Below are 144,179 nucleotides of genomic sequence, written 5' to 3' on the forward strand. Positions count from 1 at the left end.
GCCCCAGACATGCCAAGAGACATCTAATAGCAGAACCCGTCCATTGTCCAGGGGCCCAAGTGAGGGTTTTGGAAAGACTACTGGACAAAACTCTGCCAATCCCATCATTAAATGTTTCCGATCCAAGGGAGGACATTCTGTTCCAGCCCCACCTAAGCAATTTCAGGCAAAGCTGCTAACCCACTTCCTTCATGGGACTCTGCTTGCCCCCCCTCCCCAGCTTCATGTTTCACCTCTCTGGAAAGGGAACAATCCAAGCAGCTCTCAAAATGCCATGCTGTGTCTCAGATGCACAACCAGGACTGTGGACAGGCATGAACAAAGTTGAGAAGAGCATCTCTGGCTTCTATAAACCTTTGGATAAATTTCAAGGCTTAGCACCAGTAATTCTTTAGGACAATTTTCAGCTTTATTTGTCTGATTATCAAATGTATTTGCTGCCTATCGCGCAGCTCAGGTGATTCAATCCACTTGGGTCAAGGCTGTTGAATCTAATCTTTCAAATTTGGGTTCCTCTCCCTCCACAGTTGCAAAAAGGGAATATGATCAGGCAAAATTTTGGAAAAAGCGCAAAGAAGAATCACTAAGACAATTAAAGGCCTGGAAACTAAAATATATGAAGAAAGGTTGCAGGATTTGGGAATGGCCAGTCTTGAGAGAAGAAGGACTGGGGGGGGGGGGGAACAGAATAGCAGTATTCCAGTATTTGAAGGGCTGCTACAAAAAGGAGGGGATCAACTTATTTTCCAAAGCACCTGACGGCAGGACAAGGAACAATGGATGGAAACTAATCAAGGAGAGAAGCAACCTGGAATTAAGAAGAAACTTCCTAACAGTGAGAACAATCAACCGGTGGAAAAACTTGCCTTCAGAAGTTGTAGGGGCTTCATTACTGGAGGTTTTTAAGAAGAGACTGGACAGCCACTTGTCTGAAATGGTATAGAGCAGAGGTGTCAAACTGCTGGCCCACAGGCCGGACACGTCACAACGAAACCATGCCCACCCCATTGCCGACAATGGGGAAAAGGTACTTTGCACAATATCACGTGACCTCATAAGTTTGAAATGTCTGGTATAGAGTCTCCTGCTTGAGCAGGGTGCTGGACTAGAAGACCTCCAAGGTCCCTCCCAGCTCTATTGTGATTGATTGAAAACAAACCTGAAGCAAAAGATAAGGGATATAGAGAGGCAAGCAGATCTAGGAAAAGGCCCCAGCCTTCCTGTCCCCAGGACATAACCAATATGTTGGTTATTGCTGCCAGCTACTTTACTGAGCCGAGGTGGCGCAGCAGTTAGAGTGCAGTACTGCAGGCCACTTTAGCTGACTGTGTTCAGCAGGTCAGTGGTTCAAATCTCACCGGCTCAAGGTTGACTCAGCCTTCCATCCTTCCGGAGTAGGTAAAATGAGGACCCAGATTGTTGGGGGCAATGTAAATATATATGTACACCGCTTAGAGAGTGCTTGCACTTAAAGCGGTATATAAGTCTCATAAATAAATAAATAAATAAATAAATAAATAAATAAATAAATACTTACACAGCACAGCACTGGCAAGTAGCCCCAAGCACAGTGAGCACTGAAACAGCAGGTCAATTTTGATGGTGGTCAGAAAGCACCTTTTGACACACACACACAGTCCTGCATGTCTTCTTTAGTCATCAGAGTTCTGCTCAGAGTTGCAAGAGGAGGCTTGAAAGTCTGGAAGAAAAACCATCCACCAAATGGATCTCTGGCATTGCAGGCTTATGATTCAACATGTGTTGATGTCGGATTTATTGGCTAAGAATAGGGCAGAGCTGAAATCTTCAAAATGTGGGATTTGGCAATCACTGCTGCACGCCGTGCCAAAGTTTGCTTTAATTAGGTGCTGAAAGTAGGCTGAGTAATTGCCATTTTTATGATATTTACTTGCCTCGGATTTAATATTTGTTTGAATAGCTTCACAAAACTAGGTGTTTTTTTTTAATTGAAACAGCCCCTTCTCAGCTACGTGTGTTTGGACGAATGACTTGACTTTTGGCATTTGGAGCATAACAGCCTCAATTCTCTATTGAACCCTAGAAATTAGGAAAGAAAAAAGAGTAAAAACAGGTGGAAAAGAGGAAGCTCAAGACGTATTTTAATGCCTATGGACCTCGGTCCAGCAGAGGAAGGGTTTGTGTCAAGTCAGCAGCAAACTGGGGTAAAAGATTTTTAAACATGCAGTGTTGAACATTCCTTGGAAATGCCAATCATGAGCAGCTTGGTTTGTATGGCTTTGTTTGCATGGCTCTATACATCTCTACAGGCAGTCCTTGACTTATAGCAGTTGGTTTGGTGACCATTCAAAGTTACAACGGCACTGGAAGAAGTGCCTTATGACCATTTTTCACATGATTTACACTGAATTTTACCCAGAAAAAAACAAAACAAAACTGGGAGCCAGTGCTAGTTGTCCAACAGCAGTGCAACATGGGTAAATTAAGAGGTGCCTGGAACCACATGTGTGGCTGCATACATGGCATCCTTCCCAAACTCACCCTGTGTTTACTGAAATCAGCTCTTTTAAAATCTAAGACACTAGTCTGATTATGTTCTATTGTTTGTGTCTGCATTATATTGAATTCCAATATGACATGGTCATTCTCCCCCAACTTAAACACCCTTTAGTGTATACACATTTGAGTCCTTTACGGCTGAGCTGGGCATGCTTCCTGCATCTCTTTATACAGGTACTCCTTGACTTACACCAGTTCATTTATTGACTGTTCAAGTTTACAACAGCACTGAAAAAAGTGGCTTATGACCATTTTTCACATTTATTATCAAAATTTGGAGGCTTGGCAATTGGTTCATACTTATGACCATTGCAGTGTCCCAGGGTCACGTGATCCCCTTTTATGATCTTCTGACAAGCAAAGTCAGATTCACTGAACAACTGTCGCAAGAAAATTCGTAAAATGGGGCAAAGTTCACTTAACAAATGTTTCGCTTAGCAACATAAATTTGGGGCTCAATTGTCTAATTTGGAGGACTATGTGTATCAGGTGAAAGGGAAGTGCTCAGAACACGGTCAGCCAGGGGGCAAAACAGTCACCTGGATGGCAAGTGCTCGCCGCTTCCTCTGCGCATGCCCAGGCAGGCAGGTTTGGCTTCTCGCCAGCTTCGCCTTGCCTGGCCCAGCCTCTCTGCGCAGTGAGTAGAGCAGTGGTTCTCAACCTTTTTAATGCCGTGACCCCCAACCGGTCGTAAGTCGAGGACTAAACTGGTTGTAAGTCGAGGGCTAAACCGGTCGTAAGTCAAGGACTACCCAACCGGTCATAAGTCGAGGACTTTCCCTGCCTGGGAGCACCGCGCATGCGTGGTGCCGCCCCCTGCGCCGGCCGAGGCATAGCTGGCAAGCGGCAGAGATGGAGCAGGCCGACCACCGGCTGGCCCAGCCCAAGGGAGGTAAGGCACCCGCCGGAAAAGGGGAAAAAAATGGCGGACAACCCCCGTGAAATGGTCGATCGACCCCAAATGGGGTCGCGAACCATAGGTTGAGAACCGCTGGAGTAGAGCATGCCAAGTAACATGGACTCATTCCGCTTGCGGCGTCCCCTCCCCCGGAGCCCACAGAGCTGGGTGTGTGAAGTGGACAAGGGGCATTTGCTGGTCTCCTTCAGGGGATGGTGCCTTTCTTCATTCCTCATGGAGGGGGACCCCCTCCCCCACAGCATTTCTTGCCTGTTTTTCTCCCTCTCTCATCGTAAATATCTTCCCGCCACTCTGCTCTTAAGGCTGTGCGGCTCTTGTCCAGGAATTCACAGTGGCCTTTCAAGCCATGGCTACCGACAGCACAGCCACCAGCCGCGCTCTGGCCGCCTCTCCCCCTCCCCTTGTCCCTTCCTGGGCACGGAGGGAGGAGGAAGGATATGGGAATGAGAAAGGGAGGCAGGGAAGGAAGGAAGGAAGAATGAGAGGGAGGGAGGGAGGGAGGGAGGGAAGGAAGGAAGGAAGGAAGGAAGGAAGGAAGGAAGGAAGGAAGGAAGGAAGGAAGGAAGGAAGGGAGGGAGATCAGAATGAGAAGCAGGGAGGCAGGGAAAGAGGGAGGGTAGGGATGGAGGGAGCAAGGAAGGAAGGAGGGAGATTGGTCTGAGAGGGAGGGAGGGTCTGAGGGAAGTCCTGCCTTAGCACTTGGCCACCAGCAGCCCTGCTGCCCTTTTGCTATCCTCTTGCCCCCTCCTCCTGGCCTATCCTGAGGGTCTCCCATCCTATCACTAAGGTTGCTTTGGTTACAAAGCTGGGTCTCCTCACATGGAGAGGGAGTGGGCCTCCCTCTGACCCACTCACTTTGCCCTCCTGCACCCACCATAAGCAACCTGGCCAAGGAGAATGGGCACATCATCAGCAGCAGCCTTGATAAGGAGATAAGCACAGCCAGGCACCCCCTCAAGAAAGTGGGGCTGGACTGGGTTGGGCTGCAGAGTCCTGGTGCCCTGGGAGCTTGCGGACTGGGCTGGGTGTTTGTCCTCTGCTGTTCAGGATTCCAGGCAGCCCATGCCAAAAGGGATGGCGAGGGTCCTCTGATGGACCATGCCCTGGTGCCTACCCCAGTCCCACTCCCCTCCACCAGAGACCCCTGGATCCCCCCACAGTACCACCAGCACCTCCCACAGGCGCCCCCCAACCTGAGCGATGTTGAGCTGGCCATACCCCCCCCCCAGCCATTGACTTTGCTTGTCAAAAAGTTGCAAAAGGTGATCACATGACCCTGGGACACTATGATTGTCATAAGTATGAATCAGTTGCCAAACATCCAAATGTAAATCACATGACCCTGGGGATGTCAGAGCATGCACAGTGTTATTGCTCTAAGGTAGCCCAGGAGTAAATACAGTAAACAGTGGTTTGTATTAAATGGTGGTTTATATTACACTATTTACAATCATACACTAGAAACAAAATGCATACACATGGTAATACAGCAAACTCCAACATACAGCACTTACAGCAGGAAATAGATGAGAGAGAGACGCCAGCAAAGCCTTCCCTTTCATACTCAGACTCTTAAAGGGATACACACACCTGCTGAGTCATTCCTATCATTGCATCATCCACCTTACATTTTATTACATCATTACATAAGCTCTTTAGCCTTTAAATCATTATCCCAACACTCTTCACATTTAAAGCTAAACAGCTGTTAAACCAAATGCTTTTACATTGATGCCTGCTTACATTTAAACACTTAGTCAACATATAAGCTTGAATAATTGAACAATTGAACATTTTTTTCTCTATATATTCCTGCCTTATACTGCTGTTCATTACTGTGTCCTTCCATTTACCCTTTTCTACTTGAGGTAATGATAACATCTTGATAATTACGGGGTTCATACCTTACACTATATGCTCTAACCCCACTTGCTGTGAATCAATCAGGAGGTACACCTTTATTACTATGTTCAGACCTCCTCGGGATCACCTGTTCCTGAGTTTTTGTTACTTCTCTTTATCTCAGGTCTATCCTCATCTATCCTTATTATGTCTGCCCTGCTATCCTGTTTTTCCTTCGTTGGACTTTCTGTAGCCTCTCCTTCCTGAGAACGCTACTTGTTGGCATGAACACCTCAGTATTAGCATGCACCCTGTCCCAATTATTTTGTTCTGTAAAACTGGCAGACCTTAAGATCACAATCTTCTTTGTTCTATCTGAAAATCTATATCCCTTGGAACCTGGCTCATATCCTACAAATCTAAGTTTCCTGGTCTTTTTCTGTCCTTTCCTTCTGGTGCTTTTGGGAATATGCACCCAGGCATAACTGCCAAATGTCCCTAGGTGAGCCAATGTGTTCCGTACAACATGTAATATAGAGTTTCATTGATAGCAACACTCCATACCCTGTTCACTAAATGGTTGGCTGTTTTTATGGCTTCTACCCAGTACGTGTTACTCATTCCTGCATCTGCCAGCAATGAGTCCTTCATTGTCTGCAATATACCATTTCTCCATTCAGCCACCCCATTTTCTGCTGGTGTTATGGACTTGTGCATCTATGCTTTATGCCTAAATTTCTCAGCCACCTTTGGAAATGGTCAGACATGAACTCTGTCCCCCTGTCTGTTTGCAGCTGGCATACTTTCTGGCCATATCTTTTCTCTACAAAGTTCACCCACTGCTTAAACTGTTGTAGAACTTCAGCTTTGTTCTTTATTAAATAGCAGAACCCATACCTAGTGTAGTTATCTACTAAGACTAGTACATACCTAGCTCCTCCAAGAAAGGGCACCATAGGACCAATTAAATCAGCATGCACTACTTGCAAAACTCTGTTTACCTTGTGCTTTTCTTACTTACAGGATACATGCTAAACTTTGACTACTTGCAAATAGCATCATCTAAATATGTGTTGCATTTTTTAATTTTAAGACCCTCAGCTAGATCTGGCATCCTCTGCAGCACTTTAAAACTTGCATTGTCCTAACCTTCGGTGTAATAAACGTACAGTTATTGGGAGTGTTTGTGAGTGTTTGTGCACAACCTTCCTACTGCTTCTTTAGTACATACAAATTATCCTGTTTAAAACTTTGTGCACAAATCCTCCCACCTTTTCTAATAGTGTATTGACCCTTTGCAAACAATCATTCATACCCCAGTTTATCCAAGCTTGAAATACTCAGTAAATTATGGTCTAACTCTGGCACATATAATACATTATCCATTTCTCCTATACCAGGTACAAAATTTTTTACAGCAGATTATTGTCCATTAGCCAAGCCAACAACTGCTTGCTTAGCTGGTCTCAGGTTGGAAAATTGTGGGTCATTTGCAATATGCTGACTAGCCCCACTGTCCAACAATCAAGTATTTTTTTTTCATTAATGTCGCTGCCAGGGAAAATATCGGTTGTCTTTCTCAGCTACTCTGCCGGCACTCTGCGATATAGCAGTTCTAGACTTGGGCTGTGCGTTGTTGTCACCCCCTCTGCTGCTTTTCCAGATGTTTCTGTTCCTCCTCCAGCAACTGGCCAGTCAAATAACTCATGGTTAAGTCCTTCTCCTACATGAACTCTAAACTGGTCACTAGGATGTCCCATGAATTATCCAAAGAACTGAGCACCACATACACCTTATGTGACTCAGTAAAAGTCATCCCTCTTTCCTCTAACTCTAGAAATGTCCTCCTCTTGGACTGCAAATATGTAGACATGGTCTCTCCCAGCTTCAGCTGTGCCTTATCTAGCTTTCTTGTCAGCATAACTTTGTGCTCGCAGTCTTTCTCACGTACACACTGTGCAAAGCTTCCCAGCACTATTTAGCAGATTGGAGACCCCTCGTGTATCAGCTGGCTATCCTCTAAACTCAGAATTATGCTGGCCAATGCTTTCTCATTCTTTCTCTGGTCTCTGTCATCTAGAACTGCAGGTGGATCAACAACTATCATCCACAACTCCTCCCTTCTCAGGTATATCTCCATTTTCAGACTCCAGGAGAGGTAGTTTGTCTCATTCAGCCAAGATACTACAAAACCTCCTCCCATTACGCTGATGGAATCCATGTTGCCTGCTTCTTTAAACCACCACAAACCACCACAAACCACAAGCCTCAACTCCTCTGGCTCTGGTTCAAACTCTTACTGGGTTTCTCCTCACTCTAGGCCCATAATCTGTCAAAGCATGCATAGTCCTATTGTGCTGAGGTAACCTAGGAGTAAATACAGTAAACAGTGGTTTGTATTAAATGGTGGTTTATATTATATTATCTACAATCATACACTAGAAACAAAATATATACATGTGATAATACAGCAAACTCCAACACACAGGAATAACAGCAAGAAACGGATGAGAGAGAGGCTCCAGCAAAGCCTTCCCTTTCATACTCAGACTCTTAAAGGGATACACATACATGCTGAGTCATTTCTATCATTGCATCATCCACCTTACATTTTATTACATCATTACATAAGCTGTTTAGCCTTTAAATCAATATTCTGACATGCTACAACAGTCATAAGTGTGTCTGCCTGTTTTCTTCCAGGGGAAGGATATGAAACTGATTGCTCAGCTCCAGTGGGGCAGCACTGGAGTGGGCAGCACTAGATAGCATGGAACACTGCTCCTTCCACAAGACTCCGACTTTACAATGGCCAGTCCAAGCACTGAATGAAGGATCTTAAAACTCATGCCCAAAGGCCTTTGAAGTCCCCCCCCACAATGGTCATATTTGAGCTCTTGGAACTTATGAGGGACTGCAGGGGTGCTGCGACTCCCCCCCCCACTATCTCCTCCTCTTCCTTCTCTGCGCAGTACAAAGGGGCTCTTCGCTGCATCAGGTCCAGGGGCTTCTTGCACAGGGCTGCTTTGGCACACACAAAGCCTGGGCAGGCCAGGGCTCAGGGGCTGTTTCCGGCTTTATTTTTACAGCTGAAGCCTGGCCCGGCCTGGCGGCAGCCAGACTAGGCTTGTTTCATCAGCAGTGGGAGCCCCAAAACTGCAAAGATCGGCTGGGGTGGCTGTCGTTGTTTTCGTCTATGACAGTGGCTCTCAACCTGTGGGTCGGGACCCCATTTGGGGTCGAATGACCATTTCACGGGGGTCGCCAAACCATGCTGTCCGCCATTTTTTTCCCTTTTCCCTAGCTGTCCTACTCCCTCTTATTGGTGGCCACACCCACTTGGGGGTCACCACAACATGGGGAACTGTATTATGGGGTCACGGCATTAGAAAGGTTGAGAATCACTGGTCTATGAGGGACACATGTTGCCATCGGTCCGTCTCTAAAGGTTTACGTACAGGTTCTTCTGGTTGTTGTTTGTTCCTTATTGTGTTTTGCTTAGATACAATCTTCATCCTTTGATTGGAGTTTCTCCTTTTGTAGGTTGAGTCTCAGGGTATGTGGAGTTGCCTCCAGACCCTTTTCTTTTTCTTCAAGTAATTCATTTAGTTTACAGTTGGTACATGTGCAATTTGGGTCTTCTGTGGGCAGGAGCACATCCATGGAACACACTTTGCAAACCACAACAGCGTCAGTCTCTTTTTCCATGGCTATGTTACTTCTCACTAATTCGTTTAAAAATTAAAAATTTCAAATGTTTTCAAAATGTTCAAAAATGTAGATTTCTTTTCCAAAAATGTAAAACATTCTAAATCAAAACTTTAAAAAATCATTTAAAATTTTAAGCATCTTCAATTTTTTGAAAATGTATTTAAAAATTTAAAAGATTTTTTTCAAAAGTTTTAAAAATTCTAGAAGTTCATCTAAAAATTAAAACTTTCATGTATTTTCGAAGTTCCCAAAACTTTAGAAGATTATTTTTTTAAAGAAATTAAGCTAAAAATTTCTATTCTTAAATGTTAAAGTCTTTTGGTCTCTCCTGTGGCTAACGTTGAAGTAGAACTTAAATGCAAGTGAGGTTGCTCTCTAGATAGAGTTTGCAATCCACAGATGTATTAAAAATGACAGATGAATAAAAGATGAATACAAAAATAAAATCTCAGCTGAAAGTAAAAAAAATGAAATATCAGTTTGTAGTCAGTATAAAAGATTATAAAAAACAGTGGCTTGCAATAATGCTGCAGAGGTTAGGGTTAGAGATTATTTCTGGCTGTCGGTGAGGAGAGAGGTTGTTACTCCTCTGCTCCGCATGATTGCAGGGGCTGAACTGAGTAATATCACATCAAACCGACTTTGTATTAACATGCTTGTGTCAAAGATGCTGGGAAACGGCTGGGGCATGTGGCTGGATCTTGGCACACCACCTGAAGCAAAAACAGGAAAAGAAAAAAAGGAAAAGAATGGTTACAGCCATCGAAAAAAAAGCTATCTAGTCCTGAAGATAAACTTATTTTCTTTTTAAAAGAGTCTGCTTCCTAATGCCACATTTATTGTCACTTAAAATATCTTTAACATCTTGGCATACAAATTACAGGTCGTCCTCATTTACGACTACAATTGAGCCCAAAACTTACGTTGCTAAGTGAGACATTTGTTAAGTGAGTTTTGCCCATTCTTGCCACAATTATTAAGTTGCAGTCATTGCAGTCATTAAGTAACACGGTTGTTAAGTGAATCTGGCTTCCCCATTGACTTTGCTTGACAGAAAGTTGCAAAAGGGGATCACTTGACTCCGGGACACTGTGACCCATCATACATATGAGCCAGTTGTGCCAGCATCTGAATTTTGATCACATGCTGCAAAGGTCATAACTGTGAAAAACATTCATGAATCACAACAAACTGTTGTAAGTCAAGGACTTATCTGTATGAAAAATATATGCCATGTTCAAGAAATGGTGCCTTTTCTGTAAATTATTCTGTAGACTATTTAGAGATTGATTCCTTTATTGCATTTGTAAAACTATGATTTCATTTTGCTTTAAAAATAAGTTAAAAATAGGGGATGGTCAGAAAACAAAACAAAAAAAATATTTCAGCCTTCAGAAGGCCGCCAAAGGTGATCATGTGACCCCAGGATACGGCAAAGTGTCATAAATATGAACCAGTTACCAAGCATCTTAATTTTGATCACGTGACCCTGGGGATGCTGCAATGGTCGTAAGTGTGAAAAACGGTCATAGGTCACTTTTTCCAGTGCCACAGTAACTTTGAATGGTCACTAAATGAACGGTTGTAAACTGAGAACTACCTGTACAAATTCTGAGACAGCAGCTGAGGAAGGGGAGGGGGGCTGATGACCACAAGAGACCCTCCCGGCCGGGAGCAATTCTCCCCAGCAGATCTCAGCCACCCACCAGGGGCAACTCTGATCCCCGGGCTGAGCATTTTCAGCAAGGAGGCCCAGAAGGCAGAGGGTTCCGGGCTGCCATTGCAGTGGAAGACCCATCCTAGTTAGGATCCAGGCCTCTGACATGGGGAAGAGGCCCCAGACGTAAAGGGAAGCAGCCAATGTTGCTCTCAGGTATTTGGGTTCAGGAGCAACTGGGCTTCCCTGCCTCCTGCAAACACAGAGGCCCTTTCCAGTTGCAATCCAGGGGCAGGCCCCCCATAAGCAGTCCCGACAATGCAAGATTGTTATATGGATGGAAGTGGCTAGTTTTGCAGTTTGGTGTTTTGAGCCAAACCCCCTAAGGGATTTGGAGGATTAACTCTAAACGCCTTGATTTCCTCCCTTGACATCGAATGGGGGATTTCTGCCGGCAGAGCACAAGGCAGCAGAAATTCAGAAGCTCTAATTCAGGGGTCTTCAAACCTGGCCCTTTTATGACTTGCTGGCTGAGGAATTCTGGGAGTTGAAGTCCACAAGTCAATAAAAGGGCCAGGTTTGAAGACCCCTGGCCTAATTTGCGTCCCTCTCCTTCTGCCTGATTTTTTTCAGGGGCATCTTTAAGTCTGGGCTGAAAACTAAAACTGAAATAAGCACCTCAATTTTGACCACGTGATCCTGGCGAATGCCACAACGGTCGTTAAGTGTGAAAAACGGTCACAAGTCCCTTTTTTCAGTGCCGAGGTAACTTTGAGCCGTCACTAAACAAACTGTTGTAAGTCGAGGACTGCCTGCACCTTCCACGGACGCACAGGTGGTGTGAAACCCTCCGGGTCGAAGCCGCGGGAAATGGGGCGCCCCTCAGCTCCCTCCAGCCGGGCAGGAGGGGCGAGGGGAGGCGGGCAGGCGCGCGCACCCAAGCGCCCCCCCCCCCGTCCCCGCAGAGGCGGTCTCCCGCCGGCCCCGCCTCCGGGCCTCCCTGCCCGCCTCCGGGCGGGGAAACTTCCAGCGGCTGCAGCAGCTGGAAGAGGCGGCTGGCTGGCGGGCGGGCGGGCAGCGCGGAGTCGGCGCGGCGCGATGGGGCGGCCGCAGTAGGGCCGGGCCGGCGCGATGGGTTCGGAGCGCGGGGCGCCGCTGCCGCTTCCCCAGGAAGGGCGGCCGCTGGAGGCGGACCGGGGCGGCGGGAGCGGCTGCGCTTGCGGCCGGCGGGGCTCGGGCGCGTGGCGGGCGGTGGCCGGCTTCTTCGCGCTCTCGCTGGCGCTGCACCTCGTCACGTTGGGCTGCTACCTGGAGCTGCGCTCGGAACTGCGCCGCGAGCGGACGGCGCCCGAGGCCGGCTGGCAGCCGCGGGGCACGGCCCGAGCCCAGGCGGCCCCCGCGCCCCCCCGTCCCGCCCGGGCTCTCGCGCCCGGCTGGCGGTGGCAGCAGCAGGAGCGCGTCCCCGGCGAGCCCGGTAGCGGCGGCCCGCGGCAGGTGAGTGCGCGGCGGACGAGGGCTGGGCGCGCGTGGCGGTCGGCGGGAGTCCTCCGGGGCCGGCGGCTGCCGGGAGCCCGCCCGTGGCGCGTCCCTTCCCCCGGGGCTGCCTCGGCGCTCGGGGGCTCGTCTCCACGGGGCCTCGAGCGGGCCGCTTCTTGCGCCTCCTCGCCGCGGACTCGGCGGTGTCGGGAAGCGTCTCCGCCCGGCCCGGCCCGGCCCGCTCCTCCCGGGAGGATGCTCGGGCTGGACGGCCGGGGAAAGCCGCCGCTCTCCGAGGACGCGAAGGACGAGCCGCTCCGGCGGAAGGCTGGCGGGCGGGCAGGCGGGAGCGGCAGCCCCTAAGCGGGCCGGCCCCGGCGACATCCCTCTCCCAGCCCGCCTCTCCCTCGGCGGCAGGTCCGGTCCAGCCGAGTCGTGCGCGGGGAGGGCTGGGCCGCGGGAGGCCGGAATCGGAGGCAGGCGGCCGGCCGGGGGAGCGTTGCCGGCCCTGGAGCCTGGGCGAGATGCCCGGTTTTCTGTAACTGGTTGTGAATGGACGAATGAGCGTGGCTTCTGCGCTACTTTTCAAACTCCGAAACATATGTAAATTATATACGTATCCGGTTATTGAATTAGTTGGTGCCTTTGAATTGCAAAGTAGCCAAAGTAGCCAGATGGGCAGTCATGCCAGCACCAACCAAGTTTAGCATGTTGTGCAAAGTCTCTGTATTGGAAGGGTTATTTTGGGGTATGTATTGCTTCATAATGCCTGCTTTAAAGAGTTTGAAATAAATAAATAAATAAATGATGCAATCATGCATCATTGTGGACATCTGGATGGAGCCATCATGTCTGGCAACAGACACGGTTTAAGCAAAACAAAGGTCCAGAGTCCTTGTGGAACCCAGAGACTACAGATCCCACTCTTCTGGTCTGGGCAGGGACCATGGAGAAAGGCTCCTTCAGCACCAGGCAGGGATGCCACGGAGCCCCACAGAGCTGGGCAAAGGGGTTGCAAGCTTTCCATTTAACTATGGTGCTCTGTGATAAATATCCTGGTGCAAGTTGTTTGAAGAGTATTTAATGATCCGTGCACAGGCAGAGCAGGTCCCTCCTGCAGGAATAGCATACTAGATGCAAGTTCCACAAAGTTCTGCTTTTCCTGAGAGGCTCCACCTAGCGCATATTAGCGATAGCAAAAGCACTTAGACTTCTATACCGCTCCATAGTGCTTTATAGCACTCTCCAAGTGGTTTACAAATGTCAGTATATTGCCCCCAATAATCTGGGCCCTCGTACCAACCTCAGAAGGATGGAAGGTTGAGTCAACCTTGAACCTGTCAGGATCGAACTCTTGGCCTGCAATACTGCATTCTAACCACTGCACCACCAGGGCTCATGCTGTTGGCAAGCTTTCCATTTAACCATAGTCCTCTGGGTCCAATATTGCTCTAATGCAGTGGTTCTCAACCTGTGGGTCGGGACCCCATTTGGGGTCGAATGACCATTTCATGGGGGTCGCCAAACAACGCAGTCCGCCATTTTCTTTTCCCCTTTTCCTTAGCTGTGCTACTCCCTTTTATTCTATTGGCTTTTGAAAGCCAATAGAATAGACTCTCTTGAATAGAGTCTAATTCTATTGGCTTTCAAAAGCCAATAGGAATTGTCCAGGCTGTCTCTGCCCTCCTGAGCCCGCCAAAAATCCCATTCTGCAAATGGTGCTGCACCAGTTGAGTAGTCCTTGACTTACAACCGGTTGAGTAGTCCTCGACTTACGACCGGTTGGGGGTCGCGGCATTAAAAAGGTTGAGAACCACTGCTCTAATGGCTAAGCCCCCAGCACTTCTGGCTAACATGGCCAACGGTGACGCCGGGAGTTGTAATTCAGCATTATTTTTTATTGCGTCCACTGCGGCTGTATAGGGATGCCTCTCTGATTTGTTTGTGCATCCGATGATCGTGCCACTCCTTAGGTGGCTGTTAGGTGGTCTGCACGGGATATTAGGGTTTGACACGTACGGTACCTGCTCTGTGGTTCACCTTTCAGTGTCCCCCTTAGAGAGTTCTGTGTCCAGCAGGCTCTTCCCCTTCCCCAGTTTTTTTTAAACTTGGAACAGGTGCCGGCTCTTCCAGCAACAGACCGGTTTGGTTCACAGACCCCTTGTTGGCAGAAACACAATCTCGGTTTTCCCAGTGGGTGGCTTTATCCTGGTGCATCATTGACTGATTTCACTCTTCCTTATGGTACACCCATTTCTTGCAAGTTTCCTATATATAGTAAGGTCATGCAGTGCTTTAGATTTGATTCCAAAATGTGTTTTGGAGCATGCAGGAAAGTAAAAGCAACAGCTGTCTGCAATTCTTTTCTTAAGATCAGGTGGCACACCCTTAAGAGGTGACTTTCTCCCCTTGGAATCCTCAATTGCATCCCATGTCACCTGTGGGCACGATTCTTGCCAATGGGATCCTTCCCCAAAAATGAGACAAACTCTCTTAGGGCAGGAGAAAAACAATACAGATAGTCCTCTGTGCTATGGGAGACATTTGTTAAGTGAGTTTTGCCCCATTATACGAACTTTTTTTTGCCACAGTTGTTAAGTGAATTAAGTGAATCACTGCACTTATTAGGTTAATAACATGGTTGTTAAACAGATCTGGCCTCCCCATTGACTTTGCTTATCAGAAGGTTGCAAAGGGTCATCACACGATTCTGGGACCCTGCAGCCGTCATAAATATGAGTTAGTAGCCAAGCACCTGAATTTTGATCACGTGTCCATGGGGATGCTGTAACGGTTGTAAGTGTGGAAAAATAGTCATGCCACTTTTTTTCAGAGCTGTTGTATCTTTGAATGGCCACTAAATGAACTGTTGGGAGTCCAGGAAATGAATCCTGCACCTGCATTAAGCCCAACCTTGTGCAGGTTTTAATAGAAAAGAGTCCATCAAATGCAGATGGACTCTGCAGATAAAAGCAGACTGGTTTAGAGGGGAGAGAAAAACTGGGACTGCATGTCATAAAGTACAAATTAATTCAATCTGGGTGAGCAGTGACCTTTCCAGTCTTGTTTATGCACTGATATCTCTTGTCACTATATTTTAAAGGTAGCATAAGCTAGCTTAGTACCTGGCATTACATATAATCTGGTCTTGAGACAAAGAATCAGAGCTAGAAAGGCAGTTTATGGTGTAGAATTCGACTTTCCTAAACACCAACCTATAGCCATTTCTGGGTAGTTGTTTCTCTGTCAGATTGTCTTGTTTTAATGGAGTGTTTTTCTAACCTTCAGTTGGAAAATCTGCAGTTCTATTGTTGTTGTTAGTTGCGAAGTCGTGTCCGACCCATCGTGACCCCATGGACAATGTTCCTCCAGGCCTTCCTGTCCTCTACCATCTTCTGGAGTCCATTTAAGCTCACACCTACTGCTTCAGTGACTCCATCCAGCCATCTCATTCTCTGTCGTCCCATTCTTCTCTTGCCCTCCATCTTTCCCAGCATTAGGCTCTTCTCCGGTGAGTCTTTCCTTCTCATTAGGTGGCCAAAGTATTTGAGTTTCAACTTCAGGATCTGGTCTTCTAAAGAGCAGTCGGGGTTGATCTCTTCTAAGACTGACCGGTTTGAACGTCTACATCTGTGCTCTCTGGTGGACAATTAAATCAGCAGGTACTTCCAGCTCTGGTGCTATTAAGTGTTAGGGTTGTGTAGAGCCTTCAAAATTGTGTTTTGGTTTGGCAAAGTCACCATCTCTCTTTTCAGTCTGTCCTGGATGTTTCAGAAGCCGCTTTTGGGTATGTGAATGCCCAGATGCTTCCCTTCAGCAGAGAATTTGATAGTGGATGTTAGCAAAGAGCTTCATTAGGAGGGTGCCTGGAGTGGATGATGGTTCCTCACCTTCGTAGCACATGCTGGAGTGAGTATCCTCATGGGATTTTCTGCACTGCATAGGTCAGGCCGACCTTAGGCAATCCTCTGTTGCAGATACAGATGGTCCTTGACTTACAACAGTTCATTCAGTGACTGAAGTTACAACAGCACTGAAAAAATTGACCTACCACCATTTTTCACACATGACCCTTGCAGCATCCCCATGATCATGTGATTTACATTTGGATGTTTGACAACTGGTTCATATTTACGATGGGTCGCAGTGTCCCGGAGTCAAGTGATCCCCTTTTGCAACCTTCTGACAAGCAAAGTCAATGGAGAAGCCAGATTCACTTAGCAGCCATGTCACTAACTTAACAACTGCTGCGATTCACTCAACAAAGGTGGCAAGAAAAGTCATAAAAGGGGGCAAAATTTGCTTAACAAATGTCTCACTTAACAACAGAAATTTGGGTATGAGTTGTGGCCATCACAAGCTGTACTTTAGTTTGGAGTCTAGAGTACGTAGGCCCATCCTGTACTATAAAGCAAGGGGAGGCCCTCCTCCCCTAAATAACGCTCTCTTGATGGAGGAGTGGTCTTGATAAGATGCTGTAAAAAACAAGGAAGGAGGGCCCACTGCAGATGGGCAAGCAGGAGTCGTCCCTGGCTACGGAATGGATGGTCCCTGGGATGCTCAGCAGGTTTTTCCTCCTTCCCTCTCTTTGTTCTTGCCCGGTCCAGCAGCCCCTCCTCTGCCCCCTCCCCCTCTTTCTTCTGCCTCCATTTCCCCTTTCATCTTTTCTGTGGAAAGGGGGGGAAGCGGGTTGGAGATTTTGTTTTGTTTTGGGGTCTTGGATGTAGATGAGTGCTCAGTTAAAGTTTTACAAATGAGGAACTTTACTAGCAGTGAATTCCACTCAGTGATTCATCTTCTGAGTATGAGTGCCCTGGCCTTGTCCATTTTTTGAAATTTAGTTTACGTAGATGTTCATCAAAGATGGCACAAAATGACATTTGCTGCTTTCATGAGTGACTTTTCAGGGACAGAACTTTCTTTATCTTGTTGGCTTTGACACGGTTGATGCCTAGGTAGGTATCAACTGGTATCTGCCTCCAGGAATGGAAGGGGTGTATGTGTGTGTGTGTGTGTGTGTGTGATGCTGCTTCCCAGCAGCTTTTCCTCTTGTCTGGAGTCACGTGTGTTGGGGGGGGGGAAGTGCCCTTCCTCAATGCTTTCCCCACTTCTCCTTAATGCCTAGGCCAGGGGTAGGTAACCTTGTCTCTTTTATGACTCGTGGACTGCAACTCCCAGAATTCCTGAGCCAGCTTGGCTCAGCTTGGAAACCTCTCCCTTTCCCCTCAGCATGGCTGGCTCAGGAATTCTGGGAGTGGAAGTCCACGAGTCATAAAAGAGCCAAGGTTGCCTACCCCTGGCCTAGGAGGACATCTGCTGGCACAGGGCCAGTTTGCAATCTCGATTGAACAAGACAGCATTATGGCTCTGCCTCCTGCCCAGAGACTGATTCCTAAGAACACAGATGGCTTCTGATTCTGATTCTGAATACCAGTGGTATTCATAGGATAAATTGTCATCTATAAAGTCTACGTATCTTAGGAATATTTTTCTCTGTTGTTTCTGCCTGTCCCATCTGCAAAGCAGTGTCAAGTGTGGGGGGTGGGGGAGTCTCCTCTGGAAGAGTCCTCCCCTTTTCAGTCTGCCCCTGATCCTGTAGTGCTTTCGTAAAGCCTTAGAAATTTGCCTGTTGCAGCTGGCCTGACAGCTCCTGTCCTGAAAAGTGTTTGTGGGTTTTGCAATAGAATCTATAGTTTTCCTGATTTGTTTTTCCCCAGTGTGAACTGTTTTATTGTTCCTGGTTTTTTCTTTTCCTTTTCCTTTTAATTGAATAAGCAGCAAAGCCCCATAGAGGTACAAATTGCAGTTGAGGTGACCTGAAATACATACATTTGTCATGTTAAGTGAGGAGGTATTTTTGTACCTTTGTTACTGGGATAGTCACACAACAAAAGAGAAGACTCTTTTTGCATTATAGGTATCCATTTTAGACCAAGCTGAAGGGTGTCCCTTATATGCTTTGATGGATAGCTTGGTTGAATAGATGCATCTCAGTTGCTGGGACACATTTATGCCTGTCCAGTTGGCCCACGAGGGAATCTCCCTCACATTTTGCAAACTGCTGGTCTCCTCTGCTACCAAAAGCTTAGAAAGAAATATTCTTTGATGCAAGGCCAACATTTTATTTTGTGGATTTATGGTCTCTGTGGTTTTCTAGTAAGAGAAGAAAATCTTGATGCTTTTAGTCATAGCACCTTAAAGGTCTAGTTAATTTCTATGAATAAAGGTTGCTTATTTTCCTGGCTATTCTAGTAGTAGTATTCCATTACTACTGGAATTACTTACCTGAGCAAGAGGGTGAAGGGTTTCCCCCCCCCCTTCCATTTTGTTTTATTTTTCATGCATGGAAGAATTGTTCATAGGTTTCCTGTCACATTTAACAAAGATGTCACGGATATTCTTGCTTTGACACCAGATTGGTTCTATATTCTCCCTTAATTTAACCTATATGCTGAATACATATTAAGTAAAGTTGGATGGACAATAGGCTGAATGCAGTTTTGACACTGGAGGAAAAACATTAATAGCCTGCACTGTGTTGATGACACTATCCTGAGATATCTAAAACTGCAAAGAATCTGTGAGGTCTAATAATAAAAGTCAAGCTGCTCAGTGATAAAATGGGGCTAAAATTAAATACAAAGAAAACCAAAGTAATGAACAGCCTGAGAATTGATAATGAAAATATCAAAGTGGAGAGTAACTTCTGCCTTTTAGGATCAGTCATCAACAGTCAAGGAACAAGCAGTCAAGAAATATGCTATAGACCAGCACATAATAAGAATAGCCGTGAAACAGGCTAACAGATGACTGAGCTGAAAAGGACCTTGGAGGTCACCTAGTCCAACTCCTTGCTCAGGCAGGAGACCCTATAGTATTCCAGACAAAGGGCTGTCTAGTCTCTTCTTAAAAGCCTCCAGTGATGAAGCACCCACAACCTCTGAAGGCAAAGCTGTTCCACTGGTTAATTGTTCTCATTGTTAGGAAATTTCTCCTTAGTTCTAGATGGCTTCTCTCTTGATTACTTTCCATCCATTGGTTCTTGTCTTGCTTTCTTGAAACCTTGGAAAAGATATCCAAATGCCTTGATGTGTCTGTACCCGGAAAGATCAGAATTGTACAAGCCATGATATTCCTGGTAACATTCTACGGAAAATGAACATTCTGTTTCTAAGAAGCAGATAGGAAGAGTATTGAGGCCTTTGATCATTGGTGTTGGAGAAGAGTCTTGAGAATACAATGGACGGCCAAGGAAGCAAACTGATGGGTCATCAGAAAATAATCAACCCAGAGTTCTCCCTTGAGGCACAAATGGCGAGGCTCAAATTATTCTACTTCAGGCACATGATGTGAAGACCCGCTCTCTGGGAAAAGGCTCTAATGCTGGGAAAGGTGGAAAGAAGCAGAAGAAATTGGAACAAGGTGGATGGACTCAATTAGTGTTGTGGTGGGGACATGTTGGAAGATCTGAAAGGAATAGATTGGCATGGAGAAAACTAAGAGTTGACAATGACTTGATGGCAGATACATTACTAAGCTTATGGATATTGTTTAGGGATTTGGCAATAATCCCTAAATTGTTGAAAGCAAGGAGCAGAAAATGCCAAGATAAGATGTACACAAATTTTAATAAGAAGTTAAATAACTTTTCTCTTTATGCTTCTATAACTTAGGAACATTGTATCCTTGTATCACAATCCACAAAGTGTTTAGGTGTATTGTGAGTGAACTTTGGCTTGGATAAAGTTTTCATGAATTTATTAACAGCTGGAATTGACTTCTTCAGCTTCGTTTATGGAATAGTGGGTGATCTGTTTTTTCCTTCATTTTGCTTTCAATATATATAGAAGAATACTTTTTGAATCTCTCAACAAGCTCTGCTTAACTGTAGCTTTTCTGACACTATTTCTAGTTGGTGCTTACCTTTAACTAATTGTGTGTCTAATTAACCAATTTATATCACATGTAACAACCCTTACAGATATTTAATTATTGCATTGCTTTCTTTTCTCTTTTTTTGTAATCACTTTTTTTTACTCTTCTGTTTTACCAAAGAGATTGAGTAGCCCTTTGTCTGGAATAGTATAGGATAGGACCTCCTGCTTGAGCAGGGGGTTGCACTGGAAGACCTCCAAGATCCCTCCGACTCTGGCTATTGTGTCTTCTTTATTCCGTAAATATCTGTTTCCATCTCTTGGTGGAATCCTCGGTTTGCTTTTGAACCTTTGCTAGATGATAATAACAACAACAACAACAACAACAACAACAATAATAATAGTAAAGTTGGAAGGGACCTTGGAGGTCATCTAGTCCAACCCCCTGCTCAGGCAGGAAACCCTACACCATTTCAGACAAATGGCTGTCCAGTCTCTTCTTAAAAACTTCCAGTGTTGGAACATTTACTGCTTCTGGAGGCAGGTTGTTCCACTGAATAATTGTCCTTCTTGTCAGGAAATTTCTCCTTCGTTCCAACCTGGAACTAATCTTAGTTCCAGGTTAGATGTTCCTCTGATGAGCTTCCACCATTGCTTCTTGTCCTGCTCTATGGTGCTTTGGAGTATAGGTTGCCCCCCACTTCTCTGTGGTAGCCTTTCAAGTATTGCAAGATGCCTCTGGGTGTCCCCTAATCCTTCTCTTCATTAGGCTAAATATAGCTAATTCCCTTAGCTGTTCATCATATGTCTCTGCACTCTTTCTAGTATCCCAGCATCTTTTTTTTTTATCATGGTGACCGGAACTGGATGTAGTTTTCCAAGTCTGGCCTTACTGGTGCTGTATAGCAGAGGTCTCCAACCTTTCTTTTGTGGACCGGAGAGAAAGAGAGGGGGAAGCATTTTAGGCGTGTGTCCACACACAAACAGGTCCACAAGCACGCGTGACACAAACGGGAGTGCTAGCACCCGCATGACACTCGCAAGTACTGCCCCATTTTCGCTGTGCAGTGCCCCGTTTGCATACTGGCGCCAGCGCTAGCGCAAGTGGGGATGAGTGCACGAACACATATGTGCGCACTGGCCACCCAGTAGTAAGCCATGGCCTATAGGTTGGGAACCCCTGCTGTACAGGGTGATACTAACACTTCTCATGATCTTAATGCTATCCCTCTGTTGATGCAATCTAAGAGTGGGTTGGCTTTTTTAGCAGCTGCAGTGGACTGCTAGCTCACATTTAAGCAGTGGTCCATCAGGACTAGTCTCCATCCTTGCAGATTTGGGCTATTTGCTAGTATTCCATTCTAGTTATGTGTTCCTCTTTTGTTCTTTTTAACACCGTTTTCTAAGTTTGCCTGTTCCTCTGTGATCTATCATTGCTTCAGTTTTACTAATAGAATTAATTCAGCAAATGTAAGACTCTTTATCTAAAAGGGGTTGTTGGTCATGCCAGTTCCGAGCACGATCACTTGATGCTAAGATGTGCAGAGGCTTCCCCTGCTCAGTCTAGGAGGTCTTCTTGGGCAGGAGATGGTGGGGAAGGTGGAAGTGATGGTCAAGCAGATGGAGGGGAAGAGATGGGCATTTGGGGGAGGATTCGAATTAAACGGTAGGGCTACAAAGGCAAAGTGCATTAGAGGAAATGGATTATCAGGATATTTTCCATTTGGGTTCAGACCTAGGTGTGGGACCAAAAACATAGTGAACTGGATAGAGAATATATTCTGGTCCTGTTGGATCTCTCAATATTCATTTGATGCTAGTGATCACGATATCTTTCTGGGTTGGGAGTTGGAGGTGTTGTGTTGTGGTGGTTCCACTTCTTGGTGATGGCAAAGGAGGAGGGAGTTGTTGGCCCAGGGGCTGAGCCATTGTGAAGAGCTGCAGGCGTCTTTTTGAATTTGCATGAAGCTGCTTGGCGAATTCTTCTATTCAGGTGAAGCACCATCAACTCACTGAGGATACTCAGGTAACAATGGTTACATACTCAAGCCATTGAAGTCTTGCACTGGGGTCTGGTAGTTGTAGGGATTTGAATAGCAAGAAATAAATTGAAATTCAATCCCTTCAAAATTACATTGCTGGTTGTCCAAAAACATCTGTCTCTGACTAGTCTAGCAGGTGGTTGTCTTCAGAGTAGCACTTCCTCTGATAGAGCAAGCCCATGACTTTGTGAGTATAACAGTTGGAAGGGACTTTGGAGGTCTTCTAGTCTAACCCCCTGCTCTAGCAACAGACCCTATACCAGTGGTTCTCAACCTGTGGGTCGGGACCCCATTTGGGGTCGAATGACCATTTCACGGGGGTCACCAAACAACGCAGCCCGCCATTTTTTTCCCCTTTTCCTTAGCTGTGCTACTCCCTTTTATTCTATTGGCTTTTGAAAGCCAATAGAATAGACTCTTGAATAGAGTCTAATTCTATTGGCTTTCAAAAGCCAATAGGAATTGTCCAGGCTGTCTCTGCCCTGCTGAGCCCGCCAAAAGTCCCATTCTGCAAACGGTGCTGCACCAGTTGAGTAGTCCTCGACTTAAGACCGGTTGAGTAGTCCTTGACTTACAACCGGTTGGGGGTCACGGCATTAAAAAGGTTGAGAACCACTGCCCTATACCATTTCAGACAGGTGGCTGTCCAATCTCTTCTTGAAAACCTCCAGTGATGGAGCACCCACAACTTCTGGAGGCAAGCTTGATTGATTGTTCTAACTGTTTAACTAACTCTCTTGATTGATTGTTCTAACTATCAGGAAATTTCTCCTTAGTTCTAGTTCTCTCCTTGATTAGTTTCCATCTACTGCTTCTGGTCCTGCCTTCTGGTGCTTTGGAAGCAGGTTGACCCCTTGTTCTTTGTGGAGCCCCTCAAATATTGGAACGCTGCTATTCTATCACCCCTAGACCTTCTTTTCATTAAACTGGATACACCCAATTTCAGCAACCATTCTTTATATGTTTTAGCCTCTAGTCCCCTAATCAATTGTTTTGGCATTGTAATTCTGGTTGTTTTCAGTCCTTTTAAAATTAAAACTTCTTGGTAAACACTTTCAGGATTTTTAATACTAAAAAGTAGCATAAAAATAATTTAATAAAATTATTGAGCTGATGATATGGTTTTGTCATTATAGTTTCTGATGACAGAAAAAGTGGAAGACGAAATGGTCAGAGGGTGTTTGATCAGCCTTGACAGCGTCTCTCATCCATCAGAGGACAGGATGCTCACCTCCCCTTCTGCCCATGCATTTGGGATACATCTCATTAGCTATAGTGGGACCCAGGATGGTGATTCTGTTCTTATGCTTTTAATTTCTTCATCTCACTTTTCCCCATTTTTTTTGGCTTCTGGAGTATATTAACAATAAAATTTTAACCACATTGTAAGTATGATCTTAATTTTGATGTGAAGTGTAATGCTGTTCTTTCAACGGAGCGCTCTAGGGGTGGAATGTAGTAATACTAAATATACAAAAGTTCACCTGGTTCTTGGCACTCCTTTTCTGCCTTTGGGCTGTGTGGAAGTAGTCCAAGAAATTTTGGAATCCACACACTCTTAAACACTACAAGTTCTACTGAAATTTGGCAGCCATCACAACTGCTAAAGAGTCTAATCTATTTTTTACAGTCTTCTATTTGAACCTTCTAAGACACGCGACATGACTGTGTTTTTCTTAAGTGACTCAAGTTTATTTCTCCTTCTTAAAAATCTGTTGGAATACTTTCTTGTTGTGACTCTGATTTGCTCAAAACTGCTGTTCTGCTCGTGGACTAAAGAACTAGAAAGCCTCATTATTGAGAATACACAGAATTCTCATTCCCATCGAACCACAGGGTTTGAAGGGACCTTAAAGGTCTTCCAGTCCAATCACCTGCCCAAGGCAGGAGTCCTCAGACCATCTCAGGCAAATGCTTGTCCTATCTTTTCTTGAAAACCTCCATGTTTTAGTTCCTTGGGATAAGCAGTTTCATGGATTAGTTCCAAGTTTGTGGAAAACGTGGCTTATCTGGATTAAATTCAGTCTTATTGTTGGCCAGGTTATAAGATGGAGATAACCTTAGTTATTCCAGCATACAGTATACTGCAGGATTTCAGGGCGTCATTGTGGTATTGAACAAGAGACCCCAGGTTCTCTTTAGTCGCTTTGTCAAAGAAGGCAATATGGTTTGTCTGTCACATCTATGGTGACTTCTAGTAATTTTCTCAATCTATGATGTTCATTGATAAACTTTGTACTATTAGCAGGCTTGTTAAAATATGGGTAGAATGACGCCAGAACTAAGAGGATACAGATGATTAAAAATGGTAATCAAAGAATGTTCATGACATTTAAAGGGAGTATCAAGTGGAGCTCCATAAACATCACTACTGGATCTTTTGAGTCTTCAATTTTTTTTGTTAATGACTGAAGGTAGAGAGAATTCCTATTAAATTTTCATGGGCTGAAAATAACCAAATTTTATTTAATAGAGGAATACAAAATTCTTCACTGAGGAATAAAAAATCAAACCCACAGGTATAGGATGGGGGACATACAGCTTATTAACAAAATGTGTGAAAGATATATTGGAGTCTTTGATGCTCTCTGAACTTGACTGTTTCGTCACTTTCTCTAAGAATGCTATAAGCTTTGTTTTTGTGACTTTTAATGATGGCTTTCAGTAAATCACCTTGTTCATTTGTAGGTGCTCACAAGTCTGCTGCTTAATTATCTTTTCTAGGATTTTCCCAGGTATTGATGTCAAGCTGGTTGGCCTGTAATTTCCTGGATCTGCTTTTCCCCCCTTTTTGAAGATGAGTCATATCAGCTCTTTTCCAGTCCTCTGGTGGTTCTCCCTTGCTCCAGAATCTCTGAAAGATTTCATCCAGTGGTTCTGAGATCATGTCTGCCAGCTCCTTCAGTACTCTGGGATGGATCTGGTCCTAGAGATCTGAACTCATTGAAAGCAAATACATGTTCTCCAGCAGGATGCCTGTAGAATCCACTGGATGGGTTATTACAGTCTTCCTGCTCAGCAGACTAGGTCAGAACTTTGGCCACGCCCCTCCTTTGGGAGTGACTCCAGTTTTAACTTAGTCTTGAGTTCGGCAGCACACGTTTATTTTTGCTCTGGATAAAATTAGGTTTCTTTAACAGTGATTTCATTGGTTCAGTTTCAATTAATTAGTCTAAATTTGTTCTTAATTGGCATCGTTCAAATTGAATAATCAAATTGATAGATTTAAATTCTTGGAGGCTGTAGGCAGCCAGCTGGCTGCGTGCCCGGTTTTCTGGCTGATCAGTCGGCTTGCTTTTGGAGCGTTGGATCGGCTCCGTTTAAAGGCGCAGAGCTCCAATCAGTCGGTTTACCTTTGGAGCATTGGATCGGCTCCGTTACAGGCTCAGAGCTTCGGCTCTTCACCTGCTTTCTTCAGAGCGTCCGATTCAGATCGTTCTCGCTCGTTTTCGTACCAGCAACTAGAACGGCCGGTGGACCGCACTATTAGGGCGTGGAAAGCCCTGGGGCAGCTGAGATTCATTGAGGAGCCGCACAGACTCTCTTTCCAGATCTAAGACGACCAGGAAACGCAAGTTGTTTAGGGCTCTCCCTGTTTACTAGGAATATTTCCTTTTCTTTAGTGCTCTTGTCTTCGTTTCCTTTAGCTTGGTTTTCTCATTATTGATCCAACGTTGTTTACTAACAGAGAGGGCGGCTGCCATCTTGGCCGCGTGTTTCCACTGGCAGTGGCCATTTTGAGGGCGTGTTTTACCTCCTTCGGGACGCCATCTTGAGTGTGTCCTTAAGCCTTCGCCATATTTGGTGTACACTTTGCATGGAGATTCTTTCCTGGTAATTGTTAAAGGTTGATTAGCCCTCAGAGGGGGCTTATACTTTATTTCGGGAGTCTGATTTCAGCCCCATATTGTGTGTGTGTGTGTGGGGGGGAAACAAGACAATCTCAGCTCCTAGAGGAGAAGTTCTCCACTGGGGGAAAAAAATACTATTGAACTGATATATATTATTGTCAATATCTGAGTACTGATACTCAGTCAACTGATACCTGGTGAAGGAGCGAGAAGAGAAAACTTTATTCCAACTGTTCTGTTAGTGTGGCATTGTCACAGGCTTATCAAGGGGTTTTAGCAAATCACTTGACTGTCCAGCCATTGCAGTTGTACAGAGCGAGGATTGATTTCTTTCCATCTCTGTCAATTGATCTGCGTACTTGGGTTCCCCCCCTCCTACAGGTATTTCCTACTTGGTATATCTGTGCGCAATGGCAGACAGTGCCTCGCCTTCAGCTTCGCAGGGCTCCTCTATGCCCCTCCCACAACAACAAAATCGCAGATCCACTGAATCAGAGTCGGGGGGGGGGGAAGAAAAAGGCCAAAACAAAACATTTAACACAGAAGGAGCCCTCAAAAACGGCTGAGTGAGAGGCCTTGAGGAGACATTTGGCATTAGAAAAACAATTTTCCAGAGCACAAAGGCTTAGGGCCAATGAGGCTGACACGGTTTCCCCCGCCCCATTGGAGTTACCCAGACCCGAGTCTGCATTTGTTCGTCATCAGGAAGTTCTCAGGACCTGGTCTCCTCGGGGGGAAACTGAGCAGATTGGTTCTCCTCGCTCCTCATCATCTGCATCATCAGAGCATGGTCCAGTCACAGAGGGCCATACTACCAGGTCTCAGGAAGATATTTGGTCTGCTCAGTTTCAGGCCTTTATGCAGAATGCATTCAACCAGTTTATGTCTTCCACGGGTCAACTGTCCTTTCAATCTTTCTCCCATAAAGGGAGGGCTACGGTTTCCGCCACAGAGGTTTCAGAAACCTCCTCTCAGTTAGGTGAGGCTGAGTCGGTTGACCTTGACGTAGCTGATATTCCCTTGTCGGATGATGAGGAGACTGTTCCTGAGCAGACCCAGACTGCAGGGCTCTTTGACCCCTCTCTTCTTAAATCTCTATTAATCAAGGCAATTTCCACCGTTAATCTCACTTCTGTACAGGAGGAGAGACCTTCTATGAGTCAGGAGTCCAACCCCCTGTTCGCAAAGAAGGTAACAGAGGACAAATATATTCCTTGCCCAGAGGTCTTCCGTACCTCTGTGGAGGAACAATGGTTCTCTTTGGCTGCTCCACCTGCGCCTAACAGCATAGAAAAGAAACTGTTTAATGTCTCTCCATCATTTTCCTCTCTGTTAGAGGTCCCTACTGTGGATAGTCCTCTGATTTCACTATTCTCTACATCCGCCATCCCATGGCAGAGGCTCTGAAGGCCGAGGATAAGAAATTTGAGCACTCTCTCCGTCAGGCTCACCAGGCTTCGGCATGGGCGGCCAAGGCGGCAACCTCTTCCTCCTTCTTCGCCAGGGCCTGTATCATGTGGCTACGCGAATTGCAGACCAGCGTCCCACCAGATCAGGTTAGAATTCATCAAACTTTGGCTAAGATTTTGGCTGCTTCACAATACGTAGCAGACGCCACATTGCACTCCACTGCCTCTTGTAGGCTCCTATGGCTGAAGCATTGGAGGACAGACCTGAAAGCCAAGTGGCGTCTGTCCTTGTCTAAATACACCGGGACACATTTGTTTGGCTCCATTCTGGATCCACATGTTAGTGAGGGCAAGGACAAGCACAAGGTCCCAGTACATCCCTCCAAGAAACTAGACAGGAGGACATCTCAGAACTTCCGTAAACAAGCCTTTCGTCCCAGCAGTTCCTGGGAGTGGAGGCAGCCCTTTAGATCAGGGCAATCCTGGGACTGGTCGAGAGGCTCGCGATCCTTCTATCCCAGACAGGATCGTTTCCAGGATCGCCAAAACACTGGAGCCAGAGGCCAGTTTCAGGCTAAGCGCCCATTCAGGGGAGCAGGAGGCCGCGCTTACAGGCAGTCTTAAGTGACGCCAGAGAGGGCTCTCCCATTGGGGGCAGACTACAAAGGTTCAGCGACGTCTGGGAAAGTACCACCTCAGACGCTTGGGTAGTAGAGACTATCAAGTACGGTCTCACCTTAGAATTTTACTCTCCCCCACCAAACCGCTTCATAAGATGCCCTCTCTCCCGAAATAGGGTCAAGACAGACCTGATGACTTCGGCCATATCTCATCTGGTCGAAATTCAGGCTATAGAACCAGTACCAAAGGAGCAGGAGGGAATGGGGTTTTACTCCATTCTGTTTCTGGTCCCCAAATCCTCAGGGGGATGGAGGGCAATACTGGATTTAAAGCGATTAAATTATTTTGTGACCTACAGAAGGTTCAAGATGCAGTCCCTAAAATCCATATTGGCCAGCATCAGGAAGGGAGATTTTCTCTCTTCGATAGACCTCACAGAGGCGTATCTGCATATTCCCATCCACCCTCAGTATTGCAAGTTCCTCAGGTTTTGCTACGCGCACCGGCATTACCAATACAGGGCCCTACCATTCGGCCTGTCCTCAGCCCCAAGAGTCTTCACGAAGGTTTTAGCAGTCATAGCGGCTCACCTCAGGCTGAGGCCGGTGCGCGTGCAATATTACCTGGACGATATCCTAGTCCAGTCCAGCTCCTTTCAGGCAGCAAAACGGGATGTTCAGACTACGATACTGATCCTGCAGAATCACGGGTTCTCCGTGAACTTCAAGAAGAGCCACATCACTCCAACAAGGAGACTACAACACCTGGGAGCAATAATAGACTCGTCCCATTGCAGGGTATATCTTTTTCAGGAGCACTGGACCAGCATCAGGAAACTGGTTCATCTGGTTCGCAAGGACAAGAGAGTGCCTCTGGCACAGTTGTCAAAGCTCCTCGGAAAGATGATCTCTTGCATGGGCATTGTTCCGTGGGCCAGGCTCCACTCCAGGCTCTTACAGTGGTTTCTTCTTCCTTACCAAAAGCGAAATCTCAGTGCTTCCAACAGGAAGGTCACAGTTCCACACCACACATTGCGGTCCCTTCTTTGGTGGACAACATCTGCAATGACCAAGGGAGCCATATTCAGGGAACCGAACCGGGTCATCCTTACAATAGACGCGAGTCTGTTCGGTTGGGGAGCTCACCTGGGCACCCACCTGACCCAGGGACAGTGGTCTCACTTGGATCTCGCCCAAAACATCAACTGGCTCGAACTTCGGTCCATTCACCTGGCGCTCCTTCAATTCTCTCCCCTAGTCAGGGGGAAGCATGTCCTCGTCAGGACAGACAACGTGGCGGCCAAGACACACGTCAACAAAGAAGGAGGGACCAGGTCCTGGGACCTGATGCGAGAGGCATCGGCCTTGGGTGTCTGGGCGGAGTCAAACCTGGCTTCCATAAGGGCAGAACACATATCGGGGGAGGCAAACCACCAGGCAGACTCCCTGAGCAGAGTCAAGTTAGACCATGCAAAGTGGCAACTGGATCCAGCTCTGTTCCAGTAGATCATGTTGAGGTTCGGTCGACCCCACCTGGACCTGTTTGCCACCCTGACAAATACTCAGATTCCCAGGTTCTTCTCCAGATTTCAGACACAGGGAGCGGAGGGCACGGATGCCCTTCGATGTCGATGGCTGGCGCAGCTATTGTATGCCTTCCCGCCTCTTCCTCTTGATTCCGGCGACCATGTGCAAGTTGATCCTGGAAGGAGCAGAGGTAATCTTGATTGCTCCACATTGGCCACGGCGTCCGTGGTTGATACAGGCTTCTAGATGCCCTTCAACAAACAGGATCTATGACGCCACATGGAAGGGCTTCTGCAAGTGGTGTCTTGTGCATACATTAGACCCACTCTCGGTCACTATCCCAAACATCCTAGATTACCTATTGGAAGGTTTGGTCTATCGCCCAGTACCATCCGCAGGCAACTAGCGGCTCTTTCCTCTATCCTTTCCTGCGACAATTCCAGTACTTTGTCGCAACATCCGGCAGTCAGCACCTTCTTAAAGGGGGTGGTCAATACCAGACCTCCCGTTGTACATCGCTATCCTTCTTGGGACTTAGCCAAGGTGTTGAAGGCCCTGATTTCAGCTCCACTTGAACCTCTCAGTTCGTGTTCTTTACATTTTTTGTCCTTGAAGGTAGCTTTTCTGGTGGCTATTACCTCAGCCAGAAGAATATCAGAATTAGCGGCTCTTTCAGTGAGAGAGGAGTTATGCACCTTCTTCAATGACAGAGTGGTCCTCAGGCTGGATCCCACTTTCATTCCAAAGGTAAACACTATTTTTCACAGATCTCAGGAACTAATTCTTCCCAATTTCTGTCCTAATCCCAGGCACAGGTTGGAACGTGAGTGGCATAAGCTAGACGTACACAGGGCTCTGCATTACTACGTGAAGCGTACTTCTTTCTTTCGTAAGTCGGAGGCTCTATTTGTATCTTTTCAACCTTCAGCAATGGGGAAGAAAGTTTCTTCTTCTACCATAGGTAGGTGGATTAGGGCCTGTATAACTCAGGCCTATTCTTCATTGTCTCTTCCTGTTCCTTCACATGTCATGGCTCACTCGACACGTAGTGCCGCTGCGTCGGCTGCATGGTCCACGCTAGCTTCAGTCGAGGAGATTTGCAGAGCCGCAACTTGGTCTTCTCCTTCGGCATTTGTCAGACATTACCGTGTGGATGGCTTTGCGGCGGCTGACGCCGCGTTTGGCAGGCGTGTACTTCAACAGGTTGTTTCTTCTCATGATTCTAGGGCCTAGACTTTTCCCTCCTGAGGGGACATGAGGGCTTTGGTATGTCCCATCCGGTGGATTCTACAGCCATCCTGCTGGAGAAGGGGCGTTGTCTTACCTGAATGCCTTTTCTCAGCAGGATGATGTAGAATCCACACCCTCCCACATAAATAGTCTAGGCAGGTGTATCACAATTGGAGCTATTAAGTTGACATTCGTCAGAGCTGCTTCGCCTCATCAAAACTGGAGTCACTCCCAAAAGAGGGGCATGGCCAAAGTTCTGACCTAGTCTGCTGAGCAGGAAGGCTGTAATAACCCATCCGTGGATTCTACATCATCCTGCTGAGAAAAGGCGTTCAGGTAAGACAACACCCCTTCTCTTGACCTGCATTCCTGTTCTGTCCCCCATAGTGTTGCTTTTGACAGGTTGGACTTTTTTTTGCTTTTGTGAAGACAGATGTAAAGAAGGAATTGAGCAGTTCTGCTTTCTCCCTGCTGCCTGTCACCTTCTTCTCATATTCTACCATTAGTTATATGCCCTCCTTTCACTTTTTTATATTTGTCCTCTTTGCCCCTCAGTTTGTCAGAGAGCTCTTTGTGCAAGTGTGCTGGTCTTGTGTGGTATCTTTTGTTTTTGTTTATCTGTAGTATTGTTTTTGCTTTGGCCTTTATTAACTCATTTTTCAGAGATTCCCAAGTATCCTCACCTGTTTTTCCTTCTAGAATTTCTATCCTTGAACTCCTTCTTCATATCTTTCTTAGTTTGAAGTCAGCTTTCTTAAAGTCTAAAAGAGTAGTCTCTCTTTATTCAGTTACTTGTGGCTGCATTATGGCAAATTCTAGTATGGCATGGCTGCTCACTCTCCCCCAAAGTTCTGACAACTTTCACTCCCTCAGCCATTTCACGCCTGCTAGTACCAATGAAGTCCAGCATAGCTGTCCTTCTAGTTCCCCCCCTTCCTCTGTTTGGATAATGAAGTTGCCAGCTAGGCATGTCAGGAACCTGTTTGACCTCCCATTCCTTGCAGGATTTGTCTCCCAGTTGATGTCATTACTATAGTTGTGTGTTTTCTGCAGACTTCAGCTAGCTGATTAGCAAAAAAATCCCTCTATTTCCTCTGCTTGGTTGGGTACACACCTATAGCAATGTCATTTCTTTTTCCTCAAATATTCACCTAATACTTTCAAGATGGCTTTCATCCTTGGTGGTGCCTCTGAGTGCTACCTCTGGCACGCAAAAACTGGGGGCACAAAAATGGGCCACCGTGCTGCAAGGCACAAAAATGGCTGCCGCCGCACCGCGAGGTGCGGATACAAGGTGCTGCACTACGTAAGAACGGGGCAGGGCTAATGAGTATCACGCAGGAACTAGCCCCGCCCCATTTGCAGCACATGCATGCTCGCAGTCCCGTGCATGCATGCACGCATGTAAAATGCTTTCCCCTCCCTTTTCTTCCAGTCCACCAATTGACAATGGTTGGTGACCTCTGCTTTACCACCTCTACTCGAGCTTGCTAGTTGGCTGCTTCGCCTCCTTGTGCTGGGCGGGGCTCCTGTTCCGGGCGGCGGTGGTGGCCTGATGGACCTGCTGCTGGCGGTGGTGGCGTGTGTGCCAACAGAGAGGGCTCTGAGTGCCGCCTCTGGCATGCGTGCCATAGGTTCGCCACCACTGACCTAGCTGGAAGAAGGAGGGAGCTGCATATCAACCTGTGCTTGAACCCACCATTATTAGGACAACATCTTGCCTGAACCTGATTGGTTACGCTGGGGGGGGGGAGCAATGAGAGAGAGTTAAGGGAGGGAAGAGTAGAATGTAATGATTTTGGCATGCGATTTTCAATTCTGGCTTTGCACTATTACAATACACTTGCTCTCTAATAAACTATACCTTTCTCAAGAAATGACGCCAAGGCGCGTTTCTATTTAGATGTTTAAGTTGTGGCAGGTTTGCAATTAGGCCTCTGAGTCCTTTATGGCTGACCCTGCATTTGCTTGTTGCATCTCCTGTTACATGCCTGGGTGCCCCTTCTCACCCCTTACATCCTTGTTGTCTGATTTGTTGTCTAAGAATTATCTTAAAAATTGGATTTTCCCATTTGCTTTGTTTATTTCGGGTCTCTGTTCAAATCTGTCTAGATCTTTTTGGACCTTTTCTTTTGTTTCAGAAGTATGAAGCTGTTCTCCTAATTTTGTATCCTTTCCAGATTGGATAATTATCCCGCTCAGCACCATTATTTAGATCAGTGATAATACTATTGAATAGCCCAGAACCTTGAGTGGAGCTCTGTGGCACTTCACTCAGTACGATTTGCCAAACTGACATTCATTATTCATTACAATCTCTATTCAGCTACTTATGAATCCATCTACCTTATAGTTTACCTTTTTTAAAATCAATAATGGTATCGTGAGAATTTTGGTGAGATGTTTTCCTGAAGTCAAGGTGCTACTTTGTCCATGGCATTCTTCCAATCTGTTAAGCTAGTAAGTCTATCAAAAAGGAGGAGTTAGTTTGCAAAGATTTAGGTGCCATACGTCTGTGCTGTCTCCTATTAATTGTAGCATGGCTATCCAAGTGCTCAAAAACTGCTTGGTCATCTGTTTGAAGACCTTGCCCAATATAGACACCAAGATGAAAGGTCTGTCATTTCTTCTTTTCCCCTCTTGTGAAGATAGGGACTTCAACAACAATGGCAACAGCAATAGCTCTTAGACTTATTTACCAATTCATAATGCTTTACAGCCCTCTCTAAGCGGTTTACAGAGTCAGCCTGTTGCCCCCAACAATCTGGCTCTCATTTTATTGACCTGGGAAGGATGGAAGGCTGAGTCAACCTTGAGCCGGTCAGGATCGAACTGCTGAGTTGGCATAGTTAGCCTGCAATACTGCATTCGGTCCACTCCTCCACCACCTTTCTTTCTTTCTTTCTCTCTCTCTCTCTCTCTCTCTCTCTCTCTCTCTCTCTCTCTCTCTCTCTCTCTCTCTCTCTCTTTCTTTCTTTCTTTCTTTCGTCTTCTGGGACCTTGGCAGGTCTCTGACAATTCTTTGATATTACAGGCCATAGTTCTGCTTTTGTTTCTCTTTGCTACCATTAATTCCTAGACTCTTCCAATTCTTCTGGCTCTCAGACTTAAATTAATTGGAAATAAATGGTTTTTTTTTTTTTTTTTTTACCATCTCCTGAGCTGGAGCTCCTTTCTTCCGCAAGTGGCCGAATAATGGTCAGCTAGGGACAGGCACAAAATACAGTAAGGATTAAGACTGCTTTCTTGCTGTTTCCTGTTGCCAATTCATACTTTTCTCCTAGCAACAGACCTACACTCTCTTTGTCTTTGTTTCCAATGTACCTGAAAATCTGTTTTTTTGTACTGCTTTGTTTTAGACATTTCCACAAGTCTCAACTCGTTCTGAACTTCAGCCTTTCTGACATAACTGTAGTTTCTGCTGACTATTCTGTCTCTTTCTTTGATATGCTACCCCTTCCATTTTTATATATGTCCCTTTATCCTTCCAGAATTTAAAAAAGCTTATCCACATAGATTTCATATACGCCATTTGATGTCTAATGGGCATTGTTTGCAACCATAGCTTCAGTATCTAAAATTGCAGGGTTCTCCATTTTTTCTGGATATTTTTTTCTTCAGGGTTTCACGCCATTCAATCTGTTTTACCTTTCCGAAATCTACTGTCTATATTCTTCTGCCCCGGTATCATGAATAATGTGATCACTACCTCCCAAATTAAATGCACTTTTTCAGTCCATTCTTCCCTCTTGGAAAGGCTAGACTCAGGAAGCAGATCCCCTTGTTTCTTTGTCCACTTTTTGACAAATGAGGTCATCAAAAATGATGATGATGATATCAAAACAATATTTCAGAAATGTGATGCGACACCCAGAAAAATACTCTATTTAATCCTCCAGGGAAAGATTGAGGGCAAACGAGGTCCAGGCAGAAGAAGAACATCGTGGCTTCAAAATCTAAGGGACTGGTTTGGACAAAACTCAGCAGCACTTTTTCGTGCGGCTGCTGATAAAAACAGGATTGCCAGCATGATAGCCAACGTCCGATAACAGATATGGAAGGAGGAGGAGGAGGAGGAGGAGGAGGAGGAGGAGGAGGAGGAAGAAGAAGAGGAGGAGGAGGAGGAAGAGGAGGAGGAGGAGAAGAAGAAGAGGAGGAGGAGGAGGAAGAAGAAGAAGAAGAAGAAGAAGAAGAAGAAGAAGAAGAAGAAGAAGAAGAAGAAGAAGAAGAAGAAGAAGAAGAAGAAGAAGAATGAAGAACAGAAGGAGGAGAAGGAAGAAGAAAGAAGAAGAAGAAAATAATAAGAATAGGAAGAATGAAAGAAGAAAAGAAGAAGAAGAAGAAGAGAAGAAGAAGGAAAGAAGAAGAAGAAGAAGAAGAAGAAGAAGAAGAAGAAGAAGAAGAAGCAAGAAGAAGAAGAAGAAGAAGAAGAAGAAGAAGAAGAAGAAGAAGAAGAAGAAGAAGAAGAAGAAGAAGAAGAAGAAGAAGAAGAAGAAGAAGAAGAAGAAGAAGAAGAAGAAGAAGAAGAAGAAGAAAGAAGAAAGAAGAAGAGAAGAATAGAAGAGAAGAATTGAAGAAGAAGAAAGAAGAAGAAGAAGACAGAAGAAGAGAAGAAGAGGAAGAAGAAGAAGAAGAAGAAGAAGAGAAGAAGAAGGAAGAAGAAAGAAGAAGAAGAAGAAGAAGAAGAAGAAGAAGAAGACGAAGAGAGAAAGAGATGAGAAGAAGGAGAAGAAGAACAAGAAGAAAGAAGAGAAAGAAAGGAAGAGAAGAAGAAGAAGAAAAGAAGAAAGAAGAAAGAAGAAGAAGCAGAAGTAAGAAGAAGAAGAAGAAGAAGAAGAAGAAAGAAGACAGAAGAAGAAAGAAGGAAAGAAGAAGAAGAAGAAGAAAGAAGAAGAAGAAGAAGAAAGAAGAAGACGAGAAGAAGAAGAAGAAGAAGAAGAGAAGAAGAAGAAGAAGAAGAAGAAGAAGAAGAAGAAGAAGAAAGAAGAAGAAGAAGAAAGAAGAATAAGAAGAAGAAGAAGAAGAAGAATAAGAAGAAGAAGAAGAAGAAGAAGAAGAAGAAGAAGAAGAAGAAGAAGAAGAAGAAGAAGAAGAAGAAGAAGAAGAAGAAGAAGGAAGAAGAAGAAGAAAGAAGAAGAAGAAGAAGAAGAAGAAGAAGAAGAAGAAGAAGAAGAAGAAGAAGAAGAAGAAGAAGAATGGATTCTCTGTCTTTTGGGTTTCCAGTAATTAGTTTCAAGGTTGTTGAAATTTCCCATTATCATCTCTCTATGCCTTTTTGACAGTTTGTTTTTAACATACTGTAGAACAACCTCATGTATATCTTTTGCTTGTCTAAAACAAATTTTCCTGATCTATCCCTTTGGATTCCTTCTCCTTTTGTGGAAATACTCAACAGCATTTCCGTGGTCTGTCTCGCCAATTTCCATGCAGGCGTAGGCTTTCCTTATGTTTGGTAGGGTGTTGGTGATCCAAAAATTCACAGTGGCTTGTAGGCCAATCCCATGAACACGCATTGCAGGAGATTCAGCTTGAGAATTCCCATGTGCCAGAGGCAGCCACAGTGGTACCTGAACCAGTCTCTTAATCTACTGATAAGGGTGGACTTAGGACCAAAAGCTGGACCTGTTCTTTCTGAGAGGAAGGCAACCTTGCTGATAATATGCTGGATTCCCCAACGGTTTATGGTGGCTTCCTTTATCATCGTTCCTTTGTCTTGTTGGAATTCAGCATCCGCTTATTTCAGGTAGTCCACGACTTAATGACCACAGTTGAGCCCAATATTTATGTTGCTAAGCGAGACATTTGTTAAGTGGTTTTCGCCCCATTTTACGACCTTTCTTGCCACAGTTGTTAAGCGAATCACTGCAGTTGATAAGTTTAGTAACCTGGTTGTAAAGTCAATCCGGCTTCCGCCATTAACTTTGTGTCACAGGTTCCGACTAATGAAGCACTTCAAAGAACTTTCAGGCATGTTTCCTAAAGTCTTTATTACAGAGCTACAATTTTGCTGGTCACCATCATGGACGTATTGATGCCAGAATCTGACTTCCTCTCGCTGGCATCAATCTTTTCTTGCTAAACCCCTCCCTTGTCTTGCAGTCACAAGTCACATTATCCAATTAGTGTGAAGGTCAAAAGTTTACTTCCTCTTTCTTTCCCGGGCTTTTTTCCCCCCCTCCCCCACTCTAAGCTATGTATTAACCCAGTAATTACCAGACAGTTTTGCATATTGTCAAAGCAAGAATATACAGTATTTGCAGCATTGACACTTTGCCTGTCAGAAGGTCACAAAAGGGGACACTGCAACCATCATAAATATGAGTCAGTTGCCAAGTGCCTGAATTTTGATCACGTGACCCTGGGGATGCTGCAACGGTCGTAAGCATGAAAAATGGTCATAAGTCACTTTTTTCAGTGCTGTGGTAATGTTGAATGGTCACTAAATGAACTGTTGTAAGTTGAGAGTGATCTCTAGCCATTCTTCACGCAGCTCTTAGACCCTGGGCTGGTTTAGAGCAGGGCTTTTCAACCTTTTCATCCACTGTACCACTTTTAGGATACAGCAACATCCAAGGACCACCAGTCACCTAGCAAGGTGTCAAAAATTTGATGACCCCCCCCCAAAAAAAAGGAAAAAGTGATAAAGTACAAGTAGTCCTCAACTTACAACAGTTCGCTTAGTGACTGTTCAAAGTGACAGTGGCACTGAAAAAAGTGCCCCCAAGCCACAGCCGAGCAAGACACCTGCCTGCCCACCTGGCAGCATTCTTCCTCCTGTCCGAGGTTTTCATTGTTGTGAGCATTTCTGTTGAGGATTGGCAGCGGGGGTGGGATGGGGGGTGTTTGGTTTTTGGGTGGTTGCAGCAGGTTTTGGTAACTTCACATGACCCTGGGACACTGTGACCGTCATAAATAGGAATCGGTTGCCAAGCATCTGAATGTAAATCACAAGACCCTGGAGATGCTGCAACATTCCAGCTGATCGGCACTTCTTCTGGGCTCAGCAGAAGCACCAGGATCAGCACTGAGCTCCAGCTGGAGCCTGGCCCTGATCTTGGCGCTTCCACTTAGCCCTGACAGCCCTGCAGCTCCAGCCGTCTCTCGCTCAGGCTTGTGCGGTGCTGCCACCAGTTCAGCTCATTCCCCTCCCCCGCTACCACTTTTCTAGGATGGTCATGTACCACCTGCCAGGGGCCAATGTACCACAAGTGGTACCCGTACCACTGGTTGAAAAGCCCTGGCCCCCTTGATTCAGAAGATGCTTTCCCCAGATTTCTATCTCCTCTGACCCCAAAATCATAACTTAAATCCTTGCCGTTGTTGAAGGGGCTCCCCGGTAGAATATTTCTGGATCAGATAGTGATAGTTAGAGCAGACTTCCATTCTGCTTAGATTTATTATTATTTTTTTGCTGCTGCTGATATATTTTCCCTATTGCTTGCTTATAATCACAAAAAAATATTGGCTTCATCTTGTGCACACCTGTGAATTTGCATCCTCTGCCAACAATTTGTTCAATCCAAGTGTTGCCTTTTGAAAATGTAGACTGTTTGTGCCATAGGCATTAATGTCTTGAGTAAGGAGTTTCTCTCAGTGTTTGCATCTCTCTTTGGTGTAATGGAAATGGGGCTTTGTTTTATCCTGCCAGGTGAACTGTTCCACTCTCAAGGGTTTACATCAACAGCCAAATATACTTGCTTAAGTCAACTTATTGGACGGGGTTCTTCACCCCAGGGTGAATTTTTGTCCAAACTGGTCATAATAAAAAATGGTGATGTTAAGAACTGGTGCCTCTGCTTCCTTTTTTAAAATTATTTTTCTAAGAGTATAAACGTTAGTATACGTAGTTCTTGACTTATGACCATAATGGAGCCGAAAATTTATGTTGCTAAGTGAGACATTTGTTAAGTGAGTTTTGCCCCATTTTACGACTTTTGTTGCCACAATTGTTAAGTGAATCATTGCGATTGTTAAGTTAAAAACCCAATTGTTCATTGAATCTGGATCCCCAATTGGCTTTGCTTCTCAGAAGGTCGCAAAGGGAGATAACATGACAACAGGATATTACAACCGTCATAAGTATGAACCAGTTGCCAAGCGTCTGAATTTTGGTCACTTGACAATGGGGATGATGCTATGGTCGTAAGCGTGAAAAACGGTCATAAGTCACTTTTTTCAGTGAAGTTATAACTTTGAACGGTCACTAAATGAACTATTGTAAGTCAAGGACTATCTGTATGCAAATCACTGGATTAAACTAATATTGGCTGAGTTTATACAACACCTTAAGCTATACATCAACTTTTTTAAAAAAAACATACTGTTGGAATTTTTCAAGGCTGAACCAAAATAAAACAATCATATTATATTTCAGCATAAAAATGTCCAACACAATGTACAAGCAATATTATCAATATGCTATTAGGTAATAAGCAAAGCTCTAGGAAGTGGGGCAGGTCCAATTAAACTGTGCTGCCCCTAGGAGGGTGAGGTCTTATCTTGCCCTCTCCTTCACTCTCCACAAGATAGTGGGTGAAAATGACCGAATAGGGAAGAAAAAGAGATTATTCCTTCGTGCAGATTCTAAATTCAGTCATTATTTGCTCTTGGTACCGTACCGCCTGCACAAACTGTGGCCCATCATTGCTATCACCCTTGCTTTTTCCCACCCTGAAAAAACTTAATAAAATATTAAAAAAAAAACATTTTCTAAGCCAGCTTTGCCACATACAGTCTGAAGAAACGGGGTAACTTGTAAGGACCCACCCCACTTTGCATCTTAAGAAGACAGAACTCTTGGAATAATTCTTCCAACAGGAATCCTTTATTAAGAGAAAATGGTTGCAGGCATGCTAGACAGGACTTGGGGTCCAAGCTCTCCCATTCAAGGTTTTAAGGGGTTCCCCAGTAGTCCCACCCAATCAACCCCCCTTCCAGTGATAGTTTCAAGTATCACAATTCCACTCCCTTTCTTCTTTCTTCCGTCTGGATGGAGACTTCAGATAACTACATGAAAGGCAATTACTCTCCTTTGGTATGCTAACACTTCGAGGTTACAATAAACACACATTCAGCATTCAGCTCTTTGAAGTGTAAAGAAGGAAGTGAGGGCCATAAAGCCCCTTTGTTCTCCCCTTCTCTCCCTCTTATGGCAGAATCCAGAGAAGGCAGAATTGGGAGTTTCTATATTTGATAATTTAAAGATGAAATATAATTGGATTCTGACATCCGGCCCCTCTTAAAAATAAGAGAGATCCACCTGAAAGAAAACAAAACAAGTATAAAATTTAGTCAGGCTTGTTAGGATACTCTGTGTGAAACTTCTTCAATAGCTTCGGGGCTCTGACATGACGTTTATGGACCCACTCATTTTGTGAGGGAGGGAGGTGTTTCCAGGCAACTAGGTACTGAGTTGCTCCATGATATCTCCTAGAGTCAAGGACTTCCTTTATTTCGAAGTGTTGTTCACCCTCCACCATGATTGGAGGTGGTGGGGGGGGATTTTTGGCCGTAGAGGTGACTGATGCTCTCTTTTCAGCAAGCTGCAATGAAAAATTGGGTGTATTTGCCTGAGATTTTTGGGTAATTCTAATTCTACTGTTACTGGATTTATGATTCTTTTAATTGGAAAAGGTCCTATGTATTTTGGTCCAAGTTTTTTACAGGGCTGTAGGGACTTTAGGTATTTTGTAGATAAGTACACCATCTCTCCTATAATGAATGGTGTAGGCTCAACCCTTTTTTTATCAGCTTGTGTTTTGTAAGCCTGCCTAGCTTCATCTAGTGCTTTTCTGACTATTGGCCAGGTGTTTTGTAATTTTTCCATCCATTCTTTCAGCGAGGGGATTGTTGGTTCGTTTGGGGTTAATTCTGGCATGGGGTTGAAGCTTTGACCGGTGGCTATTTGAAAAGGAGTGTAACCTGTGCTGGAGTGGACTGCATTATTGTAGGCAACTTCTGCAAAGGGGAGTAAGTCCGCCCACTCGGTCTGCTGGAAACTAAGAAAACATCTTAAATATTGCTTAAGTACTGAGTTCATTTTTTCAGCCCCCCCATTTCCTTGAGGGTGGTGGCTAGATGTCAGTCCCTGAGTGGTTCCTAAGAGGGATAAAAATTCCTTCCAAAATGCAGACGTAAATTGCACCCCCCTGTCAGAGATGATGCGTTGGGGTGCCCCATGCAATCTGTAAATGTGTTGGATGAAAAGTTTTGCTAAGGCTTTTGCAGTGGGAATCTTTTGGCAAGGGATAAAGTGCACCTGTTTGGAAAACAAGTCCGTGACCGTCCAGACCACAGTATTCCCATTGCTTTCTGGCAATTCCACTATAAAATCCATGGCTATTTCTCTCCAGGGGGCTGAGGGACTTGCCACTGTTTGCAATAGTCCTGGCACTTTCCCTTGCAACCTCTTTGCCGTGGCACATTTTGGACAACTGGCTATATAACTTTCAATGTCCTTTTTCATGGATGGCCACCAAAATTGCCGTTTAATTAAATGTAAAGTTTTTACAAATCCAAAATGCCCTGCTGATTTTGTGTCATGGCAAAGGTGCATGAAAGTTACTCTTTGAGTTGTTGGTATATATAACTTTTCCCCTATCCAAGGCAACCCGTCTTTCATTGTGCACACATTTTTGTTTTTCTGGAACCAATCATCTGTTTCCAAACTTTTTCTGAATTCAATTCCAGTTTGGCTGTCCAGTTGTGGTTTTAATTTGGCTTGGGTTCTTGTGGTTACTGGTGCTGCCAGTTGTGACTCTGCCATTATTGGTCTAGAGTCTGTGGTTCGTGTGCTGTTATATTGGGGCATGCGAGATAGTGCATCTGCCAGGAAGTTCTTTCTTCCTGGTAAATGTTTGAGCTTAAATTGGAATTGGTGAAAATGCTGGGACCAGCGGGCTTGTTTGGGATTGAGTTTCCTGGAAGTTTTCAGGGCTTCCAAATTTTTGTGATCAGTCCACACCTGGAAGGGGATTTTGTTGCCTTCCAGGAACTGTCGCCATGTGAGTAATGCCCAACGTATCCCATAAGCCTCCTTCTCCCATACGGGCCAGCGCTGTTCTGTTTCCGTGAGTTTCTTGGATGTATATGCACAGGGTTGCAATACTGCATCATCATTTTCTTGTAATAGCACAGCCCCCACTGCCACATCACTTGCATCTGCCTGTATTATGAAGGGGTTTGTCCATGTCTGGGTGCCTTAGGACTGGTTCGGCAGAAAAAAGTCTCTTTAGTCTCTCAAACGCTGCTTGGCACTCCATTGTCCATGTTAGTGGCTGGCTAGGTTTTACTGAGGATGTTCCCTTCGTTTTTAGTAAGTTAGTGAGGGGCAAGGCTATCTGTGCAAATGAGGGGATGAATTGGCGGTAAAAATTTGCAAAGCCCAGGAAACTTTGTAGTTGCTTTCTTGTGCGGGGTGGTGCCCATTCTAATACTGCTCTGACCTTCTCTGGGTCCATTTCAATGCCCTGTGGGGATATGCGATAGCCTAGGTAGTCTATCCTTTCCTGGTGGAATTCGCATTTTGAGAGTTTGGCATATAGGTGAGCGGCTCGCAGCTTCTTTAAAACCGCTCTGACAAGTTTGACGTGTTCTTCTTTTGTTTCGGTAAAGATAAGAATGTCGTCCAAGTAAACAAGGACCCCCTTAAACAGGTGCTCCCTTAGAACGTCATTGATTAGTTGCATAAAGACTGCAGGGCCCCCTTTTAATCCAAATGGCAAGACTTTGAATTGATAGCACCCCATGGGGCAGTTAAATGCAGTCTTCCATTCGTCCCCTTCCTTGATTCTCACGCGATAGTAAGCTTCCCTTAAGTCTAGTTTAGAAAAAATTTTCCCTTTCGATAGGTGTGACAGCATGTCTTTCATGAGGGGCAGCGGGTATAGGTTGCTTTCACTGATTGTGTTCAGGGCCCTATAATCCACGCATAAACGTAAAGAGCCATCCTTCTTCTCTCTAAAAAGGACCGGGGCAGCCACTTTAGGCTTAGCTGGTTCAATGAAACCTCTCTCCAGGTTTTTTTTTATAAATCTTTCCATTTCCTCCTTCTCCTTTGGGCTCATGGAGTATAATCTGGGTTTCGGGAGTTTTGCCCCAGGCTTGAATTCAATGGTACAGTCTGTGGGTCGGTGGGGGGGAAGCTCATTCGCCCTCTCCTCACTGAAGACTTCAGCAAGGTCCCTATATTCCTCTGGTATTTCTGTTAATCTTTTTTCCTCTCCTATGGATGCTTTTTCTATTCTTGATTCTGGTAGCCTCCCTTGGGGTTTTAAGTCCATAGGGTCCCCCTTCGGGAATTTGATTTCTGTCGTCCTCCAATTTACCCAGGGGTTCCATTTTTTCAACCATTCCATCCCTAGAATCATTGGGCATTCCATACCTGGGGTCACCACAAACGTTAAGTCCTCTTCATGGTTGCCCAGGGAGAGGTGTATTGGCAGAGTGGCTAGGGTAGCTGGCACCCCCCCTGCTATGGATCCATCTAGCTGGCCAAATGAGATTGGTTGTTCCAGTCTCCTGGATGGGAATGCCCAGATTCCCCACTAGTGTTGGGCTAATGAGGCAGCGGGTGCAGCCAGAGTCTATTAAGGCTTTCACCTTCACAGCTTCGGGCATGGGGGGGATTAATATAGTCACTGTTTTGAAGATGGGTGTGATGCGTCCACTTACCAGGGGTTCGCCCTCCGAGCTGTCATCTGAGGCATCCACCGGCCCTGTGGTGTAGGCTGGAGTTCTTTCCCCTTGGTGAGCAGAGGTGGGGGTTTCTGCAATTTCCATCATTCTCATGGCTGTTTCTTTTGGCTTAGCTGAATACTTCTGGGTTTGTTGATTGGGGATCTGTCTGGGTTGTGCTGGGGGGCCTTTGAGCGGCATTCTACAGCTCGATGCCCTTCTCTTCCGCACTTGAAACACCCCATTTGCTTCTTGGCTGTATCCGATGATTTCACCGGTTGGTGTGTCAGCTCAGGCGGGGGGCGGCTCCATTGTTTTCCTCGGCGGTGCCTCTTCAATATGTCGATCTCTGCTTCCTCTGCCAAGACGTACCATTCCTCAAGTCGATGTGGGTCCCCTCGGGGCAGGCAAGCATCATATAGATCATAGTTTAGTCCGTCTTTGAAACGGCCAAGGAGGATGTCTTCTGGCCAATTCAGTTTGCTGGCAATGGCCCGGAATTCTTGTGTATACTCAGCCACTGGGCGTTTGCCCTGCCTCATCGTTGTTATTCTTTCACGGGCTTTGCGATCAGCCAGGGGGTCTTCAAATCGTCTTCTCAAAGAGGACATGAAACGGTTGAAGTTACTGAGTTCTGGGGCATTGGAGTCATGCAAGTTCACTACCCAATCCGCAGCTGGTCCATCCAGGGCAGATTGCACGATCCGGATGCGGGCTTTGTCGCTGGGAATATCCTGCCCATATTCCTCCATGTAGCTGAGGACTTGGGTTAGGAAAAACCCCAAGCGTGTTGGCTCCCCCTTGAATTTCACTTCCAACGGTGGACGTCTTGGAATGGATCGGTGCCTCTGTTGTGGGTGGTAGTGTCTTCCGTCCAGATTGCCATCTGTGGTCCGGTAGAGGGTGGGGGCTCCTGGATCAGTAGATGTCCCTGGGGTTGCAGGTTCCATGTCCCCCTCGGTGTCTCTCCCTTTGCGGCTCCAGGAACTGGGGCGGCCGTAGGGCTCAGTATTCTCCTCTCCTAGGAAGCTGAGAGTTCTCTTCATCAGGTCAATAGCTTTCTCTAGGATCCAGTCTGAGTACGGTGCCCAGCTTCCTCCCTCTTCACTTGCGTGCAGGGATTTCTCCATCTCCTGCTTCCATTCTGGTTGCTTGGTCCCCCGTCTCAGGGTCACCTTTCTTGATTCCTTTCCCCACTCACTTTTCTTTCCAACGCCCATCGACCAGCGAGGCTTGTGGTCCTGTGTCTCCACCACTTCTTCTCCTGAGGAAACTGGCCTCTCGGATCCCAACATATGGCAAGGTTCCAGCTGGGTCAGCGGCTCTCTTTCCAGGGAGTTTTCCCCCTCTCTTGCTCCATTGTCTGACATGGTAAATTTTTGCAAAATCCCCCGGCAAGGGTCTCCCTTCCAGGTGGATTAATTTTGCAAGTCCTGTCTAATGTAAGGACCCACCCCACTTTGCATCTTAAGAAGACAGAACTCTTGGAATAATTCTTCCAACAGGAATCCTTTATTAAGAGAAAATGGTTGCAGGCATGCTAGACAGGACTTGGGGTCCAAGCTCTCCCATTCAAGGTTTTAAGGGGTTCCCCAGTAGTCCCACCCAATCAACCCCCCTTCCAGTGGTAGTTTCAAGTATCACAATTCCACTCCCTTTCTTCTTTCTTCCGTCTGGATGGAGACTTCAGATAACTACATGAAAGGCAATTACTCTCCTTTGGTATGCTAACACTTCGAGGTTACAATAAACACACATTCAGCATTTAGCTCTTTGAAGTGTAAAGAAGGAAGTGAGGGCCATAAAGCCCCTTTGTTCTCCCCCTTCTCTCCCTCTTATGGCAGAATCCAGAGAAGGCAGAATTGGGAGTTTCTATATTTGATAATTTAAAGATGAAATATAATTGGATTCTGACATAACTTCTTGCTCAACCATGATAAACTTGTGTGTGCGTCATCTTGAAACAGAACGTTGTTGTAATTCGATGCCCCATTCCTTGGCACTCCTTATGAATGGCAGGAATGATGTAAAGTTTGTTTTTAGTGCTTTTTGAGGTTTGGTTGAAAAATCTCACTGAAACCACAAGAAAGCTACCAGGAGCATAACTGAACATCTGGAACAAATTTGTTAAATCTATTATTAGGAAAACAGCTTTTAAGAAATAAATTGCTCGTCCTTCATTATTCTTCAGTCCCCCCTGGACTATGAGGGGGTCTAAAATTATCAGCAATTGCAAATAAACTTCTGAATTTGCATGATTACATTACCAGTGGCTAAGATACTAAGCAGTTTGAGCTATTAAACTGCAATGCCTATGTATTTATAACAGCCAAAGCACATAGAATACCAGGGCTGGAAGGAACATAGAACATAATAGAGTTGGAAGGGACCTTGGAGGTCTTCTAGTCCAACCCCCTGCTCAAACAGGAGCGCCCACAACTTCCAAAGGCAAGATATTCCATTGGTTGATTGCTCTAACTGTTAGAAATTTTCTCCTTAATTCTAGGGACCTTGGACGTCTTGTTGTGAACCCCCTGCCTGAGGCAGGAGTCCTTTTACCATTCCTGACAAACGGTTATCTAAAGTATCCTTGGAACCCTCCAGTGATGGAGCACCCACAACTCCAGGAAGCAAGCTATTCTCTTGACTAGTCGTTCTCACTGCCAGGAAATTCCTCCTCATTTCGATGTGTGGTCATTTACTTTGGGACAGATGTATTTCACAGCTCCTAATTTAAATACAGTGTTCATTTGGCTTAAAACAAAAAAATATTAAATTGCTATGATTGGCTCAAATACTTGATTTATCCCAAAAGGTTAAAATAAGTGTGCGTGAAAATGCTTGATGGACAATAAAAAAGCAAGCAATGAGCAAGCAAAGCACATATTGGGGAGATGAATTAAGTAAAGCAAATGAAAAAGCAACAGAAAACAGACAATAAAAAACCCTTGTTAAAACACATAGGAGTGATAATCATGATAATATTATATACTATTTTTTTTATTGAAAATTTTTAAAATTTTACAAAATAAGAAAAAACAACCCTCCCCAACCCACCCCAACCCTCCCACTCCCTCCCTCAACTTTCCCAGAGCTGAATATAGGCTTAATTAAATTTTTTTGAATTCTTAAAAAAAATATAAACCATAGATAAGTCTAAATACGTTACTTAAACTACTAATAGAATAATTAACAATAATATATATATATAAGACATAAATATTAAAGAAAAAAAAGAAAATACTTAAAAAAAGAATAAAGAGAAAGAAAGAAGAAAAGAAATATAAGAAAGTAAAATAATAATAAAACATATAAAAAGAAAAAGAAATAATACAATCTATAAATATTGAAATTTGTATATAAATTATTGATAAACTATGCGTCCCCCCACGCATGAAGGCTTTACCTGCATCCCATACCATTGACATTGATGTTCTCCAGTACAGGAGATGGATAATCCACGGATGGGTTTTCTCTGTCTGCCTGCTCTTGAGACCAAGTAGCCAAAGCTTGACACGCCCCCACTTCCTGTGGAGTCCATTCTTAACTTGGTCTCTGCTCGAGAAGACTCGTTTTGGCGTGGCTCTCAGCTTATCAGGTTAGACAAGAAATCCATTGATTGATTATCCCTTGATAATTGGCTTCCCCTTCCAAAAAAATTTAACCACAAAATTTTCTGGGGATCAGTCCTGATCTCAAACCTAAAATTAAAAAGGGGATTGGTGGGGAGGGAAACTTCCCCACAGATATCAGCCAGCCCCAGGGCTCTGGGGGGTGGAAAGGGGGGGAAGAAGGCATCAGCAGAGACTACTTGCTGAACCTTTCCCCCAACCACTAAGTTTTCCTTGGGATCATCCTGATCCTATATTAAAATTGAAAAAGGGGGTGTGGGGGGGGAAACTCCCCACGGATCCCAGCCAGCCCCAGGGCTCTGGAGGTGGAAAAGGGGGGGGGAAAGGCATCAGCAGAGACCACTTGCTGAGCTTTTCTCCCCAACCTTCCAAGGGATTTTTTCCTCAAATTGGGGGAAAAAATAACAATCTCCAGGTCCGGATTCAAACTTGAATTCGGATCATCGGAGATTCCCTAGCAGCCCAGGGCAACCGCGGGCGCCATTTTAGTTGCCGTTTTCAGGCAACAAAGGCAATCCCTGACTGGGGTTCCCTTAAAACGTCACCAGCGCGCCAAATTTAAATCCCCGGGCACAAGCAGCTTCTGGGAGGCTGCGGAGCTTATTTTCAGAGGGAAACGAGCCGCGGCCACCCTCCTTTTTAAAAAGCCGAAGCACAGGAAGGGAGTAAGCCCCAACCAAGAAACGGAGGCTAGAGAACCCTCCTGGGATCCGCAAAGCCCGTTTTCAGGGAGAAACGAGCTGCGGCTGCCATCTCTTGCCAGAGAAAGGCAAACCGAGCTTAAGGAAGCTCCACATCATATCTGGAATCACTGATAGAGGCGGAATAGGAGCGCACAGCCAGCGCTCCACCCCCGATACACACATATAATAATAGGACAAAATATAATAATAATAAAAATAAATACATAAATTTTAAAAATAATAATAATTAAAAAAAAATTTTTTTTAAAGCTAAAAATTAAGCGACTGCAGGGCCAACAGACCTAAAGGCAGAACACACAATATTATCATCATCACCATTATTGTTGTTGTTGTTATTATTATTATTATTTTATTATTGTTGTTGTTCCTATTATTAGTATAATAGTAATAGTACTAATAAGAATAAATTCCGCTTTAGGTGACCGCCATTTGATACCTGTTGTGTATTAAGTCAGGCCTACAGACCCTTTTGAGGTCGCCACTGATATTTTTTGCCTCCCTTTTCCTTTTTCTACTGGTGCACGTTGCCTGGTCACCTAAGGCCTCCGGGCGGAACCCAAAGAGTGGTTCCAAACATGCCTTCGGTACCTACCTCAGCTACCGTGACCTTAGCCCAGAGAGAATATTTTTGTTGTGGTCGGGTGATCAGGGGAACAGTCCTGGTACTTGTTCCAATTTCGCTCCCGCCAATACTTGCCTGCCTGAGCGTCTTCTCAGTTTTTCTGGGACTGCTCAAGCGGAATGGAGGGACCCTCGTTGCCTCAATCCATGAGCACGACCCCTCCACCTCCCAATTACGGCTGCAACACACCTTCTGACCAGAAGGCGGCAGGCAAGTGCAAAGCGAAGACAAAACACTCGCTCAAGAGGCCCTCCAAGTTGGCGGAAAAGCAAGCCAGCCGTAGGCACCAGGCCCTGGAGAAGGAGTTCTCCAGAGCGCAGAGGCAGGCCCAATTGGAATTGGTTCAAATAGCGGCCACCGAGATGGAATTACCATTGGGTCCATCCACATCAACCCAGAGCGCGTGGTCCATTCCAGGAACACCGCAACCACTGGATCCGCCATCTACATCAGCCCAACAAACAACCACGGCGGCAGGCACAACCACTGAGTCCAACTCTCCACCTGCGGTCACCACACCCAAAGGTAATGACATAGGGGACATCTGGGCAGATGGACGACTAGAGGCCCTATTAACCAAAGTGGTGGACCGAGCCCTAGCACAGCGCTCCGCCCACCACGACCAGGGGCCCTCCATCTCAGCCATGCCACACTCGGAACTCCCCTCAGAGTCCTCAGGCATTCAGGAACCCGTCTCCCCGGCCCAGTCCTCCATGAGTGGTTATTCTTCACCACAAGAGGAGGATCAACCTGGGATCTCTATGTCAGAGGATGAGGAACTTCCCCCTGAGCCCCCCTCAGGGGGATTATTTAATCCCAACTGCTTCCTCACGATACTACGCAAGGCCACAGCCATTGCGGACATGGGGACGGATCAGTTTTCTCAGCCGCAAGCGACACCGGCCACCACATCCAGACCCGTATTCGTAGAAAAGGTGACAACGCAACACCATATACCTTGCCCCGCCATTTTCCTGAAAGGGATCAAGAAGCCATGGGACTCTCCCGCTTCCTTCCCATCAGTGAGTGGTACGGACAAAAAATTATACAGCACTGCCACAGACCTCAATGAGGCCTTAGAAATTCCTAAAGTAGATGAAGTCTGGACCCCGTTGGTCTCCCAGACAGCCATGGCTGGGGACCTAGTGGAGGCCCTTAAGGCAGATGACAAAAAGTGGGAACAAGCCTTTCGCAAAACCCACCAGACAGCGGCATGGGCCATCAAAGCAGCCACCTCGGCCTCCTTTTTTGTCCGGGCCACCCTCATCTGGTTGCAACAACTACAAACCATAGTTCCTATGGAGGACATACGAACACACCAGGACCTGGCTAAGATGGTAGCAGCCACGGAATACGCTGCAGACGCAACGTTCCAATCGGCCATTTTTTCATCCAGATCCATAGCATCCAACATAATTGCCAGGAGAATGCTATGGCTAAAACACTGGCAAGCTGACACCAAGGCTAAGTGGCAGCTAGCGACTGCCCCTTACTCAAGCAATGGGCTGTTTGGGGAGGCCTTGGACCCCTATCTTGTAGAGAACAAAGACAAGCGGAAGGTCATGGCACACTTGAACAAAAGGTCAGACAAACGTACCACACCTTACTTTCGTAGGCAGTCCTTTCGCCAACCGACAACCACGCCTATCAGTCAGGCACCCAAGCCATTCACTCCCAGGCAGAACAAACCGTACGGCCGCCCCTACGACAGACCGGGGTTCCAGCCCAGACAACAAAACCAGTCGAGACGACCCTTTCGTGGAACGGGTCGTCCGTACCGGAAGACAAAATGACTCCTACATAGACCTACCCATTGGAGGAAGACTAGCTCACTTCTTCCACCAGTGGGAGCAGACCTCCACGGACAACTGGGTACTACAAACCATCCAGTCCGGGCTGTCCCTGGAGTTCCTGGTCACACCCCCAGACCGACTCATCAACTGCTCGGTCTCCAGGAACCCCACCAAACGCAAACTCATGCAGGAGGCCATCCAACACCTGTTGGACATTCAAGCAATAGAACCGGTCCCAGCGGAATACAGAGGCAGAGGATTTTACTCCATCCTCTTCGTGGTTCCAAAGACTTCAGGAGGATGGAGGGCAATCCTGGACCTAAAAAACCTCAACCGCTACATCACATACAAAAAATTCAAGATGCAATCCCTTCAGTCCATCCTGGGAAGCATCAGAGAAGGAGACTTCCTGGCATCGATAGACCTCACGGAAGCCTACCTTCACATCCCCATCCACCCAAACCACCGCCGGTTCCTACGTTTCTGTTACGGGGGAAAACACTTCCAATACAGAGCTCTCCCCTTCGGTCTATCTTCGGCACCCAGGGTATTTACCAAGATACTAGCAGCGGTAGCCGCCAAACTGAGAAAAATCCCAATACGCGTCCAATGTTACCTAGACGACATACTAATCCAAGCAACATCCCTACAGACAGCTCAGGCGGACGTAAGGACCGTCATTCGCGTCCTCCAATTACACGGATTCTCAGTAAACTTTCAGAAGAGCCAGACAGTTCCCTCGTCCAGGCTGCTGCATCTGGGGGCCATGATAGACACAACCAACTGTATGGTCTATCTCTCCCAAGACCGGGTGGTCGGCATCAGGGAACTGGCTCGCTGGGTTCACAGGCAACGTTCAGTTCCGATACTAACACTTTCCCAATTATTGGGCAAGATGGTATCGGCCATAGCCATTGTACCCTGGGCCAGGCTCCACCTACGGGAACTACAGTGGTTTCTGCTCCCTTACCAACGGCAGAACACCAGCACATCCAACCACCTAGTCAGGGTCACAGCACAAATCCGCAGGGCGCTACGCTGGTGGTGCTCTCGGGCCTTCAAGGAACCAGTCAGAGTTACCATCACTACAGACGCCAGTCTGTATGGTTGGGGAGCCCATCTGGACTCCCAGTTTGTACAGGGACGTTGGTCCGCCACGGATCTGAGAAACAACATCAACTGGCTAGAACTCAGGGCTATCCACCTAGCCTTGCAACAATTCAAAGACAGAATCAGAGGCCACCACGTTCTAGTCCTAACAGACAACGTAGCAGCCAAGGCACACATCAATCGGCAGGGGGGGACCAGATCAAAAACCCTGATGACAGAGTCACGACTCCTATTCAGCTGGGTAGAGCCCAATCTGAAGTCACTAAAAGCGGAACACATATCGGGGGTCAACAACCAGCAAGCGGACTTCCTAAGCCGCACCACAGTGGACCCTTCGGAGTGGGGGCTACACCCGAACTTGTTCCTAGACATCTCCCGCAAGTTCGGGTACCCGATCCTCGATCTGTTCGCATCATCAGACAATGCCCAGCTCCCCAGATTTTACTCTCGTTACTTCAACCCGCGAGCAGAGGGGACGGACGCTCTGAGAACTCAGTGGCCTCAGGGTCTGCTTTATGCCTTTCCCCCACTACCACTCATACCGGCGGTCATCCGAAAGCTGATTCAGGAGCGGGCAGAAGTGATCCTAGTAGCACCATATTGGCCACAGAGACCGTGGTTCGCCGACCTGATGAACCTGTCTCAGTCGCCCCCATGGAACCTTCCCCCTCATCAAGTGTCCCTACACCAGGGAACCATCAGTCACCCGGAACCCCAATGGTTACAACTGACCGCCTGGCACTTGAGCGCCAGATAATGGCATAGGAACTATTCTCTCCCGGGGCCATTACCATAATTCAAGCTTCACGCCGTCCGGCAACAAACCGCATTTATGACTCCATTTGGAAAAATTTTTGCCTTTGGTGCAGGGAACGGCAGTTTGACTTACACAAACTCTACATCCCTCAGATAGTAGATTACCTCTTGGAGGGACTAGACAGAGGCCTCGCCCCCGCGACCATCCTCAGGCAAGTGGCGGCCTTGTCCACCCTCCTCACCTGCACGGATTCGGTTCCCTTAGCTCACCACCCCAGGATCCGCACCTTTATCAAGGGCGCCTATAACACCAGACCTCCAGTAATTCACAGGTACCCGTCCTGGGAACTACCGCGAGTCCTTCACGCACTCACTCAGTCACCATTTGAACCATTGGCGACTGTTTCCTTGCGACACCTGTTGCTAAAGGTGGCGTTCCTGATTGCCATCACATCGGCCAGACGAATTTCGGAACTGGCCGCACTGTCAGTCAGAAACGACCTATGCATTTTCCACAAGGACAGGGTGGTCCTTAGGTTAGATCCTGCCTTCATACCGAAGGTGAATTCACTCTTTCACAGGACACAGGAAGTAATTCTCCCAAACTTCTGTCCAAATCCAACACATGACCGGGAGCGGCAGTGGCATACATTGGACGTCCGCAGAGCCTTGCGGCGTTATATAAAGCGTACAGAACCCTTCCGCAAATCGGAGGCCCTATTTGTGTCCTTCCAAGTGGGCACCTTGGGGCGGAAAGTTTCCGCGGGCACCATTGGAAGGTGGATCCGAAGCTGTATCGCAGAAGCTTACAATGTATCATCCCTGCCGCCCCCAAGTCATCTCACAGCCCATTCCACCCGAAGCGCTGCAACTTCGGCGGCATGGGCTACCCAGGCGTCAATCGAGGAAGTTTGCAGGGCCGCGACATGGTCCTCGCCTTCCCCGTTTATACGACACTACAAGATAGACCGCTTTGCATCGGCGGATGCCTCCTTTGGTAGGAGGGTCCTCCAGCAAGTTGTCTCAGAGATCAATCTACCGGCCTTATCTGTTTCCCACCCCTTGGGACAGTGAGGCTTTGGTACGTCCCATCCGTGGATTATCCATCTCCTGTACTGGAGAAGGGGCGTTGGTCTTACCTGAACGCCTTTTCTCAGTACGGAGATGGATAATCCACACCGACCCCAAGGCCAGCAGGCCGCTAGTAGGGAGCTGAGAGCCAATACCTCGTCAATCATCAGCCAATTCGCCCTCGTTAAGAATGGACTCCACAGGAAGTGGGGGCGTGTCAAGCTTTGGCTACTTGGTCTCAAGAGCAGGCAGACAGAGAAAACCCATCCGTGGATTATCCATCTCCGTACTGAGAAAAGGCGTTCAGGTAAGACCAACGCCCCTTCCCTTATGCATATTTAAAACAAAATAATCCTTTAAATGCTCCTTTAATTTTTGAACATTCTTTTCTTGTCTAAATAAGTTCTCATTAATCCTCCACGATCTCCTCTCCTCTTTTTCATCCGCCAACTCCATCCAAACTGGACTGTGGTCCGTCAAAGTCCTAGGAAAAATCTTAACATTCTTTACCCTAAAATATAAATCAGTTGTAATCAAGAAAAAATCAATTCTTGAAAAGGATTGGTGTCTGTCTGAAAAGAAAGTCTCTCTCCTCCTGATTGCGTTCCCGCCAGTAGTCTCTCAGCTCCCAGTCCTCTTTCAAATCAAAAAAGGCTTTAGGTAGTTTAGCCTGTTTAAAAAAAGTAGAAGATCCTTTTTTGTCTCTTGATATATCTAACACACCATTCCAATCACCCATTAATATCACAGATCTATAATCCAACAAAGTTAATGTCTGATGTAACAATCTGTAAAATTGTTCCTGTTGTTGGTTTGGTGCATACAACCCCACTATAAGTATTTTCTTCCCATATAAACCAACCTCAATCATAACATATCTCCCTTGAAGATCAGATTCTACCAAACAGGCTGATAAATTTTGCTTAACATAAATGACTACTCCCCCTTTTTTCCCAGGAGCAGAAGATACAAAATGAGATCCCAAACGAGCATTGGCTAAATGTTTTTGGTCTTTAGATAAAATATGTGTTTCCTGCAAACAAATAATATCATTATTATGTTGCTTTAAGTAATGAAAGATTTTCTTTCTCTTTTGGGGGGAATTAAGGCCATTAGCATTCCAGGTCAGGAGCTTTACCATCTCCCTTAACCAAGAGCCTGGAAAAGACTGCTTGAAGATCTGCCATAGAAGAATGTGCTGCAGAACTCTTGGGTCTTGCTCCTCCCACCGGCAACGAAGCAATTTCTTGAAGAGATTCTTTAACTTCTTTCTTCTGTTGTTCCTTTTCCTTGCGTCTATGTGCTGCACGGGTCATTCTTTGCTCTTTGATCTCTGTTTGTCGCGACCACTCCACCTGTGGCTTTCCAGCAACCATCACACCTTGTCCTTCAGACTGTTGTTCCACCTCTTTACCATCCAAAGCTTTCTGCATCATAAATGATGGTGAGCCTGCTCCCAGGACCGAACTGTAAAACTCCTTTGCTTTAGTAACTGTATTGAGTCTGTAACGCGTCCCCGCATGGCTCACAACAATACCCGTCGGAATCTCCCATCTGAATGGCATCATTCTTGTTTTAAGTTCATTAGCTAGAAAAGCAAAATCTTTTCTCTTTCTTAAAATTTTAGATGGGATCTCCTTTAAGATGACATCTTGAGCAGCAATCTGAAACCGCTTATTATAGAAAGCTTGTATAATTTCATTACGCAGAGATCTCTTTGCAAAATAAATCACCACATCTCTTGGTAAATTCTTCTGTTTTGCGACCCAGGAATTGACTCTGTAAACTTTTTCCACTTCTCTAAGTATTCCATCTTTCTCCCTATTCAGAATAACAGCAAAGTCATTTACCACAATTTCTGCCAGATCTTGTTGCATATCCTCTTTCAGACCCCTGATTCTTAAAGCGTATTCCATTTCCCTATACTGAGACATAACAATATCATCTTGTGAAATTTCCATCTTTTTTTCCATGCCTTCAAATTTATCTTCCAGGGTATCAACCTTTTCTGCAACCTCTTCAACCCTTGAATCAAGCTTCTCAACCACAGAAGCCAGTCCTGATAGAGCCATAACTATATCTTGCCTCAAAATAGTGTTATTCTGCTCTAACAGGTTCTTCATTTCTCCTCTGATTTGAGTTTTATTCTGATCTAAAAGCTCCTTCATTTCCCCTCTAATTTCAGTTTTGTTCTGATCTAAAAGGTCCTTCTTTTCCTCTCTGATTTGAGATACAGCATTTCCCATTATATCTTTCATGTCTTGTACAGATAATACTGGCAGAGGAGGAGAAGATGATGGTGTAACTTTAGGTTGTTGTACCGGTGTAGCTTTAGGTTGTTGTACCGGTAAGATCGCAGGGGAAGAAGCCACCTTAGGAACTGTAGAAGCTGCTTGCCTCTTTGAAGCCATTTTTAAAAAAAGGAAAAATCTTATTTCCTCTTCTTCCTTCTTAAAAAAAATACAATAAAAAATCCTCTAGAAAATAAAAAGCAAAGGAGAGTTTAAAAGCTATTTCAAAAACACAAAACCACCTTCTAAAAAAAAGGTTTAAAAAGTTTAAATGGAAAAAATTAAATAGTCCATAACATTCCGTTTGACTCGCTTTCTTCCGAGAAAAAAAAAAAATCACTTTCAAATCGCCATTTTACTTTCACTCTCCACACAAGCAAAAAACAAAGAAAAAGAAAAGAAAATCATCCTAAACTAAAAAGTAAATAAAAAATCAATAAGTCCAATCCTTTATCCAGCTCTGTCCGCTTTTAAAAATCACTCACCCGGTCCTTTTAAACATGCGGAGATGGTAGCGGCGTTTCGCTTTGTTCCCGAAGGAACAGAGACAGCTGGGAGGCGGAGGCAGCCCGAACTCCGAGGGAGCTCTCTTTCTACCCCCCAGAAGAAAAATCCTGGGGGGTTTAAGAGGCTCTACCTCTATTTGGGTGATTCTCTACCCCCTCCCTTCACCCGGGAAGGGGATTTCGAGCCGCGGGACAGCTGATCTCTGCTGTGCTCCGCGGTTCTCACGCCGTCCCAGGAGAACAGCTACAATGTAGCCGCCATCATCGACGCTATCCACCGGAAGTTTCAATATTATATACTATTGAGGGTACTATTCCTACCTGTTCAGTTTCTTTGTAATGCCAACATCAAGATTCATCCAGAAGCTATTTACTGTGTTTTTGTTTTATTTCTCAAACTTAGGGAGTCCCCATCTCACTAAGTGACTCTTCAACAGGGCTCTTCTTTTATGACTTGTGGACTTCAGCTCCCAGAATTCCTCAGCCAGCATGCTTGGCTGAAGAATTCTGGGAGTTGAAGTCCACAAGTCATAAAAGGGCCAAGTTTGAAGAGCCCTGCTCTATAGTTTTACTGTTCTATAGTTTTACTGTTCTACAGTTTTAAGTAGATTTAAGGGGCTGTATTCCTTCTTTCGTATCTGGCTTTATTTGTTTCCTGGACTCCTTTATTTGGGAAAATGGTTCACAAGATGTAGCAGTCCCAAAATGGCTGCCTGCTTCTGGTATTGGGACACCCCACTGCTTCAGCAGAGGCGAGCTCTCCTATCCAGTAGTAGAACTCATCCTCCTCCTCTTCAATCATTTGCTCCATCAATGAGTTGCACTTAATGTTAGGATTTTTTTCTTACATATACAAGAAGTCCTCCACTTACAACAATTCATTTAAGAACCGTTCAAAGTTACAACGGCACTGGAAAAAGTGACTTATGTTCATTTTTCACAGTTACGGTCCCCAGGGTCACGTGATCAAAATTTGGAGACTTTGCAATTGGTTCATATTTATGACGGCCGCAGTGTTCCCTGGGGGGTCACGTGATCCTCTTTTGCAACAAGCAAAATCAAGGGGGAAGCCAGATTCATTTAATAACTCTGTTGCTCACTTAGTAACTGCAGCGATTCACTTAACAAATGTGGCAAGGAAGGTCGTAAAATGAGGCAAAAGTCACTTAACCAATGTCTCACTTAACAACAGAGATGTTGGGCTCAATTGTGGTTGTAAGTCAAGGACTACCTGTGGTTGTAACCTGCCTTTCTGAAACTTGAATCTACTTTTTTGTATGCATCATTATGGAATAAGAGAAGCAGGCAAGGCCAGGAGGCAGAGGTTGCGAAGAGACTTGGGACTTGGGATGTACTGTAACCTAGTTAGGGTGCTGTAATGAAATCCTGAAAGCCTGTCAACGCCTTCTCCATGACCCAATCAAGGTGGAATTTTTCTGAGTGTCCCTTGAGGAAGTCTGTGTCTTCCTGCTTGCCATCTGGCCAAGCAAGTGGAGAAGCTGATGACAAGGCGGCTGAGGGCGATGGGATTTCGGATGCAACCGCCAGACCATTTGTGGTGGGCGAACGTCCTCTCCTGCTTCCCAGCCTTGCTTTGCATCAGGGCTACTCTTCCAGTGAATCAAACATTCAAGACTCACCCTCCTGCGGAATGCAAAATATCCTCCCCGCTTAGGCTCCTCTCCCTCACCTATGAGACCGATAGGGAGGGGAAGTTGCTGAGCACAGGGACAGAGAGGTCCCCTCTGCAGAAGGGAGGACAGGTAAATTCCAGAGGTTCTTTCATTGAGAAAGGCAGCTGGAGATGGAAGGCCGTGGCTTAATCGGAGGGCAGAGGCAAGACCCTTTGAGTCTGATATTTTGGATGGCTGGGAGGAAGGGAAACAGGTTTTGGGAAGCCACATCAAGCCCCCTGTGGCAGTCGTGGCAATTTCTTGCCTGCGCATGCATGCCGGATCTTTGTGCACAGGCCTCACCAAATCACTTGCTCTAGAGGAGCTTTAGAGGGCAGATTAGTGGGAATTAGAGCCACAAACTGCTTGAAATGGAGGCTCTTAATACACAAGTTTTGCAATTCAGAATGATCATGGCCGCTTGTCCTGTTGACAGGGATCCAGCAGTGCAGAAATTGCTCCGGTTTAGCAGTTCGTCTTCTCTATCTGTCCATTTGATTGTAGCCAGGGGGATGGTGGCAAATGGGTACAGATATATGCAGTCCTCGACTTAGCAGCAGTTCATTTAGTGAGTGTTCAAAGTTATAAGGGCATTGAAAAAGGGATTTATGACTGTTTTTCACACTTACGACTTCCTGACTTTGCTTCTCAGAAGGTTCGCAAAAGGGGATCACGTGACCCCAGGGACGCTGCGACCATCATAAATATGAACCAGTAGCCAAAATCTGAATTTTTATCACATGACCACGAGGATGCTGCAACGGTCGTATGTGTGAAAAATATTCGTAAGTCACTTTATTTGGTGCCGTTCTAACTTTGGTCACTAAATGAAATGTTGTAAGTTGAGGACTACCTGTGCGCATATCTATTGTAATGGTCTAGTGTATATTGTAGGCTAACTTAATATTTGAACAAAAGGATTTACTTTCTACTGTGTTGCTTATAATACAAAATGCTTAGCTGAGAGTTTCCTCCCCTCTCTGCCTTCTGCACAGTCCCCTCACCTTACAATTCTCTTGCTCATTAGCCAGCACCTGAGCTTGGGGGGGGGGTTTCTCACCTCTCTTCTTTCTGCTGTTTTTCTTTGGTTTAAGCCTCTTCTTGGCTGGGGCCTCCTCTGCTCTGCCCACCCAGCTGCCCTGTTGCCTCTCCCTTCAGCAGGCAATTGTGCCCCCCCCAGGCCTTTTGTCCACCTGCTCCAGCTCCCTTTGTGTTTTCTTCTTTTGAAACTTGTAGGTGCTTCTGGGGAGCCCCTCCCCTCCATTTGCCAAAGCCGTCCCCCCCAAAGCAGCACAGCTGGCAAGGAAATAAACTGGGGAGCTTGATAGCTGTTTGTTTCCAGTGAGCTGCTTGTTCTATATGGAGCATCTCAACTTTCCTATTAGAGATGATTAAACCTTGATCTGGTTTACTTAACAGCTCTGCATTTTCTTATCTACCTACTATCAGCTTTCAATCTCTGTTGAGTGGGAAGGTATATTGATTATTCTTTTGTTTTGAAAATATTCCGGACGTGCCATTTTGTTACTTATAGCATGCCTTACTAACGTTTGCTTTCTTGACAATGTTCAATTCCAGCTACCTCTCTCATCACATTGTGTTTCTGCTTTTTGATTTTCAGATCTTTGCCAAGTTTTTGGTATAGACCAGGGGTAGGCAACCTTAGCTCCTTTATGACTCGTGGACTTGCTGGCTCAGGAATTCTGGGAGTTGAAGTCCACGAGATAAAAGAGCCAAGGTTGCCTACCCTTGGTATAGAATTAGTGGTTTATTCTGCTGTCTTTTCATTTTTGTTTTCTCCTTGGAATTGTTTGCAGTTGAACTTTTAGTATTTCCTTTTAGTATTTTAGGAAATCCCACCAACCTCCCTTCTCTACTGTCTTCTCCCACTATGGAATCTGGCGTCTGCTGCTTTTCTGAAATCCACCATAAACTCGGCTTTGGTTCCCATAAAATAGAGAATTCCAGCATTCCATGGTCACCATCCTACCCATGAACCTGCCACCTCGACTCCCTGATAGGTCTTCTCTGATGAGTCGTAACAAATCAAAACAGGTATTCCTCGACTTACAATAGTTCATTTAGTGACCGAAGTTACAACAGCACTGAAAAAAGTGACTTATGATCATTTTTCACACTTATGACCGTTGCAGCTTTCCCATGATCTCACGATCAAACTTCAGATAATTGGCTACTGACTCATATTTATGACGGTCGCAGTGCCCCAGGATCATGTGATACCTTTTCTGACCTTCTGACAAGCAAAATCAATGGGGAAGCCAGATTCGTTTATCAACCATGCTAGTAAATTAACAACTGTAGTGATTCAGTTAACAGCTGTGGCAAGAAAGACAATAAAATGGGGCAAAATTCACTTAACAACAGAACTTTGGGGCTCTGTTGTCATAAGTCGAGGACTACCTGTAATAGCTGGTGCTTTCCTCCATCCTCTGGATAGCATAGCACAGAGGTAGGCAACCCAAAACACTCAAAGAGCCACTTGAACCCGTTTCCCACCAAAAACAAAACACTGGGAGCCGCAAAACCTTTTTGATATCTAAAATGAAGATAACACTGCATATATCCTTTTTTATCTTTATTATAGGTGTGTGTGTGTGTGTGTGTGTGTGTGTGTGTGTGAGAGAGAGAGAGAGAGAGAGAGAGAGTGTTTTTGTGTGTGTGTGTGTGTGTGTGTATACACACACACACACACACACACATTAAAAATAAAAGTAAAAATATAACTCTTGGGAATATCCATACTATTAAAACAATGATCACCAAAAGAATGTTTTAAGAGAATAAAATTACATACACACACAGGTAAAAAAAGGATATATGCAGTGTTATCTTCATTTTAGATGTCAAAAGGGTCTCTCTCTCTCTCTGTCTCTCTCCCTCCCTCCCTCCCTCTCTGCCCTTGGTCTGCCACTCCTCTTCCCCCACTCTCTTTCTTTCTCCCTCTTTCCTCTCTCTCTCCCCCTCCCTCTCTCTCTCTCTTTCTCTCTCTCTCTTTCTCCCCCCCCCTCCTATCTGCTGCTCACCTGGCAAGCTTCAAGCTGTTGTCCAACAATCTCAGGGGTAAGCAACCTTGTCTCTTTTATGACTCATGGACTTCAACTCCCAGAATTCCTGAGTCAGCCTAGCTGGGCTAGCTAGCTCTCTCCTGCCCTTCCTGCTTCCTGCAGAGACGCAGCAAAGGGAGGAGCTCTGCCCAGTAAGCTTTTCAGCTCCTCAGAGAACACTGTGAGTGCACTCTCTTTTACACACACACACACACACACACACAGAGAGAGAGAGAGAGAGAGAGAGAGAGAGAGAGAAAGAGAGAGAGAAAGAGAGAGAGAGAGAAGCAGGGAAGCGCAATTGCCTCTCTCTGTCTCTGTCTCTCTCTGCAAAGGCAGAGGAGGCTGGGAGTCACAGGGGAAGGCTCAGAGAGCCGCATGCGGCTCCGGAGCCGCAGGTTGCCGACCTGTGGCATAGCAGAACAAGCGAGGCATTTCCCGGATGAGCCACGCTTGGCAGAAATGGTCTCCCAGCAAATGCTGGGATAATTGGTCTTCCATTACCTCTACCAGGTGTTCCTTCCATGGATCAGCAATCAGTCATAAACACCAAGCATAATTGTTCTTTCTCTGAGCACCTGTCTTGCTTGGCTGCCTGTCTGCTGGTTTGCATCACGCTTGCCTAGTTCACGTGACAAAGCCATCTGTATCTGATGCAAAAAAGGTTTGTTCTCCAGCTGGCTTGATTCAGCCTGAGGCTTTGTGGGGCTGAGAGAGTGGCAAGTTCAAGTTCAGATACTTTGGCTTCCATGTCTAAGAGGGAACGAACCCGGCTCTCCTCTCTGCACTGGTTAATCTCAAGATGGCTTGATCTAGTTCCCAAAGCTCCATAATTTCAGACTCCTGAGAAGGAAACATTTTGGATAATGGAACCATTATCCAGGAGCCTGAAATTATGGAGCTTTGGGGGGCCCTGGTAGACACAGAGGGCTTTTAAAACTAGAGCCCCTAGGTTCCTTTGCATCTTCCTTGCTCCAGCCATTTGACTGTCTGGGAGAAATTCCTTCCTATGACTAGGGCACTTCTGGGTAAGCCTCAGCTAAATAGTTCATTCCTTACTTTTGTATTGTATCTCCAGGTCTAAATTCTGAAGTGCTTATGTTCTCTGGGCTTTGGTGTGGAGCATTAGTTGCTTAGAATACTGAACATAGAATAATAGAGTTGGAAGGGACTTTGGAGATCTTCTAGTCCAGTGTTTCCCAAACTTGAGAATTTTAAGGCATGAGGACTTCAACTCCCAGAATTCCACAGCCAGAAACGCTGGCTGTAGAATTCTGGGAGTTGAAGTCCTCATGCCTTAAAATTGTCAAGTTTGGGAAACACTGTTCTAGTCCAACCCCCTGCTTTAGCAGGAGACCTGCCTAGACCATTCCAGACAAGTGGCGGACCAGTCTCTTCTTAAAAACCTCCAGTGATGGACCACCCACAACTTCTGAAGCCAAGCTGTTCCATTGGTTGATTGCTCCCACCATTAGGGAATTTCTCCTTAGTTTTAGGTTGCTTCTCTCCTTGGTTAGTTTCTAGCCATTGTTTCTTGTGCTGCCTTTTGGTGCTTTGGAAAATAGTTTGACCCCTTCCTCTTTGTAGGAGCCTCTCAAATATTGGAACAGTGCTATCATGTCAGCTCTAGTCCTTCTTTTCATTAGACTAGACCAGGGGTAGGCAACCTTGGCTCTTTTATAACTCGTGGACTTCAACAGAATTCCTGAATCAGCATAGTTGACTCAGGAATTCTGGGAGTTGAAGTCCACGAGTCATAAAAGAGCCAAGGTTGCCTACCCCTGGACTAGATAAACCCAATTCCTGTAATTGTTTTTTCTACGTTTTAGCCTCCAGCTCCCTAATCATTTTTGTTGCTCTTCTCTGTAGTTTTTTCAGAGTCTCCACATCTTTTTTATATTGTGATGACCAGAACTAGATGCAGTATTCCAAGTGTGGCCAAGCGGTACTCGAACTTCACATGATCTTGATTCTATCCCTCTGTTAATGCAGCCTAGGACTGCATTGGCTTTTTTGTTCCTTACTTGTGTATTGTATCTCTTTGTTCCTTAGTTGCTTACTTTTGCATTGTATCTCCTGGTCTAAATTCTGAAATGCTTATGCTCTCTGTGCTTTGGTGGGTATTAGCTGCTGCTTCTGAGTGAAATGAGCGATCCTCTGTCTCTCTGCAAACCAAACCTGAGATTGAACCGCTAAGGTCCTGAATTTGAATTCTGCTTTAGCACATGTAGATGCAGCTACAGGTCTGGTTATTCAAGCATACATACCTCCAGGCAAGGACTCTTATCCTGGGGAGAAGGTCAACAAAATAAACCCTTATGGGAAAAATGTCTCTCCGTTTTTCAAACCTTTTTAGGTGGATTATAATATCTCCAGGTAGTAGCTTTCTGAACATGAAGATATTTTGTAATTTTAGCAATTGGTGGAGAACCGCAGACAAGCAGCTCTCATTGCACAGACACGATGCCTGACAGCATGTCACAACAACTGTCTCATCAGTCTCATTTTACTGTTTCACCTACACAACTTAAGTGACTTGTTTTTTAAGCACCTGAGTGTTGGTTGACACATTCCAATCTGCTTTACTCATATTAAGCAGTAAATACAACACCACTTTCAAATGTTTTTTGAAGAATTGCTTTATACACATTTGGTAATTATAGGCCAATAGATTAAAATATCTTTGCGTACTAAAGTTAACTACAGTTTGATGACTCTTTAATGGGTCTCCAAAGAATCATCATTAGCTGTTTAACACAGGTTTAGTGGTACATAGACAAGAATATATGTAGCTCAGGATTGATGAGGTTATCTAGTCAGGTAATGAAATGTTCTACAAGCCAACAACCAAACTCAAGACCAATGACTCCACAAAGAATATATAACATGAAATAGTTTGTTGATAGGCTAATTATTGCTTCATCGTTTGTCATAGAATTCTAGGGCAGTTATTACTCTGGAATTATAGTATCTCTTCTAGCATCCACTGATTCTGGATACAAGAACAGAATTCTGCAGTAGATCCAAGAATGCCTGTTCACTTTGGTTATCCAAGTACTATTCTTAAAAAAATGTTTAGGCCTATTCAATTGATGCTTTATACTGGCATTGTGGTTATGTAGTTATTTTAAAGTATTTGTAGGAAGTGTGTGTGTGTGTGTGTGTGTGTGTGTAATAAACAATATAGCAAAAATATTAGTTGATATTATATACAGGAGCTCTATAAAAGACTGAGGAAAAAGAAACACTGTAATGCATGCTGGATAATTGACTTCTTGGGTATTTTCTGAGTTTCTCAGTATGGACTTTATTGATTACATGAAGATCTAAACCTTCACTTGTGTCTATGTCAAGGTGTGGAATGTGCTGAGGAGTTCATTTATTAAAGCTAAATGTCTATGGAGATTTTCAGTCATCTAGGTCATGGTTGTCCCAGAGATGCTTTTGCAAAAAGCAACTGGACCTTTTTTGTTTTTCTCTGAAGACTTTTCGTTTCTCATCCAAGTAGCTTCTTCAGTTCTGACTGGATGGTGGAGAATGGAAGGATTCAGTCAGAACTGAAGAAGCTTCTTGAGTGAGAAGTGAAATGTCTTCAAGGAGACAAAATGTTCAGTGGCCTTTTGAAAAAGCACCTTTGAGAGTTCACGTATGACTTGACTACTGGAGGGAATATACTACTGGTGTTCTCCTTATTGGAGCTTCTTAGTAGACACAGCTGTTGCAAAGTGTATTAGAACTATACCAGAAACTCATGAGCTATTGAGTTTTACGCAGTATTGTGCCTAGCTTTACAGCTTTGTCAAGATTAGCAGGAAGGGGCTCTTGAGAGGAGCACTATCTATCTATCTATCTATCTATCTATCTATCTATCTATCTATCTATCTATCTATCTATCTAGTACAGGGGTAGGCAACCTTGGCTCTTTTATGACTTGTGAACTTCAGCTCTGGCTCAGGAATTCTGGGAGTTGAAGTCCCCAAGTCATAAAAGAGCCAAGGTTTCCTACCCCTGATCTAGTATATCCATCCCTCATACTCAAAGTTTGTAACTCCATCACTCAGATAGAGGACTGTTTCAGTATTTATGTCTTTGGTTTTACATATTACTTGACCACCAAGAGGATTAAAAAGGGAAGTTTGGCGAGTTTTCCCTCAATTCACAAGGATCCATTTTGGCTAGGGGGAGGCTGGGCACATGCAGGTTTAATCTGTTCTTTGCCTTTTGGGGCTAACGCTGCTTAACCATAGAAAAACTTCCAACATAAAATAATTGTGAGTGGAATTCCACTGGAACAAGCTTAGGGTCACCCAAAGGAATGTGTTGTGGAAAAGACCAATCCACAGGGGCTGTGAATGCTTGTCCTCTGCCCCCGAGGAAAACACAAACACAGAGAAACACAGTAAGCAGGAGGCCGGTCCTTGGGGTGCAGACGTTGCTGGTATTCAGAGGGGTTCAGCAGCTTTTTTTTTCTGCAGTTAACCAAGTTATCAGAAGCTTTTGTGCCTTAGAATGCCTGTTTCCAATTCCACCTGCCAGGAACAGGTGGGACTGTAATTCCAATAATTGCTATATCTCTGGTGTAAACTCTACTTAGAGTAAAGTGGGGATGTCAGAATCCAATCATATTTCATCTTTAATTATCAAATATAGAAACTCCCAATTCTGCCTTCTTTGGATTCTGCCATAAGAGGGAGAGAAGGGGGAGAACAAAGGGGCTTTATGGCCCTCACTTCATTCAGTACACTTCAAAGAGCTGAATGCTGAATGTGTGTTTATTGTAACATCAAAGCGTTAGCACTAGAGGACCTTATCATAACAAAGCAGGGTACTTGCCTTTCATGTAGTTACCTGAAGTCTCCATTCAGACGGAAGAAAGAAGAAAGGGGGTGGAATTGTGATACTTGAAACTATCACTGGAAGGGGGGTTGATTGGGTGGGACTACTGGGGAACCCCTTAAAACCTTGAATGGGAGAGCTTGAACCCCAAGTCCTGTCTAGCATGCCTGCAACCATTTTCTCTTAATAAAGGATTCCTGTTGGAAGAATTATTCCAAGAGTTCTGTCTTCTTAAGATGCAAAGTGGGGTGGGTCCTTACATTAGACAGGACTTGCAAAATTAATCCACCTGGAAGGGAGACCCTTGCCGGGGGATTTTGCAAAAATTTACCATGTCAGACAATGGAGCAAGAGAGGGGGAAAACTCCCTGGAAAGAGAGCCGCTGACCCAGTTGGAACCTTGCCAGATGTTGGGATCCGAGAGGCCAGATTCCTCAGGAGAAGAAGTGGTGGAGACACAGGACCACAAGCCTCGCTGGTCAATGGGCGTTGGAAAGAAAAGTGAGTGGGGAAAGGAATCAAGAAAGGTGACCCTGAGACGGGGGACCAAGCAACCAGAATGGAAGCAGGAGATGGAGAAATCCCTGCACGCAAGTGAAGAGGGAGGAAGCTGGGCACCGTACTCAGACTGGATCCTAGAGAAAGCTATTGACCTGATGAAGAGAACTCTCAGCTCCCTAGGAGAGGAGAATACTGAACCCTACGGCCGCCCCAGTTCCTGGAGCCGCAAAGGGAGAGACACCGAGGGGGACATGGAACCTGCAACCCCAGGGACATCTACTGATCCAGGAGCCCCACCCCCTACCGGACCACAGATGGCAATCTGGACGGAAGGCACTACCACCCACAACAGAGGCACCGATCCATTCCAAGACGTCCACCGTTGGAAGTGAAATTCAAAGGGGAGCCAACACGCTTGGGGTTTTTCCTAACCCAAGTCCTCAGCTACATGGAGGAATATGGGCAGGATATTCCCAGCGACAAAGCCCGCATCCGGATCGTGCAATCTGCCCTGGATGGACCAGCTGCGGATTGGGTAGTGAACTTGCATGACTCCAATGCCCCAGAACTCAGTAACTTCAACCGTTTCATGTCCTCTTTGAGAAGACGATTTGAAGACCCCCTGGCTGATCGCAAAGCCCGTGAAAGAATAACAACGATGAGGCAGGGCAAATGCCCAGTGGCTGAGTATACACAAGAATTCCGGGCCATTGCCAGCAAACTGAATTGGCCAGAAGACATCCTCCTTGGCCGTTTCAAAGACGGACTAAACTATGATCTATATGATGCTTGCCTGCCCCGAGGAGACCCACATCGACTTGAGGAATGGTACGTCTTGGCAGAGGAAGCAGAGATCGACATATTGAAGAGGCACCGCCGAGGAAAACAATGGAGCCGCCCCCCGCCTGAGCTGACACACCAACCGGTGAAATCATCGGATACAGCCAAGAAGCAAATGGGATGTTTCAAGTGCGGAAGAGAAGGGCATCGAGCTGTAGAATGCCGCTCAAAGGCCCCCCAGCACAACCCAGACAGATCCCCAATCAACAAACCCGGAAAGTATTCAGCTAAGCCAAAAGAAACAGCCATGAGAATGATGGAAATTGCAGAAACCCCCACCTCTGCTCACCAAGGGGAAAGAACTCCAGCCTACACCACAGGGCGGTGGATGCCTCAGATGACAGCTCGGAGGGCGAACCCCTGGTAAGTGGATGCATCACACCCATCTTCAAAACAGTGACTATATTAATCCCCCCCATGCCCGAAGCTGTGAAGGTGAAAGCCTTAATAGACTCTGGCTGCACCCGCTGCCTCATTAGCCCAACACTAGTGGGGAATCTGGGCATCCCATCCAGGAGACTGGAACAACCAATCTCATTGGCCAGCTAGATGGATCCATAGCAGGGGGGGTGCCAGCTACCCTAGCCACTTTGCCAATACACTCTCCCTGGGCAACCATGAAGAGGACTTAACGTTTGTGGTGACCCCAGGTATGGAATGCCCAATGATTCTAGGGATGGAATGGTTGAAAAAATGGAACCCCTGGGTAAATTGGAGGACGACAGAAATCAAATTCCCGAAGGGGGACCCTATGGACTTAAAACCCCAAGGGAGGCTACCAGAATCAAGAATAGAAAAAGCATCCATAGGAGAGGAAAAAAGATTAACAGAAATACCAGAGGAATATAGGGACCTTGCTGAAGTCTTCAGTGAGGAGAGGGCGAATGAGCTTCCCCCCCACCGACCCACAGACTGTACCATTGAATTCAAGCCTGGGGCAAAACTCCCGAAGCCCAGATTATACTCCATGAGCCCAAAGGAGAAGGAGGAAATGGAAAGATTTATAAAAAAAAACCTGGAGAGAGGTTTCATTGAGCCAGCCAAGCCTAAAGTGGCTGCCCCGGTCCTTTTTAGAGAGAAGAAGGATGGCTCTTTACGTTTATGCATGGATTATAGGGCCTTGAATACAATCAGTGAAAGCAACCTATACCCGCTGCCCCTCATGAAAGACATGCTGTCACACCTATCGAAAGGGAAATTTTTTTTCTAAACTAGACCTAAGGGAAGCTTACTATCGCGTGAGAATCAAGGAAGGGGACGAATGGAAGACTGCATTTAACTGCCCCATGGGGTGCTATCAATTCAAAGTCTTGCCATTTGGATTACAAGGGGGCCCTGCAGTCTTTATGCAATTAATCAATGACGTTCTAAGGGAGCACCTGTTTAAGGGGGTCCTTGTTTACTTGGACGACATTCTTATCTTTACTGAAACAAAAGAAGAACACGTCAAACTTGTCAGAGCGGTTTTAAAGAAGCTGCGAGCCGCTCACCTATATGCCAAACTCTCAAAATGCGAATTCCACCAGGAAAGGATAGACTACCTAGGCTATCGCATATCCCCACAGGGCATTTTGGATTTGTAAAAACTTTACATTAATTAAACGGCAATTTTGGTGGCCATCCATGAAAAAGGACATTGAAAGTTATATAGCCAGTTGTCCAAAATGTGCCACGGCAAAGAGGTTGCAAGGGAAAGTGCCAGGACTATTGCAAACAGTGGCAAGTCCCTCAGCCCCCTGGAGAGAAATAGCCATGGATTTTATAGTGGAATTGCCAGAAAGCAATGGGAATACTGTGGTCTGGACGGTCACGGACTTGTTTTCCAAACAGGTGCACTTTATCCCTTGCCAAAAGATTCCCACTGCAAAAGCCTTAGCAAAACTTTTCATCCAACACATTTACAGATTGCATGAGGCACCCCAACGCATCATCTCTGACAGGGGGGTGCAATTTACGTCTGCATTTTGGAAGGAATTTTTATCTCTCTTAGGAACCACTCAGGGACTGACATCTAGCCACCACCCTCAAGGAAATGGGGGGGGGGCTGAAAAAATGAACTCCGTACTTAAGCAATATTTAAGATGTTTTCTTAGTTTCCAGCAGACCGAGTGGGCGGACTTACTCCCTTTTGCAGAAGTTGCCTACAATAATGCAGTCCACTCCAGCACAGGTTACACTCCTTTTCAAATAGCCACCGGTCAAAGTTTCAACCCCATGCCAGAATTAACCCCAAACGAACCAACGATCCCTTCGCTGAAAGAATGGATGGAGAAATTACAAAACACCTGGCCAATAGTCAGAAAAGCACTAGATGAAGCTAGGCAGGCATATAAAACACAAGCCGATAAAAAAAGGGTTGAGCCTACACCATTCATTATAGGAGAAATGGTGTACTTATCTACAAAATACCTAAGTCCCTACAGCCCTGTAAAAAACTTGGACCAAAATATATAGGACCTTTTCCAATTAAAAGAATCATAAATCCAGTAACAGTAGAATTAGAATTACCCAAAAACCTCAGGCAAATACACCCAATTTTTCATTGCAGCTTGCTGAAAAGAGAGATCAGTCACCTCTACGGCCAAAAATCCCCCCCCCCACCACCTCCAATCATGGTGGAGGGTGAACAACACTTCGAAATAAAGGAAGTCCTTGACTCTAGTAGATATCATGGAGCAACTCAGTACCTAGTTGCCTGGAAACACCTCCCTCCCTCACAAAATGAGTGGGTCCATAAACGTCATGTCAGAGCCCCGAAGCTATTGAAGAAGTTTCACACAGAGTATCCTAACAAGCCTAACTAAATTTTATACTTGTGTTTTCTTTCAGGTGGATCTCTCTTATTTTTAATAGGGGCCGGATGTCAGAATCCAATCATATTTCATCTTTAATTATCAAATATAGAAACTCCCAATTCTGCCTTCTTTGGATTCTGCCATAAGAGGGAGAGAAGGGGGAGAACAAAGGGGCTTTATGGCCCTCACTTCCTTCAGTACACTTCAAAGAGCTGAATGCTGAATGTGTGTTTATTGTAACATCAAAGCGTTAGCATTAGAGGACCTTATCATAACAAAGCAGGGTACTTGCCTTTCATGTAGTTACCTGAAGTCTCCATTCAGACGGAAGAAAGAAGAAAGGGGGTGGAATTGTGATACTTGAAACTATCACTGGAAGGGGGGTTGATTGGGTGGGACTACTGGGGAACCCCTTAAAACCTTGAATGGGAGAGCTTGAACCCCAAGTCCTCTCTAGCATGCCTGCAACCATTTTCTCTTAATAAAGGATTCCTGTTGGAAGAATTATTCCAAGAGTTCTGTCTTCTTAAGATGCAAAGTGGGGTGGGTCCTTACAGGGAGTTTACATTCTGGCACTTTTTTCTCCCACCCTTGTAATGTAATGGGCTGGAATTTGGGGTGGGTGGGTGTAAGGAATGGTTACTTGCTCTGGCAATGGTCTAAATCAGGGGTCCCCAACCCCCGATCCATGGACCGGTACCGGGCCGCAGCATGCCAGCAACCAGTCCGCACAAACAAGGAAAGCCCCATCCGTGGGATGCAGGCAGCACACAAAACCACGTACCCTCCGGTCCACGGGAAAACCTCTCCACGTAACTGGTCCCTGGTGCCCAAAAGGTTGGGACCTCTGGTCTAAACGGGTTTTAGATTATGTTCCTCTGACCTTATGAGAGCAAGTCTATTGAAAGCATTGTGTATTTATTTCAGTTGTATAGTTTGCATTTTGATGAACTAATAAAATCTAGAGGAATGTCTTAACATTCACCGACCATATGTAATTTGTGAAGGAAAATTACCAGTGATTGCTTTGGGAAAAAGGGGGTGGAGAATTGCTGAAATAATCCCAGCTTCCCAAGAGAATTTGATGGGGAGAGAGGGCAATAAGAGGACAGTACTTGCAAAAAGAGGGCAGTTTCTCTTCAGTGATTTATTTGCAGAATTGCTTTTTAGTAGAGACAGCAACTGGGAAGCATCTGAATAAAAGAGTAAAAACATCTGGTTCCTTTAAGGTATTCAGCACTAAAATAGCAAACTACTCAAGACAGATTATTGTCCAACACCAAGCTTCCTTGCTTAACACATGGAAAATAAAGTTCTTTGATTTCTGCCAATTGTTCTCTATAGCCCTGGTGTGATTTTTCAGGCTTCTGAAGTTTAAAAGGGAAGTCCTCCTTGGATTCAGACTACATGGATTTTAACTCCAGTGGATGCTGTCCTAGTTGACTTCCTTTGGTTTAGGGCAGGGGTAGGCAACCTTGGCTCTTTTATGACTCGTGGACTTCAACTCCCAGAATTCCTGAGCCAGCACAGGAGTTGAAGTCCACGAGTCATAAAAGAGCCAAGGTTGCCTACCCCTGGTTTAGGGTTTGCTGCCATAATGTGAAGATCTTCTGCAATCTGAAACATTAATACTAATTCCTAAGGCCAGTTTCCTCTCCTCCTCTGGTGCAATAGAATCTCCTTTCTGAAGATCTGTTTTAAAAAATAAGTTGAAGTTCTGAGGCCTACCTGCTTAACTGAATAGATTAAAGCAGATCCAGCCACAATTCCCAAAGGAGAAATGGCTCTCCCCCTCCCCTGTAATCCCCCTTGTGGGGAGAGAGATCCACCCTTTTGTTGTTTCTCAGAAATTCAACAGAACATGGAGGGGGGTCAACCCATATGTGGCCCCCAGCTGCAGTTGTGTAGGCTCCAGGCTTCTCTATATCGTATTGCCAAAAGCTGAGGATTTTCTGCCAACTTTTATCTTGAAAATGCAATAAACAGGCTGAATCTCTGACAGACTTAGCAGGAATCTCCCCCAAATGAGCCCAGAGATTAACCTACATTCCCTGACAACTTCATGTGTCACAAATTGCACCCTCCCTGCTTTCTTTTTAATCCTGAAAAATCAGTTTGTAAGAAATGTGATTGTGGTGTGAAAAAACTATCTGCCCTGACAAAGAACATGAACTGAAGGATAGCATCAAGATCTTGTGAAGAGTCAGCACTGCTTTAGTCTGCTTTGGTAAGATCACAGTTTTGGTCATCTTGATACAAAAAAGATGTTGAGATTCTAGAAAGAATTCAGAAAAGAGCAACAAAGATGCCGAGGAGACTGGATGCTAAACCAAGATGACCAGTTTCAGGGACTGGGTGTGTCTTAAGAGAGGGTCTAGGGGTGACATAATAGCAGCCTTCCAATATTTGAGGGGCTGTCACAGAGAAGAGGGGATCGACCTATTCTCCAAAGCAAGAGAAGTCAACCTGAGGGCAGGACATGAATGGAAATTATTATCAAGAAGAGATTCAACCTAGAACTAAGGAGAGATTTCCTGACAATTGAGAGCAATCAACCAGTGGTATGGCTTCCCTCCAGAAGTTGTGGATGCTCCATCACTCTTTGAGAAGAGACTGAACAGCCATTTGTATGGAATGGTATTGGGCCTCCTGCTTGAGCAGGGGGCTGGACTAGAAGGCCTCCAAGATCTTTTCCAACTCTGTTATTTTGTTATTTATTCTCTGATACCACTGTAATAACACATGTGCTTTCACTGGAGAAGATCAAGGTTTCAGCTTGTACAGATGAGGTTGGATAACTCTTGTCTGACACTTGGAAAGCTGACAGCGTGATGAGCAGACACTGAATTCCATTTATCCAGGTGTCTTGGCATGTGATCAGTGTGCCAGATGCATTGCGATGCACTTTTGCACCATTCCAAAAAATGTGTTGGAGGGGGTTATCACAACTTCTAAACTACAAATACTCAATTTTTCCCAAAGCAGTGTTTACAGGCAATAGAATTCCAGTGTTTGGGATGAGCCTTCAAAATTGCACAGAAAGGATATAGTGTTTTGCTTATTATTTGTTTTACTTTGGTCAGCGTATACCAGGGCTTTTCAACCTTTTCACCCATTGTACCACTTTTAGCATATGGCAATATCCGAGTAGCACTAGTCACCTAGCAAGGTGTCAAAAACTTGATGACCCCCCCCCCCAAAAAAAAAGAAAAAAGGAAAAAAGTGGTTGTAGCAGGGACACTGTGACCGTCATAAATATGAATCACTTGCCAAGCATCTGAATGTATATCACAAGACCCTGGAGATGCTGCAACATTCCAGCTGATCGGCGCTTCTTCTGGGCTCAGCCGAAGCGCCAGGCTCAGTGCTGCTGTCCAGATGATCGGTGCTTCTTCAGGGCTCAGCAGAAGCGCCAGGATCAGCACCGAGCTCCAGCTGGAGCCTGGCACTGATCTTGGCGCTTCCACTGAGCCCTGACAGCCTGCAGCTCCAGCCATCTCTCGCTCAGACTTGTGTGGTGCTGCCACCGGTGGTTCAGCTCATTCCCCTCCCCGCTACCACTTTTCTAGGATGGTCACGTACCATCTGCCAGGTGCCAATGTACCACAAGTGGTACCCGTACCACTGGTTGAAAAGCCCTGGCGTATACCTAGAATTATGTTTGGGCACGGCATTTTGGGAAAGATGTTGACGGAACTATGGCATATGCAGAAAACAACAATGAAGCTGTTAAAAGAGCCTGGAAGGACAACTTTTGAACAATGTATGGGGGGAATAGTATGCTTAGCCTGGAGAAGAGGAGAATGTAAAAAGATTTGATAGCTGTCTTCTAGTATTGTGTAAAAGACAGAATGGAATTGTTACAAATTGCTCCGCAAGAGAGGACAAGAAATAATGTGTTTGAATTACAGGAAAGTAGAAGTTGATTGGACATTAGGAAGAAGTTTCGAATAAAGGATCAGCAGCGGAACAGACTGTCTCAGGAGTGTGTAGGTTTCATTTCATTCCCTGAGATTGGGAAACATGCTTAACAGAATAAAAAAGTTAGAAGGGACCTTGGAGGTCTTCTAGTCCAACCCCCTGCCCAAGTAGGAGAGCCTGTACTATTTCAGTGGCTGTCCAGTCTCTTCTTTAAAAGCCTCCAGTGATGGAGCACCCACAACCTCTGAAGGCAAAGCTGTTCCACTAGTTAATTGTCCTCACTGTTAGGAAGTTTCTCCTTAATGCCAGGTTGCTTCTCTCCTTAATTAGTTTCCATCCATTGTTTCTTGTCTTGCCTTCTGGTAGACTTTGGAAAATAGGTTGACAAACTGATGTTGGTTTCTGGTTATAACTTTGCTTCCTTCTAGGTGTTTGCAGATCTGTTGCTTGATTATGTTTTCCAGGATCTTCCCAGGGATTGTGAGGCTGATTGATTTGTAGTTTCCTGGATCTGTTTTTTTCCCCCCTTTTGGAAGATGGGAAGCATATCAGCTCTTTTCTAGTCCTCTGGTAGTTCCCAGTGCTCCAGAATCTTTGAAAAATATGGTTCAGTGGTTCTGAGATCACATCTGCCAGCTCCTTCAGAACTGGGATGTAATCCGTGAGGTCCCGGTGTATTGAACTTGTCTAGAGTGGATAGGTGTTCTCTTACCATTTTCTTGCTTATTTTAATTTGTATTCTTAGTCTATTTTTTATGTTTTTGATAGGTTGGTCTGTATTATCATTTTATGTGAAGACAGACACAAAGAATGAATTAAGCAGCTCTGATTTATCTCTACTGCTCGTTACTTCCTTGCTATCTTCTCTCATTAGTGGACCAATTGTTTCCTTGACTTTTTTCTTGTTTTTTATATGTGGAAAGAAACTTTTTTATTATTATTTTTGACATTTGTTGCAAGTCTTAATTTATTCTGAGCTTTAGCTTTCCTTACTTTATCTTTGCAAATTTGGGCTATTTGTTGGTATTCTGCCTTAATTATGTGTTCCTCTTTCCATTTTTTTGTACTTATCCTTTTTGTCGTTCAGTTTCAATCAATCAATCAGAATAGAGCTGGAAGGGACCTTGCGGTCTTCTAGTCAAGAACCCTGCTCAAGCAGGAGAACCTATACCAGGGGTAGGCAACCCAAAACACTCAAAGAGCCACTTGGACCCGTTTCCCACCAAAAACAAAACACTGGGAGCCGCAAAACCCTTTTGATATCTAAAATGAAGATAACACTGCATATATCCTTTTTTACCTTTATTATAGGTATGTGTGTGTGTGTGTGTGTGTATGTATGTGTGTGTGCATACACACACACACACACACACACACACACATATACAAATTAAAAATAAAAGTAAAAATATGACTCTTGGGAATACCCATAGTATTAAAACAATGATCACCAAGAGAATGCTTTAAGAGAATAAAATTACATACACACAAAGATAAAAAAAGGATATATGCAGTGTTATCTTCATTTTAGACGTCAAAAGGGTCTCTCTCTCCCTCCCTCTCTATCTGCCCTTGGTCTGCCACTCCTCTTCCCCCACTCTCTCTCTCTCCCCCCCTCTCTCTTTCTCTCTCTCTCTTTCTCCCCCCCCCTCCTATCTGCTGATCACCTGGCAAGCTTCAAGCTGTTGTCCAACAACCTCCGGGGTAGGCAACCTCGTCTCTTTTATGACTCATGGACTTCAACTCCCAGAATTCCTGAGTCAGCCTAGCTGGGCTAGCTAGCTCTCTCCTGCCCTTCCTGCTTCCTGCTTCCTTCAGAGACGCAGCAAAAGGAGGAGCTCCGCCCAGAAAGCTTTTCAGCTCCTCGGAGAACACTGTGAGTACATTCTCTTTTACACATACACACAAACACACACACACACACAAAACACACACACACAGAGAGAGAGAGAGAGAGAGAGAGAGAAGCAGGGAAGTGCAATTGCCTCTCTCTATCTCTGACTCTCTCTGCAAAGGCAGAGGAGGCTGGGAGCCACAGGGGAAGGCTCAAAGAGCCGCATGCGGCTCCGGAGCCGCAGGTTGCCGACCTGTGACCTATACCATTTCATATAGGTGGTTGTCCAATCTTTTCTTAAAAAACCTCCTCTGATGAAGCACCCACAACTTTTGAGGGCAAGCTGTTCCACTGGTTAATTGTCCTTACTGTTAGGAAGTTTTTCCTTCATTCCAGGTTGCTTCTCTCTTTGATTAGTTTCCAACCATTGTTTCTTGTCCTGCCCTCTGGTGCTTTGGAGAATAGTTTGACCCCCTCTTCTTTGTGTCAGCCCCTCAAATACTGGAATACTGCTATCATGTCACCCCGGGGGGATCTGGAACACAACATCAACTGGTTGGAGCTAAGAGCCATACACTTAGCCCTCTGTCATCTACACAACAGGATAGTGGGACAACACATACTAGTCCTCACAGACTGCAAAGTCACACGTGAACCGACAGGGGCATCCAACACAGGTCTCTCATGACAGAGGCACAAGCCCTGGGAGACTGGGCAGAGGCAAATCTCGCCTCCATCAGAGCCGAACACATCTCAGGGGAGGCAAACAGGCAAGTGGACTTCCTAAGCAGATCAACCATGGATTGATGGATCTCGCCAAATGGAGTCTGCAGCTGGACCTATTCGCGGAAATAACGCAGAGGTTCGGGAGACCAGTCGTAGACTTGTTTGCATCCCCGACGAATGCCCAACTTCCGAGGTTCTTCTCAAGGTTCCCATCGTCGGGGGCAGAGGAAACGGACACCCTACATTGCCCACGGCCAAGGGGGCTACTTTATGCATTTCCTCCTTTTCCACTGATCCCAGCAACCATTCGCAAAACACTGCAGAAGCGGGCAGAAATCATACTCGTAGCTCCACACTGGCCACGAAGACCATGGTTCGCAGACCTGGTGAATCTCTCCAGGTCCCCCCCATGGAGGATATCCCTGGACCAAGTGTCACTCAAGACAAGGGGATCTCCAATACCCAGAACACCAATGGCTTCAGTTAGCCGCATGGCACTTGAACGCCAGGTCCTGAGCGGGGAATCGTACCCACCAAGAGTAATCTCCATGATCCAGGCATCCCGTCGACTGGCAACAAATCGCATCTATGACTCCACATGGAGAAATTTCTGCATCTGGTGCGAGAAGTGAACACTTGAGGTCTCCGGCCTAACAGTTCCAAACATACTAGAATATTTGCTCGACGGCCTGGACAGGGGCCTAGCACTGAACACTATTCGTAGACATGTCGTGGCATTATCCACTTTACTCACCTGTGCCAATTCGGTCTCCTTGGCACCCCAGGATTTGTGCCTTAAGGGCGCCTCCAATGCAAAACCACCCGTGTTTCCCAGATACCCCACATGGGAATTACCACGGGTCCTTCGGGCTCTTACCAAGGCACCATTCGAACCCATCAGGTCTTGCACTCTGAGGGCCCTATCCCTCAAAGTAACTTTTCTGGTCGCCATAACCTCAGCCAGGCGCACTTCCGAACTCGCGGCTCTGTCGGTCAGGGAGGACCTCTGCACCTTCCATCAGGATCGGGTAGTTCTCCGATTGGACTCAACCTTTGTCCCCAAGGTTAAAACTCTATTCCATAGGGCCCAAGAAATCGTCCTACTGGATTTCTGTGCCAACCTGTCTCATGCCCTGGAACGACAGTGGCACACACTGGACATCCAGAGGGCACTAAACATTGTATCAGATGAACGGCATCCTTAACGCAAATCGGAAGCTCTCTTCGTTTCTTTTCACCACACCTCTAGTGGACAGAAGGTGTCCGCCTCAACTATAGGCAGGTGGATCAGACTTTGCATTGCAGAAGTGTATAAATCGCTTTCGCTACCAACACCAGGACAAATCACAGCACATTCCACTCGCAGCATTGCGACCTCCATGGCATGGGCCACACAGGCATCTATCGAGGAGGTTTGCAGGGCGGCGACATGGTCTTCACCTTCACCTTTCATCCGACACTATAAGATAGAGCGGTTTGCCTCCGCAGACGCTCCTTCGGAAGGAGGGTCCTGCAACGGGTAATCTCGACAAACACAGCTTCGACCTCTTCTGTTTCCCACCCATTGGGACAGTGAGGCTTTGGTATGTCCCATTGGTGGATTCTACGTCTCCAGTGCTGGAGAAGGGGCGTTGGCTTACCTGAATGCCTTTTCTCAGCACAGAGACGTAGAATCCACGCCCACCCTTAAAATCATCAAGATCATATCAGGGAACCGGGAGCCGTCACGTCAAATTGAAGTCAGCTGCTTCACCTTCAACAAGAATGGGGAGTGGCTACCCCAGGACGGGCATGACAAGTTGGCTGACCCGGTCTAATGGGCAGGAAGGCAGAGTTAACCCATTGGTGGATTCTACATCTCCATGCTGAGAAAAGGCGTTCAAGTAAGCCAATGCCACATCTCCCGCTTGCTGCAGAGTTTGTCACCCAGTTGATATCAGGTTAGTTAAAGTCTTCCATTATTACTTTTGATAAGACGAGCCAGTTGTTTTCTGAATATATTTTTTCTAGTTCTTGTGAGGTACAGTCCATCCTTTACCAGTAGCCCTTCATATAAGTAATGCAGACCATGGTGTAGGAAGTCAAAGTTCTCTTGACAATACCAGCTTTTAAGCCAGTGGTTTGATTCTAAAATCCTTTGTTCCATCATTGGATGTTGGCCTTTTGTTGGAAGTAGAGATGAAAACACCACTTGAGCTCCTAATTCTTTCTTCCCTAGCTCTTCATAATCTCTTGTTATTGTTTTTTAGATTCATTGTTGTGTCATTGGTCGGCATGTGTAGGAGGAGAAAGGGGTAGTAATCTGTGAGGTTGATTATTTTAATAAGTTTCTCAGTTACATCTTTGATTTTTGCTCCAGGGAGACAGGAATTTTTTCAATCTCCCATTTGATGCAGAGTTTATCTCCCAGTTGATATCAGGGTAGTTAAAGCCCCCATTACAAGGGTCCCCAACCCGGTCCATGGACCGGCACCAGGCCACGGCATGCCAGAAACAGGCCGTGCAAACAAGTGAAGCCCCGTCCGTGGGATGCAGGCAGCATGTGAAACATGCCCCCCTCCGGTCCATAGAAAAACCTATCTCTATGGAACCGGTCCTTGTGCCCAAAAGGTTGGAGGCCACTGCCTCATTACTACTGCCGTATGTTTCCTATATACATTTGTTATCTGGTTAGCAAAAAGTTTATCTATTTCTTTGGCTTGGTTGGGTGCCTGTAGCATTCTTTTTGGTATGTGCAATGTCATTCTCTATGCTATAATAGTGGATTCCTACAATGGGCAGAGGTTGGAGTAGTTTCCTTCCAAATTTTTCATTTTATGAAACGTTGCTCAGTGACAATTTGTTTACTTTGAATATGAATACCAAGAATCATATGAATAATGCTATAGAGTACTGAAGAAACTAGCTGAACCCATTTGAGAAATCCTGGAGAATTTCAAAACTTCTCTTCCGAAACAGAAAAAATGAAAATCCAGCAAACAATATGCTTGTCAGTCTGACAATGATATCTGGTAGATTCTAGTATGTGTAATAATGAGTGTGATTTTTAAGCACCTACAAAACAATATTTTAACTATCAAAAATCAGTGGGGATTAATCAAGAACCTTACCTCTTGCTTATGGTAGAATCTCGGACTAAAGTGGAGGGAGGCATGAAGAGGGGCCTGAACTTAGAGTCCTTGCACTGCAGGAAGGGGTGCAGATCTTACCTCCCTCAGAAACCTTGAAACCTTTATCTGGCCATTCCCAAAAGAATTCAGTCAGTATGGTGAGATTCTTGTAAATGGGCATTCAGCAGTGAAGAAGTAGCCTTGATCAGCTCACAATATTGTTCTGGTTTCTTGTGCCTGACATGGCAGATTAGCCCAACTACCTCCGATAGTAGATAGTGGAAATTCTGTAATCTATTTTGATACAAAAACATTTTTATGAATTATTTGAAGATGTGGAGAGAATACTTAGCAAGATGTTCAGATCATAACAATTTGTGCAGGATAGCTAACATTTTAAAATCAAAAGTAAAATTCAAAATTAAGGTGATAGATCAGATCTCTAAGAAAAAGGATGAAATATTCAATTGAATGTTCAATTCTTCATTGAGAAAACAAAAATAAACTATTAAGTATATACAATGGAAGTTACCTGGGTGAGTAAGGATTCCTGTGAAAGTAATTGAATATGAATCCGTATTATGAAATGGCTGCAGAAAAAGCAGAAACATTTTTAGGCTGCATCAAGAGAAATATAATTTCCAAATCAGAGAAATTCCTTGTTTCACTTCATCACTCAGATATAAACTCGAATGATGCATCCAGTTCAGGGCACATTTTAAACATTCCAAGAAAAGCATTGAAGATGAAGAGATTGAAGGACAGGGGTTAGGAAGAAAGATAACAGAGAAGGAATATATTTTAGAAAAATCTTCCTTGCATCCCCAGGAACACAATGATTTACTAATTACTTTTCTATATAAATACAAGAAGTCCAGAAAGAGTAAAAGAAAGTGAGAAAAATAAGTCCTCCAGTTAGGAAGGAAAAAACAGGTGCACTAGTACAGGATAAGAAGTGTCTGGTTCAACAGTATACCTTGGTGATTAGAATGCAGTATTGTAGGCTAATTCTGCCCACTGCCAGGAGTTCAATCCTGACCAGCTCAAGGTTGACTTCTATCCTTTGGAGGTTGGTAAAATGAGGACCCAGACTGTTGGGGGCAATATGATGACTCTATAAACCTCTTACAGACAGCTGTAAAGCATATGAAGCGGTATATAAATCTGAGTGCTGTTACTATTGCTGCGAAGGGAATCTGGTGGACAACTGCTTATGTAGGAGCCAGCAGTGTGCTGCAGCTGCCAAAAGGGCAACATAGTTCTAGGCTGCATCAAGATCATGGGAAGTGATAGTACCAGTCTGTACTACATTGCTGAGGCCACATTTGGAATACTCTGTCCAGTTTTGGTTGCCATAATGCAAAAAAGATGCTGAGGCTCCAGGAAGAATGCAGAGAAGAGCAACAAAGAGGATAAGGAGTCTGGAGGCTAAACCATGTGATGAATGATTACGGGAACTAGGTACATTTAGCCTAAAAAACGATGGATTAGGGGAGATCAGATAGTTGACTTCCAATACTTGAGGGGCATCAATTTATTGTCCACAGGAGAAGAAGCAATGGGTGGAAGCTCCTCAGAGGGAGATCCAACTTAGAAATGAGGGGGAATTTCTTGACATTGACAATAATTAATCAATGAAACCGCTTGCCTTTTGGAGTTATGGGTGCTCTGTTGCTGGAGTTTTCAAGAAAAGATTTGACAGCCATTTGTCTGAAATAGTATGAGGACTCCTGCCTTAGGGAGGGGGGGTTGAACTAGAAGATCTTCAAGGTCCCTTCCAATCCTATGATTCTATGAGAATACTGGTTTTTATTAAATAAGCCATAATCCAGTATCTATTGAGGGTTTTCCCCATTTTTAGGCAAAATGGGATCTCCAATCTCTTGTTCCAGTCTGTGTTCAAAATGTACATAAATTGATTTATTAATAACTGATATGTGAAAGTATGCTCAATTGTCTTGTAAGATTTAGTGATCACTTCTTAAGGGCCTCTGAAGCTGGAAATGTTGTAGTTGCAATTACTGCCAGTGGGTGGCATCAGACAAATAGTATAACTTTAAACAAATGATAAAAACTTAACAATTATCATCCAGTGGTGAGTTGATTTAAAAAAGAATCTGATAATCTACCCAGATCTTTCATATAACAGATTGTTTATTTATCTATTTATTCTATTATTATCTATTTATTGTTTATTTTATTTATTTATCTAACAAATAAACAGATTATCTGTTAAAGAGATTGCTTATCTATTTTTATATATTTATCTTTCATATAACAGATTGTTTATCTACTTTATCTATAACAGATTTTTTTTATCTAGCCTGGCTTATCCAGTAAGTGTCAATTTGACATGAAAAAACTGGCCAACTTTCAGTTTTCTAAAAACAGAACACCTCAGTTTTCAAATCAATGTGGCTAAAAGAGCAGCTTTGAAATACAAGCAGCCTCGTATCAGTGTGACAATCAGAGAGGCGGCTTTAGATTAAATGCTGAACTTAAAGCGGTTACATTAACTAAAAGTGCTACAGGAAAAGAGTCCAACAGTGCCCATTTAGAATTTGTACTAGGATGAAGGTTCCCCAAAATGTGGTACTACAGATAGTCTCCAGGTTTCAACAGCAATTGGGACCGAAATTTCCACTCTTCTACAAAGGTTCATGTGACTGCATCGCTTAGCAACAATAATCAGAGCAGTCCCCATTGCCGGTGTTGAGTGAGGACGTCATATGGGCACCTTGGCATATGGGCAGCTGGGCAGCACTACAAAATGTGGGCAGATGGACTGGCCTTGTGGGTAGGCCATTGAGAGGCAGGCAGACAGGCAAGCAGATGCTGCAGGCATGTGGGGAGAAGAGACTGGGCTGTCTGGAGGCTGCTCAAGAGGAAAGTGATGGGAACAGCAGTGACTTGCAGGAGCGACACCTGCCAGCCCCCCCTCTGACTTTGTTTGGGGGAAATCAGCAGGGCAGGTCACAAATGGTGATCATGGGAACTTGGGACACAGCAACTGCCAAAATTGTTGCCAAGCACCCAAGCAATCATGTCAGTGGAGGACGATGTGATAACTACAACTTTGAGGACCAGCCATAAGTTGCAGGAGTTGGGTATGTCCAATCTAGTGAAAAGAAGGACCGGGGTGACAAGACAGCAGTCTTCCAGTATCTGAGGGCTGCCACAAAGAAGAGGGGGACAACCTATTTTCCAAAGCACCAGAAAGCAGGACAAGAAACAATGGATGGAAACTAATCAAGGAGAGAATCCAATCTAGAACTAAATAGAAATTTCCTAACAGTGAGAACAGTAAACCAGTGGAATGTTTTGCCTTCACAAGTTGTGGGTGCTCTATCATTGGAGATTTTTGAGAAGAAATTGGATGGCCACTTGTCTGAAATGATCTAGGGGTCTCCTGCTTGAGCAGGGGGTTGGATTGGAAGACCTCCAAGGACTCTTCCAACTCTGTTATTCTGTTCTGTTCTCCCTTCCTCAACATCATTGGAGCTGGATGACTGATGGAGGTTACAAATATTGGAAATAGTCAAATAAAGCGATGCTGAAGCAGCATCAGAAACCAGGGTGAAGGACTGGAAAGAGCCTTTGGCTTTATCATTAACTTTGAAACAACCTTGAAGTCACCAGTCCCCTAAAAGCCTGCTAAATGTGCTTCCAGGTTCAATTCAGGGTGCTCGCCTAGAGATGAGCAAATGTGATCCTTTTCTTCAGGAAAGGAAAAAAAAGAGGACCCTGCTAATCATTCCCCGGAGCCTGGATGGTAAAGCAGGACATTTGTATGAATTATGAAGACAGTACCATGATTTCCAAGATCCATCAGGACTCGTGCCTTCTTCCTTGGCAGAATAACTAGTTTAGTGAACAAGGGAAGGATCTTGATTGGAACAAAGGTTTCGACAAGGAAGACTCTGCGTAAGATAGCCAGTTGTGGATCCACCTTAAAACAGTGCTATCCAAACTATTACATAATAGCTTGTGGAGTCCTTGGTGCTCTCTGGGCTTGGTGATTTGCTTGCAAATGTTTCCTTGCCAGACCACATAACATTTTCAGTGCTAGAAGGGAATGAGGTTTGCTCTCTGGTTATACACAGTTGCCCTGCTAGTGTTTGGGGGGGGGAGGGGAGAGCATACTCCATCTAGTATTACAGAATGAAATTAAATCTATCTAAATCAGTCTCACCTGGATAGGTTAGAATACTGAATTGAGCTGGGAGGAACAAGGAGTTATTTTACAAGGAGAAAATAATCCTGATGATAAAATGTGCACAACTTGGAACAGTATACTTATAGAAGTTATAGGTGTCAAGGTACGAAATTTACTGTCCTTAGGATCACCGTAGTGCTTCTAGCTTGTCTACAGTTACGGGGAGAGAGGGGAGAGTTTGAGATCCACAGGTGCTCCCTATCAGTGTGAGAGCTGAAGCCGCTGAAGAGATGTTTTGGCGAACTGAAGTCTCTTCTCATAACAATTGCTGAAAGATCTATTGGACAATGTGACCTGAACTGTCAGAGAGGGAAGAGAAAGTTTTACTCTTTTAATTATCTATTTTGTGCCATATTCTCAGCGCTAGCTTTCCTTTTATCGTACCGGTTTGCTAATACCTAATAAAGTTTACATTAGAGATCGCAATGTCTCTGGCGTTTTGCTTCGTTGGGCTTCTCAGCCAGAATCTGACAGTAGGTACTTTTATCTCTGAAAATTCTTAAGACCTTTCAGTTACCTTTCATAGATGGTTTAATTGATTTTGATGCAGAATGCAAAGTAATAGCAATAGCACTTAGACTTATATACTATTTCATGGTGCTTTAAAGCATTCTCTGAGCAGTCAGCCTATGGCCCCCAACAATCTGGGTCCTCATTTTACCGACCTCGGAAGGGTGGGAGGTTGAGTCAGTCCTGAGCTGGTCAGGATCGAACTCTGGCAGTCGGCAGAATTGGCCTGCAATTCTGCATTCTAACCACTGTGCCACCATGGCTCTTGGGCTCATGATTGCTTCCCTCTTTACAATATTGTATGTGATTTTATGAACCCTTCATTCATTTATATGGTATTTAAACTCTTGTTCCTGTAGCCTTTGAATGGGTGAAACGGGCAATAGTGTTTGAACTTGGATATCTCAACTGGGCTAACTTACAGAATATGCCCAACATCTGGAAGCCATGACTCCCATGAAGGTGAAATTTGGCAAATTTTATAAAACATGTTATGACGTAATACCGAATGTCATAAAACATTTTTCCTGTGCTGATCTTTGACTGCACTAACAAGTTCAGCATGGGCTGTTTTTAAGGCAGATACAGCGCATGAGAAGTTCTGTCACTGATGGAGGTGTTGAGGAATCTGGTAAAGAGCCAGCTCTGAAAGTTGGCCCAGGTCATGGGTTGTCTAAAATTAAATTAAACTTTGAGTACCCAAAAGCAATCCTGAAATATCATCCCATCCAGATCTTCTACCATTAGTTTAAATTCCACAAATTAGTCTGGTACTGAGCCTTGATGCAGACTTCTCATCCTTTAGATCAGGGGTTCCCAACCAGGGGTGCTTGCACCCCCTGGGGGTGCGAGATGATATTCCAGGGGGTGCGAAAACTTGGGTTTTCAAAATTATAGTGTATATGCATAATTTGTTGCTGTTATTTTGAACCTTTGTAAGGTGTGTGAGAATATATCAGAAGCATTCTAGGGGTGCGGAGTATAGAAAAGGTTGGGATCCGCTGCTTTAGGTGGTCATTCAAATGTGGGGCGATAATATATGTGAAACTGAGATGTCTAACAAAAGACTGAAAATAAAGGGCTCCGTTGGAGAAGGGAAGGTGTTGTCAACTGTTGTCCTGGCCTCCAGTTCTTGAACCTTCAGAATGTAGCAGAAGTTTGGTGACGATATGATACCTTCTGCTTCCTCATGGGAAGACTGTTCAGCCGCATGTAGAGGGCTCTTTTGAGAACATGGCCTTGTTATTGTCTTCCAACTTAAAACATTATCTCTGCCTCCATACTGCTGCAGATGTCAGATTGCTAAAAAGTCAGGGGAAGAAGTTTAATCTGTCACAGAGTTTCCCAGGAAAGTGGAAATGGCAGATAACTGCGGTGGGTAACTACACAAAGCTTTCCTTAGTTTTGTTCAGCTCTCAGAAAGAGCTATCCAAGGTCCTGTTTACATGCTGCCTTCTTCTCCAGAGGTTTGCTCTCTGAGTTCTTTGCTTTCTGACCAGATTTGATTGATTTGCTGTGAATGGATATTTCTTTCCTGGATTTCTGACACTCGTGGAATACAGAGGTGTCAAAAGAAAAGATACCTGCCTTTTATCCAAGAGTCATTGATGAAATCTCCATGCCATTCTACCAGAAGGCACTAAGCAAGCTTCTCATAGTTCTGAACAATTGAAGTGAGCATTGACAGAGCCCAGATTCTGTTGAAGTTGTGTTTGTATTTACTAGATGGTTATTTCAACCGTAAATTATGTTACTCAACAAAGGGATTACTGGGAGAATCCATTTGCACCTTAACTTCACAAATAGCGACTGCAGGAATAGGATTCAGGGAGAGTAATAGTGACTACTCTTTCTTCTCTGAACAGGATTTTCGGGAACCTGGGCCAGGCTGGTTTTGGGCATTGGGAAGAGATTTTACTACCTTGCATGCTGAGCACTGGGATTTGGGACACAAGCACATTTTTGGACTTTTGCAGTTTCTGAGTAGCATAATTAAAATTTGTGACCTTCTATGGCTCAAATGTTGGTTTTCTGTTATACAAAAACAGATTTTTCTCTTGCATTACTTTGGGCATTGCAATGTGAAGGATAAAATGTGAAATCAGGTGGAATGACTTCCCTAGGGCAATTGCGCATTCCTTGGGGTTGAGGTATCATACTCTTTTTGAAACTTTATACTAACTTCAGCACCTGTTTAATGAGCATATCACCTATGCTGAACTAAATCTGTGTCATTATGAAGAAACGTGTATGCCAAAGAATCACAGTGCTGTTAGATCATTTAATGATAGAATCTGACTGTAATATTCCCAGCCTTTTGGGTTCTCAAAGAACTGTCTCCAAAAGATTGATTTGTGCTATTACTAAGGTTGAAGTTATGAAGCTGAATTATTTTGTTCATTGGTTGGAAGGCAGCAAATTTAAAGACTGAGCTGCTAATCAGTCAGTGACATTCCTTGTTGCTGTTCCTGGTGAGAATAATGGGGGAACAGAATGGCCTTGAGTTGTGGGGCAGATCCTGCAGAGTGGCACGCTCTGCTAGTTGCACTCTGCAAGTCACTGGGAAGACCTGGCGAGAGTTTGAAGATTTATTTATTGGTTAAATTTATTTGCCATCCATCTTGCCATGGGGCTACCCTGGCTAGCTTACAACAGTAAAATGGAAAAAATAATAAAAAAATGTAAACATAATGATAGCAAAGCACTGAAACAAGGAAATTACTATAATGTGAATTAAAAGATGGGCAGAGGGGGAGCAGAAAGCTCAAGGGTGAGGTGGGGTCTGCTAATTAGCCCTGCAGCCATCACCAGTGTGTAGCCCTGCAGCCATCACCACCATGGAGTCCCCAGGCCAACCAGCAGAGCCAGGTCTTCAGGCCCTTGTGGAGGGCTTAGGATGATGGGGGCAAACCTCACTGGGGAGGCAGGATGTTCCAGAGGGCTGGCGCTACAACAGGGAAGGCTCGGGAGTTCCTTGACCAGTGAGATTTACAACAGGCCTTTTCCACCAACATGAAGAAGGGGGGCTTGTCTTAGTGAATGAGATGGTTCCTCAAGCATTTGAATCTATACCAGGTTACCTTCCTGTTTCCCATTTCTCTTACACATGGTTAAGAGGAATCAGGAACTGGGTATACCTAATCCAGAAAAAAGGACTAGGGGAGACACGATAGCAATCTTCTAGTATCTGAGGGGCTGCCACAAAGAAGAGGGGATCAAACTATTCTCCAAAGCACCAGAGGGCAGGGCAAGAAACAATGGTTGGAAATTTATCAAAGAGAGAAGCAACCTGGAATTAAGGAGAAACTTCCTGACAGCGAGGACAATTAACCAGTTGAACAGCTTGCCTCCAAAAGTTGTAAGTGCTTAGGCAAGCTTGGCTCTTTTATGACTCGTGGACTTCAACTCCCAGAATTCCTGAGCCAGCCATGCTGAGGGGAAAGGGAGAGGTTTCCATGCTTAACCATGCTGGCTCAGGAATTCTGGGAGTTGAAGTCCACGAGTCATAAAAGAGCCAAGGTTGCCTACCCCTCGGCTAGACAGTCACTTGTCTAAAATGGAATAAGGGTCTCCTGCTTGAACAGGGGGTTGGACTAGAAGACTCCAAGGTTCATTCCTTTTGTCATCTGTTTGACGTATTACTGGTGGATACATGTCATTATGTTGTTGCTTGTCAGTTGTGAACTTCCCTTTTGTAGGTTGACAGGGTTGTAATTCCAGGCGTAGGTGCACTTCTTTCCAAAGAGGGCTTTGTGTTGGCATGTCTTGTGCAGGATTCTCCCCCTCGTGTTTTGTGCCATCCTTATCTTGAATCCTCCATGGGACTCATCTCAGAAGGAACCATTAGCTGTGGGCTGCAGTTAGATTTGAACAATGTCCTAATATGGTCAGAAATCAAAAAGACGGAGCTGAGTGAGAGGTGGCAGAACCTCACCTTTGTGTTATAAAATTATTTCTGAGTTGTCCTCTGAAGTCCAGGTCTAGTAGTTTCGAACAAACTAGAAAACTTTAAACAATAAAAATTAATATCAATAGAATACTTTAAAAATAGAAATCTGGACCCTTTATTTCAGATTACTCAGAACAGACAGTTTTAATACCCCACTAAAATGGTTGGATTCCCTTCGTGTGACTCAACGAAAACCCCAAGGGCCATAAAAGGGCCAGTTCTTCATTTTGCCTTTTTTCCCTGCCCTCCCTCAGAGGTCATGTTTGCTCAGCATCACTGCTGGTTCTCTGGAAACAGAGGCTGGACAGGCGGTTTGGCTGCTGCTCTTACACTTAACGGTCAATTTTAGCATTGTGCATTATTTGCTTTTCCAAACTGCCCTCTGTGAATGATTGGTGTTGTGCTGTTAATGCTGACTTCTCCTGCTCTTCTCCTCTTAGGTGGCCTTGCTGAATGTCTTCTCCCCTGAGAAGCCTCTCTTTAGAGAGGAAAGCCGCCGTGTGCGCAGAAACAAAAGAAGCAAGAACAACGAAGGATCAGAAAGTGAGTGTGCATCCTGTGGACTGTGTCCCAACCAATGGGTTCCTACAGTTGTTCTCAACTTACAACCGTTCGTTTGGTGACCGTTAAAGGCTACAACGGCACCAGAAAAAGTGACTTTACGGCTGTTTTTCACACTTATGACCATTGCAGCATCTCTAGGCTCACATGATCAAAATTCGGATGCTTGGCAACTATATTTATGGCGGTCACGGCGTCCTAGGATCATGTGATCCCCTTTTGCGACTTTCTGACAAGCAAAGTCAATGAGGAAGTCAGATTCAGTTAACAACCATGTTACTAACTTAACAGTTGCAATGATTCACTTAACAACTATGGCAAGAAAGGTCTTAAAATGGGACAAAACTCAATAACTGTCTTGCTTAGCGACAGAAATGTTGGGTTCAATTGTAGCTGTAAGCCAATTGTATTTGGCTTAACAGAAATTTACCAAGCCATGTATACATATTCAAATTTTCAAGTTTCAAATTTAGGACAATAAAAGAGCCATTGTCATATTCAAATTAGTGATATACAATTGCTGAAGATCCTAAATTAGTTCCGCATTTCAGCTCAGTTCTGCCATGGAGCTCTCCCTGCAAGAGGTTGCTGGGGGGCAGAATCTGATCCAGAGGGCTGCTGGACCTCCATGGAACTCCGAGTGTAAAGTGGATGGGGAGCAATGAGTTTTAATCCTACACTTCCTGCATTTCTGGCCTTGCGTCCAGAGGGTTCAGAAATATGCACCTGTCCTCACCTGTAATGGCCTATGGGAACGACCTTGGGAGATTTGGGGTGGGGGAGAGAGGGGAAGGATCAGATAAGAGAGGGCCTAGCCCGCCGCTGCGTAACGGGTAGGGAAAGAAACTCAGAAAGGCAGTCTAATCCAAATGAGAATGGTTTTCTCATACCGTTTCTTTAAGTCTAACAAATGTTTCAGTGTCATTAAGGGTTAGTGCAAAAATACAAAACAATGGCTTCCCTAAAATGGAGCAGGAATTATGTACCCGTCATGTTCATAATCTTTTTTTTATTTAATGACTTTTAGTATATATAAAATACAAATAAAATAAAAATAGGAAATGAAGAGAAGGAAAAATAGAGGGGGAAAGAAAAAAGCGTAGACTTCCAATTCTTTTTAGCACAGTACAAGATAAACACATCCCAGCCTCAACATTTTATTTTTACACATTAGTATATGACTAATGTGAAGCTGAATTTCTGGAATGACATCTGGATTCCTCTGCGCAGGTCCATCTTGTGTGATCTCCACAACAACTCTGGGATCTCACCCTAATCCTAACACTGTCAATGTGGAGTTGTTGTCATCAAGCCAACCCAGAGAAGAAGACATGTCCTTCACTTTCTTTTCACATCAGAACATGAGGATCAGTTCACTGTCGTAGTTTCATCCCTTTTCAGGAAAGAAGGCCAACTTAATTCCACCAAGATCTTGTGGACTTTTTTGCTCTGGGCAGCGCTCATAAGTCAGAAACAGTCATCCTACTGAAATTGATTAATAGCAATAGCACTTAGACTTATATACCACTTCACAGTGCTTTATAGCCTTCTCTAAGCAGTTTACAAAGTCAGCATATTTCCCTCAACAATCTCGGTCCTCATTTTATCGACCTTGGAAGGGGCTGAGTCAATCCCAAGCCCTGTCAGAATCAAACTCCAGACTGTGGGCAGAGTTTGCCTGAAGTGCTGCACTCTAACCATTGCACCATCCGGGCTTAAACTGAAAGAACAAGTGGCATTGACCTAACCAGCTCTCCCTGGTTTTCTGGGAAGCGCTGAGCAGTAGCTGGCAGAGTGCAAGTGATACAACAGTTGTTCTGAAACTGACTGGGCCCATGTACCAGCACCCCATCACACCCCGGTACAGGTTTCAAAGAAGGCTCCTTTTATTGTCCAGCAGAGGTTTTCAAAGTAGTTCAGAGATTGATTTCATCTGTTCCTGGAATCCCGTAAGTCAGCAGTCTCCAACCTTTCCAGCTTGGCAGACTGGCAGAGGTGATGAAGGCAGGGAGAGGGGATGGTTTCATGTGCACGCACGCCGCTTTCTGAAATGCAGCTGTGCGCGCACACATGCATGCTTGCCCACTGCTTCCGTGGCCTGGTTCCAAAAGGGCTGTGGACCGGCACTGAGCCATGGACCGGGGATTGGGGGCCCCTGCCCTAATTTGAACCCTTCAGGGGTGAAATGGCTGGCTGTGCTGTTGATGATGCCTTCAGCTCTTTGTTTGTAGAGCTCCTGGCCAGTTAAGTTTGATTGCTTTCCATCTTGATGGCCTCAGGGAAGGGCCAGATAACGTCTGCCTCTGACCCGCTTTTGCTCCCTTGCCCAGCTTGAGTTGAGGTCAGGTGAGCCAAGCGGATGTTTGAGTAGATCCAGGGAGGAGCGAGTTTGTCTTCTGCAGTGAAAGGGAGTCATCAGCCTTACAGCTTGCAGTCTATTTTACTGGGATGTTTTGAGAGGATGCTCTCTAGATATCACATGAAGCCAGAAGCAAGGTTCCTGAAAAAATCTTCCAATGCTCAGGGAAGATTTAGAACCAAAACAATCTGGTGGGAAGAGTTTCTGTCGGAGAGGATTGTCTCATAGAGGCACAGGCATTTGCAGAAGGAAACTTAACTGCCTTCCCTCAGAGTTCAGGGCCAGCTTGGATAACGAATCAGGTTTTGGCCGCTGATCGATATCTTTGGTTCTGGTAGATCTCTCTGTAGCCTTTCATTTATTTATTTATTTATTTATTTATTTATTTATGAGACTTATATACCGCTTTAAGTGCAAGCACTCTCTAAGCGGTGCACACCAGTAAGCAATGTATATATATATTTACATTGCCCCCAACAATCTGGGTCCTTTGATACCGCTGACTCCTTCTGAACCATCCCCACAGATGGAGTAGGAGATCATGTTCTGGGGTACTTCTGTTCCTGGTAGAAGGAATAATTTCATGGGGAGGCCCAAGCAATTGATAAGTCTTTGGGCACAAAAATGGCCACAAGGCAGCACCATGTCCCCAGGGCTCCTTAAATTCTGTAGGGTGCTGTTGGGGCAGCCATGAAGAGTTTGGGGAGGGGTGCCATCATTCTGCTGAGAATAGCTATGTTTCTTCATAACATCTCAACCAGGCGAGGCTGTGCGTGTCATGAACCAATGCCAAAATTCAGGAATGGGCTGGGTGAGAGCCAATAAACTGAGGCTAAATCTGACAAGATGGAAGCTTGTGGGTGGATGCTTCCCAAACGGAGGCAGCATCATGTCTGTCTGTTCTGAAAGAGGGTTGGGCTGCTTCAGAAGGAATGCAGTTTGCAGTGAGCTCATCGTGATCTCTGGGGCTCGAGTAATCTCCATTGTTAGGAAGGCCTTTACCTGCCACAACTTTCCTTGCATAGGGTCAGTCAGCTGCTGTCCCCTGCGAGCTGGGAGCAGCATGGCTAGAATGTGCCCTAGATGGGCTGCTCTTATATATGGACAACCACGTGCAGAACAGAATGGCAGCCATGCTGTTGAGGAGGGCCTGTGTCACCCCTGGGACAAACCATTCTTCCAGATACAAATTTGCTACTAAACGAATGATGCAACAACATAGGTGATATTCAGGGGTGAACCTAATTTATGACTTTTGAATAACTCTTAAAAAAATAGGATTTTTAAAGCTTTAAAGCTTTTTCTGGGAGTTCAGGGCCAGCTCTAAATAACGTAACCTCCTTATATGTAGAGCAGTTTTCCCTTCATAAAACTCTTCCCTTATTACGATGACCTGAGGAGGTGCTACTTCAGCCCCACAGAATCATAGAATGAAAGAGACCTTGAAGATCACTGGGCCAACATTTTCTCCACAGCTTCAGAATCTCTGACTGATGGCCTTCCAATCTGTTTAAACACACATAAAAACATACACACCTTGAAATCTGTTCCATTGTTCAGTAGCTCTTCATAGTAAGAAATGTTTCTTGGAGTTTACAATAAGCCGATGTCCTTGAAATGTAATCCCACCGTTTCTTGTTTAGTCCCCTGAAATAACTCTAAACAATTCGTCCCTCTCTGCAAAATGGTAGTCCTTCAGCTACTTCGAGCCAAGCGTATCAAATGCATTTTCTTTCCTGATCCCTTCTCCTCATGGCTGTTGTCCTTTGGACACACCTCGGAGGAGACTGTCAGATGATCCTTCTAAATCATGGTGCCCACCTTGAGGAGTGCCACCTCCTCCTCTCATTCTCAGAGACGGTCAACTCTTGCGTTGTTTGGGTGCCAACTAGGGATCCGGCTGCCTCCTGACACCTCTTCCAATTATATAGGTCACATTTTCATTCGAGAAGGGCTTCTCTAAATCAGTGACCCCCGCCCCACCCCACCATTATGCAGAAACTTTAATGGACAGGTAGTCCTCAACTTACGACCACCATTGAGCCCAAAGTTTATGTTGCTAAGTGAGAAATTTGTTAAGTGAGTTTTGCCCCATCTTACGACTTTTCTTGCCACAGTTGTTAAGTTAGTAACACAGTTGCTAAGTGAATCCGGCTTCCCCATTGACTTCACTTGTCAGAAGGTCGCAAAAGGAGATCACATGACCCCGGGACATGGCAACCATCATAAATATGAGTCAGTTGTCAAGAATCTGAATGTAAACCACGTGACCAGGGGGATGCTATAACCACCATAAGTGTGAAAAATGGTCATAAATCACTTTTTTCAGTCTGTTGTAACTTTCGATTGTTACTAAGTGAACTGTTGTAAGTCAAGGACTTCCTGTAATCGTGTTCTTACCCTTGGCCAGTTCATAAGTCCCAACTGACTGGCCGAAGCTTGGGAAAAGCAACCGCATCAATTGAAGTTTTTGCAACCTCAGAGACACTAAAGCGAAGTGAATCTCCCATGCTTCTGCTTTCTGGTGTGAACTTAATCTGGGTTCCTCTCTTCCTAGTCAACAAACTCTCTGGAATTGCGCAATCATACTCTTTTGCCAGGATATTCTATTTTTCTTCAGGCATGTTCAGACAAATTGGTTAATTGTTTAGGTAATTTTGTAATTGTCTGTATCCTTCTTTTCTCTGATATTTATTGGTATTTGGGGAGGGAGGGTGGCTTTTTTTGTTCCATTGTTTTATTCCACTGGAAAGGGCCACATTTTTACAACAGGTCTTTTCTGTTTATTTTGATTCCCAGAAGCGGATCTAAGTGTGTCTGCCACCTTGAATTATTTATAAAAATAATTCAAACAAACAAACAAAAAAACAAATAAATGTTTCGCTTGCCCTTTTAAAAAAGTTGCTTTGAATCAGGTGGGGAAGCCCTCCCCCCCCCACCTAGCAGGGCCTGCAGGAAGACCAATTTTAGCCCTATTTTCTTTTCATTCTGAGGACCAAAGAGCAGGAAGACAAAGCCTTGACCTGAAGGGTTGAATCAGTTGGATTTTAGGCCTTCTCAAGAGTAAAAAGGAAGCCAAGTTGCTGTCCCCCTTTTTTTAAAATGGAATCCCCCTCCGAAATGACCCATTTTGCCCACTGAATTTTGGCAGCAGGACATCAGGGGCTGGAGAGAGAAATGGGAACCCATTTCTGTGGTAGCTCTAGAAAAACAACAGAATGGAGTCCCAGATATTTTTTTGTTGATTGCTGAATTGTCTTGCAGAAAATGGAGCTATTTTTCCACTTCTTTCTGTCTTGCTCTCCGGTCCAACATCCCTCAAGATCCAGCTCTGACTGTCCTGCCGTAGGAAGCATCCGGAGAGTAGGAGAAGGAGAACCCGGTAGAGGGGAAGATGGTTGGCAGGATGATTGACAAGGGGAGGCTTTCACTGAGTCTTCCGTTAAGCTGCGTGTGGATGCTATGAAGTGGAGGGTAGTTGCCTCCCGGACTCCTGGGGTCTCCATCACCTCCCGGAGTGATTCCTGCCCTGGCAGGAGGTTGAGGACTACACTGAACCCCAAAATATAATTATAAAAGTATTTATATTCTAGGTTTTTTTAGTTCTTGTTCATATACTGAATGTATTGTGCAGGGACGGATGTTGGATTTTTATTCTTTATTCATCAGATATTAATAGATATGGGATGTAATTTCATCAACAGAAATATATATATATATATATATATATATATATATATATATATATATATATATATATACATATTTTTTTTCTTTTGTAGGCACAAGTCCTTCTAAAAGGAAGAAAGGTAAGCTTGTCTTTCTGTTTTTACGCACGCACATAAACACATATGATGTGACCCATAAGTATTTTCAGCTTCACCATCTATCCAAAATCCAATAGTTTGTGTTTACTTATCTGATTTAGATGGCTGCCTATCTCTTGGCAGTGACTCTGGGCGACCTACAATGTTATATTAAACAAGCCAAATCATAACGCCATAGGTTGTAAGCCAGATGTTTGACTTAGAACAAAGCAATGTTGACCAGTAGAATCAATATCCCCGTCTGGCCCAAAGCACTGGGGAACACCCAGGTCTTTAAAGGTTTGCAAAAGGCTAACAGGGACGGGACTGTTGGGATTTCCAGAGAATCTGGTTCACCAGGAGAGGAGAGGAGATAGCACACAGAGTACGTTCCCCGTGGACATGATGTAGCATACTCGCCATCCTTCCAGGCCATTTCGTCTGCCTTGTACACAGGAGAGCAGCAATGAATTGGGGAAGCCATCCTACGTCATGTCTACAGTGTCCAGTTGACTTTCCCACCCACGGCTGCTCCAGGCAGAAGAAATGGCCTGGAAGGTCAGGGGGAAGAGCTGCTACCAAGGCAGTGATTGGATAAAAGGCCCTGGGCAAAAATGTAATGCAAGGAAGTGTCGCAGACCAAGCCCCTTCCTAGTTAAAGAGAGAGGGGGGCCAAGCACATTCAGACTTACAAAGTTCTGTTACTGTAGCTTTACAATACTGGCCTATCTGGCAATGGTTTCCTAATCTGTACTATCCTGAAGGGATTCTCACCCCTCCTCTAGGCTTCATCTGAAGGTCTGGATAGGGATGGGCAACAAGCTCTGGCCCTTCCCGGGAAAAGCTCGAGGCAAATTCAGGCTCTCCAGGGACTTGCAGAAATGCCCAGTGAGGGTAGCCATTTCGTTCTGGATTGCACAGCAGCAGAGAGATGTTGGCTAGTTTTTTAAGCAGGCACCTCACTTGGATGGAAACCTGGGTGTCCACGAGCCAGAACTTGCCTGCACGTGCCACTCTGGATTCCATGTAATTGTGTGAGACCTGAAGTAGCAACTAATTTAGCAGCAGAAGGCCTCTGGGAAGGATTAGCAAAAGCAGCTGGAGTGTGTCTTTCCCCTGGTTCTTTTTTTTTTGGGGGGGGGGGGAATGGTGAGATCTGGCTTAGGTACATCTCATCCGATAAAGTCTAGAGTGATATGAACCAGAGGAATTTTATAATACACGTACATAAGATTTTGTGAAGTTCAAGTTTAGCTTCAGACCAAAGGCAGGACAGCTGAGAGGCTGATTGGACGAGGGCTTGGCCAGCAGCCAGCCCAGGCCTGAAGAGACACAACCGTTGGGCCTGAAAAGAGGATGACTTCAGTGTGCTTTGCACGGAGAATCTTCTGCTGCTCGTGATTTTTTTAAAAAGCAAATTTGCTTTTTATTGGTATTTAACACCATATCAGTTGTCTAGAATGTATAAAGGTATTTCAAATGAATGTTGGAAATGCAAAAGTAAAGAAGGGACCTTTTATCACTTATGGTGGACATGTGATAAAGCAAAGAAATATTGGAGTAGGATTCCCATCCCAATACAGAAGATTCTCAAAGTGAATGTAAAGATAAAACCAGAAACTTTTCTTTAGTGGAATAAGACTTGAGGGAAAAAATGGAACTTTGATGCTAGATAGGATGGTGCAAGATTGCTTTATGCACAAAATTGGAAGGACACTTTGATTCCCACAATGGATGAATGGCTGCAAAAGTTGATGGAGTTAGCAGAGACGGCGAAACTGGCTGCTTTGATTAAAGAAAAAAATTACTTTTGTTTCTGCTTGGAAACCACTTCTGGACTTTGTGCTCGAGGTGGAAAAAAACGAAACTTTGATTTTGGTTTTTAGCAGTGAGATAGGTTTGTTGTTATAGAAATGGCTAGTTTATACTATTATGTAAAAGTAAAAAAGTTGAGGTTTGATGTTATTATTTTATTCTGCTGCACAAAGGGGAGTTGGAAGTACACGCCTTTTCTTTCTTTCTTTCTTTTTTCCCCTTACCCCACACGTTTCCATTCCCTTTTCCCTCCCCTATCTTTCCTACTATTTTCTTTTGCATTTTATGTTATAAATTAATAAAAACATTAAAAAAATAAAAAGCAAAGTTTGCTGCTGCAGCTCCAGGCGCTCTTTATAGTAAGACAATATTGCATTCCCTGGGACTGGACTTTGCAAGGGTGGAAGAAAAAATAATGCCGCGATGTCGTTTAATCAGATAAGTCCAAGGAAGCGGGGCTTCCAGATCCACGTGTTGTTCCTCAGGCATATGAGTTAAGAGAAGAAATAAAAATAGCTCTCATGATGATAGGTTGTCCCTGTGGGCCACCTGCCAGAGGGATGGAAGTGAGTGTGGCCTGGGGGGGGAGGGAATTCTGCAACTTGTCTCTGGGTGTGAAATTCATGCCCACCTTGTCTGGGCCTGCCAAGCAGAAGATCAGCAGTCTTTCCTGACCTGTAATGGGGATCCACCATTCCAGGCCACCACTCTTCCTACCCACTCTTGCTCAGGCTGGTCCAGAGAATGGGAATAGCCCAAATGCATGCCGGTCAAGTCTCACGTCAGTCCAATTGCTGCCCAGCAAGGTCCTTGTGATTAGAAGCAGGATTAATTAGTCCAAAGAGTTGGGTTTCAGGTAGCATCCAAGCTGCTTAGTTTGTCTTGATGCTGCAGGGCCTGTGATACTTTTTCAATTAGTTAATGTCAAACTATCATCACATTCATTAACTGGGGCGAGATGAATTTGTTTTTGTTATTTTATATTAATGAGGCACCTTGCTAATAATCTGCCTAAATTAAATCACTGCCTATGTGATGATTACTAGAACTCAGCACTTGTAAACAACGAATGACTACTATGACTACTAAGCTTTGTCTAATGTGTATGTATATTAATCCATAGAGTCTGGCTGAAGTAACACAACTAACAAAATAACAGAGTTTGAGGAGACCTCAGAGGTCTTCTAGTCCAAAGCCCTGCTCAAGCAGGAGACCCCATATCATTTCAGACAAATGACTGTCCAATCTTTTCTTTAAAACCTCCAGTGTTTTAAACAATAAACCACTGGTTTATTGTTCTGTTAGGAAATTTCTCCTTAGTTCCAGGTTGCTTCTCTCCTTGATTAGTTTCCATCCCTTGTTTCTTGTCTTGACTTTTGGTGCACTGAATTATTATGAATTGAACTGGTTCTTTATATTCCTCTTACAGTCTCTGCTTACTCAATAGGAAACTGTCACTCTTGATATCAATCAGCAGCTCTCAGATATAATATTCATTGTGGTCAGCAGCTGTCCGGTGGACTCGGACACTTCTTCTTTTTTTTAAATGTAAATTTGATTTTATTTAAAATCACATGTCAATTAGATTAAAGACAGTTACTTTCAATCTCAATAGCTTTTACCTTTTATCACAATAAAAAATATAGTTCAAAATAAATTTGGGGAGAGTCTCTGGAGGCTATATCTAAGACTCCGAGGAATTGCAGACAACTTGGAAGCCTCACTGCTGCCCACCTGGTATCAATTATCATAGTCCCTTAAATGTGAATGCAAATGCAGCCAGTTTTTCTCAAGGTCTATAAGTTTTTTATGTATACTGTTAAATCAATGGCTTTTTCTCAGAAAACACATTTTTATAGAAAGCCTCTTACTGGCAGTATTAAAAAGAACACAGTGGTTGTCACTATGAATTATAATTGTAGGAGCCCAGCATTTCCACAATTCAAATCACCATTTTACAGGGCTCTATCACTGGGCTCCTTCGCTCCAATCTGAAGGAGTAAGAAATCTTTGTAATTTTGTAAAAAAAATTACTTGAAAGCTTTATCAAACTTCTTTCTTCCAAAAATCTCCTAGCTGAGTTCAACAGCTGGTAAGTTATAGAAATGTTCATATAGCTTCTTATGGTCTTTCTCTGTTCATTCTGTTCTTTTCATTGTCTCTTCTGTTGACCCCTTGCAAATTTCTGTTTGCCCACTTCCTGTTACTTTCAAAGAACTGTATGTTGATGAGTTACTGGAAGAAGTAATGGTGTCAGTCCTGTTAACCAACACCTTCATACCTAGGAAGCAATAGAATCTGCCTGTTGTGCTCCCCACAGCTGAGTCAGAGGAATCTGAGGAGGAGGTGGAGGAGGCATTTGAAGGGCCATCAGAGCCAGAGGGAGGCTCTGAAGTACAGGACTCGCAGTTGGATGCAGAGCCTGGGCCTTCCAGTCGTGTTTCTGATGAAGCTCAGCTGTGTGAGGAGCATGAGTCAGACTTGGAGGAATCACAACAGATGGACTTGCTAATTGACGCACGCAGATGGTGTCAATTAGCAAGAGTAAGTCAACAGAGGTCAATGAGGCACCTCCAAAGTAAGAAGAAACGGCAAGGAGAGGCACCGCCTTAGGACTGCTAAATAAAGGGAGGAGGTGTGGGTGCTGCTGGTTGCTGAAGGCAACTGTTTGAAAACTGCGTCTTGGAATCTTGGTCTGTGACTTCTCTTGTAACTTCGCATCTGCTTTTCATCATGTTCTTTTGGACTTGAGTTTACTGTATTTGACAGGTTTGTCAACAAAATTAAAAGAGGTTTTTGTTTTTGTTTGCAAGTCTCCAGCCTATTGTAGTAGCAGGGGTTTTGTCCTTGTGAAGTTAACAAGGATGACAATAGGCTGGGATAGAACACTGCCTACATAGCTTAGCAACCTTGTTTATACCAATGAAAACTTAACCCTGTATTTTCACAGGCAAAAAAGCTGGCCCTCCAGGACCTGCTGGGCCCCAAGGCCCTCCTGGGCCACCTGGGCCCCAAGGCCCCCCCGGAATTCCAGGTATCCCTGGCATTCCAGGTACCACAGTGATGGGACCTCCAGGACCTCCGGGACCTCCAGGCCCCCAGGGACCCCCTGGATTGCAAGGTCCCACCGGTAAGTGCTTAGGAGGGTGAATGAGCAGGCAAGAAAGATTAAAACTGCCACCCTACTATATAATGCTTGTCAACTGTGGTGGTTTGTAGGCACATACAGGAATGTGAGAAACTGTCACCTCAAAAAATGCTTAGAATCTGGCCTTGTCCCAAAGGGCACAAAATAGAGGGTTGTCCAAACTACATATTTGATCTCCACATAACCCATGAAGAATGTCACAGATGAGCAAATGAATCTTCTCAGGACCTGCCTGAATGATCTGTTGGTCCTCGTTGACTTTTCTGTGCACAGACTTGCAGCCATCCTCTCTTAATGCAATGGGGATCAGTGAATTTTCTGGAGCAAGTCTGAGTTATAGCAATAGCACTGATGTAGCACTTCACAGTGCTTTACAGCCCTCACTAAGTGGTTTACATGCTGCCCCCAACAATCTGGGTCCTCATTTTACCAGCCTAGGAAGGAAGGAAGGAAGGAAGGAAGGAAGGAAGGAAGGAAGGAAGGAAGGAAGGAAGGAAGGAAGGAAGGAAGGCTAAGTCAACCTTGAGGCGGTCAGGATCAAACTCCAGGTTGTGGGCAGAGTTTGCCTGCAATGCTGCATTCTAACCACTGCACCACCACAGCTCTTTTTATGTTATGCCAAAATTATGCCAAACGTAGTCTTAATTGTAGAATTAAGACTGATGGGTCTCTCTTCATTTTCCCGCCAAAAAAAGGGTAAAATTTTAAAATGAGTGTTCATTCCTAATCTTTTTAAAAGGTCTAAAAATACATAAAATACTCATTTGAGAATATTGAGTATAAATTGTGAAGCAAGATCTTTTTCTTTTGATATCTTGAAATACCAGCTGTTCAGGATTTTTCTGAATTATGGTTTATTGGATTCAGAGTGACATGTTTTAATAAATAGGAGTGAACAAAGGGGGGGAGGAGAATAGGGCAATAGTGGTGTAAATGTTCTGTTTTATAAGAGTGGCAAGGCGCTAAGAGATTTTTTTTTGGCTATAAAATAGTAAATACAATGTCACCGCATGGAAGGTATCTTTCCAGGATGTAGGTGTCCTAGAAAGATACAGTGCAGATACTCAAATTGAAGACCAATGAAATCCTAAAAGCGTGGAATTTTGAAGAAGTCTGTTTTAAAAATTTTGCTCATATAAAACCATATATGACTCAATATAGAAACTATTTTGCAGGTACAGCAGAAAGAGCAGGGCCTCGGGATTCACAGGTCAGTGACTTCATTGGGGGAAACTTCAGTACCCTGGTCACAAATGAATCGTGCCTCCTTTTTTAATGTAAAAATGCTAATTTTCCAGCCAGACCAAATTTGTTTATTCATCCTTGCATATAATCTAGGCCAGGGGTAGGCAACCTTGGTTCTTCAACTCCCAGAATTTCTGAGCCAGCATGGCTCAGCTTGGAAACCTCTCCCTTTCCCCTCAGCATGGCTGGCTCAGGAATTCTGGGAGTTGAAGTCCACAAGTCATAAAAGATACAAGGCTGCCTACCCCTGATCTAGGCAATCTGAATAGATTTACCATCTTTTCCTCATGTAACATTGCTAAAGGAATTATTTGCTGTAATTTCAAAAATTGGTGTCAGTTTTTCACAGCTTGCATTTAGGAAATTCTTGATGACCAAATAAGTTATTTATAGAAATGGACTTTTAGTTCCATGAGGTCAGAAAATCATGGTCTTTTCCAGGTAGATCTCAACTTACTACCAGACATTTTAAAATTATGATGGCCTCAGAATGATGTGTTATGGCCCATAAAGCACTTCTGTCAATTATAAAAAGATGTGCCACCATCCCCCCCATGGTCATATGATCACATTTCAGGTACTTAGTAAGTGACTCGCATTTACAACCAGTTGCCAAGTGCCTCACGATCATGGGATTGCCATTTGCAATCTTCTCTGCCAGCTTTCCTTGAAAAGGGAAAGGGGAAACTGGCAGGGAAGGTTGAAAGTGGAGAACACATGGGAGAGCTGAAAGCTTCTGGATTTCAGCTCCATTCCTGCAGCCCCAAGAAGGATCTCCCCTCCATGCATGGAGGGGAGGAGAAACCCTCCAGTGCGTACTCTTTCACTCCATCCATTCAATGACCCGGGAGATGTTTTCATGTGCGTAATTGCCAGAAACAGTGACATGGGCGTCTTTGCTTAATGATCACTCAATGCCTGGGATTCCAGTCCTAATTGTGATACTTTGAGGACTGTGTGTATTGTAAATGTTCAAGATGAATTTGGGCATTTTTGGAAACTGGAAATGTATATTTGCTTCAGTCTGACTCTGCTATCTTCTGTTTTGCAGCCAGCAGTAGTTCACCTTCAAGGACAGGGCTCGGCTATCCAAGTCAAGAATGGTAAGAATGCTAAGCACTCAGCCACAACAAAGACCCACAACTCACAATGCCAGTTTCCTAGATTCTGTTAGAATATTTCCCAGGTTTCTGATTTTAACATTTCAACAGCATATAACACTAATTTGATTATCTTTTTTCCCTTCTCCTTCATTTTTTAATGTCTAATTAAAATTAGTTATCACATCAATCCAGATATTTTGTTTTCATGCTCATCACCATCTTCACTATCTCAATCTTTGTTTGCCTCTAATTGTCATGTCAAATTGAATTTTACCTCAGGTGCTCCGTGCAGCGACTCCTTGATCTTGTAGGCCTCTTGAGTAGCAACACCTGTAACTTCTCAGAAAAAGTTGCCTCTTTGGTTCCCATTTTGGTGTCTCCCATTTCACCTTCGACCCCATTTGCCTCAAAGGTGATGCCTATTTGTTTTACACGTGTATAAAACAAACCTTGATGTGCAGTCAAACCTACACTTGTGGACACGCCAGTAAAGTTCTAATTCCACAGCTCTTAGGACAGATCTTCTTTTCCGGTGGACTTTTGAAGTTCTCCTGCCTTTTCTCGAATATCTGGTTCTCCAGATGACTCTGCAGCAGCCTTCTTGTCTTCCTGAAAGGCCGTTGAGTTCTGCAGGGCTTTGTTGTGGAGGCAGGGAACTCGGAAGATTTCTGAATTATTCTGCAACGAGAAAATAAACAATATTTAATATGTGACTCTTGTGCCTGGGTTTTTAGCAGCAAACCAGTTTAATTGGCTCTTTGTGGGTGGACCTGGTCTTTTTTATGCCTGACAAAATCCAGTCCAGGTTGCAGGAGCCTCATCAGGGCTGTCAGTCAAACAAAAGCAAAAATTCTAAGAGGCTTCCCACAGAGCTCAGAGCTTCAAGGTTTCTTGTACAGCAGGATCCACAGGAATGGCATAGGAGAGCCAGAATTAGGTGTTGTTTCCAGCAAAGGGAAGATGGATCAGGGCTGCCTCTGAAATCAGGTTGCAATCAGCTGTCATCAATCAAGAGATTTATTTACTTGCTTGGCGTCCTGGAATGTCTCTTCTCCACTCTCCTGGCCAGGTGCAGAGGCTGGGAGGCCTTCCCTCGTCCTGATCAGACTTCTCCAGTTGTCCAGGGGGTGCCTGTGCTTGATCAGTCTTATGTAATTCTTGGCTTGGTGTCTCCTGAGGTTGGCATTCCACAGGATCAGCTGGAGCAGCTTCCTTAGATTCAGAATCAAAGTCTGGGCCATGGCAGGTATCACGAAAGGCCCGGGGCTTCACAACCAGATGTTGAGTTCAGGAAGCAGCCTGGCCTGCTTGTAGCCAAAAGGTGCTTAATCCTGATTCATTTCTGAATCTGGACTCTTGCTCAAGCAACCTGGAACTTCCCCACTAGCACTTTTCTTTTTCTGCTCTTTGGAATGAGAATGCCAAGCAAGCAAAAGGCTCAGCATCTCTCTAGACCAGTGGTTCTTAACCTTTTTAATGCCGCGACCCCCAACCGGTCGTAAGTCGAGGACTACTCAACCGGTCGTAAGTCGAGGACTACCCAACCGGTCGTAAGTTGAGGACTTTCCCTAACCGCGCATGCGTGGTGCCGCCCCCTGCACCGGCCAAAGCGTAGCTGGCAAACGGCAGAGACGGCACAGGCCAACCACCGGCTGGGCCACCAGCTGGCCCAGCCCAAGGGAGGTAAGGCATCCACTGGACCCCACGTGAGCCAGCAACCTTCCCTGCGCCCGCCGGCCTCCCACCTCCCACCCCGGCCCTCTTTTCCTTACAGTTTTAGTAGTTGCTCAGCAGGGAGGGGTGGAAGCTTCCAGACAGCTCGCCTTCGCTGCAGACAACTTGCAGCCCCGTTTGCAGAAGGGGACTTTTGGCGGGCTCAGCAGGACAGAGACAGCCTGGACAATTCCTATTGGCTTTGGAAAGCCAATAGAATTAGACTCTATTCAAGAGAGTCTATTCTATTGGCTTTCAAAAGCCAATAGAATAAAAGGGAGTAGCACAGCTAAGGAAAAGGGGAAAAAAATGGCGGACTGCGTTGTTTGGCGACCCCCGTGAAATGGTCGTTCGACCCCAAATGGGGTGTCGACCCACAGGTTGAGAACCGCTGCTCTAGACCTTCCTTCCTGTAACACACATCCCTACCAGACGGAGGCTGGCTATGAGGGGGAGGGGCCAGTGCTTCCCATTGGGCCCTTATTCCACATACAGGCTGGTCACCCTTTCCATTCCCTATGTTGTCTTTCGAGTGAGTTCTCAATAGCCTTTGCGGCAGCCTCCAGGCTCTCAGCAAAGTCTTCTGCAGGCACCTCTCTTTGGTTACATGGTCCATATTCCCACAGTGCTTGGAATTGAGTCCGGACCCAGGCAGGAAGTATGTTGTGGGAAGAGCAACAAGCAATTATTACTCAGCCTCTTTGATCTGGTTTTATTTTGCCTCAGCAGAGGCTCAGTGGCCTTCCTGAAAAATGAAGAAAAGGACTTCTCATATGTGCTTACACAACATTTCACTGTAATATCCATAATAGATGCTTGCAGAGAGATGACTTGTACATCACATGCAATGTCAGGTCTCCACTGAGCTATTAGGGCCATAAATGTATCTTCCCTATCTTTAAGGCCTAGCCTCTTAGCAATTTATTTTGGCTCTTTTTTTCTTTCCTTTCTATTCTTGTGTCATTATTATGTTTGATGAAATAAAAGCTTTTTTAACATCCTGCAAAGTGGGATTGGGGAAGAGTGTGTTTCCCATAGCAGCAAAGGACTGTCCCCCAAACGGCTGCCTGTTAGCCGGGAGGTGGTTCTCCTTCAGCTTTCCTCCACATTTGCTGGAACGAGGGATGCTACCTCTGCATCAGCCGCATCGCATGAATGAAATTCTTGGCCGCAAGTTTTATTTTGACCAACTCAGCAAAAAAAAAAAAAAAAAAAAAGGAAAGCCTATGCAAACATCCCTGTATCTCTTATGAGTATTTTATTGGCTTTTTCATAGTGTGATTTTTTAATGGGAAAAGTGTGTACGCGCCGTGTGAATTTTTGCTACGCCCTTTTCCTAATGTGTGTATTCTGTATGTAGATATGTGGAGTTGTGAACTCAGCTGTACACTTCAGAAGGCTGAAGATTTCAGTTTTTAGATCTCCCAGCGAAAGGCTTGGGAGAGAGCGCGTTCCTTCTGTTAACGTTCTGTGTCCTTTGGATAAAGTCAGCCTTCAGGGAGGGGACCCTGAACGTTTGGGATTCCCTCTGAACCTCTGGGGCCTTTCTGCATGGGAGTGGCTGGGTGGGACCTTGCTGTCTTCTAAGTTACTCCATACCTGTCTTCCTCTTTCTGTATCTTCTCTGCCCCAACAGTTATATTCCCAACATTTCTGCTATCTCTGGTTGTGGAGGGTTTTGTGGAAATCTTCCTCTCTGTTACCAAGGCTTTGACAGCCACTAGCATGCATCTTCCTTCTTTATTTTGGCAGATTGACAGTTTCCTCCTAAGTGTGACTGTCCCTGTCCAGACTGGTGATGACTTCCGTTGAACGTGCTTTGTTTTTGCTATGTCTAGTGTTCTTGAGAGGCCACTAGCTGCCTCTCGCCATTCCTGAGACATGTCAATTTAAACCAATCACCCCCTTTTCTATAAGATGTTCTACCCTGATCATGTCCTGTTTGTACTTTTATGTTTCTTTTCATGATGACTTTTGAGTGACTGCCATTTTCTCATGCTGAGATCTTTCAGGTGGAGTCCTTAATGACTGGTCTCGCATAACAATGAACCCGAGAGTGTTTAAGCTGCACACCCGGAGTGGCGAGCTGGAGGTACTGGCAGACGGCACGTACTTCGTCTATAGTCAGGTAGAAGTGAGTACGGTCTTAGGCCTAACTCCTTTTCCTGTATCCAAAATGCAACATCTGTGGCATCAGAAGGGTGTTGCTGCAGAACAAAGGAAGGCAATCAAAAGTGTGTGCATTCACAAGTCTTTCATCTTGTAGACCAGGGGTGTCAAACTCGCTGCGTCCCACTTGCTAAAGCTGGGGAGGATGTGGCTTCCACATGACGTACCCGACCCTTGAGCCAGCAGTTTGACATCCCTGTTGTAGACAATAGGAATCAGGATGAAGTGGTATTGCTGAAATATCAGCTGTCTTTTTAGATCAGGAATGCAAACTTCTCCTTTTCTAGACTCTATGTGTCTAACAGGATTCTAATGGAACCTGCAGGTGTCCCCCCCCCCCGATCCCACCCCACCCCCGGGCGGGCTTCCTCCTTTTCTCCAAGCTTGCATCTCCTTGCAGCCACCACCACTTTGCCTGTATGGCATTTTTCAACTGTCCTCAAAATGTTGTCTTTGATGGCCAGGATCCCCTCCTCCTTAGCCCCCCCCCCATCCATTTCTTGGTTGCCTCATGTACTTATTCACTTACCTCCTCAAAGAATATGTCCTTTTCTATCTCGCTCCTAAATTAAGAAAAAAAATGAAAACCACTTTTGTCAGTGTCACAGGTGCTTTATTAAAAGGGGAATAAAACCCAACCCACAAACACTGCAGATCATTTTTGGGGGTGGGGGGGTTAGGAATGGAGAAATAGTGTTACTACAAAATTAGCCCCCGCATAAATAAATGAAAAATAATTCAATTTAAAAAGAAAAGAAAGCGGTAAGTGCTCCTGCCAGCTTTCAGAGCACATTCCAGCCTCTCAACCCAGTTGGATTTGCATGAGCGCCATCTTGGAACCTTTCTGCAAAACCTTTTTCTTAAGCTGCCTGTTCTAGCCTGCCCTTCCCTTCTTGCAGTTGACCTGTTGTATATTATAAATTACCAAAGAATTCGGGGGTGGGGGCTGGGGCGAATGAGCACCAGGTAAGGAATCTGGAAGCTGGCTGGCAGAAGACAGGCCAAGTCCTCAGGCAGAGGTGTGGAAGGCTCCCACGCAAGATGAAGCAAAAGTGTTCCACACTGGATGGGTCATTCTGGCAGCCTGTCTGTGAATGCAGCAGCCTGAAACCTTTTACACGGGTGGCATAGATTTTTTCCCTGGGGGATCTCATAAAAATGTGATTGGAGTGTTCTGTGAAGAATGTGAGAGTTGGGTTGTTGTTGTTTTTTAATTAGCTTTCCACAAATAATTTCTTTAGGTAATAGAGCCTATGTCCCCACAGGCCAAACCTTTTCCAATGAAGTGGTATATTTTTCTTCTGTGAATTGGCCTATTCCTCAAGAGATGGCATTTCAGCCATGCTTCTTTGATAGGCCACTAACCATGGAAGTGGAAAATCAACTGAAGCCTTATGTTTTCTTCCAAAATAATTCATAAACAAAATCAGACTTGTTTCAAGGATGTTTGATCATCAGTTCAACCATCATTGTGTGTTCCATTAAATGAATGCATTTTTGGAGGGTGGGGCCCTGTGTGTGTGTGAGACAGAGAGAGCTCTTGGCTCAGTGACTGGTGTCCATGTTCTCTGCCCTCATTAAAGAGTAATATATCCTGTATTTTGAATAACCAGCATTACTATAGGCACACTTTTACATGAATTCTGTAGGGTTTCTTCCTCCTGGTGATACTTTTTTTTTTCAAATGTTCATTTCCAATTAGGTATATTACATAAACTTCACAGATTTTGCCAGCTTCGAGGTGGTGGTGGATGAAAAACCTTTTCTGCAATGCACTCGGAGTATTGAGACAGGAAAGACCAACTTCAACACCTGCTACACAGCTGGGGTTTGTCTCCTCAAAGCTCGGCAGAAGATTGCTGTTAAAATGGTCCACGCTGACATCTCCATCAACATGAGCAAGCATACCACCTTCTTTGGGGCCATACGGCTAGGGGATGGACCCTCTTCTTAAGGACCTTGGGACCTCAGGCGGGGGCTTCTGAAACCACCTGGCATCACTGTTCAAAAGATTGGGAAGAGTGAAAGAAAGAACTGATGAGATATTTATTTTTTTATGTAACTACCGGAAGTAAGCCAGGTTTCCCTTGGTGCCAGTGGAGCAGTGCTAAAAAATGGAGCACTGCTAGGGGGGAGGGCAAGCCTGCAAGACCTTCTACCTGAGCTGTATATATCACATCAGAGGCAGGCGGTCAGAAGGCCACTTCCTTCCCACAACTTGCACTGATAAGAGTTACTATGGCAACAGATGATGGAAGGTATGCAACTGAATGCTCTCCAGGAGGATGTACGTTAACGGCAAAAGATTTTCTCCCCCTCTTTATTTTTGATACCAAATATACAAAGGACCTAGAATGTGGCCAGGACACATCCAAATTCTGATCATAATAAGTTTCACATTTTAGAAACTGGAATTACAGATGAAGGGACTATTTATGAAGCTGGAAGTTGCCTTTGGCAAAAAACACACTACCCAGTTAAAATAATGAATTCGACTTTCAAAAGCAAATGTGTTGCAGGTTTTTAAAAAAGAGGTTTCTTTCTGGATTTGGTTTTGTAGGGTCTGTCTCTACCATGAGATGTTCAGAATGTGGAATTCCCTATTCAGTCTTGATACTTTTCTTCCAGACCAAGATTAGCAGGGGGTGGTGGTGGTGGTGTGTCTTTCTTCAAACTTCCCAGTGGGCTGAGTCAGGGCAGTAAAACACAATCTTGCCTTGCACAGTATATTTGTCCTGAGATGTGGACAAGCTACCTGTTTCCTATTAAGAAAAGAGAGGCTAAGGGAAGGCAGTTAGGCAGTTCTGGGATTGAGTTCAGACTTGGGTGGAATCTGGGAAGCAACTTTTTCCAATGTATACAGATCAATTTCAGCCAAACTTTAAAGCGACTGCTTCCCACCTGATACTTTAACGCTGTGAATTATAATTGCAAAGACAATATGACTGGGTACTCTATTTTTTTGTGGAGCAATTCTGGCAAACTATCAAGTCAGCTGGCGAGGGGGATCATTTAGAGTTTGACTCTGTCTTTTAGAACAGGGGTCCCCAACCTTGGCGACTTTAAGACTTGTGGACTTCAACTCCCAGAATTCCTCAGCCAGCAAAGCTGCTGAGGAATTCTGGGAGTTGGTCCACAAGTCTTAAAATCACCACGGTTGGGGACCCCTGCTTTAGAAAGGTGATGGGAGAAAATTAAAGCAACGATTGTGATGATGTAATCTGTTTCTTCCAGCTTTCTGCCAGGGAGACAAAAAATGTCACCAGTTTGTTTCAGCCAAACCAGCTCTTAGTAACGGCCATCCTGGTAGAGTAGTTGGAGAAGCAGAAAAGTGCCAGCATGGTGCTTGGTTTTAATTGGCAACTGTAAAGATGAAATTCTACAATTGTGCTATGCACAGATGTCTTGATTCTCCTGTTCTCATTTATTTGCAAAGATGAAGAAATGCTTCTGAAAAAGGTTTGCGTATTATCTGCAGGCTCTGGTTTAGCAATGACTTTTAAAAGAAAGCTGCAGCGATGCCAGTCCCATCATTTCCAGTGATGTAAGGTTGTTTCATTTTGGAAATAGTGGCCCAAGACTGAAAACTCCCCAAGAAATATTTAAACCTTCTCTGTTTTTGCCCTTCCATCAGCAACATAAGGGCCAAGGCTCCAGGCCAACGGTTCTGTTTGTCCAGTGGGACACTTACAAGTAATCCTTGACTTATGGCCACCATTTCTGTTGCTAAGTGAAACTTTTGTTGTGAGTTTTGCCCCATTTTACCACAATTGTTAAGTGAATCGCTGCAGTTAATAACAGAGGTGTTCAGTGAATCTGTCTTCCCCATTGACTTTGCTTGACAGAAAGTTACAAAAGGTGATTACGTGACCCCAGGACAATGCATCCGTCATAGATGTGAGTCAGTTGCCAAGCATCTGGATTTTGATCACGTGACCGTGGGGCTGCGGCAATGATCATAAGTGTGAAAAACAATAAGTTACTTTTTTTCAGTGCCATTGTAACTTTGAACAGTCACTAAGCAATCTGTTGTAAGTTGAGGACTACCTGTATTTATGGACCGTTCCTCTTCAGGCTTCCTGTTTTTAATGGTCTTAAAGAGTTGGCTTTACTAGAGTGTAAAGTACGACCCACCATTATGTTTTTTAAAAGCGTAACATTAGTCAAACTCTGTTCGGACCGAATGACAGGAATGCTCCTGGCACAAACAAGCCTCTCTTGCGGTGGGGCTAGAGATGGCAAGCGGGGGGCAAGCTTTAGGCTGCTTTGTGGGCCAACAGTTCTAGTCAATGATATGATCTCTGTGTATATAGATATATAGATATACATACATATATATATATATATATATATATATATGGAGGGAGAGAGAGAGAGAAGGATATAGAGAGAGAGATATATACAGAGAGATATAAATGTATATAAACCGGGATGTAAGTTTAGTTAATTTACAGTATTTTCTTTGCAAATAAAGCTCTCGATGTGATTTCAATTGCTTGAATCCCAGCCTCTGTTTTTCAACCACAAAGCAGGACAGCTGTATCGGATTCTCATTCTGAAAGTACTACCACAGCCTGGGGCATCTAATGGCTCATGAAAGAATCAGGACAGCATTGTCGGAACAAGATTCCATTATTCAAGGTTAAAAGATGAGTGATAATGGTTAGGCGTCCTTTTTACCTTTAGGAAGGGTAAGGAAGGGTTTTTTTGGAAAGACTGAAGAAAATGAAGCAGTTTGAGAATGACAAGGGGAGATACAATGGGATGATGCTTACCTTGGTATGCTACTCTGAGCTACAACACAACACCAGCTCAATATCCGGAAGAGGGAGGAAAAACCATTTAATTTCTTGTCATATTCACTCCTCACTTTCCAGCCTGCCAGTTCCCTAACACAAGGGTCCCCAACCCCCGGGCCACAGCCTGTTTGGAACTGGGCTGCGCAAGCGGCATGGCAAATGTGCGTTGCTCCATTTGCGTGCACAGTGGGTTGTGTGTGCTTGTGCTCGCAGAACAATCCCCTCTCCCCCCTGCCACTGCCAGTCTGCAAAGCCAGAAAGGTTGGGGACCCCTGCCTTAACAGAAGTAGGAAATGCTTAGAATGTCACCAAGTAGTTCACAAGTTTGTTCCAGAAATTTCAATGAATCTGCACTACTTAGGCCATCATTTCGCAGGATTTCAAGGTATACTGAGAAAATGCCATTTTGCTTTTCAGAACATCGAAGAAGCAGCTATGGAGATATGTATCTGCTGAATCAGATTCATCCTGTTGAAAGAAAAATCATCAGGTCCAGTCCAAGCTGGGAATAAATAAAATGGAGGCTGTTTGGAAAGAAGGTTCTTGTTTATTTACTTGCCAGAAACCTCAGTGACACAGCATGTTTCTGGGTGGCTGACAAAATGGAGCTGGGAGTGGTGGGCTTTTATACCTTCTTTGGGCTTTGTATTTGAGGTTCTTCCTGTCCCTGTGCAATATACTTTCACCTGGCTTGAGTGTGCCCTTTTTGGGTTTTTTAATAGTGGTGGGTTAATCCTATTATGTCCTCAAGGTCATGTTCCTGTCCTTGGGAGTCTTTGTTTCTCTAATCCCATCACTCAAACCTTCTCTGGGGTTGTGGCTGAAGGCATTTTGGTTATGAATAGTTGGTCTCAAATCTGCATTTCTAAAAGCTGACCTCTGCCTGGAGGCAGGAGACGGGGGGGGGCTGTTTTCTGCCTAAGATTTTTCTATTATTCCTTTGGGGAAATATAATATTCTGCCTCTTTTAATATTCCCCAAAATATTTCCTTCTCTAGGAGGGTGGGTGGGTGCTGACTTCCAACAGTCCTTACATACTTAACAGAACCATGAACTACAGAAGACTTGCTCAATGCCTTGGCCTCTGCGTGAATTTTAATTCCTCCATCAAACCCCTTCATAGCTACAGGACAGGGATCCTTTGCCCACTGCCAGGAGTTCGATCCTGACCGACTCAAGGTTGACTCAGCCTTCCGTCCTTCTGAGATCAGTGAACTGAGGACCCAAAGTGTTAGGGGGAAAATGCCGATTGTGTAAACTGCTTAGAGAGGGCTGTAAAGGACTATGAAGTGCTAGTGCTATAGCCATGAAGAATTCCCATCCTACTTTAGGGCAGGCATCTCCCGAACAAGGGGATCCTCCTCCCCTTCTATCCTCATGGCTGGGTTTGCCCCTTGGACAAGGGCAGGGGCTACAGAAGCCAGGCAGGGCTTGAGCTAACAACACTTGAGCCACAAAAGGCTTCATGTTCACAGCCAGCCTCTCCAAACGGCTCTGGGATGCTATCAGCAGTCGGCACAGGGTCAGCCAGCAAGGGCCAGCCATGTCCTGGACAGCCAGCTTTCCGAGCCCTTCTGGGGGCAGCTCTGTGAATGGACCGATTTCTGAGCCTTCCAGCCCAAAAGGTCAACTAGTGGAAGGCCAGCTAAAGGCACGCCCTTAGGCGCAATTCCTCAATCCTGCTCAAAACTCTCAACAGAAAACTCGGGGACAGTCGGGGTGCTTCATCACTGGAGGTTTTTAAGAAAAGACTGGAAAACCATTTGTCCAGGATGGTAGAGGGTCTCCTGCTTGAACAAGGGGGTGGATTAGAAGACCTCCGAGGTCTGTTACTCTGTTATAAGAAGTTTGAGAGATGTACTATTCCTTTATCTCGTCATTTGGAGGATTCTTCCAAGTAGGAAGGCCTGAATCCTGTCCGCAAATCCCACAGGAGTGGATCGCCTCTAGGAGCCCTCTTTTCCCTTCCATCATCTGGCAGCTGTGTTGATTGCAGTTCCAAGAACTCCCGTGGATGAGATGCCCATAGGTCAGAAGCATCCCCGATGATGTAATCAAAGCTCTGCTGGGAATCCTGGGAGTTGTAGTTGAACCTCTCTGAAATTACCAAGCTGAAGAAAGCCATTCAAGACACCAGATCCCCTACTGAAGATCAACACTGTGTTTGCACCCAGAAGCTCTTTCCCCTCTCTCCTTCTCCCACTTCCTATTTCTTTCCTCAATTCCCAGGAAAGAAGAAGAATCCCATGCAATGAGTCATCCTGATTTGCGGCCTCCCACTTGTGGGCCTTCTCCTGCATTTGCTACTCTGGACAAGCAGGTAGCCACTCCCAAGAAACCTTCAACCTTCCACAAAATGTCAAAAATGAAGACGTGGCTCAAGATTTCTTAACATCCCTCTTGAAATAAAGTCAGCTAACAATCACTGCCCCAAAGAAAGGAATAGAGCAGTCCATGGAGTGTGGGCGATGGGGAAGTCCTGCCCTTCTGACCTGGCCAGGCTCCATGCCCCTCTGTTGCATGAGGAAGCCTTTTGACAAAAGAGCACAGACTTGGCCTACTCTTCCTTGGCACTCTTGTGCCAAGGAAGCCCCTGGGAGTCAGAGAGACCCCCAATCTTGCCCACTTCCCCCTCCCTGCATCCCTCCCACCATCAACAGGGAGCTTGGATTCCCCAAGGTCGATGGGGGTGACAAACTCCTTAGTGGAGCTGTTTTCACACCATTTGTCCGTTGTCTCAGCACAACTCTGGATTTCCAGAAAGCTGGCAAGGGGCTCCCGGAAATTAAAACCCACCAGCAAGAGCAAACGGAGTCCCACATCCAAAAAGAAGAGTGACTTCATGTCTGCTCTGGGACGGAGCACAGAAAGCTCAGCTATTCTCCTAAAAAATAATCATCATATTAATACATTTCTTTTCAGTCATTTGTGCCTTATCATCGATCCTGCTACAATCCTTATTTCAGTTTATTTTTCCCGCCAAATTCTAAATATTCTTACTGATAAAGGTTTTCTCAGCGATTAGTTACATTTACATTGACAGACTTAATTCTATTTTTTCCATATAGCCCATCTCACATTTTTATGTTTCTTAAGTAATAGATATAAGAATAAAAAGAAAGAGAAAAAGAAGAATGAAAAAGAAATAAAAAAATAAAAAAGAAGAGAAGAAAGCAGTAATAACGGAACATAAGAAATAACATAGTACTTAGAATACATATCCCTCCTAGATTAATAGTATTTATTTTCTCAAATTTCTTATTCTTTTTAATCATAGTTAAGAATATATTTAATCTTTAGACATTCTATTCAATAGATCTAATCATCTAATCCCTTAACTCTAGTTCAAAGCATATGTGTGTGTGTGTATATATATATATATATATATATATATATATATATATATATACTTTTCTTGAATTCAGTCACATTTAAGTATCTAAAACATTTCATCCCTCTTAGAGTAGTGTGTTTCACATTTTTTCTATTTCTTTTTTTATTATATTTTTTATTAATTTTTTACACAAGCATGTCATTCAATAGTTGGTAAACAGTGTGATGTCTGGGTTACATTTTTAAAAACAGTCCTTAACAATTGATTTCTATAGTCTGTATTCCATATATTAATTTTGTTTACTTTCCTCTTTCCCTGAAATATCCTTTTTTGCAAACATTGCATTAATACAATTCTTGATGTTTTAATAAATGACAATTTAGTGTATATTTTTTCCAATATTCCTAAAAAATAATCATCATATTAATAAATTTCTATTCTTTCCATTTATTTGGATTGCCTTATCATCAATCCTGTTACAGCCCTTATTTTAGTTTATTTCTCCCACCAAATTCTAAATGTTTTTACTGGTAAAGGTTTTCTCAGCAATTAGTTACATTTACATTGACAGACTTGATTCTATTTTTTCCATATAAGCCATCTCACATTTTTACGTTTCTTAAGTATTAAATATAAGAGTAAAAAGAGAGGGGAAAAAGACAAAGAATGAAAAAGAAGTAAAAAATAAAAAAGAATAGAAGAGAGCAGTAATAACGGAACATAGGAAATAGTATAGTACTTAAAATATCCCTTCTAGATTAATAGTATTTTTCTTGAGTTTCTTATTCTTTTTTAATCATAGTTAAGAATATATTTAATCTTTAAACATTCTATTCAATAAATCTAGTCATCTAATCAACTCTAATTCAAAGCATTTTATATGTGTGTGTGTGTGTATATATATATATATATATATATATATATATATATATATATATATATATATATATATATACTTTTCTTGAGTTCAATCACCTTTAAATATCTAAAACATTTCATCCTTCTTAAAGTGTTCCAATATTCCTAAACAATAATCATCATATTAATACATTTCTTTTCAGTCATTTGTGACTTATCATCGATCCTATTACAATCCTTATTTTAATCTATTTCTCCCGCCAACTTCTGAATATTCTTACTGGTAAAGGTTTTCTCAGCGATTAGTTACATTTATATTGACAGACTTAATTCTATTTTTCCATGTAAGCCATCTCACATTTTTACGTTTCTTAAGTAATGGATATAAGAGTAAAAAGAAAGAGAAAAAGAAGAAGAATGAAAAAGAAACAAAAAAAATAAAAAAGAAGAGAAAAAAGTAGTAATAACAGAACATAGGAAATAGTATAGTATTTAGAATATATATCCCTCCTAGATTAATAGTATTTATTTACTCATAAATAAATTTCTTATTCTTTTTAATCGTAGTTAAGAATATATTTAATCTTTAGACATTCTATTCAATAAATCTAGTCATCTAATCCCTTAACTCTAATTCACACACACACACACACGTAGGTCTTTGGTCATTCGGGTTTTCTCCCACGTCAAATTGGAAGTGTCTTGGCGACGTTTCCCTGGTCCAACACCTTAAAATCACAGGACATGAAATTGACTTTAAAAAGACCAGAACTATTGCCAAAACTGAACACTTTAATAACAGAATAATCAGAGAAGCCATCGAGATAGAAAAACGCCCACACAGCATGAACAAACGAGATGATACCTCCTGCCTACCAGCCATTTGGAAACCCGCCCTTATTGACAAACGAGTCCCTAACTCAAAGAATGACACCAGACCCACACTCACAAAAGCCACACAGGATGTCACCACCACACCTCCACGCAAAAAGCAAACCCAAAGCCACACTGATGATGAGGCACGACCATAAACCAGAAGCCAGACCACAGCTGCATCATTAGCCACTTTAAACCCCTCCAATCCATACATGAAGCAAACTGACACCCACCATGAAGATGAGACACAACCATGAATGCGAAGCCAAACAATAGCAATGCACTTCACCATCTCACATCCCTGTGCAACTCAGACTAAACTGAGCACAACAAAGCCCCCACCCAAACAGAACACTCCCCCACCCAAACAGAGCACAGCCAACCCCCCATCCAATCAGAGCACAGCAAAGCTCCTAACCAATCAGAACACACCTCCATCCAATCAGAACACAGCCAAGCTCTCATCCAATCAGCTCATACCCCCAATGGCAGTTAAAAGGAAGAAACAGCTACGATCACACATTGCTCCTAGAAGCACGAAGCCGAAAACACCAGCCTGAAGATGACGAATGAGACCTACATACAAACACCCGCGAAAACCTCAGAAAACATATATATATATATAGGTCTTTGGTTGTTCGGGTTTTCTCCCGCGTAAAATTGGAAGTGTCTTAGCGACGTTTCAATGAAGTCCCATTCGTCATCTTCAGGCTGGTGTTTTCAGCTTCGTGCTTTGAGCAACAATGTGTGGTCTTAGCTGTTTCTTCCTTTTAACAGCCAGTGGGGGTATGAACTGATTGGGTGGGAGCTTGGCTGTGTTCTGATTGGGTGGAGGTGTGTTCTGAATGGTTAGGGGCTTGGCTGTGCTCTGATTGGCTGGGGGAGTGTTCTGTTTGGTTGTGCTCAGGTTAGTCTGAGTTGCAGAGGGGTTTAAGATTTTGGGCTGCCTTGCTATTTTTTGGCTTCGCGTTCGTGGTTGTGCCTCCTCTTCATGGAGGGTGTCAGTTTGCTTCATGTATGGACTGGAGGGGTTTAAAGTGGCTAATGATGCAGCTGTGGTCTGACTTCTGGTTTGTGGTCGTGCCTCGTCATCGGTGTGGCTTTGGGTTTGTTTTTTGCGTGGATGTGTGGTGGTGACATCCTGTGTGGTTTTTGTGAGTGTGGGTCTGGTATCATTTGTTGTGTTAGGGAGTCGTTTGTCAATAAGGGCGGGTTTCCAAATGGCTGGTAGGCGGGAGGTATCATCTCGCTTGTTCATGCTGTGTGGGCGTTTTTCTATCTCGGTGGCTTCTCTGATTATTCTGTTATTAAAATGTTCACTTTTGGCAATGGTTCTGGTATTTTTAAAGTCAATTTCATGTCCTGTGGCTTTAAGGTGTTGGACCAAGAGGAACAGACAGCACTACGTAACCTGAAAGAATACACCAGCATAATAATCTTACCAGCAGACAAGGGCAACGCCACGGTGGTTATGAACACATCTGATTACCAAACCAAATTAACCAACCTACTCCAAGACTCCACATACAAACCCCTAAATACAGATCCCACCACCTACCTGGAAAAAACCACCAGATCCAAAATAAAAGCCTCCCCCATTAGAGAAGAGATCCAGGAAAGAATCATTCCCAGAGAGAAATCATCCAGATGCCCCAAACTCTATGGTCTCCCCAAGATACACAAAGAAGGAACCCCACTCAGACCTATAGTCAGCTCCATAGGCTCACCTCTACAAAACCTAGCCAAATTTCTCGCCAAACAACTACAGCCCTATGCAGAATCCATCACCTCACACGTAAAAAACTCATTCCAGTTTATAGAGATCATAAAGAAACAAAACTTACAGCCCAGCGACCTACTAGTGAGCTTCGATGTCATATCCCTCTTCACCCAAGTGCCTATCAAAGAAGCCTTGACAGCTATTCAAAACAAATATAACCCCCCCAAACACATCTTAGATCTGACCAACCACTGCCTATCCAACACATACTTCATCTATAATGGACAAAAATACAAACAAACAGAAGGAGCACCCATGGGATCACCCCTCTCACCTGTCATTGCCAACCTCTACATGGAACACTTTGAAACCCAAGCTCTAGAAAAATCGGATCACAAACCCAAACTCTGGCTCAGATACGTAGACGACACCTTCATAATCTGGCCACATGGGAAAGAAAAACTGGACAACTTCCTCACACACCTCAACAGCCTACACCCCAAAATACAGTTCACCATGGAAACAGAAGCTAACAACCAACTTCCCTTCCTGGATGTCTTAGTCTACAAGAAATCCAATGGCTCCCTAGGACACACCATCTACCAGAAGAAAACACACACAAACCGCTATCTGCACGCTCTCTCACACCACCACCCAGCACAGATCAACTCTGTAGCCAAGACACTCATCTCCAGAACAAAACGCTTAGCTGACGAACAACACCTAAAACCCGAACTACACACTCTCACCAATGTACTAACATCCAATGGATTCCATAGAAATAAGATTACAAACCTAATCCAAAAAGAAACCCCCACTAAAATCCAAGACAAAGAACAAGAAAACGGCAAAGCCCTCCTCCCATACATAAAAGGCACCACAGACAGAATCAGTAAGATCCTCCATAAACACAACATCAAAACAGCATTCTGCACAAACAGAAAAATATCCACCATCCTTAGAAACCCCAAAGATAAAATTGAATTAGAAAATCAAGGAGTATACGAAATCCCATGCACCACTTGTCCCACCACATACATCGGACAAACCAACAGAAGAATAAGTGCACGCATTGAAGAACATAAGAACTCAGTCAAAAAAGAGGAACCAACATCTTCCCTGGTCCAACACCTTAAAGCCACAGGACATGAAATTGACTTTAAAAATACCAGAACCATTGCCAAAAGTGAACATTTTAATAACAGAATAATCAGAGAAGCCATCGAGATAGAAAAACGCCCACACAGCATGAACAAGCGAGATGATACCTCCCGCCTACCAGCCATTTGGAAACCCGCCCTTATTGACAAACGACTCCCTAACACAAAAAATGATACCAGACCCACACTCACAAAAACCACACAGGATGTCACCACCACACATCCACGCAAAAAACAAACCCAAAGCCACACCGATGACGAGGCACGACCACAAACCAGAAGCCAGACCACAGCTGCATCATTAGCCACTTTAAACCCCTCCAGTCCATACATGAAGCAAACTGACACCCTCCATGAAGAGGAGGCACAACCACGAACGCGAAGCCAAAAAATAGCAAGGCAGCCCAAAATCTTAAACCCCTCTGCAACTCAGACTAACCTGAGCACAACCAAACAGAACACTCCCCCAGCCAATCAGAGCACAGCCAAGCCCCTAACCATTCAGAACACACCTCCACCCAATCAGAACACAGCCAAGCTCCCACCCAATCAGTTCATACCCCGACTGGCAGTTAAAAGGAAGAAACAGCTAAGACCACACATTGCTGCTCAAAGCACGAAGCTGAAAATACCAGCCTGAAGATGACGAATGGGACTTCGTCGAAACGTCGCCAAGACACTTCCAATATATATATATATATATATATATATATATATATATATATATATATATATAATACATACATACATACATACATACATACATACATACATACATACATATATGAATAAAAGAATAAAATACGATCACTGGGAGGGTTAAAATAAGAATACTTTACTAAAAATATACTTATACCAGTGTTTCTCAACCTTGCCAATTTTAAGGCATGTGGACTTCAACTCCCAGAATTCCACAGCCAGCATTGCTGGCTGTGGAATTCTGGGAGTTGAAGTCCATATGCCTTAAAATTGTCAAGGTTGAGAAACACTGACTTATACTAAAAAGTTGCCAAGCTTTCGCTGGGGGAATTCCCCAGCATCGTCAGGGCTAAAAGGCCATTACAATAAAGGTGGTTTAAGTAGGTTCAAGTAACGTTTGCGCATGGCTCCTAGACCATGTAATGGCCTTTTAGCCCTGACGATGCTGGGGAGTTCCCCCAGCGAAAGCTAGGCAACTTTTTAGTATAAGTATATTTTTAGTAAAGTATTCTTATTTTAACCCTCCCGGTGATCGTATTTTATTCTTTTATTCATAATTATGCCTGGGAGTCGCATTTTTACCAATATTCTTGAATATATATATATGATGCAATCTTCGATCTCCGGGAAGAGTATACTCCAGTATTTATTGTTAAAACATTTAAAACAATAAAAACAGTTATATACAAGATTAAAACAACTTAGCTTTCGCTGGTCCTCTGCCAGCGTCCTCAGAGTGGGGCTTAGGGGGTGGGAAAGTTCTTTTTATCCCCTTGCTGATCCAATTGCCTACTCATTGCCCTCGTGACAGGGCCACTCTTCCTGATTGCCTGTGACTGCTTTAACTGTTCCGCCCTCTCTTTTTTGCACTCTAACGTTGTATTTTTCTGCTCTGTCATCCTTGTGCCGTCTCCCCCTCCCTGTGCTGTTATCACTAACACACTCCTCAATCCCTCCTCTCTACCCAATGCAAGGTGCCTCCTCCAATTCGGCACTACACGAGTCCTGTTGGGCTGCTGGTCTGCCTGCCATTTTTGCATTCCATTGCCAGTTCCTATCTCATCTCCCTCCTCCAACTCCCCTCCTCTCCTAGCCTGCCGATTCATACACCCTTTGTTGTCCATTCCTGTCATCCTTTCCCCCCTTCCTTCAACCCTCCCACCTGTTGATTAACATATTACTCCTGCCTTTCATCAACCATTCCTATTGATGTTCTCTTCCTCAATGTCTTTTCCTTCCTGATCCGCTGCTCTACCTGCTGTTCCTGTTTACCCTCCTCCCCCACTGTCCATCTTCCCCTCTCCAATGTCCTCCCTGTAATCTGCTGACTTGCCTGTTGTTCATCCATTTCTGCCAATCCTCTCTTTTCTAGCATTCCTCCTCCTCTGACCTGCTGTCCCACATGCTGTTCCCACATGCCAACATCCATTCCTATTAAACCCTCCTTCTCAAGCTTTCCTCCCCCCCAATCTGCCGTCCTGCCTGCTATTCTTATCTGCCCTTCTCCTTTCCTGTCAGTCCCACCTTCTCCTGTTTCCTCCCCCCCCTCTCCAATCCACTGCTCTGTTTGCTGTTCCTTCCAGCATTCTTCCTCCCCTTACCTGCTGTCCTACGTACTGTTCCCATCTACCGACCTGCGTTCCTGTTGGACTCTCCTTCCCAAACTTCCCCCCCCAAAAAACTACTGTCCTGCCTATTATTCCTGCCTGCCCTTCTCCATTCCTATCAACCCCACCCTCTCCTGTTTCCTCCCCCCCTCTAATCTGCAGCTCTACCTGCTATTCCTGACTATTCTCCTCCATTCTTACTCCCTTCTCAAATATCCCCTCTCCCCCCGTGAATATGCTTCCAATCTTACGTGCCTCATCTTTTCTATTCTTTTCTCTCTCCCCTTCCCTTTTGATCAGTCCCCTGGGGTCGGGCATACCCCTCCCCCGTGTTCTGGGCCGTACGATCAATTCTGCTGTTCCCAAGAGTCTTCCCTGGTCCCCTTCTCCTTGCAGTCCCTCATCATATCCACCTCCTCTTCCTTTACTACCCTTACCTGTCTGTGACCCTAATATTCCCTCATCTGTCTCTACCTGTGGCGTGTCTATGGGATCCTCCCTATGTCTAGTCATGTAGTAAATACCCCCCCCCACCAGTCCTGGTTTCGCCTCTGACAATCGGCATCTGTCTCTTGACGTGCTCTTCCTGCACTCTTAGTGCCTGGTACGCCGAGGGCAGTTCTATACATCGGTTGATGGAGTCTGTGTTGGAGAACCAGGCCTCCTTTTGTAAGCGTCCTCCTTTGGAGGCATCCTGGGCAATGGCTTCTGCCTCCTTGAAATCAAAAGAATGTCCGGTATTAATCATGTGCATCCATATTTGAGAGTATTGCTCCTGCCTTCTGACAGCCAATTTATGTTCATGTATCCTAGTTTTTATTCGTTTGGCTGTCTCCCCCGTATAATTACATTGGCAGTCTTTACAATGCACTCTGTATACGACCGCTGATCTTTCTTCCTTCGGCAATGGCTCTTTAGGGCGCATGACTTTCATCCGGAGTGTTTGATCAGGCCGGTGAGCAACTTTGATATTATAAGGCACCAATATCCGTGCTGTTGCTTCTGATACTCCCTGGACATACGGTATTGTTGTCTGGGCCATTGTCCCTGGATCATTCGATGCCCTGCGGGGTTCTTGACGTTTGCTATACCTCCGAATGAAGCTAGTTGGGTAGCCATTCCATTTACACACTTGAGTATACTCTTCCCGGAGATCGAAGATTGCATCATTGAACAAATATGCCCGGGATTCGTATTTTTATAACCATTAAGGATATGTGTGTGTGTGTGTGTGTGTGTGTGTGTGTGTGTGTGTGTGTGTGTTTTCTGAGGTTTTCGTGGGTGTTTGTATGTAGGTCTTTGGTTGTTCGGGTTTTCTCCCGCGTAAAATTGGAAGTGTCTTGGCAACATTTCGACAAAGTCCCATTCGTCATCTTCAGGCTGGTGTTTTCAGCTTTGCGCTTCGAGTATATATATACTTTTCTTGAGTTCAGTCATGTTTAAGTATCTAAAACATTTCATCCCTCTTAGAATGGTATGTTTCAATTTTTTTCTATTTCTTTAACTATATTCAAACACGTGTTTTTTTTAAGTATTCGCTCTGGTATGTCCCATCATCTTTTTTCTTAATCTCTTTTCTTTGCCCAGAATCTTTCTTGATCAATATACTTTGCTGGATCCAAAGGTTTTCCCATACGATTGTAGGTGTTCCTGTAGATGTAAAAAGTAAATCAACATCTCTGTCCTGAGCACTTGCACTCTTCTTTCCATTAAAATCCCTTATCTTGCCTTCCAATTTCTTTTGTGATGTTGAAGTGTAAGTTGTCTTTCCTTACACTTGAATTAAATCATACTCTTCTATTTTGTGAAAGTCCATCTTTAAGTCTTTTCCCTCTGATTTATATTCAATCATCTCTGCTATGTTCTCCTGAGGATTTTTTTGAAGTGAACTTAAATTGGAGATAAGTTGACATACTTTCAAGGTTGTTTTGTATTTCTTTGTAATTTAAAATCATTGTCCTTTGAATGGATTGCAGCATATCTTGTAAAGCATCCATTGTTTCTGTAAATATCACTTTCTCTGAGCAGCTTTGTTTACTAAGATTTTGAAAGCCACAAACAAAAGCTTTATAGCTCATCCACCAGTAGGTGTCAGTGTTGGATCATTTTTCAGTTTTCAAGTCTTTTTTTCCTCCTTAAAGAGTTAGATTCACCGCTTCCAATAGCCAAAGGGGGGGGGAGAATCCCTCCGTTTTTTTCACTCTCAGAGGTATTTTTGCTTCTTGGGAGTTCTTTTTTTTTCAGGAAAATAGTAGGATAGTGAAAATTAGTTCTTACCCAGCTTCAAACACACTGTTTACAATCAGCTTAAATAGAGCTTCTTGACTTCTGTTTGCTTGCAGCTGGGACTAGACAATGGAGTTAGCTAGCCTTTTTCCTGTTGGTTTCTGGGAGGCTTCTCCTGGACCAATCGGGGAGACCGCCATCTCTCCTAGGTCCCTGGGACTACCTTCCTTCATTGCCACCTCTCCGGGGCGGCTTCTGGCCCATTTAGGGTCCCCAAACAGGAAGAAACTCAGCTGAAGAGCTCGGCATCCCGAATCTCTCAGCTGATAACACTGCTTGCCGGAACAGGAATATTGGAACACTCTAAGAAGAATTAAATGTTTTAGATACTTAAATGTGACTGAATTCAAGAAAAGTATATATATATATAATGCTTTGAATTAGTGTTAAGGGATTAGATTACTAGATCTATTGAATAGAATGTCTAAAGATTAAATATATTCTTAACTATGATTAAAAAGAATAAGAAACTCAAGAAAATAAATACTATTAATCTAGGAGGGATATATATTCTAAGTACTATGTTATTTCTTATGTTCCATTATTATTCCTTTCCTCTTCTTTATTTTTTGTTTCTTTTTTATTCTTCTTTTTCTCTTTCTTTTTATTCTTATATCCATTACTTAAGAAATGTAAAAATGTGAGGTGGCTTATATGGAAAAAATAGAATTAAGTCTGTCAATGTAAATGTAACTAATTGCTGAGAAAGCTTTTACTAGTAAAAATATTTAGAATTTGGTGGGAGAAATAAACTAAAATAAGGATCGTAACAGGATCGATGATAAGGCAATCCAAATGACTGGAAAAAAAAAGAAATGTATTAATATGATGATTATTTTTTAAGAATATTGGAAAATATATATACTAAATTGTCATTTATTAAAACAATAAGAATTGTATTAACTCAATGTTTGCAAAAAAGGATGTTTTGGGGAAAGAGGAAATCAACCAAAATTAATATATGGAATTCAGACTATAGAAATCAATTGTTAAGGAGTGTTTTTACAAATGTAACCCAGACAACACATTGTTTACCAATTATTGAGTGACTTATGCTTGTGTAAAAAATTAATAAAAAATATAATACAAAAAAAAAAAAAAAGAAAGCTCAGCTATTCTGCAGCGACACCACAGAGGAAGGACAGAAGTGCTGATGGAGCTGCAGGGAGTCAGCAATGTAAAACGAGACCTCTGTTGGCCGTTGAAAATGCTAGTGGCACTGAAAAAGGGGATTTATGACCAGTCCTCGCAGTTACAACCATTGCAACGTTCCCAGTCACATGATCAAAATTTGGGCATTTGGTAGCCAGCCTGTATTTGTGACGGTTGCAGTCTTTTGGTCATGTGATCTCAATTTGCGACTTTCCCAACCGGCTTCCAACAAACTAAGTCAATGGGAAAAGCCGGGTTCCCTTAATGAAACGAACCCCAAACTCATGATTCATTTTGCAATTGCAGCAATTTCTTTAACAACGGTAGCTCTGACTCACAGAAGGACCTGCTTGATTCGCAGAGGAATGGCGGGCTTGTATCATGGCTGTAAGTCAAGGACTCCCTGCATCCCTCGGGTTCCCTAGGTTGATCCCTTGCAGTAGTGCAGTCGCTGTAAGTAACAGAGTGTCTCAGACATTGGCGGTCACTCTGCAGATCCCAGAGGATCTGGGGGGAGATCAGCCTCCTGAATTGGGTGGCTGCATCCAGGCGGTTTTCCTGTGAGGAATACAGCTTGGCCACTCTCTCTCTCTCTCTCTCTCTCTCTCTCTCTCTCTCGTTTTATTTTTTATTAGTTTAAGGCATAAAATGCAAAAATACAAAAGACCAGAGCAGGAAGAATAGGGGAGGGAAAGAGGGAGGGAAAAGGGGGAAAGAGAAAGAAAAGGCATTGACTTCCGACTCCCTTCGCAGCCTAACCCCGGCATTTCCTAGTGGTCTCCCATCCCTGCTTTAATCCAAGTCTGCTTAATCTTTTCCAAATCAGTCCACTGCTGCATCCTTTTTTTAAAACAATTTTTATTAGTTTTCCATTTTACACCAACACAGCTTAAGAACCCACGTGGAAAAATGGTGATCCATTTTTTTAAACAACAAACAATAACATAGTACATATTTCTTAAAAATTTCCCTCTCCATCTATATAGAATATTATAATCAAATTAATACATTTTCAAATGAATTCATTCATCACTATATCTAACCATCAACTACATTAATCAATAAAAATTTTAATCTATAAAACTACATTTCTTAAGAACATTATAATCAAGTCAATATCTTTCTAAAACCAATTCATTCACTAATATAACATTTCATCCAAGTTATATAATTAAAAATAAACTATTTATGTTATTATAGGCTTATTAAAACATTTCTAAAACAAATTTTCATTGAATATGTCACTCTATATGAATTTCATTAATCAATAAAAGTTTACACACTCATTATCCATCCCAAAAATCCTGTATTATGCTTTCTTAATTTTACAAATATTTAGTCTTAAACTAACATATTCATTTACTATTCAGGTGCCCCTATTTTTTTTTATTTAAGCATTATTAACTCCAAAAATAAATTCTTCTCTTTCTCATCAATCTTCTGTTGTTTTTCACTATGTCTCCAAATCTCCAATAATTATTCCATCATTTCCCATATTTCAGTTCTTTTCTCATTATACCATCTCTAATAATAAAAACATACAAAGCCCTTTTAACAAAATCCAAGTCCAACTCAATCCAAATTGCTGTAAGGCCTTTACCACATTACTATAATCAGATTTAATATTTGTATCTTATTCTGGGTTTCTTTCTAGTCCAAACAGGTTTCCATAATCGGGCCTCCGCCTACCACACTATACACTCCAAAAAGAAAGCTCCCTTTATACATTTTGTTAAATTAGTATAAAAGTTGTAATTAATCTGAATGACTCGTAGCAGAACATCATTTCCCCTTTCTTTTAACATTAAGTAAATTTCACTTAAAATCCTTTCTTTTATATTGTCCTCTTTAATCACATGTTTCTCTTCTTCCCATGTTTTTTTCTCTATCTCAAATTCAAATGGCGTCTGCAAACCAACTTGTCCTTCTGAAACAAGATCGTCCAGTTCCTTACCATAAGTCCTTTGTCCATTGATATCAAATCTTTTTTTTCAAAATCAATTGATTGTCCAACTGTGGATTTACTTCTTCCTCCTCGATAAGCAGGGCACAAGCCTCTTGTGTATAAACTGATGTTTCACTTAGTCCTTGCAAATTCAGTCTACTCGCTGGTATTCTGCTTTACTTATGTGCCCCTCTTTCCATTTTTTTTTCTACCTGACCTTATTGTCCCTCTACTTCTCAGAGGGCTCTTTGAGCAACTGTGCTGGTATCGCATGATATCTTTAATTTTTCCATGTCGTGTTGTTTTTGCTCAGTCCTTCATTGTTTCATTTTCCAGGGTTTCCAAGCATCTTGAACTGTTTTTCCCTTGAGGGCATCCACACGTGGAATCTTTCCTACTCTCTCCCACTTAGCTTGTTGAGGTCAGCTCTCTTAAAGTCTAAACTATTTTCCTACTTGGAACAGTGCTTGTACTAGAAGACCTCCAAGGTCCCTTCCAGCTCTCTTTTACTGTTACTTGGTCAAAGTCCCTGTGCTCGATTAAGTATGACTTGGGGCTCCCCCTGGGGTGAGCGAAAGGGGGGAGCGAAAGCCCGTGCTGCCCTGAGAGGAAGTGTTCAGGCCCCCTGGGAGTGACCCCCCCTTACGCCCATTGTAGTCGGAGTATGGGTGAAGGATTGGTAGGACCGCAGGGCGCCTAGATCAGGGGGGAGGGAGGCGGGGCTGGAGAGGCAGGGTCACCTCCCGAGACCAGCGAGGGGCAACAGTGTCCAATGTACGCAGATACTAGAGGTGTTTTTAGTAACTAGAAGAGGTGTGTTTTTTTAATCAAAATGGACATACATAATACATTACAGGCATAGGGTTTAGCTATCGGTTAGGGCTTGTTAAGTCAATTGAGCTGTGTTTTAACCAAACAAGCTTTTTAAAAAGTGGACACATAGAATTAAGGAGAAAACTATTAGCATAAATTGTAGGGGGGTGTTTAGGTTTTTTCATTTCATACTTTAGATATTATATATGCAGTAGACATATATAATGCATTACAAAAATAGTATAGTTATTCAAGGTTTGTTTTTAATCTTTTTTAAAAAGTGGACATAAGCATTGAAAATAGAGTGTAGGAATATATTAGGGCATTTTTAGTAACTCGAGGTTTGTTCTAAATAAATGTATTTCTAAAACTGTGAACATATAGGGTGCAGGAGAAAAGTGGGGTATTAGGGCTTTTTTAGTTACTGGAGGTGTGTTGTAACAGAATGTTTTTTTAACGTTGGCATATATAATGCAGGCGAGCAAGAGTACTTACAGCTGGATGTTAGGCAAGGGCTCGTCCTTCTCTTGCTCACCCCGAGAGGCTCTGGAGCAGCAGGAGCTTCTGCCTGCCCCCGAGACCCTCCACCCCGCCCTGTCCCCCAGTTCCGCCACCCGCTCCCTCCGCCTTGCTGCCTCGGGGCTCTCTGCTCCCCCGAGGCCTCTCCTGGGGACCCCTCGGCTCCCGGGGCAGCTCCTGGCTGCTCTCCTCTCTTCTCCTCTCCTGCGGGCTGCTGGGCTCCCAACTGCTCAGCCCATTCGGCTGCTTGGTTCCGGTTCCCAGGTCCAGCGGTGGCCAGAGTCGCCTGGCACACTAGGTAGCAAGTCCTACACCCCCTCCCTCTCTGCCCCAATCCCCCATCCTCTCCTGGATATGTAGTGAAACCTGATTGTGCGGCTGCCATCCTGATTTTTCTGACACTCCAGGACTTCCTGGATGAGTCCGTGATGCCATTAATGGTCATTAAAGAATGCAAGTTTTCAAATGCAGAATTTTGATTTCATTTTTTATTCATATTTTATTGATTTCATTTATACTAGATCGTCTTGTATTTATGGCTCATTTTTGGAAGCTGTGGGGCCTGGGTGTGTCCTGTGGGAGTAGGGGAAGGCAGGGCAATGAAAATGAGCATCCTTCCATGCGAGTCTATTTACCTCGAAGTGTAGCTAAAAAGACAGACGACAGACTTGACTGTTCTCTCATTTAAGTCATTGATGAAGATACTGAAGAGTCCTGGGCCTAAGAACCTTGTGGTACCCCACTCATTACTTCTCTTCATGTGGCCGTAGTGCCATTGAGGAGGACTCGTTGAGTACGGTTTGTTAGCCAGCTACAGATCCATCTGGTGTAATGAAGAACTAGGGGCAACATGATACCCCACTTTGCATCTTAAGAAGACAGAACTCTTGGAATAATTCTTCCAACAGGAATCCTTTATTAAGAAAAAATGGTTGCAGGCGTGCTAGACAGGACTTGGGGTTCAAGCTCTCCCATTCGAGGTTTTAAGGGGTTCCTCAGTAGTCCCACCCAATCACCCCCCTTCCAGTGATAGTTTCAGGCATCACAATCCCACCCCTTTTTTCCTTTCTTCCGTCTGGATGGAGACTTCAGATAAACTACATGAAAGGTAAATAGCCTCCTTTGTTATGATAAGGTCTTTTGGTGCTAACCACATTCAAACTCTTTGAGGTTGCAATAAACACATTCAGTTCCTTAGAAGTATACTGAAGGAAGTGAGGGCCATAAAGCCCCTTTGTTCTCCCCCTTCTCTCCCTCTTATGGCAGAATCCAGAGAAGGCAGAATTGGGGTTTTCTATATTTGATAACTAAAGATGAAATATAATTGGATTCTGACATCCGGCCCCCTCAAAAAGAAGAGAGATCCACCTGGAAGAAACAAAACAGGTATAAAAGTTAGTCAGGCTTGTTAGGATACTCTGTGTGAAACTTCTTCAATAGCTTCGGGGCTCTGACATGACGTTTATGGACCCACTCGTTTTGTGAGGGAGGGAAGTGTTTCCAGGCAACTAGGTACTGAGTTGCTCCATGATATCTCCTAGAGCAGTGGTTCTCAACCTTTCTAATGCCGTGACCCCATAATACAGTTCCCCATGTTGTGGTGACCCCAGGGGCGTGGCCAAGTGGGTGTGGCCACCAAGTGGGCGTGGCCACCATGTTGTGGTGACCCCCAACTATCAAATTATTTTAGTTTCTATTTCATAACTGTAATTTTGCTACTGTTCTGAATCGCAATGTAAATATCTGATATGCAGGATGTATTTGCATTGAACATAATTAAAGCATAGTGATTAATCACAAAAACAATATGTAATTATATATTGTTAAATATTTATTTTTAATTACAAAACAATGAAATTTTGTGTGGAAGCATGGTGTAGCATGGGTAACAGTCTTAATATAACAAACAACAGTAAACTACATTGCTACATTTTTCAACAGTATGCATAAAAAGCCAACATCAGTGTGAAGGTTGAGGTTGCTTACTTTTCACCAGATCAGAAATTCTCGGGGCAGTCTTTGCAAGAGCACACCGAAGATCATCTTCCACAACAAGTCTATTTCTGTATTTAGACTTGATAACCAACAAGCTGGAAAACCTTGTTTCACAAAGATATGTTGTTGGAAATGGAACAAGTAGGCGCAACACAGTCTCAGACAGAACAGGATATGACTGCAAACATTTGATCCAGAACTTTGTAACTGGCATTGTGGAGAAATCAGTTTTCGCTGCATCACTGTTTATAAGCTCAATGAACTCCTCTTGTGCTGTCTCAGGAACATTTTCAACGTTGACTGTGAATGGGCTTCTGGCAAGTGCAAATGGGATGTCAAGTAGATTTGGAAAGTACGATGAGGTTTCATCTGCAAGCATGCGCATGTGTTCTTTAACTGATTTTGTGTCATGGCAAAGGTGCGTGAAAGTGACTCATTGAGTTGTTGGTATATATAACTTTTTCCCTACCCAAGGCAACCCGTCTCTCATTGTGCACACATTTTTGTTTTTCTGGAACCATTCATCTGTGTCCAAACTTTTTCTGAATTCAATTCCAGTTTGGCTGTCCAGTTGTGGTTTTAATTTGGCTTGGGTTCTTGTGGTTACTGGTGCTGCCAGTTGTGACTCTGCCATTATTGGTCTAGAGTCTGTGGTTCGTGCGCTGTTATATTGGGGCATGCGAGACGACATTCTTATTCCTGGTAAATGTTTGAGCTTAAATTGGAACTGGTGAAAATGCTGGGACCAGCGGGCTTGTTTGGGATTGAGTTTCCTGGATGTTTTCAGGGCTTCCAAATTTTTGTGATCAGTCCACACCTGGAAGGGGATTTTGTTGCCTTCCAGGAACTGTCGCCACGTGAGTAATGCCCAACATATCCCATAAGCCTCCTTCTCCCATACGGGCCAGCGCTGTTCTGTTTCCGTGAGTTTCTTGGATGTATATGCACAGGGTTGCAATACCCCTTGTTTTCTTGTAATAGAACAGCCCCCACTGCCACATCACTTGCATCTGCCTGTATTACGAAGGGCTTGTCCATGTCTGGGTGCCTTAGTACTGGTTTGGCAGAAAAAAGTCTCTTTAGTCTCTCAAACGCTGCTTGGCACTCCATTGTCCATGTTAGTGGCTGGCTAGGTTTTACTGAGGATGCTCCCTTCGTTTTTAGTAAGTTAGTGAGGGGCAAGGCTATCTGGGCAAATGAGGGGATGAATTGGCAGTAAAAGTTTGCAGAGCCCAGGAAACTTTGTACTTGCTTTCTTGTGCGGGGTGGTGCCCAATCTAATACTGCTTTGACCTTCTCTGGGTCCATTTCAATGCCCTGGGGGGGGTATGCGATAACCTAGGTAGTCTATCCTTTCCTGGTGGAATTCGCATTTTGAGAGTTTGGCATATAGGTGGGCGGCTCGCAGTTTCTTTAAAACCACTCTGACAAGGTTGACATGTTTCTCTTTTGTTTCGGTGAAGATAAGAATGTCGTCCAAGTAAACCAGGACCCCCTTAAACAGGTGCTCCCTTAGAACGTCATTGATTAACTGCAGGGCCCCCTTGTAATCCAAATGGCAAGACTTTGAATTGATAGCACCCCATGGGGCAGTTAAATGCAGTCTTCCATTCATCCCCTTAATTCTCACGCGATAGTAAGCTTCCCTTAGGTCTAGTTTAGAAAATTTTTTCCCTTTCGATAGGTGTGACAACATGTCTTTCATGAGGGGTAGAGGGTATAGGTTGCTTTCACTGATTGTATTCAGGGCCCTATAATCCACGCATAAGCGTAAAGAGCCGTCCTTCTTCTCTCTAAAGAGGACCGGGGCAGCCACTTTAGGCTTGGCTGGCTCAATGAAACCTCTCTCTAGGTTTTTTTAAATAAATCTTTCCATTTCCTCCTTCTCCTTTGGGCTCATGGAGTATAATCTGGGCTTCGGGAGTTTTGCCCCAGGCTTGAATTCAATGGTACAGTCTGTGGGTCGGGGGGAGGGAGCTCATTTGCCCTCTCCTCACTGAAAACTTCAGCAAGGTCTCTATATTCCTCTGGTATTTCTGTTAATCTTTTTTCCTCTCCTATGGATGCTTTTTCTATTCTTGATTCTGGTGGCCTCCCTTGGGGTTTTAAGTTCATAGGGTCCCCCTTCGGGAATTTGATTTCTGTCGTCCTCCAATTTACCCAGGGGTTCCATTTTTTCAACCATTCCATCCTTAGAATCATTGGGCATTCCATGCCTGGGATCACTACAAACGTTATGTCCTCTTCATGTTTGCCCAGGGAGAGGTGTATTGGTAGAGTGGCTAGGGTAGCTGGCACCCCCCCCGCTATGGATCCATCTAACTGGCCAAATGAGATTGGTTGTTCCAGTCTCCTCGATGGGATGCCCAGATTACCCACTAGTGTTGGGCTAATGAGGCAGCGAGTGCAGCCAGAGTCTATTAAGGCTTTCACCTTCACAGCTTCGGGCATGGGGGGGATTAATATAGTCACTGTCTTGAGGATGGGTGTGATGTGTCCACTTACCAGGGGTTTGCCCTCCGAGCTGTCATCTGAGGCATCCACCGGCCCTGTGGTGTAGGCTGGAGTTTTTTCCCCTTGGTGAGTAGAAGTGGGGGGTTCCGCAATTTCCATCATTCTCATGGCAGTTTCTTTTGGCTTAGCTGAAGACTTTCCGGATTTGTTGGTTGGGGATCTGTCTGGGTTGTGCTGGGGGGCTTTGGAGCGGCATTCTACAGCTCAATGCCCTTCTCTTCCGCACTTGAAACACCCCATTTGCTTCTTGGCTGTAGCCGATGATTTCACCGGTTCGTGTGTCAGCTCAGGCGGGGGCGGCTCCATTGTTTTCCTCGGCGGTGTCTCTTCAATATGTCGATCTCTGCTTCCTCTGCCAAGATGTACCATTCCTCAAGTTGGTGTGGGTCCCCTCGGGGCAGGCAAGCGTCATATAGATCATAATTTAGTCCGTCTTTGAAATGGCTAAGGAGGATGTCTTCTGGCCAATTCAGTTTGCTGGCAATGGCCCGGAATTCTTGTGTATATTCAGCCACCGGGCGTTTGCCTTGCCTCATCATTTTTATCCTTTCACGGGCTTTGCAATCAGCCAGGGGGTCTTCAAATCGTCTTCTCAGAGAGGACATGAAACGGTTGAAGTTACTGAGTTCTGGGGCATTGGAGTCATGCAAGTTCACCACCCAATCTGCAGCCGGTCCATCCAGGGCAGATTGCACGATCCGGATGCGGGCTTTGTCGCTGGGGATGTCCTGCCCATATTCCTCCATGTAGCTGAGGACTTGGGTTAGGAAAAACCCCAAGCGTGTTGGCTCCCCTTTGAATTTCACCTCCAAAGGCGGACGTCTTGGAATGGATCGGTGCCTCCGTTGTTGGTGGTAGCGTCTTCCATCCAGATTGCCATCTGTGGTCCGGTAGGGGGTGGAGACTACTGGATCAGCAGATGTCCCCAGGGTTGCAGGTTCCACGTCCCCCTCGGTGTCTCTCCCTTTGCGGCTCCAGGAGCTGGGGCGGCCGTAGGGCTCAGGATTCTCCTCTCCTAGGGAGCTGAGAGTTCTCTTCATCAGGTCAATAGCTTTCTCTAGGATCCAGTCTGAGTACGGTGCCCAGCTTTCTCCCTCTTCACTTGCGTGCAGGGATTTCTCCATCTCCTGCTTCCATTCTGGTTGCTTGGTCCTCCGTCTCAGGATCACCTTTCTTGATTCCTTTCTCCACTCACTTTTCTTTCCAACGCCCATTGACCAGCGAGGCTTGTGGTCCCATGTCTCCACCACTTCTTCTCCTGAGGAATCTGACCTCTCGGATCCCAACATCTGGCAAGGTTCCAACTGGGTCAGCGGCTCTCTTTCCAGGGAGTTTTTCCCCTCTCTTGCTCCATTGTCTGACATGGTAATTTTTTGCAAAATCCCCCTTGCAATTTTTTGCAAGTCCTGTCTAATGTAAGGACCCATCCCACTTTGCATCTTAAGAAGACAGAACTTTTGGTGCTAACCACATTCAAACTCTTTGAGGTTGCAATAAACACATTCAGTTCCTTAGAAGCATATTGAAGGAAGTGAGGGCCATAAAGCCCCTTTGTTCTCCTCCTTCTCTCCCTCTTATGGCAGAATCCAGAGAAGGCAGAATTGGGGTTTTCTATATTTGATAACTAAAGATGAAATATAATTGGATTCTGACAGTTCCAATAGCTGAGGAGCTGCCACTGTGTGTGTGTGTGTGTGTGTGTGTGTGTGTGAGAGAGAGAGAGAGAACTTATTTCCCAGTGCACCAGAAGGCAAGACAAGAAAGAGTGGATAGAAACTAAACAAGGAGAGAAGCAACCTACAATTAAGGAGAAATTTCCTGACAGTGACCCAAAGATGTTTTTTTCAGGAGGCAACTGGACTTCCTTTTTTTTTCTTTGACGACATTTCACTTCTTATCCAAGAAGCTTCTTCGATTCTGACAGGATGGTGGGGAATGGAAGGATTGATATTCCTTGCAGACAGCTGGTCATTTGCCTTCTTTTAGAGAGTCATTCAGGCCATTTGGAGGTTCATCTATGTCCTGGAGTCACCTGAGTGGTGCAAATACACGTGGAGCCTTCTTGGCTGTAGGATGTTTTCTGCCCTGTGACCATGACCTGGACGACTGAGAACCCAGAAGTTGTGGGTGCTCCATCATTGGAGGTTTTTAAGAAGAGACTGGACAGCCACCAGTCTGGAACGTATAGGGTTTCCTGCTTGAGCGGGGTGGGGTGGACTAAAAGACCTCCAAGTTCCCTTCCAGCTCTATTCTGATTGATGAAGTTAAGAATCACTCCTTGGTTCCTGGACACACGTTTGTTTTGATTGGATTCTTCTACTTTACCCTCCTCCTTCATACGTTGCAGGTTTATGCTAATAAGCTTTCTTGTCAAAAAAGGGTGTGTGGTTTACTATTATATGCCGGAGGTCACTGAGGCTGCCGTCCACAATTGCTGCCACCCTTCCAAGCGGGGCCTTCCAACTTGTAATCTCCTAGGGCGGTTACTGGACTTGCTGGCCCCCTCACAGCTGCGACTGTCCGCCTCGGCAACTCCCTAGTTGCAGCCCGAGACCTCCGCAGCCAGCCCGGCCCGTCCCCGACCGGGCGCCTCTCGCGGCCGGCAGCCCGGCCCCAACGCCTCAGGTGGGCGGGACCGTTCGGAGACCACGCCCTCTTCCCCTGCCGCCCGGTTGCCGCCCAGCCCCGCCTCGGGGCGTGACGTCAGCCGTGCGCGCCTGCTCCGCCCTTCCCTGCGACGTCACTTCCGGCCGGGCGCGGCGATGGCGGCGGCGGCGGAGGAAGAGCCGGCGCGGCTCTCGGAGCTGCTGGAGTCCGGCTGGCGGCTGCTGGAGGAGGTGGAGAGCGACGTCGAGGCGTCGTCCGGGGCGCCGGCCGTCCAGCGCCGGGTGCAGCGCGGCCTGGAGCTGCTGGAGCGCGCCTCCCGCGCCATGGCCCAGCTGGAGCTCTTCAGGTGCGGCGGCGGGCGGGCCGGTGGGGGGAGGGGCGGCGGCGGGGGCCCTCCGTCCGGGAGGATCAGCTCAGCCGCCTCGGCCTGTCTTGCAGCCGCAACGAGGAGCTGGAGGAGATCGCCTCGGCCGACCTGCGCTTCATGCTGGTGCCCGCCCTGCTGGCCGCGCTGACCCTGCGGCAGGTGGCCCCTCCGCGCCGGCTGGAGCACCTGCGGAGGGCGCGCGGCCTCTTCCTGGACTTCCTCCGCCTCTGCCGGGACTACGCCGTGGCCCGCTTCGATCTGCCGCGCGAGGCCGTGGACGATGAGGAGGAGCACGGCGGGGAGGCCGCCCCCGCCCAGCGCGACGGCCAGGCCTCTCTGCTGGCCATGGCGGCCGCCCGGCGAGTCAAGATCGAGAGGTGGGCGGGGCTGTGGTGGGGAAGGGGCCCGGGGACCTTTCCTCTCGGGCCCCCGAGGCACCCACCCCCCGGCTCCCCCCCACGCGGTTTTGGGCAGCTCCTTCCCCTGGGGGAGGAAGACCCCCCCTCCTTTGAGCCTCTCTGGATTTCAGTAGGTATGGTAGAGATGCCCTGGTGAAAATGCCCAGCAGAGGCTGGTAGGAAACAAGTTTTGATTCTGGATTCTCCCTCTGATTTTTGGAGCAGGCCGATACCATATTGCAGAGACAAATTATCATCAGCATTGGCTTTGTAAAAACCAGCTCTGTAAGATGATGCGTTTTGATAATACAATACGCCAGTGGTTCTCAAACTGGTCTGCGGAAGCCTGGGGGGGGGGGGAAGATGTCATCACGGGGTTTGCAAAGGCTTGAAGAAATGTTAAATCTTGAGTGACCAAGGTCTGTGGCCACAAAAGGTATTTAAAGGGGGTCTGTGATAAAGAAAAGGTTGAGGACCACTGCAATATAGAATACTTGCTAGGTTTTAACACTAGAAATTACCGACAAGTCATCTCAGCTAATAGGATTGTGGTCCTGAAAATATTGAAATAACAGCTGAAAACTTTAAAAATGCCTTGTGCTGGAGTTAGTTCAAGACATTAAAAGGGAACATCATGGCTGGGGCCTGAGGCAAGAACTAGGTTAAGGATGGCAAAGTTAAGACTGACTCAATTTTTGGACTGGGGGGCCTGGGGAGATTCAGTAGAAAGGCAGTTCATTCCCTTCTTGGATGTGTTCAGGCAGAGCTGTACAACTGTCTATTGCAAATGTTTTCAGTTGAATGCCTGCAGATAAGACTTGTTTTTCCCTTCCATAAATCTCTTGGAAAACAGATACAAGCAAAAGAAAGATGTGGAGAACCAGCTGGCTTCTTTAAAACCCTTCATTGATAGTGGTCAAGCTGAAGAAGAGCAAATACGAGAATTCTATTTGCTGCAGATCAAGAAGTGGGTCACTATAAGCTTGGAGGAAATTGAAAGCATTGATCAGGAAATTTCAATCCTCAGTCGGCGGGCTGCTCTACAGGTGAGATAGTGACACCACGGATCAAATTGCAAGCCTCTTTTGATAATCTCCCTCCACATTGTTGAAAATTAAGACCATGACTTCATAAACAAAAAAAGATATGAAAGCTATAACATATGCCTTATAATAGACAGGATATAATTTATATAATCAGTGTATAAAGGCAAAAAGTTACGTTCCTTTCTGGTCAAAAGTAAGAAAAGTCCCTAAATCTTGGAATATCTATTAAAATCTAAAAAAATGTTAGATAACATAGTTAGATACTATCTCAACTTTATCTTCCAAAAACAGATAGGTGGCCTTTCTGGCCAGCAAAATTCCTTATAGAATCATTTATTAAACTGAATATGCATGTTTCTTTATTGAACAGCTTTTAATTTAACAAACAATTGTAAAGCTTCACATTGCAGGCAATCAAAGCATTGAATAACCTTTGTGAGGGAAATATATTTTGGGGGTTTGGGGTAGAATCTCCCTTGTTCTCTCCTTTGAAAAAGTTTGAATTCTGGCTTTATATAAGTTAATTCAGATATGCAATCCACCATCTGTAATCTGAAATGTGAGGTGGCATTCTTATCAGATCTTAAATGCTTATGCCAAAGCTGGCAAAACAGTACGACTTAAGGTTCTTTCTAGAAAAGCAGAGAAACAGGAAGCAATTTAGCAAGAAAGAGACGGAAGGTTTTGGAATGAAAATCAGGGAGCATTTCTTATTTCCAAAGTGACTAACCAACTGATGCACAATATGAACATTTAAAATCTGGTACAAAAATAAAATATTAAAAATCCAGCTCAGGGAGCCTGACTCTATTCATGCTTCTTTGAAGAATTCATCTGGATTATGGGCTTGGATAGCAGGAGATTGCTGGCTTTAGTGCAGGTGGAGACAAGGCACATTGACACAAACACCTGAGGCACTGCAGGTTGAAAGCCCAGGCTGCTCCTACCTGGAGTGTTTCTCAGCCTCACATTCCCATCTACGAAATGGCAGCCAGGCTTGCTCTGGAAGCACTTTGTACTCATAAAAATGTGTTCTATGCACAATTGACATGCGGAAGACCAAAATGGTGTCACATTTTGATGACTGATAGATGGTGAATTGAAGGATAAATTTTAATCACCTCTTCTTCCCATCCTCCCCCAAACCAGAACATATTCTGTGGGTGGGTAGGTGCCATTTTTGGGGGGGAAAATATTGTTGAGGAAATGTGCTGTTGCTTGTCCTCCGCTTCCTGGAGTTTTTTGTTTTTGTTTCTTTTAGTGTGAACAGATGCTGAAAATTGCTCCTCCTCCTGTTTTTCCATCCCTTCTCCCAGGGTTCAGCCGCACGACCTTCCCAGCCGCCCCGCCCTCCAGTGAGGCCCTTCATCCTTACTCGGGATGCTGCCCAGGCAAAGTATATCATTGGGAGAGGGAGGGTCCTTCTGCTGCTTCTGGCAGGGAGGGAGGAGGTCTTGATGGCAGATGGGCAGATCGTGAGGGGAGAGTGGACTCTTCCTGCTCCTGCTGCTCTGCTCAGCCTGAGGAGTCCTGGCCTGGCTCTCTTCCTTGCAGGGTGTTTGGCGCTGGTTATCCTAGCCTAGCAACAATGACGGTGGATGAATGGTACGACCAGCACCAGAAACAAGGAGTCCTGCCCGAGCAGGGCATCTCCCAAAGCGCTCCAGGTATTTCTGAGCACAAAATCTGCAAGCAGGGAGGGAGTTGAGGAAAGGCCACTCTTGGAGAAGAGCTCCCCGTCTGGCTGATCTATCAAAAGCCCCAAGCTGAGACAGTTTAGGCTCGCTTAGAAAGCTAACTGGATGGGGAACAAGAGTAGCAGAATTTGGGAAATGCAACATCTAACCTTTGGGACTCGGAATGCCCCCACACTGCTGTCAACACTTGTTGGTCTGAAGTGTGCTTGCTTAGCTATAACAGGCTTGCCCATAGGAGAGTTTAAAATCTTTAAAGAATAAAGTCCCCTTAGCAAACAATGGATATGATCATTCAGCTTCCGTTCTTTGCAGCCCTGTATAAATAGCCACAGAACTGAACCCACAAAATAAATACCTGAAATTCCTGATCACTGAATGGGCGGTGAGGAGAACCTAGAGCAGCGTGGATTGCGCTTGTGTTGCTGAGCATAGGCTGACTTGGAGAATGACCAAAACCCGCATCCTGTAATTCTAATAGATTCTAATAATTTGTTCACGTAGAACAAATTTTGGAACACGTGGGCTTTTCTTCAGAATGCAGAACACTTAAATGTTTTGCTCATCCTATGTTGGTGCAATTTTCCCCTCTCGTTTTCTCTCTTCCACCATTCCATAAGCATCAACACAATGGAAAAGGGGGTGAAATAGAGATGGAATAAGAAATGGGTGGCTGTGTCAATGCACTTGACTGGGATGGGGGTAACTGTACCCTAAAATTGTGTTGATGGACCTAAAAGCATATAGGTGGTGGCTGCTCTTAACACAGCTCTGACTTTGGGCCTCTAGCAGGTCCTGAAGACCAGCAGAAAGAACAAGAAGAGGCCACAGAGGAGGATGAGCAAGCCGCAGCATTGAAAGCACGGGAATGGGATGACTGGAAGGACCTGCACCCCAGGGGCTACGGCAACCGGAAGAACATGGGCTGAGGAGAGCCTCTTGTAGCCTTCGTGAGGAAGTGTGAGTGGTTCCTCTTTGGGAAAGGAGAAACGGAATTGCCAGGTGTTGCATCGAAGGCCGAGGTTGATGGGAGCTCTAGAAATGCCAGTAGAGGAAACACCGAAAGCTTCTGGGGGCATTGCATTCCTGGCTCCTCTTTTGTCTTAAAATAATCCTTACTGACCAGATTGGATGGCCACTTGGAAGTACTTTGGGCTGTTGTAACTTATTTCTTTATTTTAAAAGACAAATAAAATTCTCCCATCAGTTCATCCAAGCCTTCCCTGAGTCTTTCTCAGCCTCTGGCTGCTTCGTTCTGTCTAAAAGGGAGCGAGACTTGCTTTGGTAGTCAGATTTTCTGGGAGGCATCTGGAAGTGGTTGTATCCTTTGTTAACTACCAGATTGTGTGCCTCACCTTTTTATGCCCTTTGAGAATGGGAGAAGCTGCCACACGCACATACAGGCTCTCCCTATATTTCTGAGATGGAAAAATGTGTCCTCGTACTTCGCTCGTAGTCCTGCATTCACAGCTTGTGAATGACTCAGGTTGCCTGGGCCCCCAAGGCAAGGCTTGAATCTCTGAACTTGTGCTGGGACTCCAGAATTTGGTGGGTGGGCAAGATCTGTGCTCTGCTTATCCAGTTGTTCCCCCTATGGAACTGTACATCTAAGTGCTGGAAGCAGCTTTGAAGAAGAGCGCAAGGGAAGACATGGGGAGGGAGGGGGTGGTGGGTATCATTGCTTGTTACGGCTTTCCATTTGGCGCTTAAGATGAGTCTCTTAGAGGCAAATGACCCAAATCCTTCTCACTTGTGGTAAACAAAGTGCTCTTGCACCCTTCATTAGAATTAAGCTTCTAGCCATAGAGATAGTCTTGCTTAATGACGTTGCGACAGTGCCGAAGGAATGGTAATTGTGATCAGTCCTTCGAACTTCAGCCGTTGCAGTGCCCCTGCAGTCCCATGATCCAAATTCAGGCACTTGGCAGACCACCTACAGTTATGGCCGTGCCGTCATTAGGCAAGGACCTCATTGTTCTCTTGGCCCGCGCAAACGGCCAGCTTCATCCCGCCAACTCCTCCCCAGCCTCTGCCACTGCCCCCCAGTTGCTGGCCCTTTGCCAAGGCCTTGTGAGGGTGTCATGGAGAGATTAGGAGGGGCTGGCCTCAGCAGCAGCAGAGGGAAGGGGGTGAAGTTTGGCTGGGAGAGCAGGGGGCAGAGTGCAGGGCAGGCAAAAAGGCCGAGATGATGGGAGAGTTGAAGCGGAGGGCAGCCTGGCAGAGACTCTTCCGCCAAGAGAGCTGGCCAGGCGCATCTGGGGAAATGGTCCCAGTTAGGGTTGTTAAGCAAGAGCTACCTGTACAAGGCTGACTTGGCTTTGGGTTGGAGGTTTTAGCCCCTTGCCCTTGGATGACAGACGAATGGGTCGTTGTCTATCCGCTGCAGGACGAAGGCCTCTTCCTCCTGTTTCCAACTAATACGGTCCTGAGCTTTCTTTTGCCAGTCGGGCCCATATCCAGAGGCACTGGAGGCATTTCAGCTCTGCCTGACTGGCTGTTCCTGCACGCGGAAGAATTACCGTTTCAGAGAAGTTTCCAACTTCCTACCTAACAACCTAAATTTGGCTCCAGGACCTTCCTAACTGATTGTAATGGTGTGTTTGGCACTCCTGTACTCCACAGTGTCTCTCTGGCAACCTATCCAGATGGCATGTGGCATTTGCAGAAATGCCTGTTTAGCCAGACTGAATCCGCGGCCCCCAGAAGGAGAATTCTGACATAGGGCATTCATGAAACTTTCCCTTCCCTTAACACTTTTCAATTTAAATGCTGGGTCAATCTTGTGAGAACAGATGGAAGGTGGGTACTGTCCAGATGTGTTGAGATCTGCATTACAAAAGCTTCTAAGAAGAGATTGGACAACCATTTGTCTGGCATGGTATAGGGCAGGGGTAGGCAACCCAAAACACTTAAAGAGCCACTTGGACCCGTTTCCCACCAAAAACAAAACACTGGGAGCCGCAAAACCATTTTGATATCTAAAATGAAGATAACACTGCATATATCCTTTTTTACCTTTATTATAGGTGTGTGTGTATGTATGTGTGTGTATATATATATATATATGTATATGTATGTATGTATATATATATATATATACACACACACACACACACACACGTAAAAAAAGGATATATGCAGTGTTATCTTCATTTTAGATGTCAAAAGGGTCTCTCTCTCTCTCTGTCTCTCTCCCTCCCTCCCTCTCTATCTGCCCTTGGTCTGCCTGCCACTCCTCTTCCCCCGCTCTCTTTCTCTCTCTCTCTCTTTCCTCTCTCTCCCTCTCTTTCTCTCTTTCTCCCCCCCCCTCCTATCTGCTGCTCACCTGGCAAGCTTCAAGCTGTTGTCCAACAAGATCAGGGGTAAGCAACCTCGTCTCTTTTATGACTCATGGACTTCAACTCCCAGAATTCCTGAGTCAGCCTAGCTGGGCTAGCTAGCTCTCTCCTGCCCTTCCTGCTTCCTGCTTCCTGCAGAGATGCAGCAAAGGGAGGAGCTCCACCCAGTAAGCTTTTCAGCTCCTCGGAGAACACTGTGAGTGCACTGTCTTTTACACATACACACAGACACACAAAAAAAACACAAAGAGAGAGAGAGAGAAAAAAAAGCAGGGACGTGCAATTGCCTCTCTCTGTCTCTGTCTCTCTCTGCAAAGGCAGAGGAGGCTGGGAGCCGCAGGGGAAGGCTCAAAGAGCCGCATGCGGCTCCGGAGCCGCAGGTTGCCGACCTGTGGTCTAGGGTTTCCTGGTTGAGTAAGGGGTCAGACTAGAAGACCTCCAAGGTCCCTTCCAACTCTGTTCTTCTGTTATTCCTTCCCTTCTCCTCTCCTCCCCTGTTGGAAGCTTCCCGTCCTCAGGGCTTTCGCTTCTTGGGAGAGTCCTTACAGCTTTGCCCCTTTTGGTCTGCATGTTCCTTCTTCAATTTTTTATTGATGCCCCTAGTAGATACAGTTTGTCATTGTGACTCACAAATACTGCTTTTATTTTGTTACTAGGGTGATTTCTCTTTACTTGAGAAACTCAGGGCAGCCTACGCTGCTCTCCTTTTTCCCCACATCAGGGCTGGAGAGCACACAGGCTGAGAACCTCCGAGGATGAGGGGAGTGAGAAACTGGCCCTGCCCCCGTCCTCTCCTGGCACCTTCCCTTTGAGCTATGATCCTGCAGGCCCAGCCTGTTTGTGGGACTTTTCTAAAAGCAGCCTTACTCTTCTGGAGGTCTCCTGAGGGAAGGGCATTGTGCTGTGGGATTTCTGAGACTTACTCTAAACCGACTACTCTCAAGAGTATCGGGATCCAAACTTGACTGACAGATTTAAGTGGCTTCTGCAATTGGAGTAGATTCTGTTGTCTTTGGTCGGGGAGGGGGGGGAGGTGGCAGAAGGTCAGAAAGTAAGAGCATTATTAAGAGAATTGTCAACAGCATTTGGCTAATTACCGATGAGTAGCTGCCGCCATCTGCCACCAGGAGGGATCACGGCAGGGCAAAGCAGAAAGGGCACCTCGCGAGAGGGGGCCGGTCCTTGCTGTGAGGGCTTCTGCCACGGGTGACAAAAGAGAAGAAGAACCAAAAGCAGGAACAAACTTTAATATTCTTTCTGGGTTCTCCATCCCAGGCTCACACAATCCAGCCTTTGGATTCTCCTTCCAGAAGGATTCAGGCAGGCCCTGGGTTTGGTCAAGAAGGTGGCCAGGCCCAGAGCCAGCCAGGGAGGGAGTGAAATGTGGGGTCCCCCACCAGGTCCGGGCTAAGGGACTTCCCCTCGGGGCCCATTGCTCTACTTCACTCCCTTGGGGTTTGCATCAGCTGTACGTTCTAGCCCACCAGGGCACCGACTTTAGGATGAGAGGGGCACGTCTCTGACCCAACCTGTCACCTGGGCTAGCTTGGCAGGCGACACAGAGCCCCCCCCTGCTTTATTTCTGCCCTGGGCATGGGCCTCTCCGTGGGGGGTGCTAAGCAGCAAAGATGCCCGTCCTAGAAATGCTGCAGCATTGGCCAAGAGGGCTGGTCAAGAGAAGGAGGGGGGGAATTTGGGCTTTGGGTCTCCTGCTTCAGGAGCGGAGGGGGCTCATCCCTCTGAAGAGAGCAAGGCCATTGCTAGACCACTGCCCCCTGCTGGTAGGATTGACAATGACAGGCTTTGCTGACCGCTTGATTTGAACCATTTTCCGCTTCAGAGACTCCAAGGGGAGAAACAAGCATTAAATCTCAGGAGGCAGAAAACTCCCCTCCCCCTTCATAAATGCTTCTTGTGGAAAAGTCAACTGGATGGAAGAAGGAATTGGAGATCCCCATTTTGCCTAAATAATGTGAAACATCCTTGCTGTCTATGCCAAAAACCTCAGTACACCTTAGATTATGACCAACATATTCAGCTAAAATAAAGAATCTCTTGGACCCCCCCGTACTGCACAGAAGAGAAATGTAGGAGTCCCTGAGTGGTTGGAGATCCACTGAGAATACCATTCTGAGAACAATTCTGGGAATCCATGGAGATCCTGTTTTGCTGCTTATGGAAGATCTTACAGAGATCAGTCATTCTCAACTTGTCCTCAGACCCCTGGGGGGGCATGATGCTGTTACAGGGGGTCCATGAAGAGTTGAAGAAATGATTTAAATCTTGAGTTAAGTCTTGGGGGTCCATGGCCACAAACGGTATTTAAAGGAGGTCTGTGGTGAAGAAAAGTTTGAGGACCACTGTTGCAGATGGATGGCTATCCTGAGACGCAGTCCTTTTTTAGGGGAACGGTTGGATAGCCTTTTAAGTATGCCTGTCCCTCTGAGCGGCCCTTACCTGCAATCGTCACTGGGGCTGCACCGCTTTCTCCTCTCCTTTTCTGCTCCTCTTTGCCAGGCTTTTCTTGCACTGCTCTCCATTCCCAGTCTGGGGGCTGCTGTGAGGCCTGCAAAGCCAGCCAGGGGCTTTCAGAGGCAGAAACGCTCCACAGCTCAACTCAGCTCTCGGGAGCGGTGTGTGAAGACTATCCCTTCAGTTCAGGGCAAAAGGTGTGTGTGTGTGTGTGTGTGTGTATGTCTGT

The 144,179-nt window shown here is 44.8% G+C and overlaps 2 protein-coding genes across 12 annotated transcripts; both read left to right on the top strand.

Annotated features, from left to right (window-relative positions):
* Positions 1–11,739: 11,739 nt before the first annotated feature.
* EDA (ectodysplasin A) lies at positions 11,740–109,565 on the top strand. 8 transcript variants are annotated; one of them, XM_039348321.1, is made up of 8 exons: positions 11,740–12,161; positions 88,273–88,375; positions 94,535–94,561; positions 99,324–99,503; positions 100,697–100,731; positions 101,818–101,869; positions 105,586–105,716; positions 107,454–109,565. In XM_039348321.1, the coding sequence occupies exons 1-8, from the start codon at positions 11,799–11,801 to the stop codon at positions 107,703–107,705; spliced, it is 1,143 nt and encodes a 380-aa protein (XP_039204255.1). In that variant the 5' UTR covers positions 11,740–11,798; the 3' UTR covers positions 107,706–109,565. The 8 variants fall into 8 exon arrangements, with proteins under 8 accessions (XP_039204255.1, XP_039204256.1, XP_039204259.1 ...); XM_039348322.1 differs by having other exon boundaries at positions 105,586–105,710; XM_039348325.1 differs by having other exon boundaries at positions 105,586–105,674.
* Positions 109,566–134,751: 25,186 nt separating this feature from the next.
* IGBP1 (immunoglobulin binding protein 1) lies at positions 134,752–139,351 on the top strand. Of its 4 annotated transcripts, none has more exons than XR_005557293.1 (6): positions 134,752–134,981; positions 135,074–135,379; positions 136,254–136,446; positions 137,708–137,842; positions 138,001–138,113; positions 138,933–139,067. XR_005557293.1 is itself a non-coding variant. In XM_039348329.1 (6 exons), the coding sequence occupies exons 1-6, from the start codon at positions 134,791–134,793 to the stop codon at positions 139,067–139,069; spliced, it is 1,023 nt and encodes a 340-aa protein (XP_039204263.1). In that variant the 5' UTR covers positions 134,756–134,790; the 3' UTR covers positions 139,070–139,351. The 4 variants fall into 4 exon arrangements, 2 of the variants coding, with proteins under 2 accessions (XP_039204263.1, XP_039204264.1); XR_005557292.1 differs by having other exon boundaries at positions 134,753–134,981; positions 138,930–139,066; XM_039348329.1 differs by having other exon boundaries at positions 134,756–134,981; positions 137,763–137,842; positions 138,930–139,351.
* Positions 139,352–144,179: the final 4,828 nt, after the last annotated feature.

The sequence above is a fragment of the Crotalus tigris genome, unplaced genomic scaffold (assembly GCF_016545835.1).
Source record: "Crotalus tigris isolate CLP2741 ecotype Arizona unplaced genomic scaffold, ASM1654583v1 scf7180000018133.492856, whole genome shotgun sequence".
NCBI lineage: Eukaryota > Metazoa > Chordata > Lepidosauria > Squamata > Viperidae > Crotalus > Crotalus tigris.

Bases quoted from the DNA above. Each gene is read 5' to 3' on its own strand.
- IGBP1 (XM_039348329.1), top strand. From the start codon at position 134,791: ATGGCGGCGGCGGCGGAGGAAGAGCCGGCGCGGCTCTCGGAGCTGCTG. The intron at 136,447-137,762 runs GTGAGATAGTGA...CCCTTCTCCCAG, and splicing joins GTCGGCGGGCTGCTCTACAG to GGTTCAGCCGCACGACCTTC. The intron at 137,843-138,000 runs GTATATCATTGG...TCTTCCTTGCAG, and splicing joins CGGGATGCTGCCCAGGCAAA to GGTGTTTGGCGCTGGTTATC.
- EDA (XM_039348321.1), top strand. From the start codon at position 11,799: ATGGGTTCGGAGCGCGGGGCGCCGCTGCCGCTTCCCCAGGAAGGGCGG. The intron at 94,562-99,323 runs GTAAGCTTGTCT...GTATTTTCACAG, and splicing joins TCCTTCTAAAAGGAAGAAAG to GCAAAAAAGCTGGCCCTCCA. The intron at 105,717-107,453 runs GTGAGTACGGTC...ATTTCCAATTAG, and splicing joins TCGTCTATAGTCAGGTAGAA to GTATATTACATAAACTTCAC.